Here is a 105,005-nt window from a genome sequence, read left to right as displayed (position 1 = left end):
GGATCAGCACACGTGAGAGTCGTCTTGTCGTGAGGTGAGCTCCCGCAAACATTCATCTGCTACATATATCCTCTGCGAGCAGCGCGGAGGCGGGCTTATAATATAGTCCGCGTTCGCGACTAAATGCTTCTTCGAAATATCGTCATATGTCACAGGGAGCCTCCAGAATAAAGCAGAAACTGAAATCAGAGGGCCTCATCACATACCACACTCTTCCAATGACACCTCTCATCGCGTAATTGTTGAACAGCCTACTCTGTATACTTCCAAAAATGTGTCCGCCGTACGATCAGCTCTTCGTTGAAGTAGAAAAACAAAAGGAAAGTGTACGCGAGATTTGTGTGTGGGATTACTAAACCGTTCATTGCTTGATTCCGCTCCGCATTTGTACACAGCGTCCCCCTCCCGTCCCCCCACTGATGTCTCGCGAAAAGCAGTGCATTTCGCGTATAGTTGGTCTAGTGAACCCTACCTGGCTTAAGTTTCGACGAACGTCTTTAGCATGTCAGAAGCTGCACTGATTTTTTTTTAATTTCTGTTAGAGCTATTATGTTTCTTAATTCCGCACTTGCACAGCATTTTTTTCCTGTGGTTTTATTAACTTGCCTTGGTTCTTGCTGTATGGTGTGTGTGGGCACATATTTAACGACCCACAGGCTTGGAATTAACTTAACATTTTCGCATGGTTTATATTCTTATTACGGGCATTAGTTATTGTCCGGGATTGGGTAATCACATCCTCGAAACACATTTTTCTGCGATGTACATATTCGAAATGAAGCCGCGTTCGTTGTCCACGCTGCAAAATGAAGCCAGCTTACATCGTGCCAGTATCAGGTCTAAACGTGGCGACAGTAGAATTCATTTGTGCCTGATGTTTTGGAGGTGACATGGGTAATATGTTGCCGCCGTCGCCGACGCCCGGAAGAGCGGCGACGAAGCGCGCAGAACCGCGTCCCCGGGTAGCTCTTGCAGGCGATCGCGTACTCTACGAAGAAGCAGCTTCTTTTTAAGTGACCTAAACGTACTCTTTGCCTATAGACGTCACCATAACAAGTTTTTTTAGGGCGCGGAAAGGCGAAAAGAAGCGAAATAAAACCAAAACACTGCACGAGCCCGTATGAGCCACGCAGCGCAAATCCCGTCAACGCCGCGGAGAAGCGGCGGCAGGCGGCGCAGCGATCGCGAAGCTCGAGGCGGATAATCAGAAATATGCATACTGCTTTCGCATGATATACCGTAATTGGTGTAGCCGAAGCGTCTGAATCTTTTTTAAACTGACCTCGGGTCTTTTGGTGGCGCAAGATAAGTGGTGAAGCAATGGTGACGAGTTTCGGCTTCAACTATTGCAGTAAACCGCCGCTTGAAAAGGTATTGCCCAAAAATGGAGGCACAATTAGGCGCTGCCCGTTGGCATAACGCTTGCCATAACAAACACTAACAATGTACATTCGCAAATAAGCTACCAGTGCTGTGGTATTTTTGTGAATACTTATTTGGCGACTAAACGTTTGCTTGATATGCATGAGATTTCAGAGTTCTTGTTTTATTTTGCTTGAAAGCTTCCTTCGCGTTATGTTTCCCCCTGGTTACTTGTGCTTCTAAAGGATTAGGTTCAGTGTATTTTGTGATGTTGCAGGTGCTACAAACGTTGGCTTTTACTGTTCCGCTAACCGGACACGTTGAGTGTAAAGAAGAAAACGAAGACGTTGCGTTGCCGGTTTTTGTCTCAGGGAAAGGAACCAAGCGGCCAGTATTTTTTAGGCTTCGCGGCCGCCGCTCGACTGACTGCGCCAGTGGGTTGCTACACAACGTAAAATGACTGAGGATGGTGAGTTGGACTCGAGCAACTCGGCGCTGCCTCATTGAAGTGCGCTCGTAGTAATTGTGAAATCTCAATTGCTTGCAGCGGACAATCAGAACCCGTAAGCACGACTATTTTCACATTACGTTGCGTCTTCGATCCTGCAAAGTTTTATTCCGTTTGTTTCAGGCTTAAAAAGTACAACAGCTATAGCCTATACAACTCTGTAAGAGACTGGTACAGCTAGGACATGTATACCTGTACCTAAACAAAATGGCAGCCGGCCGCGTTTAGAGCATTGTGTAAAGAACGCGGCATCATATGCGTTCAAGTATGTATTGTACCCTCAAGCTGTATTCGTGTATTTATTTGCTGGCACTCTGATATAATTAAACATGTATACGTGCTTGTGCGGTGCTTTGTCTGGACACATTAACGCTACAAGCACGCACGCAACTCGTTCTCCAGAAAACTTTGGAGGACGCATGAAATGAGCACCCTAGTCGCGGAGATGCACAGGAATGCAGGAACGTACAGCGTTATTGAAGGAGTGCAGCGTTGAAACGACGGATAAAACCCCTCAAAGCCTTTAACACACCGTACGCCGCAGCAGCACTAAGTTGTGCTTTATGATCGTCGCTTTGAAGCTAAAGAGAGACGCAGGATATATCATCAGCTCATTTTATTTCGCCCCGCCTTACTCTGTCAGACGTAGGTTACATAAAGATGTTTATAGATACAAAGAGAAGACGAGAAATTATAACTAAATGTGGCACTTTTAGAAAGCTTTTTCAACATTATTAAGTAAATAAAGCTCTGGAGGTGTCGCGTTTTCTTGCAACGTGAAGAGAACATTCAAAGCTGACCACTCGCGGATCGGCGTTGAATACATGAAGGTGTAGCTTCGGAAGAAGTCAGTACTATTTTGAACGAGCACTAAAAACATGCTTTTAAAGCCTACTTAAACGCAGAAATTTTGGTCTGCCTGTCTGCCTATCTGTCTGTCTGTCTGTCCGTCTGTCCGTCTGTCCGTCTGTCTGTCTGTGACTTGATTCAGTCTCCCAGCCAGAGTGAAACAAACTGCGATAGTCTGATATACCCACAGCCAAATCTAAACGTCGGAGTCGGTGTTAATGCTCATACTTGTCACCATTGTTGAAGCAGAACAAGACATTACGCAAATATTAGGTAGAAAATCAATACATGAGCGAGATTTGCAGTGCTACCTTAAAAAAATTTCGCGGATGCTTGGTTTTTGCAATTGTGACGGAAATAATACATCAACTGCAGAAAACAGTCGCCTGCTGTTTCCCGCTCTACCTGGCGGCATTAAAAAAAATCAAACGGCAACAGCAATGAAATTTTCCACTATATAGGTTCCACGTTCCGCTTCGAACGCTCGTGGAGTATTGCAACGTGGTTCAATAAACGTTGTAATAAAGTGCCTCGCTGGAATCGAGGCACCCGACTTGGATAGCGGAGAGCGGTAAATTTAAATTCACTTGAGCAAACCTGTAGCGTTTTATTTTGAGAGGAATGAGATGGAAGAGGACAAGCATGGAAGTTGAGCGGGAAAGAGGAAGGAGACATTTACTTGCTATATGCGCCAGTCGACTATCGTCATTCGTCGGCATTTGCAACGAAAGGAGCACATACGCGGCCATTTTTTTGGCTGTACGTATGACGTTTACAAAAAAGAACTGAATACAGAATGTCGAACTGAGGCAAAGAGTTAGAGTGTGCGCGTTATAAGGTACGGCTTTCCTTAACAGACCCAAGGAATTTCTGGGCCGAACAGCAACCAACAGGGTCATCGTCGTTGATGCACGCAGGGTGAAGGTGGAGAAGGGCGGAACGAATCTATTCTTCGTGTGCATGGGCGGATGCATGCTGATAACCGCCCTCGCTGTCCTGTTCTTCGGAGCCGTCGTCGCCGTATTCGCCAACACCAGTAAGTCTACACACGCGGAAACACATATGCGCATTTACAGTCAACAATAACGTCCTCTGGCCTCAGTGGTTACATTAAATGCGTTTTTTTGCCACTCTTTCCTTACAGAGCTTCCAGGCGATGATGTGGCAGGTAAGTTAAGATGACAAGTACTCAAGAAGAGCGCATACTCATGCTGTTTGAGAGCTCATGCTGTTTAACTAGAGTAAGTGTAAAAAAGGCAGAAAATAATTTCACTACTTTTTGATATAGGGTATGCGCAAAATTCAAATCTTCTTGATTATATCTACAAAATAAGTGCCCTTAATTAAAACGCTCTGTTTGTTGTCTTAAGATATCTGCAAAGTTCGTTCATCCACATCATCCGAAAATGAATGCGATTAAAGGGCTGATAGTGATAGCCTACCGTCTGTGCCGTTCACGAAACATGACGGTCATAGCCTAGGATATCAAATTAGCCCGCCGGACGTGCAACCCTGCGGCATATACTACAAGGACATCAGCTGAGTGAAGTTAAAAAAAAAACGATGATTTGTGGGCGGCAAACTCCTACTCAGCCTCAGCTGTGTGCAAGGCGGAGGCTGCGCTGACCGCTTGTGACCCGGAGACAGAGAAGCACCCTTACTACCACGACCCGAACAGGCGTCTCTGCGTGGTGCGCTGGGGTCTGGACCCCGGCTGTCTGAAGGGCAACAACAGCTTCTCCAGTGACGCTGAATGCCGAGCGCGCTGCATGACCACGAACTCTGCGCCCACAAAGGGTAAGCGCGCTTTTTCCTCCTTTATGCCTTCGCCAAGTTCACGCGGGAGCGTGAGTGTCCTTCCTTCTGCAAAAGTAATATCTAGGGAGCGCGTGGCATAACACGGCAGCGCCAGGTAATCGCTTTGAAGGGTGATAGACGTGCGCAATAAGAGGACCAAAAACAATAGCTGTTGAGGATTCATCTGATGTTTCGGCTTTAATACCATGATGAAAATGCTGGTGTACCACAACTGCTGTATATCCCACCCATCGAAGCGCTGAAACACGAAACCTCGTGCGAACGCCGATTGGTCAGTTGAAGTTTGTTCAAACAACTATCGGTGTTTTATTTTGTGCGTTTCGTTTTACCAATATCCACTCCAACACGATGTCACTTACACCAACCGCTGTGACACGTATTCGGATCGAACTATCACACTTTGAGAATCAGCTGGCGTTGCTACTGGCATCACATTCAGGGAATCATTCCTAAATTTTTTTTTTGTGGACATTTCGTTGGCCCCTGAACTCACACTCACAATCCACTACGGCCAGTTCACATCACTCAAACGGCGTTATCAATGCAAGGTAAGAGTAACGACGCGTGAAAAAATTCACTTTTTGTTGCCTTGTGTCTCAACGCCTAACAAAAGGGAGTCACAATACTTTTAGGCGTGAAGCCCCTTAGAGGGCTCGGGCCGCAGGCGTCTCACGGCCGTCTTAACCGTCGTCTCATGTAGACACGGTGCAAAAACACCAGGACGCTCGCGCTTCAAAGACACGAGACTTTCAGAGCAAAGCTGTACACCTCTATCCCCAACGGTTTCATCTCATTTGGCAGAAACGCCAAGCGCTAAGAATACACTTATACACTGCATTATTCGCTCCTATTCAGGTTTCCCTTTGGTGGAGATGGCCCGCGATTTTTTTCTTTTATTTAGTTCCGATGCGGTACCCTTAAGGCTCACCTAGCTGCGACAAGCGCTGGCGTGATCTCAGCTGCGCGTTGGTGCAATACGTTATATGATTGGTACCTGACGGGACATATATGTACGTACGCTATGAAATGGACAAATACGCCTCAGTTCCGCTCCTATGCTCCGCCTCGTGGCGTGCGCGTAGCGAGGGAGAGCTGCTGCGCTCAGGGTTCAGGTTTCAAGGATGAACAGTTAGAGGCAAAATAAAAATAAACTATTCAGATCTTTGTGAGATACATGAATGCCATTTTATTGACGGATGCATTGCAACGAGATTTCGATATCTTAGTTTTAAGGGCGATGGCATTTGCTTCGCTGTCTAAACGAGAAACTTTTTGTCTGCGTCTGTGCAAATCAATTCAACGCTATTGCAACCTATTGCTATTTTTGTTCTCTTTTGCCAAACCCACGGCCACGCCAATCTCCGCTCGCGTTTTTTTTTTTTTTCGCCAATGCCTGCTTTAGAACTTGTGCGAGGTGACTTCTCATCACAGCTTATTGAAATAATCTATTTCTCGCCTCAATTTTTTCCCGTGTTGGTGTGCTCATTTTTATTACCAACCAACTGCATGTTTTAGGCAAAAAATACAAAGACGCGATAAAATATATGTGGCACAAAATCGTCTCCGAGACGGGCAAGACATGTTATCTGTTGGATCGGGGCAGAGCGAGCAACGCACACATCACCGCCGAAGCTGGCCGACATGAGCCGCGCCTTCAACGAAGGCGCGGTGTGTGTAGGCTCTCTAGCCGAAGCGTGTGCGAGCGTGGTATGTTGGCGAAGAAAGTGACCCCTATGACCAAACGTTGAATGTGATCAGCTTGGCTGGTTGAAGTGAACGAAAAGACAGGACAGCGAGCATGGCTGGACTCGCATGCGTGCACGGATGTCTCGACACCAGAAGTGCACCGTCAGATGTCGCGGCGATGCATTTGGCCACGCGCTCGCGTGCCCCGGCTGATTTTGCTGCCGGGTGTACCTCAATACGCATAACCATGTAGGTTTGAAACAGTCCGGTTCACGGGGCATCCCTTGAAGTACAAATATTCGTACCGAAGGGTAACGTTATTCGCACTCCCAATTAACACTCACTTGTATTTGCACCCAAATTTACGGAAGTTTGAACATAGCGCTTCCGCAAGTCGTGGATAGAATAACATTATACACTTTCACGCGTTGGTTCGTGCTCGCTTCAGAAATGTGGAGCGATCGCTCCTGCACTGCGCTATGTAGATTTGTTCTGGAAACTCTGTTGAGACATCCACAGTCAGAATTGATTTGAAATCAAATTTTCATGGTGTGCAATTGGCACAATAATGATATTTCATGGCCATAAGGCTCACTACTTCGACATGTATAGTTTAGGTAGCAGGAAATCCCTGATTTATGTCTATTGCCAGCTGCATTACATTGAGAACACAGGGAAAGTAATTTTGCTTCAAACAACAACCCCGTTTTGTGACTAATATACCGACAGGGGGAAATTTTCTTTTAAGTGCGAATGCACTTCTTAAGCGAGCCTGAATCGTCCGCCGCCGTAGTCCGCATAGCAACAGCTGCGGGTGCGCGCGCTCCTCGTCTTCCCTAGCAACGGGGGGAGATGGGCCGCTGACATGGCACATACCCACGTGGGGGATTCGCCAGGAATCGGGCGTGAGAAGGGCTAATGCACCCGCTTAAAGGAGTACTGACACGAAATTTCAAAGCTGAGATCCGCTCTAGCAACAAGTACAACGACAACACAAATAGGTGTCTGTGAATAAATGCATCTTTCTTTCTTTGTAGTTGTGTGTGTGTGTGTGTGATCTCTCTTTCGCGAACATTACCGAACCGCGCAAATTCAACTCGTGCATTCGCACTTTCACATTCTTCCCCTCGGGGAAATGCGGGGAATTTTTTCAGTCTCGCTGAGCGGGAAAAAGCGGTCAACATTAGGAGTTACCAGGAAACGAATGTTCATCTAGCTCGTCCGATATCACTGACGAGAGCCGCAATGACCTACATACGTCCACACGTTGCGAAACCGGCTGTAGGGAAATCTGCCTGCGCTGTAACGGCGTCGGTGGTTCAGTGGTAGAATACTCGCCTGCCACGCGGGTGGCCCGGGTTCGATTCCCGACCGACGCATAATTTTTTTTTTCTCCGTTTAGCTTTCAGCCCACGGAGTATGAAAAAGCACGTGGATGGATTTCCAAATGTGTCCCTATATATGGCGCGACGTGTAATTTTTCGCTGCGGGATATACACTGCGAATGCGCGGCCACCTATACCGAGCACGGATGGCCCGGGGGCGCCGCCTTTCTTTTGTGGATGGTTGGTTTGTTTTAGATGGTGTCGCAAGGTGAGCAATATTAACGAGTCAAGGTGCGTAGCAAAAGATATGAAAAAAGATGCATGACACACCTCGGCCACGGAATCGGCATGAACTCCTTCGCAGAAAATCAAGTATGCATGTTACGTGCGCGAAAAATTGTCAATCCGCCTTATTTATAGCAAATAATTCAAAGGGCTGGGCATCGCTAAAGAATTTTAACCCGATTAATCGGTTACTTTTCATCGATCAATTGGTCGAATAGTCGGGCGTGTTAATATAGCAAAATAAATATATAAAAACTGAGCATTTTTATGGTTTTATTTCAAATAGTCAGAGCTACTGAATACAGGTCATTTTATACGATCAAACGTAATTCGACCAGTTCCAAACGCCGAGAAGTTTGTTGACATTCTTACGTAGCAGGGAGTACGCCTCCGCGTTGACATTTATTCCGGCTGGGCCAAACAAACTTTCGCATGGCCAGAGTTAACCGGGATGCACATCAGCATTCTTACAACGGGTGCTACTTCAGGATGGAGGCAGCCCTGCACCCGCCCGCCACAGATCGTCGTCGGCGCTTGTCTCGAGTGCTCATTAGACATCAACCGATGAACTTATTAAAAGATTAATCGCGACTAAAACAGTAATTGATTAATCGGAAGCAGTCGCCTACCCCTAACGAAACCCCTGGGATGGAAACATCTGCTTTTTCAAATGAACGGCATTCGATGCGAACTGTATGCGGTAGGAGAGGTACTTTACTTAGTTCATCATTCATGGTGCGAACGCTTGAAGACTCGAAGGATTTTTTCGACGTATCGCAGCACCTAATTTCCGAGAAGCGCCACCATGTAACTTAGATGTTTTGTCTACTTGGGGTATTATTGGTTGTTTTTCTGATCTGCCAACTGCTGTTCCGTCTGGCAAGTAAGCCCTCGGCTATAGCGGCTCAGATCTACCAGAAAGCATTGCCGTTCGTTATTTTAAACCACGTGGAGTCTGTTTGCAACGTGTTCCCCATTTACGAAAACAAGAAATGAAGCATATTTTATGAGCGGCGGCTAAAGCGAGTTGTGAGATATAAATGGTACGCTTAACGTCGCAGATGGGATGCTTATGAAAAGAATACCGGGAAGCTTACATGCACTCGCGCGCAAGACTTGAAAGGCGAAGCTGTTGCGGGTGAGCATCGTCGGATACATGGTTAAGTGCCAGTATCATTTTTTATTTGCATCGTTGTGGTGCTAGTAACCGTCGTCATATGCATCGAAGGGGATGCGAAGTCATCGCAATCATTGTAGACCTCCACAAGCTTAACTGGCGAAGCGTTCACTAGGTCTCGCAAGGCTTAAACCACAGCGAAGCTGCAGGATTTCTCTATACGTGAGCACCGAAGGACAAATCACCAGGCATTTGTGCAAGTTTGAAATGGTTTATTTACATATTCCCTCCTCTTTGCACTGTTCTAGTAGCCATCGTCATAGGCGTCGATATCGGCGTGTTCTTCTTGCCAAGCATTACAGGCGCGGTACCGCCTGACGACAGCGCTGGAGTTCTTTTTGTCTTTGCTAAAGCCACTGCCCGAGCCAGGGAGGTGGCGGCCGCCGCGAGGCACGCGCTTCCCAATTGTCGTCGTTGTTTGCCTGAGTTTTTTTCTTGTCTTTGTAAAGCCACTGCTCGTGGCTGTATACGCAAGGCGGCCGCGTCGAGGCAAGCGCTCACGCGCGCGCCGCTTTTTCTTGGGATTTTTTCCTGCAACGGTGAATTACGGCTTGTACAACAGCTGCGCTGGTAAAATAAAAAAATAGAAATACTGCGTCGGCCGGGAATCGAACCCGGGCCACCCGCGTGGCAGGCGAGTATTCTACCACTGAACCACCGACGCCGACGGTCTCCATTTCAGACGCAATCCTACGCCCAGCCGGTTCAGTAACACCCGTTTTAGTATCTAGGCCACTGCGTTTTTTGCCGGTTCCGTACGTATGCTCTGCACCGCTGCACGCAACTTGTCAATTTAAGGAGCTCCTGAAAGAAAATTCTGCCGCACCACGAAAAAAAAAAAAAAAAAAAAAAAAGGTCAGTGTGCTTGCCGTAATACACGTTGCAAATACATTTCCCTCCTTTTGCACTTGTAAAAGCGAGGTGGGACTCCGCTCGAACTGATTTTGCCGACATTTCCCGCAAAAATATTGGCGGGAAGGAGTCGTCGTTTCTTGGAGTGACCTTTGCCGGGCTGGAGAACCGTGGGTCTCGGTGGCATTGTGCAGTCGCGTTCTTCACGTGCCTTTTATGTGGTACATATAAATAATCAAAATTCAACCCAATAATGCCCCTTTCTTGGAACTGCACTTGTCCCGTCCAGGTGTAATAGGTTATTATGGCAGTGTGGCTGTTTTTGACACATTTCCAAAAATAAATCTAAAAGGTACGGACTCCTAGGCTGCTTTTGAACAAGTTAATTACTATTACAGGCTCATGGACAAGTTGCTGTTCAGGAGGAGGAGGAAGAAACGTTTATTTAACATATTTAGAGCAGATTGGCGGCCGCCTTAGTCCAGGTAGCCGCTTGCTGTCGCTTCTCTGGTGGCCCGCTGGATCAGGTTTTGCTGGTCCAGCAGGTCCGAGGTGGTCAGCGCGCATTCCCACTGCTAGGGAGTAGGTGAGGGGAGTGAGAAGGGGTGGTGTGGGCTAGGGATCCTACATACGCCGTGCCTGGGCAGAAGAATACGAGGTTGGGGGTTGTGTCTGGGGCGTGGCAGTCAGGGCAGTTATAGGTGAAACGGCTGGGGGAGATATGAGAGAGGATGGTGCCGTTGTAGGAGGTATTTGTTTGGAGACGTCGCCAGTTGCGGGATTCTTAGTTTGTGAGTGCAGGGTGTGGGGGAGGGTATTCTCGGCGGGTGTGGCGACAGCGCGCTAAGATATCGGAGTAGGTGGCTGGGTGTAGCGTATCAGTCAGGGTGTCCAAGTCGCCCGGCCTCGCCGGGAGTGCGCGGTAGTGGAGTTCGCGGGCCGCAGCGTGGGCTGCTTCGTTCCCGGTAAGGGAGGCGGGACCCGGGGTACAGACGATGGCTACGTTGGGAGGTGATACTACGGCTTGTAGAAGCTTGAGGGCAGGTAGAATTCTTCCAAGGAGGTATCTTCGACAGGCTTGCTGCGAGTCCGTGATAATCGTGAGGTAGTCGCACGTTGCTGTATGCATTGCTAGGGCTATTGCCGTAGCTTCCGCTGCAGATGGGGATAGGTGGCGGTAAGTGACCGCAGTGTAAAAGGTGCCGTTGGTGTCGGTGACCGCTATGGTTGAGTGGGAAGGTGAGTGAGCGATGTCGGTGTAGCGGGTGTCGTTGTCCGATGAGTACTTATGTAGGTAGCGAACACGAGCGTTGCGACGTCCTTTGTTGTACTCGGGATGCATATGTCGTGGAATTGGGGTCACTTTGATGGTGGCCCGTATATGAGGTGGTATCGGCTGCAGTGCTTCATGAGATTTTGGTGTAGGACGGCCTAAATTCTGGAGGACTGTGCGGCGTCTGGGGGTGAGCGTAAGGCGAGAGAGTTGGCTGGTTCTTTCGGCTTATATATGTTCGGAGAGCGAATTATGTAGGCCTAGTTGAAGGAGCTTGTTGGTGGAAGTGAAAGCCAGTAGTCCCAGGGCTATCTCGTAGGCTCAACGGATGAGAGCATCCAATTTGGAGTGTTCTTGGGGTCGGAGTTGGACATAGGAAGTGCCATATGTAAGCCTGCTGAGCAGTATTGCTTGCACAATTTGACACGTGTCTTGTTCTTTGAGGCCGTGTTTGTGCATGCATATACGACAGATGAGGTGGGCGAGTTGCGATATAGTGGAATGTAGTTGGGGTATAGTAGTGCTCTTCCAGATCCATCTGCATGGAAGCTTACTCTCAGGATTCGTAATGTCATCACTTGTGGGACGGGTTCCTGGTGAATCATGACCTAAAGGTACGGTGCCCGTTCGGGGGTTCCCACGGGTACGTGTACGAAGGACGAGAAGGGCTGATTTTGAATGGTGGCAGGTGAGACCGCGTGGTGCGAGGTGGTTGAGGATGGTGTCCACCCCTTGTTGTAAAGCGGATTGTTGGGCGCCGGATGATCCTTTGGTGATCCAGAAGGTAAGATCATCCGCGTAGAGAGCATGGTGAAGGTAAGTGATTCCGGAAAGCTGCTTAGGCAGATCTAAAAGGGGGATATTAAACAATAAGGGGGAGATAACAGAACCTTGTGGGGTTCCCTTGTGGGGTGTGGAGTACGTTGGGGAGATCAATGATCCGAATCGGATTATGGCAGTTCGGTAGGGTAAAAATGCCCGTACCTAGTCGAAGGAGCGCTGACCACAGTGTGTGGTGTGCAGGCCATTGAGGGTGGCTTCATGGGTTACGTCAAAGGCACCACGTACATCTAAAGCTAGAATTGAGTTGCTGTTTAGTGTTAAAAACTTCATAGCGCATGCGGACAGCACAGAGCGCCTCGTGGTGTCTCTTCTTCGTCGTTTTCCGCATGCGCTGTGTGTTTTTCTAGAAACATACTGCTCGCTATCAGTTCTCAATATTACTAGACTTATTCGTAGTCGTACCTGCACAAGCACAAAGAATAACGGCTACATTTTAATCGTATCCAATAAAAGGGTGTTCTGTGTAGATTTGTATTTGACAAATGACAAGGTGTGATATAGGCCTCTCTATAGCAAACATTATTGCCCATAGGTAACATACGTACGTACATCAAGATACGTACATCAACAAGATCTGCACCACAACTCAATCCCACTTGTTGCACCCTGCGGCTAAGATGTTGCGGGTTAAGCCAAAAATCACCAAGACAGTTAAGGTGTTAGGCTGTTGCGCAAGTTCCTGACAAATCTGATTTATTCCACTATATATCCGTCTCAATTATAGAGGGAGGAGGAGACTAATATTTTATGGAGGGGTAATACAAGGAAATTTTGGCGGCAAAGAATGAATTAGGGCAGAGCAGTATATTAGTGGGAATTAAAAGAAGAAGCCTTCATCCTGCAGTGGGCATAAAATGGGCTGGTCACAATGATGATGGAATGATGATAAGACAGAGGAGGTGTATGCACATTCTTTGCAATGAAATCATTTTAAAGTAGGACGTTTGCCTAGCTCCCAGGTTAATTTTCTTGGTTCGAACTGATGTCACGACAGCTATTAATCAGCATCAAGATAACCTTCCCCATAACCTGAAGGTGCGGAATATTGTGCGGGATCAAGATTACGACCCTAAGAGTCAGTGGCGCATATCCCGCTCTATACAAACAAGGGCAAGAAATGAGGGGCGGCATGGTCCTCCGCCTTAGTAGGGAAGGTACCGTGTTACTCGATCCACGCAGCCAGGGTTGAGTGAGTGAGCGACTGAGTGAGTCGGTGAGCGGGTGAGTGATTGAGCGAGTGAGTGGGCGAGTGAGTGAGCGATTGAGTCAGTGTTTACTAACACACTTGTCCTTACATTGTCTTCTGTCTTTTTACCAATGGCTTGGAGAGCAGTTATCTTCGACTTTATCCTCGTGTCTTGTACTCTGTGTCCAGTACTGCTGCAGCGAAGCATTGCGGGGCAAAAGTTTCACAAAGCTTCCAAAGAATTCATGCATTATTCAATATGCTTGCAGCTGCATACGAAACAATGCACAATGCTCCACCATAGCAGCAGCAATACAAAGGGTATGCCGGGTTCCTATTGAAGTAGATAAAAACATAAAAGGAAAAACCCCTCCCCATGGTCGGCTCAGAGCAGCTTATTTGAAATCTCGAATGTATTCGGTTTCTGGATCTTTATACGGAAAATAGAGGCTTGATTTACTAGATTAATGGGTTAGGCCGGCATTAAAAGAGCATTATTTCATCTAGCCTCACGTCACGGCATGACACTTTTTTCTTACACCGAGCCACGTGCACAGAATAAAATCAGGCCCCCGTTGCGCAAGGTATCCGGTGCCGTCTCTGTCATGATGGCATGCCTTCTACAGGATTACAAATGTGCTGCAGTACGAACACCCAACCAAAACGAAATAACAGCTAATGGGATAACGTATTGCGAACGCTCTTTTCAAATGTTTCTTTTTGTCGGGTTATACCGCTTCAGGGTAGTATTGCGGTCCAGGAAACCGGGTACGAAGTTAATTTATGATGAAAATTAATTTTTTTTTTAAATTGGGGAATCATACCTTTCTGCTACAGCGCCCTCCTTTTAGCTGTAGTGTGCGTTCGAAACTGGAACGACTCAATGAAAAAGTACCGTAGACAGGTTCGCGATATCGTAGAGAGGTCTTATAGGCTTATTCCAATCTCCCGCCTTTCCACATTTCATCCGCACTTTACCGAAGGTAAAAGTAACAATCAAATAGCAAACAAAAATAATCTCTTGTTCCTCAAAAAATTGGCGCGTAGGCCATCGGTAAACGCCACCACAGCCGAGCACGAGCCCTTGAGGTTTATTCATGACACTGAGAACAGCTTCTACCATCGTACCGAATTGGCGCGCTTCGTTACATCCGCACCATTGTCGTTCCACCACTGCACATCGTCATTTCTCGCTCTTACGCAGGGGCAAAACACCATCACACAGCAATAAACAACGTGCGCACCAACAAAGGAGGGCGATAGTCCTCACAATGTCATTGTCCATCCTTTGGATGTATCATATGCACTGGGCGTCAAGACGCTTAGTCCTCACGGCGCCTTTCCACAACCGACGTTGAAGAGCCACGACCACCGATAGCTGTTCTCTACCGCACAGGGGCTTCTTATCGCTTCTTGCGCGCCCCGAGCCCTCATGCCGACTGTACGTGCGCGGGTGCCTTCAGGGTCGTACGCGCGACGCATTTCTTGGAGCAGTGCCGACAACGTCTTCTTACGCTCTGATCGCCTTGCGCGCGACGCTCCTCCGCCGCCTTATAAACTGCCGTCCAGCTGCCTGGCGACTCGGCCGCCGATTCAAAGCCTGTGTGCAAGGCGAGTCGTGTTTGCCTCGTAGGGGTCACCGGTCGTCGCTTTGGTCCCTAAAGTTAAGACTGAAAGTTGGGCTTGTTGGTTTCGACGTGGATACATATCCCGAGCGAAAACAAAACACGGGAGAAGAAAAAACCAGACGGAACGATCGCTAAGTGCGATCGTGGAACGTTCTGCATTTCCCACCTGTCTTGTTTTCGGTGGCGATATGTATTCGATTCCGGAAAAATCTTTGTTAACTGCTTGCGCTCTTCTTCCCCAGCACTCGGGCATTTGGCCAGATCATTTCGATTCCCGTTGATTTCATTGTGACCGTCAAAGGGATTAATGCTCGCACCAAAATTTCTCGCTATAAAAACTTGTTTTCGGTAATATTCACGCAACATCCGTACGACGTGAGCACAAGAGTTTTTTGACTAAAGAAAGTCTTTTTTTTATCACTAATGCTGATGGTGGCTTTTTTTAGTCGTTGTATAACGTTTGTCCTTTTGACATTTTTTTTTTTTTTTTGCGTTTGCTCTCATCATAAATACTGGGCAAATCCGACTGGAGGGCTTGTAGGTCGCCGCAAGGCAGATTACATGTGCCTTTCGCCTCTGTATCGCAGGTTACTTCTGTCTGAATAAAACATAACTTCAACGTATTTCGCAGCCTTCCTTAGAGAAAGGTTGCACCCTGATCTTTCTTTTTCGAAATTGGCTGAAAGCAGATAGTTAGATGGATAGTATGCACAATATGGGTCCACGCACCTCTGCGACACTGACAATTCGATCACCATATAGACCAACATTAACAACTCGGTGTGTCGTGAACGCTTTTCGCGGATCAATTGGGGACGGCGTGCAGTTTGAGAAGACGGAATAGAAGGGGGAGCAACATAAAAAAAAAACGCATGCGTCGGCCGGGAATCGAACCCGGGCCACCCGCGTGGCAGGCGAGTATTCTACCACTGAACCACCGACGCCGACGGCTTTGCCTCCGGACACAAACGTGTGCACAGCCAGTTTTGTAGCTCCCGTTATAGTATCTAATCTAGGTCACTGCTTTCCTTGCCAGTGTCGTAAGCATGCCCTGCCCCGCTGCATCCAACTTGCGATATTTCAAATTGGCAGCAGGCCAGCAGGAATTAAGACTACCGCCGGCGAAGTTGAGCATGGCAGAGGAGATGAAATGTTCGCACAAACAATTCCTGCTGTTCAAAATCGTTCCCTTGAATAGTCCCACAACCTCCGTAAGGCAGCTTCGTGAGTGGGAAGCTCGTTGGAAAGGATTCAGCTGCATTGTTTTGCGCTTGGCTAGTGGTTTTCATTGAGCAGATCGTCAAACTCATCAGTAGTCATACAACAGGACCAGACGCCGCTGCGTCCCTGAAACGTGACTTACAATTCCGAAAGTAATTGCAAAGCCGGCTTGACCGATATCGCCTTCACACAAAGTATTGTCGGCGTCGGTGGTTCAGTGGTAGAATACTCGCCTGCCACGCGGGTGGCCCGGGTTCGATTCCCGGCCGACGCATACTTTCTTTTTTTGGCACGTGGACTCGGTGCAGGCTTTGCACTCATACAGCTTCAGCAGTGGGTGCTTTTTTGTTGTTATTTTTCTCGTAAATAGTTAATAGAGAACAGGATGCTTGTATAAGCGATCGTCAATGTGTGAGACTCGCATGGTTGCACGGGTGCCGATATTAAAAAAAAAAAGATATGGTTTTAACTAAGCAAACGATCTGTTAACTGTCGCGTTGTATTTGAAAGATTGAAGCCAAATAATTGTTTGTTGCAGTCAGCATGCGATGAACGTATTGCATTTTTAAACGTTTGCACCAATGACGATTCGACGAACAGAGCACGCAGCAATGCAATCGTACCACAGACCGATTCCCGCGTGTGTTACGAAGCCATCACAATTCTAATTATACAAGTTAAATATCAATCATCACTGTCAGGATCATGATTGTACGCAGTTGGAAAAAAATCAATTCCACAAATTAGTGACGGCGTAGTATGAAATGACAGCAAAGCGTTTTGTGGCATTGCAATTTGGTGTTAAAGAATTGAAAGTTCTTTCACTGCGGTAAACGAAAGGGGTAGGGGCTTGAGCAGCCGAGAAGCGTTCGTAGGTTCTCCTTGGTTATCTTGGTTTCATTTTTTACTCGTTCATTAGTTTAACCACCCCTTCTGGTTCAATGAACGCACGTTGAGAACAGCGTCGTTTACGCTCTTACCATGATCGACGAGCGCGATATTGAGCATCGATATCAGTTGCAATACTTGACCAGTCCATTCACCGAAACTACTGCTGACGATACAGGTAACCGAGGCAGTACACTTCGCAAACAAAAGGATAATAAGGCCAGGTAAGCCAGAACAGGGATGTATACGCTTACTTGATTGAGTGATTATGAGCTTTAACGCAGCGACGCTGCCCAGGCGATGAGGCGCACCGTAGTGGAGGGCTCCGGATTAATTTTGACCACGTGGGGATCTTTAACGTGCGCCGAAATCTCGAGCACACGGGCATTTTCGCTTTTCGCCTCCATAAAAAAAGCGGGCGCCGCAGCCGGGAATCGAAGCCGCGTCCTTGGACTCAGCAGCACAACGTCTTAGCCTCTAAGCCACCGGGGTGGGTTATGCGCCTACCTATTCACCATACGATCGCTTTCAGGGGACACCGAAGGCACCGAAAGGGACACCGAAGACGAAAGTCGAAATGCCGCGAAGTTCTCGCAGCGGTAATTCGGCTGCGATTGAGCGCGGTCGCACACTCGGCGCATACGACAAAATTAACAACTTGCCAGCCTGTACTTCCGTTACCTGCCACTCCGTGTGCGCCAGTCTTGATGGCACACCGGGCGTGAGATGGTGGTTATATAATGCGGATGTGCCCAAGGCATTTTACTTTACCAACAAAACGTCTACCGAACAGCGCAACCGCAGCGAGATCAACGACAGCTGTGTTCTTTTGATTGACATTCTCGTTAGGGTTACTAGTCGCTTCGATGTACTCGACTTAACAACGTCGCGCGGTCTGTTAGTTGAACTTGTAACAGCGTGCAACGCTAAATTGTTTTCGTCGCGATATGGTAACGCTTATTGCGCCATCTATTGAATATTTTGCGAAGCGAGTTGCCTATTAGCCCTTCTGCCAAAAGTGTGCCTAGAGCTTTTGCGAGCGCCGAAACCAGCAGTAACAGCTCCTTGGTGCCAGTATGGAGGGAAACACGCGCATAACGTGATACAAATCTCATTTTACCTATGTACGCTCCGTAGTGGAAGTAAAGCAGCACACAACGCCCTGAATCAAAAGGCCCGGTTTCAAGGAGAATCAAGGAGATAACAGACATGCGACTACGCCGTACCTGCAATAATCATCGCAAACGTACGTCACTGGCGCCACTGCTTGGCATCTTGCAAATGCCGGCCCGGCTTGAGTTATACCTGCACATTTAGAACTGCGTGTGACTTATGAAAGTTAATTAACCCGCAAAGAAAGATTTTTCGCCTTTCTTTGAGAGCTTGTGTGCGCGACTCTAGTTCTGTTGTTCTTCACGTGACCCTTGGTACATCCGCTCAGTCGTCGCTCAGAATGAACCCATCAGCGACTGATGGGTTCATTTCTTCATTATTTGAGCGATTATTTTCAATGTACAGACCCCAAGACGGGTATATTCGTTTTCTGCGGATGCCAGTCTACCTATTGATATCAACTTCAACTTTGTCTTCAGTGTTCCTTAAGTGCATTCCGCGAAGTAGTCGCGCTCTCAATTGCCACATGCAACAGCCGCGTCTGGCTCCAAAGTAGTCCCAGTACTGGGTAAATGGCAACGGTGGAGGGAAGAACGGTTGCGGACGATGCGCTTGGTATGTTCGCAGCGATAACGCTCACGTGAGTTACCTGCAACGCTTTGCCTTGGTTGCACAGCGTTGGCACGCGAATAAGAGAAGTTATAAAGGTCTTGCTTGCAATCCGTCCTTGTACTTGAGCTATAAATCCTTGATCCACGTTGAGCTATAAATTTCCCGGCAGACACACACACACACACACAAAAATGGGCCGAGGTCGTTGTCTTAAACTTGCTTTGCTGAATTACTGAAAAGGTACTGAAAACGATCGTTTATGCGGTGTGCAAAGAAGTCGGGTGCACCGTAAACATTGACTAACAGACGTTCACGCGTGTATTTTGGACAGTGTGTCGCGTCGCTGGAAAAGGAAAAAAACAACAAGTAAGGGACAACCCATCTCTGAACTTCGTAAATCCAGCATCCTCGTTCAAAATCGCTTTTTTAATGGTTTATATTGTTAGGGAACATTAGTGATATTATGTTTTGACATTTGAATGAATAACATTCGTCGGTAAAAATTCCTTCGATATCTCAGCGGTTGTGAAGCTTATACAGGAATGTGTAAAAAAGTCCACGTTAACCCACCATCTATAGATTAGCCCTATGATGTGTTGTTTTGGGGCAAAGCCAAGAAATCAAGTTTTACACATTTATGAAAGTTTTAAATATCAGCAAAAAAAAATAATAAAGACACTTCGATACCTCCACGAGCAGCGTAAATATCCATCCTCGGAATTTTCAAAAACCCTGTTAGCATATTTGAATACCTATGGAGTGCAAGTAACGAAATTTTCAGAAATTCTGAGAGTATTCTACCAATGCGTGAGCATTCCTACGCGCTGCTGCGCTGCTCCTCGTGTGTTCTCTTTTTTTTTTTCATTCAACAAGAGCTCTTAAATTCTTGTCGTCTCTGTGTGAATGCGTGATAGAAGGTATACATTTCGTTCTATATTTCTAAAGCCTCTCTATATTTTTTTAGTTTTTGCCTTTGTACCTTTGCATACTTTGTATTTTGTATTTTTAATTAAATTCGACCAAGTAATTCTATTTACACAGTTAGAACGATGGAATGCGTTAACTTCGGCAATTAGGCATCTTCGTGCAAATGTGCGGTGTTAAACGGCTCTGGGGAGTACTCGGCAAAGAATGCTTACGCAATAAAAAGTTGTGCCCTAATGAGCACCCACGCCACGTAACAATTGTACTCCCAAAATTTTGTGCCTCCAGGTGTATGTGTATTTGTTTGCGTTGGGCGTTCTATTGTCAGCCAGTGAGCCGGTAAATCCGGAACTTGTCTTTATGAATTCAGACTCAGCCTTACATTGGTTATTTCTTTGGTTCCTTGCACCTGAACGATCTTTCTTACAAGCCGGCTTTAATACAAGGGCCAAGATATGTCTCAAAATTCTCACATTCATTTTTGTGGCAGCTTACTCCTCCAACCCCCATCCCAACTAAAAGAAATCATATAGTATGGTGCACGTCTGGCCACAAGCAATTTACATCATAATAATCATCATCATTCATAGTCGTCGCAGTCGTCATGCTCATCACCACCATCATCCCTACCATCATGACCACCACCATCATCGTCATACGTAATCATAAGGACGCGCTCTTAGCCAGTCGTTGAATGTACCGCTTCCAACACTCAAAAATGATTTACATTTAAAAAAATTTTAATTAACACCATTAAACCACGCCCAAAGGCAAAGAAAACACTTGAGGAACTGGGCCGAGGGGCACGGCACCGCTCAGAACGCTATTTATTCCACTCCTTGTTCTCCCCTATTGTCAATGATGGTGATAGTATTGTACGAGCTTGTCGTCTTCTTTCCTCAACAAACACTTTGCAAGTGTGCAATTAACAATAAAACACATTGTGCCACCTTCACTTCCCCACGCGATACTGCCACACGTGCACGTGGTGCGGCGCGCCTTTTGCTTCCACATAGTAGGCGCGTGCCCCTCGCGACCCACCCTCCATCCTACTCTGTCCCTGCCCCTTACCACGGTAGAGCACTGGGAGGCGACTCAGCTCAGCCCCGACCAACAAGTTCAAGAGTGTGTGATTCAGCTGGCCGAACTCGCCGCTAGGGCCCACGGGCTCCTAGCCGTCGACTAGGGGACTGTAGTGTGCCGGTGCTCCCAGCCGGTGCCTCTTTCTTCACAGCTCTGGATAAATAAAGTTTTTACCACCACCACCACCCCTTAAAAGGATGCATTCTTGTTTTCATACGGTGGGGTGTCCATACGCACGTACCCCAGGTGTGTGGGGATGGATGCTTGCGTATGAATACGCCCCGCATCTGTCATCGTATTCAGAGTTTTTACCCGTTAATTTTGGAAGAGCAGCCATTTGCTCATTTTTGAACACCGTATACTCTTTGCTGGGCCCCCTAAACGCGAACATTTTGGTCTGTCTGTCTATCCCTCGATTCAAATCCCACACGCAAAACAACTAAAAGAATGCTTAAACGCGAATAATAATTGGGAAAGATTTGTCCAATCTAGTAATAGTTCGTATATATCGCCTTATTCTGCGAAATAGAAACCCCAGACATACGCGAGGCAAAATGCAAGTTCATACCCGACAGTGAACGCAGCGACCTTTTAATAAGAATACAGGCTTGGAATGTTTTTTTTAAGATTATAAATAAAAAAAGCGTTAAATATGAGTTAAAAGAAGCAAAGAAAAGCAAAAAGAAAATGGAACGAGCTCGAGTGGTTGCACAAAAGATAGAAACAAAGGGTTCAAAAGGAAGGCGCATCAGCAAAGCGAATGCGAAAACATTAAATTGCTTTCAACTCCACTGCATTTATGCTGGGGACACTCAGACGGGAGGGGAAAAGTGAGAGAGATGAGAGGTTGAGAGCGGATAGAATGTTAAATGGCTAGCGGCAGACGACAAATCGTCTTTTGGCGACTTTTGCTCAAGCAGATACCTGTACGTCTGTTTTTCTTTTTTTTTTTTTTCATGTCCGTAGACATGTTCCGGACAGAACACTGTCAATAGAATGTATTTCTGTGACCGACTAAAATTAAAAATAAAGAAGGTTGGTGGGAGAAGGGAGGGGGGGGGGGGGGGTGGCTTTTGCACTACTTCACAGCTCAGCCGAGAGAACATACAGAAATAAAAATGAACTGCGTCGGCCGGGAATCGCACCCGGGCCACCCGCGTGGCAGGCGAGTATTCTACCACTGAACCACCGACGCCGGTGCACTGCGCTTGTAATCACTGAGCTCCGTTCGAATGAATGCAAATATATTCGCAGCCGGTTTCCCAACGTCTGGGCAAATGTAGGTCAGCCCAGTTGTTGAAAATGACGTAGCCGCGCCGTTCACTGCTGCTGCTTAGCTTCTTATAGTTCCTCAAAGCAATATAGTGCCGAGAAAACTGACGCTGAACCACGTGTTATCGGAAGAATTATAGGAAGAGTACAAATGATGCATTCTCTTCATAACTGACTTCGCTTGTAACGCTCTAGTAATGGAGGAAACACGTGAGTTGCTGCAAGAAAAAGACGATAAAGGTGTTTATTTACGACGGAAAGGTATAAAAATGCTGCAGTAATGAGCAAGATAAATAAGGCGGGTGTTGTTCAGTTTTCTGAACTTTGTTAAGGAGGCCCACGTGAGGGAGGTCCACGTGGTTCTTTGTTGGTGCTAGGTAGAGGACTCGTTATCTTTGCATTTTACGTTTGTGTAGATATGTATATACGGCCAATTTTTCACCCCATTTTTTCGTGGATTATGTTTCTTTTTTGTGCCTTTCTGAAATATTGTTAACCTAACACTTTTGTATACCCATTATTCAATGCCCTGTCAGTGCATGAAAGGCACCTTAAATTAATTAATTAACAAATAAATCTCGCGGGCAGTTTAATGCACACTGACAAGTTAGTTTTTACAAAAAAAGTTAGCACTCGCGACACCCCACAAAACCATTTTAATCAATTAATCATTATTTCGAAAGAACAAAGAGGACGTTGGCTTAGTGGGGCAAGCACTGCTTGAAAAACAGCGCGAAAACCTTGGACAAAGTAGAGGACAACCACAAGCGCTGTGGTTGTCCTCTAATTCGTCCAAGATTACTCCGCTGTTTTTCATGCAACTTCAGTAGAATACATAATTAGAGAAGAGCGTAAAAATTAAACATATGCGACATATCATTTGCACAACCCACCAATGCATGCATACAACTTTTACAAACTGTTGCTGTTTCTTATTGTGCTGTTTCTGATGTCAAGAAACTGCTTTACCGGATATTTTTTTCTTTTCTATTATTGTTCCAAAGGATATCTTCCTTACTCTACAGTTTTTATAATACGTGTTACTCTTTTTGCCACCCAGGAAATGTAACAGCGATGTTCAAAAGCTGCAGACAAACAGAGTGAAAGTGAAGGAAGTAGGGAAGTGCGATGTAGCGTCTTGGGAGTCAATTAAATATCATTTTATAGCTCCCTATGGCAATTCTTTGAATGAGCTTTTAAAATAAAAATTAGAATATACTTTGAGTTGGAATCGATAATACTTTAGCCCTTTCCTCTCTTCTGAAGGTAATTACAACCTAACCTGTGGCGATTTTGCTAGATATCTGCTAACACGAATTCAAACTAAGGGCTTACCAGCTTTTTTGCGTTTTGCGTGGGGATGAATGAAATCCACTCTGCTACCGGTACTTAGCAAACAATAGCAATTTTTTAGCGTCAATTTCCTTCTAAGGCGGAGGGTTCTTGAAAAATGAGCTCAGGGTCGAAAAGTGGTGGGCAGAAGCTGCAGTGACTTCACATGAGGGAGATGTTACACCTTTCGACTGCTGCTGAAGTGGAATACAAATTTCTGCACTCCAAACTACATCGTGTTGTTTTCTAGTCGATGTGTATTTTGAATAGATGTTTGTGAGCATTTATGCATTTGTTGCGATTATATTTCATTTCCAGCGTAGACGTTTTGTGGTAGACAGTTTTTCCCCAGAAAGCTTTACCCTGTTATTACGCATCGTTCCTCCACTGGAGCCTCTAGTGGAGGAGATCCTTGAAATCGATTTCCCCATGCATAAGCATTGCGGAATCCTCCCCGCAGCCGAGTTGAGGTATCAGATGGGGTTGAGGAGGGACTCAGAATGAGGCCCTAAGTCGCAGACTATGAACAGATGCCAAGAAACCTTCCTCGATGTTAAATGATTCAAGATACCCGTTTCTTATATTTATATCTCTTCTCACCCGCAACACTGCATGCTTTTTTCTAGTCGCCCATGTTGTTCACTATTGTGTATTGTCTGCGAGGTAGCTGCAGCCAAACCTGTTGAAGCATGTGCGCTACCCTTCAAGCAAAATAACCCCATTTTATTCAAAGCATTTCGTCGAGTACACAGCAAGCTTATGCCGTGCATGGGAACAGGCCATACCAAGAAATCTTGCCTGTCTGGAGCACTAATAAATGCGTTCATGACAAGTATTGAAAATCAGACGCCCACGCCCTTATGGACATGCGTCCACAGAATTTCATACAAAATATTCCAACTACCATTGGTATAGTACCATTATAGGTTTTTGAGCACCTTATAGAGTTCTACTTGAATCAAAACATTTTCGTATTGACAAGTTTTATGCCAGCGTTGTATACGTAAGGGCAGCTGACTTTAAAAGCTCTAAAAAATTTAGCAGTTTTGAAGTATTAGCAAAGAGGTCAAGAAAAATGTTAAGATCCGGATCCCAAGCAGGAACCCATCGTCGTCTCAACAAAGTTCTATTAACATACAAGGGTATTACTAGGAAACAAATTTCTGTACTACTAGAAAAAGTCAAATTGAAAATTCCCCAGGTGTGCCCCAAACAGGCAAGGCCGAAGATATTGTACGGGCCGACTTTCACGCTCCTTCAAAAGAAACAATGCAGCGATCTTCCAGAATGCAGCGCTGGAAACTTTGACTCGTCAGTTCCTATCACTCGAGCTTAATCACCTATCGCAGTTTCCGTATTATAATGCAGTAAAATCTGCTTCGATCATTTATTAGGCCAGGACCGTACCGTTCTTCTTTATAAATGTTCTATCGCTGCCATCTCAGGCGTCATGGAATCTGCAAGTTGCGTGCAGCGGGCAGCGCCTGACCCCACTGACCGAAACTGTAGTGACCTACATAACGACCGACACACCGCAACCGGCTGCGCATGGATTTTTTCCTTCGCTTTTCTCGGCGACGAAGAACTAAGAGTCCTGGCTTACGCGGATGATGTCGCCTTCGTATGTTCATCGAAAGATCAGGTGAGGGAGATCGTCGCTCTCGCGCAATCATTCTGTCGGTTTTCGGGTGCTCAGCTGAATCTTTCCAAGTGTGAGGGAGCATGGCTAGGTGAATGGCCCACCAAACCATCACAGCTCTACGGAGTCCGATGGAGGGAGGCCATCACCCGCTACCTCGGAGTCAACCTGGACTGCGGTCGAGCCATTGCCCCCCGCTGGCAGTCAAAGCTGGCAGCCGCGGGTAGGAAGTTGGAGCCCTGGCGAGCGCGACACATCGCCTTTTTCTCAAGGGCACATGTTTGCAATGCCGTGTTATACCCGGCCGTCCTGTACGTGGCCAGAGTATCGACCATCGACGCAGGCTCAGTGGCCAAGCTACACCGGATGTTTGCAGTATTCCTCTGGCGATCCACCTACGAGCCTATGCGTCGCACGAACATTTTCTGGAGTCCGGAAGCGGGTGGCCTCGGGCTTGTTAACGTGGAGCTCAAGCTGACAGTGCAGCGTTTTTTGTTCTTTCGGGATCGTCGCGACGGTTTCCTTCGGGCTGCTCTGCAAAACGTAGGCTCTTCACATTTGGCCCCTTGGCTGCCAACAACAACGGAGTTTACACATAGTAACCGGGCAACGGGCTTTTACAAAGAAGTGGCGGCAGCGGTGGCCCTTTTGCAGGGACTGTTCTCTTGGGAGTACCTGTGCGCAGTGGCCCCAAAGAAGTTGTACTGGGACCTGGTGGAACAGATCCTTCCACCCCCCGTGTATCGCTCACCACCTCTTGGGCGCATGAAAAGTGACGTCCTCCGGCGAGTGCGGAAGCTCCCCATTCCTTCTGGTTCGAAGGATTTCTTCTTCCGCTTTCACACAGGGGTTCTACCCACTAAGGCAAGACAGGGGGAGAGGGGCTTCTTTCTTCCTGGAGGGACCAACTGCTTGTTGTGTGGAAGGAGGGAGACGGCAGAGCACGTCTTTTTGGAGTGCAACACGGCGTCGTATTTCTGGGACGAGCTGCAGTGCTCTTTTGACACGTACTGGCAGCTCACCTGGATGAACTTGAGGTACTTGGAGGCGGCCTCGGAGCACCCGCTCCTCCGTGACTGCGTCCACGTCATAGGTCTTCACTCGCTATGGAGGGCGAGAGTCGACGTGGTTGAATGTGCCGAAAACCCGCGGCCAGCGTGGAGGCACTTTGTACAGAAGGCGCAGTGGGCAGTGGCCGCCCTCGACGGGCCCGATTCAGACACTGAACTTCGCGACTCACTGGCGCGGGGCTCACGAGCCCTAATGGAGTTTAAGGTAGAACAGCAAAGGAGATGGGACTTGATCTGAGGGTCGGAAGCGGGACAGCACCATGGGCCACTTCTGCCCACCAACGACTTCTACGCCCAACCCCTCGTCCCTATTACATTACCGTATACTGTAAACAAATGACACCATCGCCCATTTGTAAGTGTTTCTAATAGGAACCACGCCAGCACTGGTGGCTTTGCTGGCACTGTCTACGAATAGTTTCCACTTCCCTGGCGAAACACGCTGAATCTTGTCTCGGCTCGTTCAGTTCCCGAACGCGATTATTTGTCTGTGTGAGCAAAGGATGTTGCAGTGTTCTCTGAAACCTCTGTAACCTCTTCATCTGGCCCTGTATGTATATTTGTAAATAAAGTTACTGTTACAAAAAAAAAAAAAAAAAAATCGGCGTCGGTGGTTCAGTGGTAGAATACTCGCCTGCCACGCGGGTGGCCCGGGTTCGATTCCCGGCCGACGCAAGCTTTTTTTTACCCGTCCAAGCTATACTTTCACATTTAGCGTGCATAGCGCATAGGGCTCCCTCACAACAGGCTACAGCATAGGGGCCCCTGTTTTTCCTTCTGGAGCTGGCCGAACCTATCACACAAATGCGCCACGTGATTTATCGGAAAGAATGCTGTGCTGCTTGCCAGAACTGCCCTCCATGTCAAATGCAATATGAGAAAAAAAGGGCAATTAGCGAATAATCAATCATGTAATTTTATTAAAATAAAAACAACTTTCAGGTGTAAAAACAGTAGACTTTGTATTAATGCTCTAATGCCATACATCTCCTTTTACCAGTCAAGAATAGCGCCGCCACCAATGAAGCACACAGTCATACAGCTAGCATCATTGCCCGGTTTGTCAAAACCTCAGTTTTTTTTTACCTCTGGCTCCCGTTCTTGATTTTATATTTTGAGATATCGTTACGTTGGATGTCTTGTTTTCCTCCGAGAAATTGAGAGCCAATCCAGCGTCCCAGGCGACACCATCTGTAAGGTATCCGGATGGTTTACGTCTGGGTTATTTCTTCCATTATGGCATTCATTTCTCTCATCGGCCTGATGTCTTGATTTTTGAAACAAGATCGGATATTTCAGGTAAAATGGGCGGTTTTTTAAAGGCACGAATTTCGAAAAATTATGGCAAGAATGGCTTCACAGCATAATGGAGATAAAATTACAGGATATCCCTACGAGAACAGTTCAGAGGACGCGACGTCTTTAATTATTGATGCAGTAAACGCTCGGTCATTCGGACTTGAAGGGGACCGCAAAATTGTTCGAATTAAGCTGAGCTCGATTTATCGGGCGTGCGCTAGAATGAATGGACATCGAGCCGCACAGTGCGGGCAGTGCACAAAGAAGCCACCTCTGGACTTGTTATCGCGAATTAGGCGCTACTACACGATTGTGGGTTTAGACCAGCGACCGCAGCACAAAGAAAACCTGAAACGGCACCCGCCGGTGTACTGGGCCGACGGCGCGGCGTCCGCTGTGGAAGCGAAACAAGCTGTCGCAGCAGCGCAGAGCGGACGCTATGCTGCTGTTTCTTGTTTAGGTGTTTCGCATCTCTAGTAATTTTGGTTTGATTTGGATTTGAAACACCGGGGGATCCCATTTAGAATTAACCATTCTGCATACCGACACGTTCAAATTATCGGGAGTTGTCCCCCATTGCAATATACAGGGCTGTGCAGGGACCAGGGCGTCGGTTCGAGTTAACCGTAAGTTCGAATAGACCGACTTCGAATTAACGAGCTTTCACTGTATTGCAAATACACCTGTCGTAAGGGCTTACTATAGTCTCGTTTGATAAAACAAGCATCCATGGCATGAATAGTAGGAGTTAATTTTGACAGGCTTAAATTCCCTTTTAGGTGTCCTTGGTCTATGCGAATGTGTAACGGGAACGCATGAACAAGTAGGATAAGGTTAAACGGGGCAACGACCGCAACTACCAAAACGACCGAACGGTGAGACATAGCCATCAACAGCAGCGCCGTAGGTCACGTTGTCGTAAGCGCCCCGCCGCCAATGTGGCTCACGCCGACAGCGGAAACACGCTGTAGTTTCTTTTCATTACTTTTCCCGATTAAACGCGTACCTTTCAGAGTTAACCGGATCTGTGGGATTTAGACCAGCCGGATGTAATTATCGGCCGCGCTCGAGGGCGTTGCGCGAGCCAGTGTCTTAACATGTTGTATTTGCACTCTCCCCGCACGGGGCACCTTGAGTATTCATGGTGACGGTGAGCAGCGACACCGCGGACCCCGAGCTCCCAAACATAAGCTGTGTCCAACCGTGGCGAGGTGTTTAAAGGTGAAGGGTAGAAGCCGTAAACGGTGGCCGTAGGAGCCTTGGTCAAGCTCCGGCCGATGGGCTCCCTGCCTGTCTACCAGACAGGGAGCTCCAGGACCTCTTTGACTACTAGGGTAAGGTCAAAGGAGAAAGTACCCCCGTCTCCCTGCTTTCCAATGTATCATATGGCATTTTCCAAACACCCCCCCCCCCCAAACAAGATCGGTCCCTAAAAAGGGACCGCATGCACCGAAGTATCTTTTCCCCTATTGCCATCTTTAACATTTCCTGAACGGGATCATTACTCTCGATTTCTTGTGATGGAATCGCTCAATCCAACCCAAGCTCAGTCAGTCTAAGTTAGTCTTCTTGATTGCAAAATATCTTGAAGCCATAATAGCAAAATCGTATAAATGCAAAAAAAAAAAACAAAGGTCTGGTGAACTCCTCATCGAAATAAATGACAAGCAGCAGTCCACAAAGCTTCTAGCTCAGACTAGACTGGCTGATCTAGACATCAGGGTCACACCCCATCGGAGCCTCAACAGCTCGCAGGGTGTGATATCCGAGACAGATCTACTGAACGAAACGGATGCGGATCTCCTTGCCGGCTTGAAGGATCAGGGCGTCACTGCCGTGAGACGCATCACTATCCGCAGAGACGACAAGGAGATTCCCATCAAGCACATTATCTTGACTTTTGACTTCCACAACATATAAATGCAGGTTTTATCCGTTGCTCCATCCATCCCTACATCCCGAACCCGCGGCGCTGTTTTAAGTGCCAGCGGTTCGGGCACGGTACCAACTCTTGCCGTGGCCGAACGACTTGTGAAAAATGTGCGGCCCACGACCATCCGAGCGACAAGTGCCCATCTGACACCCTCACTTGTGTGAACTGCGGGGGGCCGCATGCGGCGTACTCCCGCAAGTGCGAAAAATTTCAACGTGAAAAAAAAAAAAAAAAAAAACATCAAGGTAACAGAGAACATCACCTTCCCAGAAGCGAGAAAAAGGTTCGCCTCTTTGCCTCTGGGGAGGTACGCCGACGCAGCTCGCCGGGGGGCGGAGCGGCGTCTGGTCTCGGCGGGGACCCAGTACCGCGAGTCGGACTTGGTCCCGCCCCCCCCCCCCTCCCTGGGGTGCCTCAGGCAGCCCAATCCATCGCCACACCGCTTGCTGAGGCAGCAGCGATTGTGGTGCCAACCTCTTTCGTAGGGACCGGTGCCGCTCCCGCTTGCCTCCCCGTCCTCCAGTACGTTGGAGGGTGCCGAGGGGATGGACACCACGGGCCCCGCACCGGCTCCCACCGCCACCGCACCGCCCGTGCCACCTCTGGTGCCCCGGACGCCCTCGGCGGTGGCAGCTCAAACGAAGGGCTCCCGAAGGGGGGCCAAGTCCGGGGGGCCCGGTCCGTCGGGCACCCCTCGGACATCCGAGGACGAGATGGATGTCGGGCCGTTCCTGCCTGCAACGCAGCGCAAGGAGCGGCCACCGACTTCCAAGCCTACAGAAAGGCCCAAAAAGCCCAATCCCAGAGTAACAGCCCCGAAAGACGACACATGAACACACACACACACACTCCAGTCATTCTTAAATGTAAATAATTCAGACAACACCATTCAATAGAACTGCAGAGGCCTTATCAACAATCTAGATGATGCGTACGAAATACTTCATTCACATCAGCCAAGCCTCATGTGTCTTCAGAAAACACACCTAAATAGTAAACATACTAACTTCTTGAATAGCTACTTGGTATTTCGAAAAGACAGGCACACTTGCACTTATTCTTCAGGTGGTGTGGCCATAGTAGCCCGAAAATCCTTAGCGTGTCACACCATCCACCTAAACACCATGCTTGAAGCTGTCGCGATTCGAACAATTATTTACGATAGGTTAATAACGGTACGCTCCATCTACATCCCACCGGATGACCAACTATCGAACACTGATTTTGAGGCCCTGATAGATCAACTACCTGAACCGTACTTAGGCTTAGGCGCCCTCAATGCACATAATTCAATCTGGGGCTCTTCCCGCACAGATGCCCGAGGTCGCCAAATTGAAAAATTTCTAACATCATCGGGAGCACGCCTTTTTAACAAAAACCAAGCTACATATTATTACATAGGACAAAACAGTTATTCACATCTTGACTTGGCTCTTGGTTCTGCAGTTCTTTTCCCATTTCTTGAGTGGCATGTGGACACAAACCTTTATAGTAGTGACCACTTCCCCACCAAATTGACATACATAGGCAAAGATACAAACCCTTCCGCCTCTCATAAAAGGTTCAATGAGGGAAGAGCAAACTGGAGTACATTCACAGAAACATCTAAACTGCACTACACATCCATAAAACACCTACACGTAGAAGAGGCGACCCAACTGCTCACGGCGCACATCCTCGACGCCGCCGAAAAGTCCATTCGCCAGGCCTCCGGTGCCCCACGCAACCCAAGGAGGCCCAGGTGGAACGAGGACTGCAGGCGAGCGCGGCCCAGAACAAGGCGTTGGGCGTCCTTCGCCGGTACCCCACGTAGGATAATCTAATTTCCTTTAAACCGGCAAAGGCTTTTTGGGAAGCGTGTGCGTAGTGAGACGAAAAGGGAGAGTTGGCGCGCCTTCCTCACTTCTATTAACTCGTACGCCGACACTCACAAAGTCTGGACACGAATACGCAAACTAAAAAGGACAACAGACACACAGCCTGCTTCTGGTTAGCACAACAGGGGACACACTCGAAGACCAGGCTCACACGCTTGCACAACATTTTCAACACGTGTCCAGTTCAGCACACTACACAAACACTTTCATAAAACACAAAACACCTGCGGAGAAGAAGTTTCTGCGTGATAACAAGTCGCACACTTCCTACAATTCCCCTTTTTCAATTCATGAGCTGAAGGCCGCTCTGACCACATGAAAGCTTTCAGCTCCAGGTGCAGACAAAATCCCATACACCATGATACAACACCTACACCCCGACACTCTTGAAACACTCCTACATCTATACAACAACATATGGCTTTCGGGGCACATTCCACGCTCTTGGAGGGAGGCCATAGTAGTGGCTTTCCTGAAGGAGGGGAAGGACGCTTCCTCTCCTTCCAGTTACCGGCCCATTGCTTTGACAAGGTGCCTGTGCAAGCTTCTCGAGAAGATGATAAACAGGAGACTCGTGTACTTTGAGTACAATGGTCTTCTCGAGAGCTGCCAGGCAGGCTTCAGGGCTGGGAGATCCCCCAACAATCAACTGGTTGCATTGGAATCATATCTAAAAGATGCCTTCATTCATAAACAGTATTGTACAACAGTATTCTTCGATATGGAAAAGGCCTATGGCACGGCCTGGCGGTACGGCATCTTGTGTGACCTCAAGTCGTTTGGTGTTCCAGGCAACATGCTGAACAGGCTTGGCTACATGTCGGAAAGGATCTTTCGAGTAAGGGTTGGCAGTGCTCTTTCGAATGTATTCGTGCAGGAAAATGGCGTCCCTCAAGGCGGTGTCTTGAGCTGTACACTCTTTATGGTTAAGATGAACTCTCTTCGGAAGGCATTGCCACAAACCATTTCCTGTTCTGTATATGTAGATGACATTCAAATATCTTTTAAGTCCTGTAGCTTTTCAATTTGTGAACGCCAAGTCCAGCTTGGGGTGAACAAACTTGCTGGCTGGGTGGACGCAAACGGTTTTAAACTGAACCCTGTAAAAAGTACTTGTGTTGTGTTCTCCCGGAAGCGCGGGATTAAGGCAGACCCTGAGATCACCCTTCATCACACTCTAAACTTTTTTGCCTCCCATATACTCCCTAGAGGTTCTTTTTCGCTTGTCCTCTAGTGATCCTCCTTGTAGGAGTTTTTTTACTACATGGAACAGGGAGGTTTTGTTTACCTCCTCAAAACAGGGCGTTTTTAGGTGATGGAAAGGAGGTATTTAGGGAGTGTTAAGAAATGTCCGGGAGAATTTAAGGAGTTGAAAATGGAGTATTCTTTACTTTTAAAGGGCGTTTTTAGGTGATGTTTATGGAATTTTTAGGCGGTTTAATAGGAGCCTATTATGGCTCCCTTGGGAAGTACTTATGGTATTTTAGGGGCGTTTTTAGGAGGTTCAAGGGAAGCATTTACTTCTTTTGCATGGAGTTTTGCCAAAGCTTGGGGAGTTTTGTACGCCTTCCGAAAGGAGTTTTTCGAGGCCACAAAAGAGAATTTCTAGTTCCCTGCGGGAGTACTGATTTCACACGGTTTTTGTCGATTTCAGGTTTATTTCAAACGAACTTTCGCAGACAAGTTTACATGGTACATGGTGTACACAAGGAGGTTCTGAAATAAAAACTTAGGGCGACCTTCTATAAGAAAGCACAAATGGTACATTGCTAAATAACACGCCAGTTAGGAATGGAAGACAGCAATACGATGCTAGTTGAATAAACCGTAGAAACAATATTACTAGAAGAACTGGAAATACGCGAAAAATAAAGATAGGCACAAACACAACCGCATGGTAAGTGAAATCATTATATAACACTAGAGGATCTAGAACGCGTCAGTACTTATCAGAACTTATCAGTACGCATCAGTACTCAGTACACAAAGTGAAGAAAAAAATGGTTGCAGTGGTTTACAACAACAAAACAATTTCTCAATTGGTGGTGAAATGAGCGAGAGCTGTGCAGAGATTTGATACTGAAAGGTAACGAGCACTTTGTAGGTGGTAAAGGCACAAGAGATAAATGATGCAGGAGACAGACACCAGTGAGATAGCTATGGATAAATGAGTAATATAAAGAACAAAAAATATGCTGCACAAAATACCAGTGCGTTTTGATAAAGACACAAATGCGCCAAGAAAAGTGACCGAGTCTGACGGGTTAATTGCAATGATATAGAACAGAATGGGTGCTATCGCGACAGCTTCTTTAGAGTGAGAACAAAAAGCCATGAAATTCATGTTTTTCAGATAATTTTTAGTTGATTCATTTCGCACCTGTTGCCAACATTATTTAGATAATTGTTTCAACTTAAATTAGTTTGTTAAAATTATTGCTTCACTAAAAGATAGCTGTATTATCAGCATACAGAACGGCCCATCAAATAGCCTCTTTTCAGTAAAAAAAAAGAAAAAAGAAAAAGTCAGAAACATAATACGGAATTCTTTTTGACTACTATCCAATGATTACAGGATTGAAAACAAATAAAATATTAGTGAGCGATATTCATGCGATAAAAGTTAATTATTTCTAAATCCTTCACACGTGGTTTGGTGCTGGCAAGGTCCAAAATGGCATGTTCCACAAACGTTAGAGCTCTGTGTGCCTTCTTGGGACATTGAATGTTCAAAACCCAGAACGATGCAAACAGACTACACAGTCCTCCCAGTAAAGATGATGCAGTCAAGACACGCTGGCCATCGATGTGGAGGCCAACTTCCGCGTTCATGGAATGCAGGCAGGTAGTCAAAGGAACATCTGTCTGAAAAAGCAAAAAAGAAAAAAAAAATGCCCCACACGTAAAATTCTTACTCATTTCAATACTCATTCTTACCGACCAGAGCGGTAAGAATGAGTCAGAGCCTTGAACGAAAACAACACAAAGACTTATATTTGGACAGGCAAAACACGGTACAAGCACGAGGACAGGAACGTAAGAGGTAACTTAGAATGAATACAAATGCCAGCAACAGTTCAAATACAAAACATACAATCAGGAGCGTTGACAAATAGATATTACAAAGTAGAGCAGTTAACTAAAAAGAACACGAACAGTTCGATACATATGAGAGACAGAGTCCCACAACATTCATCTACCAGGCCAGACGATGCACCGCTGTCGGAGGCGATTCGGCTACCTGTGAACGACGCCCAAACGTAGCTAACTTGCTTCGGCGCTAGTCTCTTTTTTTTATAACTGCGCACTTCGCGGAGATAAAGGGCACAACCCGCAACGCGCCCGCCGCCGACGAGCGCACCACTTGCCTTTCTTCCTTCTAGAATCATCGACACGTATTAGCACTGGCAAAGCTACGCTCGCCCCCTCGACAGAACTGAGCTTCGGTGAAAGCTGAGCAGGGGAGTTTTTATTTTGGTATTTTCTTGCCGGCGAGTGGTCGCGTTACCGCCGCTTCGTTCGACAAATTCCAGCGTTTTCTAGGGGCAAATAGAACTGAACTGAATGAATCGGACGACTTAACAAGAATTAGGCCCTGTACAATAAAAAATGAAAAAAATATACGGTACTTTTAGACGTCGTACGCTCGAGTTTGTGGCAACGTACCCGTGTGCGGCTCTGTCCTGAAGTTCGGAGAAATGCAGGCGGGTTGCGTTCCTTTTCTCGTCTTGCATTACGCTTTCTTTTAAATATGAGCGCCCTCTTTCCCGACCTCTCTACGTTCCTTCTCGCTTCCGTCTGACTGCGCTGATTTTCGCCAGCACGAAGTAACCGTCACGTTGCTTTGAAACGACGCCGCGCGCGACAAGCGATTTTATCTCGAATGCCCTGTTACAAACCGGCTTACAAAAGAATGCGAATGCATACCCCAAAACCCACAAACAAGTAAAATAAAACGAGTGAGCGCTTTTTTTCCTTGTCCGTGCGTGCACGTGCTGTGTGCGGCACGGGTATTTCGCAGTTAAGCCCACGGAGCAAGGTTAAGCCTATCCAAACGTTTGACAAACGCATTGACTGATGACAGACCACTTACCAGCGAGCTGTCCACAACTGTCGCCGTATCCAAATGCTGTTAGCGGCCGTTCGTCGTGTGACAGGGGCACATAAAAATCTTTCCACCAAATGGCACTACTAGTCCTTCGCACATAAGAAAAAATGATGGCCCAAGGCGAGGCGCTTGAAGCTCCGGCAGCACCAAGTCACCGGCCGCGCTGCATTGATTGCGCGGAGGTTGTTTACGTCCGGGCAGCAAGTCGTGCCGCCAGGGCAAGTTGAGTCGCTGCAGTCGGGTGCGTTGGCGCGCTGGCACGAGAATTTAAATCGTCTATATATGAGCAAGCAAGCGAAACAGATAAACATTGCAATTGTTTGCAACGGCGAGAACTGTCTCTTCGTTAGCAGCAGAGTTTGAGAACACCTATCGCCAAAATAAACAGATTGAAACAACATGGCCGCGCTGTCTGCCTGTGATCGCGCTGGTTGAAGCATCTATACGGGTATACGTACGGTATCGGTTTTGTAGCTGTATGCAACCGTCGCGTCCTGCTTACTCGTTCTAATTGGCATTAGGCCACGGTTGAAATGCTGATACACGGAAGCAACACAAGACTAACATGGCGACCGCCCGCTTGAGATGATTACCTCCGATGGGGAGTTTATTGTGGACGTGGTAGTTTACAAGGAACCGAACGCCATCTCACAAATGGTGTTAAGTCGTTCTAAATCCTCCCTTTTGCTACACGGATGGGCAACGGTACTACCATGGAGGTTCGTCCAAATTTTTAGATCATGCCTAGGGAGTACATTTTTTGCTATAGGTACTTTCCAGGGCACATTACTTGATTAAAACTCCATTTCCGGCTAGTTTCCGTTTACAGTGCACGCTTCTATTCCTGTAAAACAGGAGCCCAAGTTTTTAGGTGTCATATTTGATGAAAAACTGACGTTCATTCCACACATCAAACAACTTAAACATAAATGTCTGAAAACACTAAACATTCTCAAAGTCCTCTCCCACCAATCCCATGGTGCAGACAAAGAACTCCTTCTCCGTGTCTTTAGCGCCTTAGTCGGGTCTCGGGTAGACTACGGTAGTGTTGTGTATGGGTCGGCATCAAAAACAGCACTAAAAATGCTTGACCCAGTGCTCCACTTGGGCCTGCGCCTTGCGTGTGGTGCGTTCCGCACTAGCCCGGCCCATAGTCTGTACGCTGAAAGTAACAAATGGTGCCTTGAACATCAACGAATGTACATTGATTTATTATATGCTTTTAAGGTCTCATCATTGAATAACCATCCTTTTAAACCTGTCCTCAACGATACATCTACAACCCAGCTATTCTCAAATCTACCATCTGTGTCTTTGCCCTACTCTCTGAGGGTGAGAGAGGAAGCTTCAGGTATTTCCGTTGGGTTTTTAGATGTATGCACATCATCATCATTTTATGACGTTATACCACCATGGCAACTGCAGCCTGTTTGTCGTGATGTTTCTTTTATGAAAATAGATAAAAACAGGCTTCCGAGAGCTGCGATTCTGCAGCATTTCTTGTCGCTGCAGGATAAATATAAATGTGCCGAATTCTATAGCGATGCCTCGAAAACTTCAAATACAGTGTCATGCGCCGCTCATGGTACCAACTTTAATTCTTGCAGAACCATGAATGTACACACCACTATCTTCTCAGCAGAAGCATATGGCATTTTACTCATCGTTCAGCACATTCTTAAAAAACAAATTCCCAAGTCTGTCATCTTTACAGACTCTTTGAGCATTGTGCGTGAATTGTCTTCACACAGACCCAGGAAAAACCACATTGTCAATCTTGTTTTTAATGCCATAATGTCAATATATGACCGGTCTTATCATTCTTTATCATCCAACAATTACATCGTGCCGAAACCCCATGCATCTAGCCGAAGCAATAATCAACTACAAGTAGCATACCCTCGCCCCCGTACTAACACATTTGCGCAGTCATTTTTTATTCGCACTACAAAGGAATGGAACAATCTTGCAGATCACGTGGTCCTTGAAGAAACCATTACCAGTTCAAGTCGTCGCATACATCATATTTGTTTTCATCATATTTGTTTTCATCATGTTTGCATCATATTTGTGTTTCAGCCTTACCGCTAATGCATTGCGTATTTATACTATTTCCGTATCCGCTGAATTTTACATTCTTGTACATTTTTTCGAACCGACGTTGTGCATTTCTTTTTGTTATCATGGAGCTCATGTCACCCTACTATGCTCGTACCAAGTGTATTTTTTGTACCACCCCTCATGTAATGCCTCCACTGTGGAGGCTCTTGAGGTAATAAAATAAATAAATAAATAAATATGCTAAGAATTTTCAACTAATCCTGTGCTGGGTTCCAGGCCATGCTGGAATTCCCGGAAATGAGACCGCGGATCAAATGGCCGCCGCCGCTGCATTTGCAAACACAGTGGACATAACAACAATACCCTACACTGACCTCAAGCCACACATCCGACAACACCTACGCAAAACATGGCAAGCCGACTCGAGCACACAGACAGACAAGTTACACATAATAAAACCACACTTAGGACAATACACTAGTGACTCACACAACAGATTCATCCAAGTTGCTCTAGCTAGATTACGGATAGGCCACACACACGCGACACACTCCCATCTGCTCACTGGATCTCCAAGACTCCTGTGTAGCAGGTGTGCGGAGGGCCTATCCGTACTTCACGTCCTCATTACATGCAAAGCACTCCACAAAACAAGACGTAAGCACTTCCCTCAACTCTACAGACAACACATTCCACTAAACCGAGCACTCTTTCTGGGGGATGATCCCGTGATTCCTGTACAACGCACTTTTAAGTTTCTTAGTGACATCAAGTTTTTGCACCTCATTTCCTATCATGCGTAGTCTTTTTTTAAACCATATTTCATGCCATGCACCATCACAACCTGGCCTGTTACACCAGCCATCCTCATTGTCATTTACTGATTTTACTTTTGTTTTGTTAAATGATTTTAGAGTTTACCTTTACATCCTTCATACCTAACCACTGTTTTGGCGCTCTTTGCCCTCGTTGGCCTTGCGCCATTAAAAGCCAACATCATCATGTATTTGCACTCTCTTTCCTCACCTCTCTGTGACGTCATTCTGAATCCCATTTTTGTTCATTTTGGCAAAAACCAGTCTAATGTGTATTTTTATTACCAGAACGTTATAATGTTCCTTTTTGCACTTTTGTTGTGCCTAAAATGGGCCCTAAACTCGGCTTGCGCTAAGTAGAGGCGACAAGTACGAGCCTTCGAGCTGTGCTAGTAGCTTGTAAATGCTTTTGTATTTTGAAAGGTTTATGCATACTTAGTGGTCAGGCTGGCTATGGCAGAAATGATTTTTTAGATGCGACTGCATCTCATTCACTGGCCTTGTCCATGCAGCGTCGTCGGCGTTGTTGTCGGCGTCCGCCCCTCTCCCATTCTCCTCGCCGCGCGAGCTGCGCTCTTCACCGCTCACCCCCTCTCCTCTCCGATGCCCCTCTCTCGCGAGGGGCATTGGATTGGATTCGAATGAATTGGCTTGGCTTGGCTTGGATTGGATTTGGATTGGATTGGATTAAAGTGGATTATGTTGGATTGTGTTGCGTCATAGCCGCGCCAGACGCACTGGCGCCGGCGCATGTGCAGTACTCTCTCTTCCGCGGTCTCCTTACCTTCGGGCGCGCTGCGCATATAACCGGTGTGCCGATCTCCGGCGGCCTTTCGGTCGACGGTTGCTCTCCGCTTGCGCTTTAACCCCCCTCAGCGTCGCATCACACCAGGGTTCCCGCGCGGGGAGGTGGGCGTAATTTTTTGATCAGGAGCTGAAAACACCTCGAAGTGTTAGGAGCGATGCCAAGAAGCCAAGACCAAGAAACATGAGCTTAGAAGCGTACCAGTAGGTTCTTATGCGAACATTGATGGCGTAGAACTGTACCACAGACGAAGAATTAAGCGCTTCACCGCCTTGTGTTAGGTTAGTGGCAGTGGTGTTCGCGGCAAAAAATGTGGAGGCGCGAAAAACGTGGCGGAGTTCGCCATACTTCGCAAATTACAAGTCAGAAGGACAAAATTGGCCGCGTATCTGCTACTTTCGTTGCAAATGTCGTCAAAAGACGATAGTCTTTATCGGCTTTTGTGAAGTAAATGCCTCCCTTCGCGTTCCCGCTCACCTCTCATGTTGTTCCTCTTGCGTCGCGCTCCTCCCAAGGTGAAGACGCCAAAGGTTTGCTTAAATCATTTTAAATTTCCCGCGTTCCACTGCTCCAAACCGGGTGTCTCGATGCGAACGGTGCCGTACGGCGAAGACGCGCGTTAATCGAGGCGCCCTACTTCAACGTTTATAGAACCGCGTTTCCCTACTCCACGTGCGTTGCAAGCAGAACGTGGAACCTATCTAGTGGAACCTTGCGTAACTGTTGCCGGTTGATTTCTTAAAATGGCGCCAGAAGCTATAGTGGCGCGGGCGACAGCAGGCGACGGCGGAGTGAAATCTTTTTCTGCAGTTGATAAAGTATTTAATTTCGCAAAAGTCAAGCATGTTTGACTTTTTTATAAAAGAACACTGCAAATATCACTTCTGTATTGATTTGTTGTCTCATATTTGCGTAATGTCTTGTTCTTCTTCAACAATGCTTACAAGTATGAACATTACACCGGACATAGACGGGTAGATTTAGCTGTGACTATATAAGACTATTGCGCAGGCATTGTTTTGCTTTGGCCGGTTCGCTGAATCGAGTAACAGACAGACGGACGGACAGACATACAGACAGACCAAAATTTCTGGGTTTAAGTAGCCCAAGAAAGATTATCGTCTTAAAAAAAACTGCGTCGGCCGGGAATCGAACCCGGGCCACCCGCGTGGCAGGCGAGTATTCTACCACTGAACCACCGACGCCGCTGACTTCGAGGAGATCGCATCTCCATGAAGCCGTTTCATAACTTGTGGCCGTATATAGGTCACTGCTATTTTCGTCAGCGACTTCGCGGTGCTTATCCCGCAAGCTGAAAGGTTTTTCCTTTACGGGCGAAAACAGACCATCCCCCAATATTACACGTGTTAATGTAATTTTCCCCGAAATCTTCCCACAAAACATATTTTTGCTACAACATAGGGTCGTGTCCCGCACGAAATTCCTCTTGGAAGATAAATAGCGCCGTGCAGAAAAGCCCGAGCAACATCTCCAATTAAAGTCACAAATACCACTTTGCTGGCCCTGTCGGCCATAAAATGTTATTTTCTAGTTTAATGGCACAGCGCAAATATCAGCCTCTGAGCTAGCTGGATTTGTCCAATTTAAACCAGCCGAATGTAGTTACTGGCGGCGCTCGAGCCCATGGAGTGAGACCTCCAGCGTTTTTTTATTAATTGATTCTTATTTTTTTTACATCAACGCTGCTGAATAGTTGACGGTGCATGTCGGGACAGAATTTCCAGTCACTTGCTTACGGGTCAGCCTACAAAATTTAATGCTACACAAACAACAAAAAAGCGACAACACACAATACTTGGAATCGTCAGGACAGATGGAAAGGCTTCATTTCCTTGCGCCGGGCCGCAACAAATGCCTAACTTGAGGTTTAATTAAATGGGCGGCAGTTTTATGCGGACTCAAGGAGGAATACCGCCTGACTGTAACATATACGATACTTTCACGGCATCTAAACAGACTATTACTAATATGTGCTCGGGCTTCATATTTTGAAGTAAGACTCCTTACATTGCCCCTAAAAAAGTGTCTTCCCACCACTTAATCTGTGCATAGTTATGAAATCAACTTTAGAGGCGCTTGGTGTAGTACGGCTACATGCGGTGTTGTTTGAGGCAGTTCATTGAAGGTCATTGGGCTGTCGTTGATATCAGACATCTTATGTTGTCCATAAGCATGTTTTCCCAGTACTGCTTTTCCGTGTAGTGGTGAACATGCGCCGAAAGGGGCTCTGTGTATAGCGCTGTATAGGAGGCTGTGGATTTATGGAGGCATTAATTGTGAGTCCCTGAAACCTTCACGATACTGTACAACGCTTCTCATAATTCCACCGAAAAATGTTGTCTCAGCAAAACATCCGTGTATGAAAGTTAAGCAGATTTTTAAAATTTAAGCTTAGGAATTGTCCCGGGCGCCTTCAGAGCGGGCCTCTGTCAGAGATGTGACATCTTACGCAGTCAAAAGGTTCTCCCATTCTCTCATCTGTCATAACCTGTCGTAGGACATCTCCTTCATTGTGACCCACGCCGATCTCTTTGCCTGGGGCAAGATAAACCTATTATCAAGCTAGTGTGAAAAAATGAACGAAAAAGCCCGGGCCATCTTCACTAACGTGAAATCTTGGGAGAGGTGAAGCATGCAGCGTATAAGTGTATGATACGGTTTCGATGATGTGGTTTAGATGTATGATGAGGTTTCGAAATTATGATGAAGTGTATAATGCTGTTTTGATTTTGAGCACTCGGTATCTTAGGCCTTGGCGCTTTTGCCCACGGAGACTGAACTGTTGGAAGTTGGAGGTATACAGCTTTGCTGTAAACGCCTTGTGTCTTTGAAGCACGAAGCGTTCTAGCGCGAGGCGTTGGAAAACGAGTGTCCGAGTGTTTTCGTACCTTTACTGCATGAGATGTCTCCGCCCGAGCACCTAAGGTGCTTCGCCCTTAAGGAGGTAGAGTGTAGGGCCTTAAAAGTTTATACATCTCATGCCTTTACCGAAAAAGTTGTCTCCGCAAAGCATTTGGGAGTAGTGGGGAAGCCGAACTTTAAAACGCTAGGTTTATATAGTTTTAGTTCAGGCTACGTGAGGCTTTTGTGGATGTTCTTAAAAGACCCCAGATCCTTCCTACTTTACTTTGGTGTTTTTATTACTTCTATGACGTCTCAGAATGCCGTCTTACCAATGCATGTTTGTTGTATCAAAACTGACCTTAGAGAGGCTCGGTGTATAGCAGAGCGGATTATGGATATTTCGGGCAGTTCGAATTGTATTTATTACTTCGTATTAAAGCCACTATTCGTCGTAATACGCCAGGTGTGAGTACAGAAACAACGCAGCGTGATTCTAGGATTTCTCTCATGGGAGCAAAGGATCAAGTCATCCCTCATTTTTCATGGGTTATTCGCAACCTGGTTTTTTACGCTCGCGGCTTTAAAATTTGCCCACTAAATATTGTATATGCTCGCTTGTAAGAAACTAATCCCAATTCAATATTATAATCATTTCTTTCGCTTACTTGTTAGTACCTGCGTGAACGTGGTGGGTGTAGCAAGCGTTATAGGGACTTGTAAAGCGTATTGCTCTCCGATTCGTTTGTAATCTCGATGTTACAAAGTAGCGATCTACTGGGTTTTTCCTAACAATGCCTGGGAGAAATTTATTTATTTTATTTATTTTCAATACTGGCAGTCTCATACGAGACCAAAGCAGAAAAGCATCAGTTCTTGGATACACAACACACGGTTTTCAGTTTCACATTTGTACAGCGGCATATTTGTCAGACAATGTCTAAGAGGACACAGGCTGGAGGCAGAAATGCCTTAAGGGGACTCGAGGCCTTTACAAATTTCAATAGGTACATTTTGAAAAAATGGCGTTGATTACATACAAACACTGAACAGTCGGTGCATACTTAAATATGGCATACAAGACAGTTCTACTTATCAAGTAGACAATACGACACTAGTTGTACGCAAACACAAGAGCACTGGCAACAATACACCACAAAAAACATACACTTTGGTAACGTAGAACCAGTTATTGCAACCAGAAAAATAAATTCGTTTACGCGCAATTGTACGGGAACATTTATACAACAAATATAACCGCTAGAAAACAATACGGCTCACCAAAAGAGAAAAAGATAACTAAAAAATTATTTACAGAACATGTCCTCCATTTTTTAGGTGAACTCTGACATTGATTGTATACTGGTAATCGAGGAATCTAAACTATTCCATTCTCTTATTGACAGGGGAAAGAATGAATGCTTGAAGCAATCGCTGCTAAAGGTGTATTCGGTAATGGTGTACGCATGTTTGTGTCTTAGGTCTCTGGATTCTGCTAGGGAGATGTATTTTGATGCATCGATGCGGCTGCGGTTATGAAGCAAGTTGTGTATAAATTTTAATCGTGCCAGTTTTGCCCTTGTCGCTAGCGTGGGAAGACCACAAGATTCTAAAAGGTTAGTGGGCGAGTCGGTGCGTTTATACTTAATTGTTGTAGATAAACCTTACGCCCTTCTTTTGTACCCGTTCTGACCTTGCAATATGAGTGGCATATTGAGGAAACCAAACCGTGTTGGCGTACTCTAAAATTGGACGGATGAATGTTGTGTAGGTTAAGAGCCTAGTTTGTGTCGGTGCAAATGGTAGCCGCCTTCTTAAGAAAAACAGCTTGCGCAGAGCTGCAGCGGTGACGTTGTTTCTGTGCGCTTCCCATCTCAGATCGGAAGTTAATGTGACACCGAGATATTTCTGCTGCGTAACTCTTTGTAAAGGTGTGTTGTTTATTGTGTAAGTAAACACAGAGGGAAACTTCTTTCTGGTCACCGTCATACAGACTGTTTTTGTTACGTTTATCGACATTTGCCATTCTTCACACCAGTGAGTAATCTTTTCCAATTAAGTATTTAGTGCCTTGTGGTCATCGCTGTCTCTAATTTCCCTGTAAATAATGCAGAAATGTCTATCATGTTGTTCTGCAGAGGAATCAATGCGGCATGCTTTAAATCGCAATCATCATTATGGATTCTCATTGCAGCTGTCGATTTGATAAGGCACTAATTCAAGTGTACTCTGCCCCACTTCCGATAAACGCTATCTGTCTTTCCTTCGCGTCCGGAAGGGTTAAGAAAGCTATAGTTACCGCCAGCACGGAGCGACACTGCGTGATTTTCTCGTCGCAGCAGACGTGCCTTCCGTTTCTGCTTTGCTTTTGTGGCTTTATTTTTAGAGTGGCCGTCGAATGCGTTCATTGCTGCAACTGGAGGAAAGCCAGCCAATAGCCACTTCATCGCTGTCGTAATGACGTAATTCTAGCTATCGAAGAACGCCAAGACCCGGAAAGAGAAAAAAGCTTTTGAGCAAGTTTGAAAGTTATCTGATGGGCATAGAGCAGTAATTTTTAGCTGCGGTACTTTGCGACCCCCTAATCTATGTACTCGATGCGTTTGTTGACTACATTCTGCAAGCATTTAAGATTTCTAAAGCAGTTGAAATGAGGGTCCCTTTAAATCGTTTGTTCAGCAGAAACGCTTCTCTTTTACCCTGGTGCAGAGGCTCCCGCCGAATGTCTGGAGCCCGTCCTTTCCTCCCAGTGCACGGACGAAGATCTCGTTTTCCGCGAGCACTCGTTCTTCTTTGGGGAGGGCAACTGCACCAGGTACACGGGAGGCAAGTGCCTCTACGGCCCCAATCGGTTCACCACGGCGGAGCAATGCCAGCAGGCCTGCCTCGTAACAAGTAAGGCCCTACAAGCTTCGCTCTCCTTAGCCCCTTATTGTCATTATCATCAGCCTGTTTGTACACAGCAGGACAAACGGCTGTCTTCCGATCGTTTCTACATTGAGTCGTTGAAGCCCACAGTTTGAAGCCGATTTCCTTCCTACGGCTTCCTGTATTTTTGATGCCCGGCAGCGAAAACAGCCGGGGCTCCACGTGTATATTTGAAGTGCGAGGCTTTGGAAAACGGAGGTTTCGTTTTTCGTGCCATTAGCACGTGGTCGCCACCGAAGTCGCAAGCCGTTGAAAACGTGATTTTGACCTTACACTTATGCGTCGCACCTCTTGGATAGAAACCTTGAGTAGATTAGTTATCGAGAGGCGCCATTTTTAATGTCAGTACAGTATATTTTCCGTTCAACGCAAAAGGCACGGCTATACAAGACTTACTTGCGCCCTATACTCGAATACGGGTACACAGTCTGGGACCCTTGGGGGGTGACAGATATAGAGCGGATAGAAAGGATTCAAAATTTGTCTGTTCTTTTTGTTTGCAGTGACTATTCTAGGAAGTTCAGTGTGTCCCTGCGAAAAAATTCTCTGGGATGGCAATCTTTGCATGACCGCAGAACAAGGCTCCGACTGAAGCTTTTTCACGGCATATTTCACTCAAAAACTGGAATACAGCCCGACAATTACTTACAAAATCCACCCTACATCATTTTCAGAAGTGATAATTCCCTTGAAGTACAAGAAATATTATGCAGAACAAATCTGTTTCAAATGTCCTTTTTCTGCGGTCCATGTAGGACTGAAATAACCTAACTCAGCGGTAGGTGTCTTTTACGTCGAGTGAAACTTTCGCCGCATGCCTGCAGATGAGGTGATTCATTACAATTTTGCAAGCTGTCTTTTTTCGCCGTTGTACAACAGTTTGCGTTACTTCGGTTGTTAGCCTTTTTATTTTTTAAAAAGCTGTACTCAGTGTGTGTTATTGAATGTTTTCATCTCACTGTAATTCCAACATTGGCGCTTTGGGTATCGTGATAAATGAATAAATAAATAAAACAAAGTAAACGTGTGTGCGTTTATGCATGTGTATTTCTTAGGGATGACCGCCGTCCACACTCAAGAGAACAGAATCTGCCGGTTCCCTTCACCTCGATTCTTGGTCGCCTCCATGTCGTGTGCTTAACAGCTTCGCTCGTCATCCACCTTCACAGTGCGGAATGGCTCATGATCTCTGTCTTCCCAGTCCTTTCGCAAGGCCATTCATCCCACCGCAATGACCTTTAGCCAACGGAGCTCAGGTGTCTCAGGTGTGACGTCACGCAACGTGATCCGCTTCGGAGGGAGGTCGCAGATGCGCTCGCTCAGAGCCGTGCCGCTGCGGTACCACGTGACGATGTGAGGGATTAACCGCCGCTTCGCCGATGCTTTATCGCTCAATCCCGCCATGGGCGGCACGCCGGCGTGTGTGCGCGTCAGCGCAAGTGAGACTGAATCCAATTATTAAGCAGCCTACAGTTAAAACATGGTTTGCATGGTGTTTGCAAAACCAATCCGAACAGACCAGGCTCGTGATAATTAGGTTTACAGGTGTAAGCCAGCTAGACCAGACTAGATCTGTTTAAACCAGAGCGTTTTTTCCCGCGCTTTTACTTTTTTAATAACTTCCTCGCCGGGTCGTACTGGCTCCCTTTCTTGACCGCAGGCGATCCTTCCTGCCGTGTTCCACGTTTCCTCGGGGCGTGCCGGTCCAGCCAGAAGCGCTTTGGCTTCCACTACGACCATTCGCTGTCCGCTTGCATACCCTGGCGAACGGCCTGTCTGGCCGGGCCCAACCGCCACGAGTCACTCGCCGCCTGCGCTGACACCTGCGAGAAAAACTTCTTCAAGAGGCTCGCCGGCGCATTCTAGGCGGAACGACCACTCGCCGCTGGGGACTGCTGAAAAGGAGGGCAATCGAAGAATACTTCGACGAGACTAAATTTAGCGCGCTTTCACCCTACGTTTTGTCAATATTACTTAATTTGACTTAGCGAATGACTCCTTCGAAGATGTTTTTTTACCGGCAACTTGGGATTCCGTGTTACTGAGTCTATGCCCTCTAATCTCGACGCTCACGGAAGAAAGAAATTGCCATGACGATATGTTTTGTATCATCGAAGATAAATCCTTTTGATTTACAGTATACACTGTCCAATGTCTGTAACTTGGTCGAAATAAAGATCGCTGTAAAAGAAACAGTGGTATTTGCTGTAGAACTCAATCTAGTGGCACCGTCAGCTGCTTCAAAATAGCACTCTAGTCTGAAACTTGAAATAATTTCTTGGGATCCTACTCCGAACATGAAAGCGGAACGTTTTCCCTTTTGGACGCGCTATCGCTCACTGGAATTGCTTCAGATGGTTCCTTTTATTAAGTAGAAAGCTTGAATAATAGAAAATAGAACGCGTGAGGCACAGAAAACGGGAGCAGGCAGAGGGAAAGGAAAACAGCGCCAGAGGTGGGTTCCTAGAAAGCACGACGGAGCGTACGTGGAGAGAACCCGCTGCCGCACGTTCAGCCCGCGCCCCCTTGAGAGTTGAACGTACCAGCGGGCTGAGGAAGGGGTTCATGGAGGTGGCCAGCCAGTGAGCGAGTCAGTGTAACGAGCTTCGGAAGGTGCTGTCCAGGGATCTGGCCAAATGGTGACGTGCGCAACCGCATATTTTAGCGTGCATTTGAACAGCAGATAAACAGAAGGTCAAACTAGGATTCCGCCTTCACATGCTTCTAGTTCTTACGAGAACTTTCTATTTTTATGCATCCTCCCCGATTTCTTTATGTATGAGCATTGGAAGCTGGCTCAAAATCACCGTATCCGTTCAAATGGGCGGGCGAAGCCTATGGAATCACCTCTGGGCAGTGGGGATGTAACTTCAGTGGCCGGGTGCAGGCACGCAGGGTTGCTGTATGCCCAATCGTTTGATCATACCGCCTTCCTTCTCACCTGTCCGGGCAGCTGTGTCAGGTCACAGCGCGTGCGCAGCGTAAACGTGACGTCATGCGGCCGGTCGCAGGCGCGTAGGTTGGTGTGTAAGTGACGCCCCGTGGCGTGGAGAGCTTTAGTGCTCATGCCGGAACGCTGAGCATAGAGATAGGCATGCGTACGCACCCCCAGCGCGATTTAATTTGTTTTATAAATATAATGGGGGACAATGTCAAGTTGCCAAAACGTGGCTGCAGCGAAGCGATAACGTGCAAGTCGCTTTTACCGTTTCCGTCGTTTTGGTGCGTCAGTGGTTCCGTTTTGGTGGGAGTGTCACGCCTGTTTCTTCGTCCGGGAAGGCGAGATAGACTTGGCTTTGAATGTTAGAAGCGGAACAAGTGTCGGCGCCGCCATGAAATGGAAGGACAGAATGTACACCCTCCCATATTTTTAATAATAGAGAGTTTTAGCAGTCCGTCCGTTCCGTCGTGTACGTAGTTAGCGTGTTGACCGGGACCCGTCTGGGCACTTGGGCATTGGTCGCGGTAGGGGGATTAGTACCGCGGGCTTTCCTTCGCCATGTCCGCTGCCTCCTCGCCCTTCTTCTTCACCTTTCTACGCGCGTAGGCGCCGACGGGTCCCGGTAAACCCGGTAAAAACGTAACCAACGAAACAGACGGACTGCTAAAACTCTCTAATATCACGGCAGCGGTGACCTATCCGCATGTCAGCGCCTTATCAAAGTGTCCACCGGCGAAGTAGGGGAGAGTACGCGCACGCGCAAAAACCCCTCTCTTTTTGTGATCATCGCCCGCTACGATGTTTCCTTGAGAGCGACATACGCCCTGCCATGGTATCGGCGTGACTTTGTTTACTAGAAACCGGAGTTATTTGAATGAAATGCGGATCTCCAATGTGCGTTCGATTTTTCTTTCGTATCACTTGCGCGACACGTGCATCGGCAATGTTTACACCCCTGAGCTCTGTCGAAACGGCCTCCACAAGTAAGAACAACAGGGGTGCGCTGCTTTAAGAGCAGCGTAGCAGACGACACTCATACAGCACATATATCTATGCGCATGCGCGTACTCTCGCCTATTTCGCCGGTGGACACCGTGATAAGGATCTGGAATTTTGAAATACATAGACGTTCGCGTAAAAACCCATGGTTCTACCCATTAGGCTACGGACGACAAAAAGCGGGGGTCTTTATGCAGTTCTCTAAACAACAGAACGAGTGTTCGAAGTGGACCAATAAATTGCGCTGCGTGCGTACAGTCGGGGACTTAATTTTGCAGACCACGCGAGCGCGTGGCAAAAGCCACCGATGCGCGCTCTGGAGGCCCGGCGCCTGTTGTCGAGACCGGCGCGGCGCGCATGCGCGTCCTGTTTTACTCGCAGGCACGCCGATTTTCTCGCTTCCTGCTGCCGTGCTGCAATGGTCACTCAAGCACCGCATAGCGACGCCTTTGTAGCACTAGTTTCTTCCCGGTGGCACATTTGGGGCCTAACGTGACGATTACGAGGGCTTTGGCGCAACTGCTCCTCGCGTCCTGATAAACACTTGCGCGTGATGTTTTCTTTGTTTGTTTTGTGCCTTATCGTTTATAGACAATGAGACTAGCGGCTTGCGAACGGCGTACCCGAATGAAGCGCGTACGAAGCACACTCTCGCTGTACGCGCTACCGACGACGAAATGCCAGCTATATGAATAGCGAACCTTTATTCACCTTGTTTATTGTGTAATTTGGCCACTGAACATATACTCCAGCTCGCTCTCCGCTGCCCATAAAGTAGGCCATTTGCAAGTTATGCAAAAGAAATTATTTCGGCGTTTTTGCTGCCTACTTTATTACTTAAAAATTATGGAAATACGTACTCACATAAATTGTCTGTTCGCTCTGCCCGTCGCATTCGTAAAAATGGCACCTCGGGCTCCCATTGAATGCCCTAAAATTAGTCGCTACTTTTCTCCGTAATATTAATCACTACTTAGGGCCTTCCGAATGTTTTTGTCACTATTGAGCGGGTGTTTAACTACTGAAAAACAATCAGCATGTCCTCCTGTTTCATTGTTGACCTTGTCCTTCCGCTCCTCTGGGCATCTGCAAGGTGGCCCTTTTCGGACGGAGGCGAAAAGCGAAAATGCTCAAGTGTGTTCAGAATTTGGGTGCATGTTACACATTCCCAGGTAATCAAAATTAATCGGGAGCTTTCAACTACGGCGCGCCTTATTGGCTGTGTAGCATCGGCGCGTTAAAACCTCGTAATCAATCAATGCAAGCCGACCTCGAAGAATTGCTCCGGCCTTGGAGCAATTCATCCCCGGAGGCATGAATTCCTCGGCTAACAGCATCTCTTGGGCTATTAGTAAGCCGGCAAATGTTCCTTTGAAAAACAGCTTCTCAAAAGTAGTGAATAATTTTACGGCATTCAATGGGAGACAGAGGTGCCATTTTTACGAATGCGACGGGCAGAGCGAACAGATAATTTGTGTGAGTACGTATTTCTATCATTTTTAAGTAATGAAGTAGGCAGCAAAAACGCCGAAATAATTTCTTTTATATAACTTGCAAATCGCCTACATTATGGGCAGCGGAGAGCGAGCTGGAATATATGTTCAGTGGCCAAATTACACAATACACAAGGTGAATAAAGGTTCGCTATTCATATAGCTGGCATTTCGTCGTCGGTAGCGCGTACCGCGAGACTGTGCTTCGTACGCGCTTCATTCGGGGACGCCGTTCGCAAGCAGCCAGTCTCATCGTCTATAAACGATAAAGCACAAAACAAACAAATAAGACATTACGCGCAAGTGTTTATCAGGATGCGAAGAGCAGTTGCGCCAAAGCCCTCGTAATCCTCACGTTAGGCCCCAAATGTGCCATCGGTAAGAAAGGAATGCTGCAAAGGCGTTGCTATGCGGTGCTTGAGTGACTATTGCAGCACCGCAGCAGGAAGCGAGAAAATCGGCGTGCCTGCGAGTAAAACAGGACGCGCATGCGCGCCGCGCCGGTCTCGACAACAGGCGCCGGGCCTCCAGAGCGCGCATCGGTGGTTTTTGCCACGCGCTCGCGTGGTCTGCAAAATTAAGTCCCCGACTGTACATGAAGCGGCGGGACTGTACCAACAGGGGAACAAAATCTCGCTTCCCAGCCACATGACGCGTCCCTTTTAATGGCGACGTGAGGGAGGCCCACACCATAGAGTTTCTTACAATATACACTAGAGAGCAATCTGGCGGTAGCGTGTATGCGGCTTACCTCAAGGCCGTGTGTGTCGTCATGGGCCGCCATTATATCATGTGCTCGACTTAGTTTCATCATTGGCTTGGATTGAAGCGTTTTAGTGACTGTATATCCGAACACAGGGCCACAAAAAAAAAAAGCGAATAATGTGTGCAATAATATAAGTGGAAAATAAAACAGGCTGTTTTAAAACTAAGGAAAAATAAATTAAAGCGTATTTTTACCGGAACGGTTGTGCCTGCTATTCTGCAAGCGCGAAGGTGGTAGTTACGAACAATGTTAACATTTGGGGGTGGGGGGGGGGGGGGACTCATTAGACAATCTTATTTCATTAATTTTGCCATTATTTAAAATAATAAGTCGTTTGAAGAGTTTGGAATGTTTTTTGATCATGCCTATGATAACGTCGCTTTCTTAGTGAACCGGTGCATCGACCTTCAAGGAACCCTGCAACACCTTCGATAAGCGCTTTCACTCTTTCCTTCGCGTCTGGAAGCACTGCGAAAGCTACAGGCATCGTCAGCACGGAGCGGCACTGCGTGATTTGCTCGTCGCACCAGATACGCCTTCCGTTTCTGCTTTCTTTTTGTGGCTATTTTTTTAAGTTGCTGTCGAAAAGCATTCATTGCTGCAACTGAAAAAAAAAAAAGAACGGCCAACAGCTGCTACATGGCCATGGCCTTAGTGATGTAATTGGAGCCCTCGAAGAATGTCAAGACCAGGGAAGAGAGAAAAATTTTTTGAGCGAGTTTACAAGTTATCTGATGGGCATATAGCAGCAATTTTTGGTTGAGGTACTTTGCGACCCTAAGTAGTGGGTGTGTTTTGTGACTACGTTCTGCAAGCATTTAAGATTTCAAAGTTATCTGATGGGCATATAGCAGCAATTTTTGGTTGAGGTACTTTGCGACCCTAAGTAGTGGGTGTGTTTTGTGACTACGTTCTGCAAGCATTTAAGATTTCAAGCAAAGTTGAAAAAAGTGTTGCAGGGTCCCTCTCAGCTACACTTAAGGAAAAAAAAAAGAAAACGGGGCGTTAAACAGTCGTTGATGGTAACAAGTTACGACGGATACAGGCACCCGTATCTATTGTATCTTCTCTTCGTCGAACTAAGTTTTGTTTCTTTTTTTGGCGGCTACAAATCTCGCGGCGCATATTACCCGATCAGTCATTCGTCCTTCGACTGCGGCATGAGCAACGTCAGGTGCGATCACGCGCTGCTTGCTGTTTCACCGAACACGGCTAACACAGAACAGGGAGGATTTCGGCTTCCTCGTAGCTCGTAGACGTGTTAATGGAGCCATGAAGAGCAAATACAACTTCGTGTAATTTGAAAGAACTAGGATTCAGTATCTCACTCAGCTCCATTACAGCCACAAAAGATGTTTTTTTTAACAAAAAAAAGCAAGAAGTATTTAAAAACTTTGCTCCACAGGGACGTCTTATGAGCAAGAATGACGTCATACGGGCCAACAATAAAACATAATTTTCAGTGCGTTAACTGCACGTTAGCATTCAAGTGATGCGGTAAAATGGAACTAAAGGCCCCATTAGAGACGTCCAGTCATGTGTCGTCGCGACAGGTCAGTTAGGCGGCCGCCAATCGCACAAACAAGGTTCCGTGACATCATAGAAAAGTTGCGGAAAATTGGCTAGGGGGTCGCGACTGCTTCACACGTTTTCTGTAAAATCTCCGTTATTTGTTCGAAGATTGCGATGATATTGGTATCATTGTTATCGGGACTAAGCAGTCTTCCTAATAAATCCAACTTGTATTTTGTCTTCATGGCTCCTTTAATGCATGGTGAAGAAAGCAAATCCCCCAAAACCGCTTAAAAATTCAACTGTCATGACAACATCAAGCCAAAAAGGGGGGGGGGGGGGTGTTCCCATAAACCCCCACGCCGACATGGATTACCAGGCGCAGTTTCACCTCTAGTATACTTACTAAGAAACTCTATGGCCCCAACCTCCTCCGCAGCCAGTAGACGCGTGAGGCTGGCGCACACGTACCCGCGTTCGCTGCCAACTGAAATATTGATGGGGGATTTCTGCCTGCATGCTGCCAAACGGAATTTTTGACAGGTTCTGGGCCACTGAGAAATACGGACGCCGCTCTTTTTACAGATGAGCGGTTGTTACTGGCGGTAAGTTCGCCGATGCAGGAACAAATACCAAGGCAATGCCGAGACTTCGTGAGCGCGTGTTTCGCGTCGACCACCCAAGTCCCCGGCTCGGGCACTGGCTTTAGGGAAAAAAATAAAACTCCAGTGCTGTCGTCAAGCGCTATCTCGCATGTAAAAAAAAAAAAAGAAAGAAACTAGCGATAATGCTAAAAATGAAAAGACACCCTACATGGGAGAGGTCACTGCGGCCGTCGAATTTTCGAGAAGCCACTACGGATAATTGGAGACATGGCTGCGAGGGGGCCACTCCATCCCGAGACGACTTGCAGATCCCGCCACCGCTGCCTCGAGTCGATGACGAAGAGCGGGTGGAAGCCTACAATGCTGGTGATGACTTTGCATCCACCAGTCACCGAGAATACGGTGACGACATCTTTGATGCATATGACGACAATTACTAGCGCCGCAACTATGCAAATACACAATGATACTGAAACCTAACTATGTGTCCACAAATGCTTACCTTCAACAGCTTCGCTATTCAAGTCATGCGCGTGAGTGCAAGCTTCCATGAATTTTTAGCCAACTCAGCAAAGCGATGCTTAACTTCGATGCATGTGACAACGATTGCTAGCACCGCAACTATAAAAATAAACAATGATACTGAAACTTAACTGAGTTTCTGGGTTTCTGAGAAAGCTGTTCCTCAACTGTATCTGAGAGAGTTTTTGAGAAAGCTGTATAGCTTTTCTTTGCACCTTTATGACTGCATTCAGGTGGATGTAAAACTTTCCTTCACTGAGACTTGACTATGCGTCCGACAGCTTCGACTTTCAAGTCTGGTGCGTGAGTGGAAGATTCCGTGAATTTTTAGCCAGCTGAGCAAAGTGATGCATAACTGATGATCAAGCATTAAAAATTGCGAAGCCATGCTACTTTATGAAGGTGGGTCGCCAGCGAGGGTGTGTACAGACGCCACAAGTCCCCGATTCCCAATGACACCTTTACAGAGGAGAGAAAACAATTCGACCAACTGTGTATGTATCTGCTGTGCAGACAAATAGCCGGATATTAATCTTCTTTATGTACTGGCAGCCACAAAATAAAGCGGAACAAGCTATAGTGGCACGCAAGAACTATCGGCGCGACACTTCCCAGCCCAGCACTTGTTGTCGAGGTACACTCTAAGCTGGGTAACCCTTAATAGAGGTATACATTTTCGAATTTTTGTAACCTATAATTTATAAGGTACAAATGTAACCTATATCTTCGTAACCTTTATATACGTATACACGTAAGGGTTACGCAGTTATGGGTTACTCTGCAGCTTTCAGCATGTATACCTTTATATAAGTTACATCTACCGCCGTCCAAGGCCACACAAATTGGAAGGTGTGATGTTGCGCGCCAGGCGCGCTTTCGCCGGTGCCGCTGTGGCGACACCCCGAAGGCGCCTTTCCCGCGTGGTGAACAAACATTGCGTTAGTGGAAGATATGTGCGACCATGCTGTCCATTGCGCCGTCTAAACTTTTGCGTCGGGTGTCTTTTCTTCGTCCCTTGAATAAACTGCCGGCCACACAGCTGGGGCTAAAAGAGAAGTTACTTTTATAATTCCTAAAACATCAGTGCCAAAAAGCTTGAAAATGTTCTCTTAATATAAATGCATTGCATTACCTGTTCGATAATTGTTACCCAGGTTGTCACCCAAAAATCTTCGTGAGTATTGGCAACGCTTAAGTCTTATAAACAGGCATAACTAAATTTGATGTTTGCATCAGCTTTGTGCCGTTTAAGAAACCAGTATCAAACATGCATGATAGGTATTTTGCTAAATTGAGCTTTAGTTAAACAACATTAGGCTTTAGTGAAACCAAGCTTGAGTGGAAACATGCACTTGATAGCATACTTCAAAAGGACGCCAAAGTTATGATAACATAGCCTTAAGCCAAAAATTATTGTCTGACAACCAAGGCCATGATTATAAAATTAGAATTGCAGTACATGCACACATATTTGCGCATTTAACAGGAGCACATTTCCAGAAGTTTGGCATCGGTAGTTTTGAACATTCACATTTATTATTATGAAACACCTGTGGGCTATTTATTAAAAAGCAAAGCTGCGAACCACCCCAACGTTATTATCGTTCCTTAATGAGTATTATATGAGTGCGGATTCCTGGGCGAATTGGTGTTTCCTATATTGCTTTAGACTTCCAGGTAAAAATCGGTTTATTCATATATCCTTATTAAACCTATTTAATAAATGTTGCGTGAACAGCTTCACAAACATGGCCAAATATACAAATTCTTTACCTCAATATTTGCATGGATGTATGCAAAGCATTCCGAATTGTTTGGATACTGTCATTGAACAATTTCAGACGAATTCGAGTTTGGGGCTAAATTTATAAGATGGTTCTCAGGGGTGCACTTTCCCAGTACAGCGTTGTTGTCGTGGTTCCCCACAGAAAAAACGCAGAATGTGGTAAAGTAGAAAGAATATTTATTACAAATTCACTTTTTCATACAAAGCAGTGTTTATGGCTATGTTCTCTACATTCTCCGTTTCACTCAGTCTAATATTACACTTGGAATTCACTCGTCTTTACGAATCCATCTTTACACTTCCCTCTTAGGTTCCTCTTTACAGTTCCACCTGAGTTGTGATTCCCACGCCAAGTTATCGTTTTTTATGCAGCACTAACAAGTTTCTAGGCCGATTACAATCTGTGGTTTGGACAAACTTTAAATGGTATCTATAGTTTCCTGCATGAAAAAAAGGCACTTGGAAAAATTCAGAGATAAGCTTCGCAATTTACGTAGTACACTAGCAGGCACAAAATCAGAGCACGTGAAGATTTCCCTGCTTGTTCCCTGCTGCCGCAGATGGAGGTATATATGTGAGGGGCCGTCACTTGGATTTCCCCACCTTGAAGAGCCATCTACAGAAAATGTCAGAAAAAGAACAAAATCCAGTGCAACCATAAGCCCCTGACACCAAACCACAGGCATGTTAAGTACGAAAAATATATTGCACGGAAATGAAGACGGACACCAGAGAATGAAATGCAAGGCCACACCAGAGGAGTGATTTTCGGCCTTTCCTAATAATTTCACATCATTTCAGTAATTGTTACACAGAGTAATTTGGCCGCATTGTTCAGAACAACGCGAAGCCACTATAGTCATACCGGCCAACCTTCCCGAATTTTAATCGTGCCGTGTTCCAGTTTATCTCGCGAAATGTTTCTGCATGCTCACCCAGAACAGGCAGAAACTTTGGGCTACGAGATAAACTGACATACATTTGCAAAAGAGAAAACAAAAACGTTTCCGCGCCTTCATGTGGAATCACTCGTACACGCAACAGAGCGAACGTAGCACTTAACCCAGGAAACGTGCTTTCACGATGCTGACGCCACCTGCGTCACATTTTTGGCTGTACTTAAACATCCCCGTCCGCCTCCCCCCCCCCCCCCCCCCCTTGTACTGGCAGTTTCATTTTGAACAAGGATCCCACGTGGAAGCCGAAACGTTTTTATTTAAGTAAAGTGTTCTTATCGGTGGTTTCTTCCTCGGCTATCAGTAAAAAGGAATCGCCAACTTACATTTTTTCTTCGTCCAGATGTGTTGTGGGAGAGGATACATCTAGAACTTGCACCGATCTTCAAGTGGCATTCCCAGGAGGTCTGTACCTGTAATGACTCGAAGGGTTATTTGGGTTAAAATGTAATAGGCTTTAGAGCTGGGCAGGTGGTATACATTCATAATGAAAGAACACCTCAAACTTGACAAGACGAAGAAAAGAACACAGCAGAAGCACTCACTAACAACTGGAGATTTCTTACAGAGCTATTTTAGAAAAAGAGTTCTTGTTGGCTCTGCAAAACCACGCATCCTATAGAATAGCTAGAGTTGCTGAAAAACTACAAAGCTCCATGCTGAGGAAATCGTTATGTGAATTCATAACGTTCATGTAGTAACGAACTGATAGAAAGAGTCACTAAACATGAGGCAAAATAAGATAGGAAATATAACATCATAACACTTGAAGAAAGGCCTCGCATTTTTACAAGTGAATCATATTTTTGTCTGTGCAGGCCTGGGTGCCATCTTTACAAAGAATATTTGAATGAATATGTTTTAGTTTTTGCATTTTCATACCGTTGTTTCCGCTGAAATCAGACTTCATTTCAACTTGTGTCATACGCAAGGGAGTCCTGGTTGTCAGCTCAAGGAACACTGCCTGCAAGAAAAAACAGTAGTGCTGATAAGTCATAGCATAGGTAGCCAGATGCAACCACACTTTTTGAACAGCCAGGATCCGATGAGGGTGCAGAACCCATTTTTACACCTGCACCTGTCTCTGTGTAATTCGTCACAATTTCTGTATCATCAAAAAACAACAATCAAGCAGCCTGCATGCTGGCTCATACATACCACCATTCTGAAAAGTCGCTTTACTGCACTACACTAGGATCACGCGAGACAATCATTTGCCCTGCAATACCACGCGAATAAATAAACGACTGATTTGTGCGAATGAGAATAATAAAACACTTAACATGGTGGAAATGGCCCACTGTCTCAAAATAACTAACACAAAATTTACCCACTCAAGGAAAAGAATGAAAAAAATGAGGTGTGTTGTACATACGAAAACTTTTTATTGTGCCGTAGGGCAAACTTTCACAAAAAAGAGGCTTGTGCTGGACAAAAGTGAGTTTAGAAATTTCGGGCAGCATTTAGTGGGCTACTTTTCAGCAGCACACACCTTGTGTTTATCCGGATATATTACTACAAGACCAATAAAATGAACACCATTCCGAATATATGCAGCGAGAAAAATGAACATTTTCCGACGACTGAAACAAAATGATAATACCCAGAGAATAGCGCGATAATATAAAACCTTAATGGGAAAAAAATCAATTATTCAAACAGAGCTACCTGGCAATTACATGGTCCAATAACTCGTCAAGTGCGCCCGATGCAGCGAAGAGCGTAAACAAAACGCTCAACACATGACGAAGACGCGCAAACAGAGCAGAAAGCAGGTCACGGACGCCGTTATCTGTGCTTTCACGATCGTCCGCTCTAGTCTGAAGCAACGAACGCAAGCCCGTGATTTCATTCAATTTCCGTCGCGCACAACAGAAAACGTCCAGCGAAGCAACCAGTCAGGTAACGAAAATCCCTCTCGAATGCTGCAATTTCAAATTGAAAAGCCCCCAGCGAAAAGATACATCCAATGAAAACACCGAAACCGTCACGGGAATATACTCACCGAGTTCGCTTTCACTGGCGCCGGGGCATTGGTCCAACATGCGAACTTGATGCTGGTCGTAGAAGAACGGGCCGTGAAGCGCTGCCAGTCACAAATGGGCTCGCCGCAGCCTCCGCGACTTACGCCGACAAATAAGTCTTGTTACAGCAATCCTCGCTTCATCGTATACGGGTATCACAGCGGTTAAAAGGCTCGAGTGGCGCGAAAACGCGGCCACCGGGCCTGCCGGCGCCGCCATTTCTCTATAACCCGTCATGCAACGGAGAAATCAACGACCGCCGGGAGAGAAGGCGCGACGAGCATCTCTTAGAGGTTACAGGGCGTTTTATAGGTTACGACGTAGAGGTTACATGTCAGATTTTGTTGATGTAACCTATAAATCATTATTGTAACCTATAAATCGCTTTTAACCTCACGCTTGTAACCCTTAGAACGGACTGGGATAAAGAAAACATCAAAATGAATCCATTGTAACCTTTATTTTATAGGTTACTTCCGTTTAGAAGTTACATTATGGGTTACCCGGATTAGAGTGTAGCTGAGGGCGCATGCCGCGGTCGTCCGATAGTCAGCGGATATCAGTTTTCTGGAATTCGGCCGAAGCGCTTCGTTTGTTTCAAAAGTAGCTCTCGGCGGCACGCTTGGTGGCAGCGTGCGGCATTCGCTGGAGCTGCAGAAACGTGCAGCTCCAAAGTATGTTCGTCAGAAACTCGTTTAATTTGTAATCAATCTCTGCAAAGTACCTCGCACGTAACGCCATTCATCTGCACAAAAATTCAGAATTGGGGTAAGTAATGTGGTGATGCAAAGCATCTCGGAGTTGGTGATGCAAAGCATCCCGGCCGCGGCGGCCGCTTTTCTGATAGAGGCGAAAAGCAAAAACGCCCGTGTGTACGAGATTTCGGCGCACGTTAAGATCCCCAGGTGGTCAAAATTATTCCGGAGCCCTCCACTACGGCGCGCCTCATCACCTGCGTTGCGTCGGCGCGTTAAACCCTACAATCAATCAATCAATGATGACCTCCTAGTAACCTAAAGGTGCGGAATGATGTGCGGGATCAGGATAACGTCCGTAAGAGTCAGTGGCGGTTATCTCGCTCTTTACAAATGCGGGCAAGGGACGAGGGGCGGCATGATTATAATGAAAAGGAGGCAGTGTTGAGCAATGCTAAAAAATTGAAAGGAATTATCATAAGCCTTCAAAATGACTACTGCGCAGAAACGCGGAGAAAAAAGAAATTGCTCTGGGACAGTGCGAAGCAAGATAATGATATGGACAGGAAGGTATCGCTCGTACATGATAAGATTCCCATTGACAAACAACTGTATTATTGGAACGACACTTTTAACTCGCGCCAGGCAATGTCGAAGACGAACACGCGAACCTCAACAACGACTAAAGAAGCGTGAGCTGCGTCTGCTCGTGTTTAACGCCGGAAGCATTGTCAATAAAGTAGAAAAATTGGAAACACTTATTTTTTCAGATGATCCTCTAATATATGCTATAACTGATACTTGACCTCATGATGAAATTGGTTGCACCGCCGGGCTACAGGTTGTACAGACGCGATAGGGGTTCCCGTGGGGGTGGCGTTGCGGTGGAAACATAGGAAAATATTGAAGTTACAGTTGCTCAGCAAGTATGTGATTATGAAAGTCTACTTCTAAGGGTGTCACCACTAGGTGACACGTTTTTTTACTGTGCTGTTTACCGACCTCCGAATGCAGATGACTTGATTTTGATTAAGCTATATGATGACCTGCTAAAATTCCGGGACAAAAACCTAGTTATAGCTGGAGATTTTAACTGGTCATCTATTGATTGGAATAACATGCAGCATAGGTACTCTGCACTGGCTGACGCTCTAATTGATATAATGCTTACTTTTAATCTTATCTTGACCAGATTGTGAGAGATCACACCCGCAGGAATGCAATTCTGAATCCCCTAATTATTTCTGAAAAATTCAGCTCGGGGATAGTACCGATTGAACCCAGAATTTCTGACCATAACCTAACATATTTTTGCTGGACTAGATATACCGAGATGCATAAGGAAAAAATTCCTACAGCTATGACATAGCGGTAATCGATTTTTTAGACGAGCATCTTGTCGTTAGCACCAATAACGTGGAAAGTTTGTGGCAACAGTTCTATTCTGCAGTTAAGTTCTGCATTCAACATTCCATGCCATCGAAGAGACTGCAAAAGCACCGTACAAACCCCTGGAATAGTGGGGAGATAATACAAACCACGAGAAAACTTAAGCGCTTGAAAAAGACGCCTAAAACATTCACTCCATGGTTTATGGAACTAAAGCATGATTTTAAAAGTTATGTAAAACAAGCAAGAAGCAAATGTCTTAGCAACAATATTACCGACTTCATTAAAAATGACCCTAGACAGTTCTGGCGCTGCCTCAAAGCAAAAAAGGGATTAAGAAAGTCAAAGTTGATGATAAAATTCTGGATGACCCAACTTATATAGCAGAGACGTTTAATCAGGACTTCCAATCTGTTTATTCAATACATGACGAACATAACCTGCCGGATGTATCTCCGGTATTAGAAAATAAGTTTGATATAACTAGTGAGGGAGTACTGGCCATGCTATTCAAGCTAGATGGTAAGAAGACCGCTGGTCCCGACGGACTGCCAAATGCATTTTTAAGGCGTTACGCTCAACAAATCTCAATTTTTTTACCACAATATTTACTTTTAATTAACTCCTGGTGACGTACGAGCTGACTGGCGTATAGTCCGTGTGGCGCGTGTCCATAAAGCCGGTGACCGGCTATTTCCTAAAAGTTACCGTCCTGTTTCTGTTACTCATAGTTGTTCCAAGCTTTTGTACACATAGTCGTGAGTTCTATTCAGGAATTGGTTTTTAAAAACAATATTTTGTCTCCCCATGAGCACGGCTTTCAAAAGGGCCTATCTACAACCACACAGCTTATTTCGACGGTACAGGAGATATTGAGTGTACTTGACCAGTTCCGTCAAATTGACGTTCTGTTTTTAGACTCGTCGAAAACCTTCGATGGAGTGCCTCATAAAAAAACTTTTGTGTAAACTAGAGTGTATAGGGTTACCTTTATTCAGCAGATTGCTTCATACCGACCCGATTGAAAGCAGTTTGTGGGAATTGCTCATTTTTTGTTTTGTACAATGTCTGTTACCTCGGGCGTTCCACAGGGCCGTGTTTTAGGCCCGCTACTGTTTCTTCTTTATGTGAATAATTTGGTGGATGTAGCACCTCACGATGTATCCATAAGAATGTTTTGATGATAGTGCGGTTTTTAAGAAAATATTCACAAATGATCATTTCTTGTTACATGAAACTCTTTTGGCAATTGATGATTGGTGTATGCGTTGGGGTACGGCGCTGATTTAGGAGAAAACTGTACTTTTACGTGTCACAAAGAAAAAAATGTACTAGTTCTTTTTCTAATATACCAGCCTGTATTAGAAGTTTCTAAACATAAGTACTTAAGCGTGGCTCTGTATAATGAGCTTACCTGGACAGAGCATATAATGGATATTTCTTCTTCAGCCCTTCCGAAGCTTTGGTTCCTTTAAAGAAAACTTAAATATACTCCAGTGAGTGCCAAAATGTTAGCTTACAATACATGTGTTCGGTCAAAAGTAGAGTATGCCGCTGAAGTGGGGGATCCACATTATGAGGAGGGTGTTATGCAGCTCGAAAGAGTTCAAAGAAAGGCAATAAGGTTAATCTTTGGTAGATATAGAGGGCACGATTCGCCATCCTAATTGATGCAGAAGTACGGTATACCGACTCTCCAGGCCTGCCGGAAAATGAGTCGTCTTGGGTTTCTTCACAACTGTCTTGCAGGGAAAATTAAGATAATACTTTCTAAGTGCAGAAAACTTTCAACTATTAGGACTACTAGACATAGCCATGAATACTCTTTATCACCTTTTTTTCGCTAGAACCGACGCTCACAAGTGCACTTCTCCCCCCTCCCCCCCCCCTCCCCCCTTCTAACAGTGTCCGAATGGAATTCTTTGCCCCGAAATATTTTTGAATCTGCCGATTTTATGATTTCGCGTATCACATCGTGAAATTAGATGGTTAATGATTGCTATGGTTTTCGTGTTCTTTTGATTATTTTTGTTGTTGATCTTCCTTGTATTGTATGTAGCTTGTATAGCCCCTCCTGCCAGGGCCAAAATTGCTGGCCTACAGTATTGTTAAATAAATAAATAAAATACGTAAAAATGGTCTTCCTCTTGTACCGTGTGACCTACTCCACACAGCGTGGGTTGAGTGAGTGAGTGAGTGAGTGAGTGAGTGAGTGAGTGAGTGAGTGAGTGAGTGAGTGAGTGAGTGAGTGAGTGAGTGAGTGAGTGAGTGAGTGAGTGAGTGAGTGAGTGAGTGAGTGAGTGAGTGAGTGAGTGAGTGAGTGAGTGAGTGTTTACGAACACACTTGTGGTTATTGTTTTCTGAGATTAACAGCGCGAAAGAACGGGACAACAGAGGAGTAGACTAACACAGCGCTGACTAACAACTGAAGTTTTATTATCGCTGGACCGCCTTCAATCCGTGGTACATTGTTTTCTGTCCTCTTACCAAAGTCGTGGAGAGCAGTTAACCACGAATTGTACTGAATTGTACTCGGTGTCTGAATTGTACTGAATTGTACTCAGTGTCCAGTACTGCTGCAGCGAAGCATTGCGAAGCAAAAGTTTCACAAAGCTTGCAAAGAATTCACGCATTGTTCAATATGCTTGCAGCTGCATACGAAACAATGCACAATGCTCCACCATAGCAGCAGCAATACAAACGGTTTGCCGGGTTGCTAGTGAAGCAGGTAAAAAGACAAACAAAACAACCGCGCCCAAAGTTCGGCTCACGGCAGCTTATTTGAAATCTCTAAAGTGTTCGGTTACTGAATGTTTCTGCTAAAAATAGAGCATTTATGTACTGGATTCAAGGGTTACGACCGCCTTAAAATAGCATAATGTTATCTAGCCTCACGTCACGGCACGACACTTTTTTCTCACACCGAGCCACGTGCAAAGAATAAAGGCAGGCACCCGTTGCGGCATGACATCTGCATGGTGCCGTCTCTGTCATGACTGGCATGTGATCTACAGGATTACATGTCTGCCGCAGTATAAACACCCGAAGAATAGTAGCTAATTGGGGAACGTATTGCAAACGCTGTTTACAAATGCTTCTTTTTGTCGGGTTATACCGCTTCAGGGTAGCATTGTGGTCCAGCCAACGGTGTACGAAGCTTATTCAAAATGAAAGTTAATTTTTCTAAAAATTTGGGAAGTTATACCTCTGCGCTACTGCGCTCTCGTTTTAGATGTGGTGTGTGCTTGAAAGTTGCCCGCTCCATGAAAAAGTATCGTAGACAGGTCTTAGAGGTTTGTTTCAATGGTATATCCACCCTAAGAATCCCGCCTTTCCACATTTCGTACGCATTTTACTGAAGCTAGAAGTAACAACCAAACAGCAAAAAAAGTAGTCTCTTATTCCTCAAAAAATTGGCGCGTAGGCCATCGGTCCACGCCACCGCATCCCAGCACGAGCCCTTGACGTCTAATCATGACACTGAGAACGGCTTCTACCATCCTAACGAATCAGCGCGCTCCGTTACATCCACACATCGTCGTTCCGCTATTGTACACCGTCATTTCCCGCTCTTACGCAGGGGCAGAACACCGTCACACAACAATAAACAACCTGCGCACCAACAAAGGAGGGCGATAGTCCTCACAATGTCGTTGTCCTTCCTTTTGATGTAATTGATTGATTGATTGTAGGGTTTAACGCGCCGACGCAACGCAGGCGATGAGGCGCGCCGTAGTGGAGGGCTCCAGATTAATTTTGACCACCTGGGGATCTTTAACGTGCACCCAAATCTCGTGCACACGGGCGTTTTTGCTTTTCGCCTCCATCAGGAAAGCGGCCGCCGCAGTCGGGAATCGAACCCGCGACCTCGTGCTCAGCAGCGCAACGCATTAGCCACTGAGCCACCGCGGCGGGTGTCCTTTTGATGTAGCATATGCACTGGGTGTCAAGAAGTTTAGTCCTCACGGCGAATTTCCACAACCGACGTTGAAGAGCCACGACCGCCGATAGCTGTTTCGCCTCTACCGCACAGGGTCTTCTTATCACGTCTTGCCCGCCCCGAGCTCTCATGCCGACTGTGTACGTGTGGCGCCTTCAGAGTCGGGCGCGCGCCGCCTTTCTTGGAGCAGTGCCGACAACATCCTCTTCCGCTCTGATCACCTTGCGCGCGACGCTCCGCCGCCTTCTAAACTGCAGTCCAGCTGCCGATTCAAGGCCTGTGTGGAAGGCGAGTTTGTGTCTGCTTCGTAGGGGTCACTGCTCGTCGCTTTGGCCCCTAGAGTTGAAGTGCAGTTAATGCTGAAAGTTGCATCACCCACAACGATCGCCAAGTGCGATCGTCCAATGTTCTGCATTTTCCGCCTATTTTGTTTTCGCTGGTAATATGTATTCGATTGTGGAACAATCTTTGTTAGCTGCTTGCACTCTCCTTCACCTGTACTGGGGCAGTTGGTTAGCAATCATTTTGATACCCGCTGATTTTATTGTGAACGGCAAAGGGATTAATGGTCGCGCGAAAAATTCTTCATATTAAAAATTTCTTTCGGTAATATTCATGCAGAATCCGTGCGACATGAGCACAGCAAGAAATTTTTTGACTAAAGGAAGTAACATATTTCGCAGCCTTCCTTAGAGAAAGGGTGCACCCTGCTGTTTGTTTTTCGAAATTGGCTGAAGGAAGACAGGTAGATGGGTAGTATGCACAATGAGGGACCACGTGCCTCTGCGACACTGGCAATTCGACCAGCATATACACCGACGTTGACAACCCGGTGCGTCTTGAATGCCTTTCGCGGATCAATTGGTGGCGGTGTGTAGTTTGAAAAGACGGAATGGAAGGGGGAGCAACATAAAAAAAAAAAAAACATGCGTCGGCCGGGAATCGAACCCGGGCCACCCGCGTGGCAGGCGAGTATTCTACCACTGAACCACCGACGCTTTTTTTTTTTTTTCTTTATTGCCTTCTTTGACAGGATGACAAAACAAAGACACACGTAACTGATAATCTGTACACTCAATACTCAATACAAATACTAGAACTGCGGCCCTTCTTGGGCAAGCGGGGTGATTTCAATATTCTTTCATTACCAGCAATGCTTCAATTGTGGGTAGCCACTCGGGTTTAGAGGGCTGAAGTTTCATTATCTGCACGAAAGAACCTATTGAATCTTTGAAGTAGTGTCTGATGAGCCTGGCATCTGGGTCGGAGTAGCGTACCGCCATCCTGTTCCTCCAGATGCTATGTAGTCCATACAGCATAATTGTGTCAAGCGGAACACCATCCTCATTTTCAACGTTCAAAAACCTAATACCGTAAGCATCAACAGGCAAATCTTTTTTGAGTGTTCGCTGTAGGATGTCCCAAAAGAACACCGCTCCCCAACAGTCCAAGAACACGTGCTCAATTGTTTCTGGCTTTCGACACAGAAAACACTGCACACCCCATGGCACAAACCATCCCTTTTCCTCCATCCAGGTCTTTACTTCCAATGTTCCAGTATGGAGTTTAAAAAAGCAAGATTTCACTCCAAGTACGGACACAAGGCGAACGCACAACCACTTTTGTAGCTCCCGTTATAGTATCTAATCTAGGTCACTGCTTCCTTGCCAGTGTCGTAAGCATGCTCTGCTCCGCTGCATCCAACTTGCGATATTTCAAATTGGCAGCAGGCCAGAAGGCATTAAGATGACCGCCGGTTAAGTTGAGCATGACAGAGGAGATTAAATGCTCGCGCAAACAATTCCTGCTATTCAAAACCGTTTTCTGGAATAGTCGCACAACCTCCGTATCACAGCTTTCTGAGTAGGAAGCTCCTTGGAAAGGATTCAGCTGCAATGTTTTGCGCTTGGCTAGTGGTTGTCATTTAGCATATATCGTCAAAGGGAGCTGTGTCACTGAAACGTGACCTACATTTAGAAACGCATTGCTAAACCGGCTTGATATTTCCTTGTGAATGAGAACTGTCGGCGTCGGTGGTTCGGCTCGACCGAGCATATGTATCACTGGAACTTGTACCAGAATGTAGAGATAACAACGTGCAACCGGTAGCTTTCAGTGACCATTGCATGGTTACTTTCACCATAGGGAGCAAGAAAACGCAACAAAAGAAATTTAGGTGGGAGCAATGGAAATTCAATTCGAACCTACTACGGGATGACGTCTTTGTAAACTACGTCCAGAGTGAATTGAAAGAAGGAAATAGAGGAGAAAAATATGGAGTTAAATAGGAGCAATTCAAGCAAAAAGTTAAAATGAAAGCGCTAGAACGAGCAACACCACTATTTATTTATTTATTTATTTATTTATTAACATACTGCTAGCCTGATTGCCAGGCTTTAAGCAGGAGTGGGGGAAAGTGGTACAAGAATATTCACCAAAATAACAGTGAGGAGAAGGACAGGTCGCGTGATTATACAACAGACAATACTATACAATATCGACATAGTTTACACGCACACACATACACACTTGTATGCGCGGAAGAGCTAGTTACAAGCCATGATTATGACAAACTTATGGAAGCAATGTAATAGGTAAGATTACAACGTACTCGTTGGAAACTAAAACAACAGAGAAACAGACCGCAACATTTTCACCGCAATATAAACTGGAAAAACAGTTATGGCAGTTCATTTAGGAACGCAGGTACAGAGTTGGAGTCAACCGTGTTAAACGGTAAAGTATTCCAATCAGCTGCTGTGCGGGGGAAAAAGGACTGTTTGAAGGCATCTGTACGACATGAAAATTCCTTGACCTTTTTTGAGTGGTATGACCGGGTTGAGCGCGGTTGGATCCGCGCTCAACCCGGTCATACCATTCCTCTCCTTTTCAACCCGTTCCTCTCCTTTTCATACTGAAGCATGAAAAGGAGAGGAACGAAAAGATATTGCGAAATAATTTACAGACGCTCGTAGAACAGGAGTGTACGCAGCATGGTGCATTTAAAGAAGACATATGTTCGATCAAGAAAAAACTGGAAGCGATAGACACTGAGCGATACCGTGGAGCGCTCGTACGATCCAGAGCCGAGCAGATAATCGCAGGAGAGCAGCCAACAAAGCGTGCGTTAGGGATGGAAAGAAGTCAGGCACGCCGAACGAAATGATATAAGGGAGATACAGTACAAAGAAACGTACGTCACAGATACCGCAGACATTGAGCAGGCGTTCTATGAATATTACAGTTGCCTTTTCGCTCAAAGTACAGTCAACAAAGGGAAGTTCCAAAACGAGTTCCTTCCGTTATTACCAGTACTAGATGGCGATACCAAAGAGTTATTAGAACAGCCAATCACAGTTAATGAGGTAGAAAAAAAATCGCGCCAATCCACCCCGTGAATGTGGTTGGAAAGCAAAGCTGTAAACGGCACCCATAACGATTACCCATGCGACGTCACTTAAATTCACTCACATCGCTCTACAAATAGCAAAACCAGAGAGAAGTGAAATGCACTTAACCACACCATTTATTACTTCAAAGAGACATTCTTGTTAAGGTTAAATCAATGCATGAAGCATGAACGGTGTTTGGTTGAGTTGTATTGGTGTAGCACAAGAGTGGAAACTTTTTTTATAAAATTAAAGTAAGCTCCAACCCGGTGTTAGACGATCTGTCTTCTCCGTCTCTGCGCCGCGGACGGAGGCGATGAGATTTGCGGCAGAGAAGGAGCAGGGGGAAGAAATACTTCTGTTCAGATTTCTGAACGGCCCAGAGTGCAGCCCTGGGGAGTGATTCCTTCTTCCGTGGGGCCCATATGCAGTCCGCGCGCCTGTGTTCTGTCCACCCACTGAAGCTGGGTAGGTAAAGAGGGCCTGGAGAGCAGCATCTCCCATTGCTCTGGTTGGGTAGTTGACGGAAAGAGAGGAGGGTGCTCAAGGCTAAAGCCGCACACCCCGATTACGGGGCGGAGTGTTCCTACTTCTGAGCAAAATTTACATTCAGCGTCGTAGCGATTCGGATGCGTTAAGTGAAGACGCGTTGGCTGTGGGAAGGAGCCCGGATTGTATAAGCCGTAGGGTAGTTTGTTGTTCTCTGGAAAGGTCAGGGTAAGGCGAAGGTACGGTCTGTCTCAGAATGCGATAATGCTGGGTTATCTCCCTGAACGTGACAAGCGGGTGACTGACCTCGTGCAGCTCCATAGCATGGGAGGTAAAAGCACAGGCTTGTTGGGTGGGCGTATTTGTTGTCCTCCTTTGAAGTGTGAGGGGGGTGTCCAGATGAGCTGAATGAAACCGTTTGGGGAGTGGTTTTTTAGCACGCGCAGTGCAGGTCAGGACACCCAACCCTACTGGTAATTCCAGTAGGTTTGCTGGGAATCAATGACTACCCTCCGAACCCCTGGTTGAGCGAGAGCCAAGGTGATGGCTGCCTCTTCTGCTGGCGTCATTTCTTGGGTCCTAAGAGAGGTACACGCAAGGAGGTTGGTTCTGAAGGTAGCCACGATAATGGCGTATCGCTGCCCTCGATGTTTGGAGGCGTCTGTGTAGATAACTGCATGATTCCCATCGAGGGTGGTGTTTAGCGCTTGAGCCCGTGCTTTTCGGTGACCCTCGTCATGTGAGGGGTTCATATTTCTAAGCAAAGGGAGCATCTTTAGTTTTACTTGCCAAGAGTCTGGGAGTACGTCAAGCGGAGTGACATTCTGGGCTGCCCAGCCAATCTGGTGAAGCATGCGGTTACCCATCGCAGTTCTGAGTCGGACCTTATGGTTAGAAAGATGGCCTTATATCAGCTCTTCCACGGTGTTGTGGAGCCCCGTGCTAAGCAGCCTCTGTGTGGACGCACTCATAAGAAGACCAATGGCCTGCTCGACCGCCTTTCTAATCATTATATAAAGCGTCTCTATGTCTTCCTTGTCTAGAAGAAGACAGGGGGTTGACGTAAGTAACTCTCGAGAGGACAAAAGCTTCAATTAATCGAAAGGTACCGGATTCCTTTAGGCCTCGCTTCTTGGTGGCAACTCGCCTGATCATGTGTATGATTTGATTAATGCTGTTTTTGAGGCGCTGCAAGGAGACGTCACTCCTGATGTTAGCCTCGAGATGTAGGCCCGGCTAGGATCTTGATGCTGGGGCTTGGAGTGATGGCCTGGCCATCAAGGATTATTTGAGTGTATTCCTTGGTTTGGCGTGAGGGCGGATGACAAGGAGCTGTGATTGTTTACGTGAACACTGGATGCCACAGGCTTTAGCACATTGGCGTAGTAGAAGTGAGATGTCATGCATTGGTGTGAGCTTCCTTTAATTTTTGTAACTCTTAGCACATGAGTAAGGTGCGCACAGGGCCGCTAGATGGGCGTGACTGGTCGTGTGACGCTTTCACGTGGCATTCAGCGAGAACGCAGGGGGTAAACCCGTAGATGTGCTTGGTTAGTACACCACCTGTCTTCCCAGTCTTCGTATGGGCTCGTAGCTAAATCGGTAAGACAACGGGCTCTCGCTTTGTTAGTCTATTAGTTCCAGGTTCGATTCCCGGCGTTGCCAGTAAATTCTTTTATTTGTTAGCTGGAGTTTTCTGGTGACACCAACGGTCGCGAAAGAACCCTTGGGGGTAGAGGTAAAAAGCTTTGCTTTAAAAGCCATAGAGGACCTCAATCCCGGTAGGTCGCCCGGCCCAGACGGGTTAACAGCGGCGTTTTATAAGAAATGGAAGAATGAGGTTTCTCCGGTTTTGTCAAACGTTTTTAACGAGGCTGAACAGCTTAAGACCCTCCCACCATCTTTCTCAAACTCTCACACCGTACTTATCCCTAAAACAGAAGATACTAACAAGCTTAAATAGGTCACATGTTATCGTCCCATATGCCTAGCAAATGTGGACTATAAAATTTTTATGAAAATACTGGCAAGAAGGCTGCAGATAGTTATGACAGACTTGGTAGGGCCCCACCAAACATGTGGCATAAAAGGAAGAACCATATTTTCCAACACGCATAAGGCGCAAAGTGTCCTAGAGGGTTGCGATGCCACAGGAGGGGGTGTTGCTATGATCCAGTTGGATTTAGAAAAAGCGTTCGATCGTGTACCACATGACCTTCTGTTGCTCGTACTGGAATATATAAATGTAGGTTCCGTGATCCTTGAAGGGGTTAGAATGGCCTACAGTAATTGTACTACACGCTTGATTGTAAACAAGCACGTTGGCAAACGAATACGAGTTGAACGATCTGTGCGGCAGGGGTGTCCCTTAAGCCCGCTTTTGTTCTGTATATATATTGAGTCTTTTTGTTTGAGTATAATCAGGAGTAATCACATTCAAGGTTTTCGCCTTCACGCCGCGGAAGTCAAGCTATTGGCTTACGCTGACGATGTGGCCGTCTTCTGTACAAATTACGAAAGTGTACTTGAGGTTGCACAAGTCGTTAAAAGCTTCTGTGAAGCTAGCGGCAGCTCGGTTAACTGGGACAAATTTTTAGGGTTTTGGCATGGCAACTGGCCTGCAACTCCATGCATATTTGCAAACATGCAATGGGTAACCAGCCCTGTTAAACACTTGGGAGTGCCGTTGTTATATTATCAGGACAGCCAGCCGTATTGGCGAGAGCAAGCCGCTATGCTTCGCGAAAAGGCTGACAAGTGGAAAGGGTGGGGACTGTCTGTGTTCGCACGTGCCACTGTTTGCAATTTATTTCTTGTAAGCAAGCTTTGGTATGTGCTTCAAGTGTTGCACTGTTCGCGAGTGAATGTGCAGAAGTTACATCGGGTTCTTGCAGTGTTCGTTTGTGGTTCAACTTGGGAAAGAACTAGCAGAACAAACCTTTTTAGGCGGGTCCGCGAGGGCGGTCTTGGATTAACCCACCTGTTTTTGAGGCAAGTTCTTCATCGATTTATTTTTCTAAGAGATGTTACTGATCCTTTTCTTCGTTCGGTCTGCCAATTAAGGCTAGGATCTGCGTTACCTGAGTATGTTGTGACCACAAAATATTTGCACGATGGAGTACGCGGCTATTTCAAGGAAGTTGTTTAGTCTTTTCGTTTCCTTAGTGCGAGGTTTTCACTTGATTACTTGAGTACAGTCACGAGGAAAAAGCTGTACAAAGATATTGTAGACATAACATTGCCTATACCGTTGTATCGCAGTGTGTACACCCTGGGGATCGAGCGGGACGTATTAAAAAGGGTAAGGAATATGTTTATTCCATCCGGCGTAAAAAATTTATTTTTCAAAATTCACACGGGCACACTCGAGGTTAAGACATGGATGGAGCAAAAGTAGTTGTTCGTCCCTTGGGGACCGGACTGCTTTGTTTGTAAGAAACCGGAGACAATCGAGCATGTCTTTTTGGATTGTTGGGGGGCCGTGTTCTTTTGGGACATCTTGCAAAGAACAATTAAAAATAATTCCCGCTGGATTCTCAGGGTATAAGGTTCCTATCTGTGCAAAATGAGAATGGTATTCCATATGACACCATCATGCTGTTAGGATTACACAGCATATGGCGTAATAGATTGGCCGTAAGATACAGCGATATTGATGTTAGAAGAATACCTGACTATTTTAAGGAATCAATACATCAGTTGGTAGAAATGTACAAAGTGCGAGATGCTGAACCGGAGTGGATGTACATTTTCGAAGAACTTTTGAAACTAAAAGAATACTGAAGCACCAGCGTCAGTCTAAGCCAGATTGACGTGCTTTTATCAACTGACAGAAGTGTGCATGGTTCTTTTCACATGTAAAAAGGCAATAAAGAAAAAAAAATCGGCGTCGGTGGTTCAGTGGTAGAATACTCGCCTGCCACGTGGGTGGCCCGGGTTCGATTCCCGGCCGACGCATTTCGTTTTTTTCGCGAATAGACTCTGCTTTCAAGCACAGGTTTAGGGCTCATACAGCTTTGTTGTTGCTCTAATTTTTTTTTTTCGTAAAGAGTTGACAGAGAACAGGCTGCTTGTATAAACGAGCGTCAATATTTGAGAGACTTGCGTTGTCGAACGGATGCCGAGATGTTTAAAAAAAGATACGATTTTCACTAAGCAAGAGGTTTAGTAACTGTGGCGTTTGATATAAAATATCGAAGCCAAATTATTGTTTGTGGCTGTCAGCATGCGATCAGAATTGCATTCCCAAACATTTGTCCCTATCAAGATTCCACGAACGCAATACATAGCAATGCAATCGACATCACCGGATAATTCCCGCGTGTGTTACAGAAGCCATAAAAATTCTAATTATACATGTTTAATATCAATCATCACTATCGGGATTATGATTATACGTGCTCGGAAGAAATCAATTGAACAAATTGGTAGCGGTTTAGTATGAAATGAAATCAAAGCCTTTGGTGGCGTTGCTAACTTGGTGTTGAAGATTTGAAAGTTTTTTTCACTAAGGTAAGTGTGAAGTGTAGGGCTCTAGCAGCCGAAAAGCGTCTCTAAGTTATTCTGGGTTATCTTGGTTTCATTTGTAAGTTGTTTGTTAGTTTCGCAACCCTTTCGGGAGCAACGGCACAAGCGATGAGGCGCGCCGTAGTGGAGGGCTCCGGATTAATTTTGACCACCTGGGGATATTTAACGTGCGCCGAAATTTCGTACACACGGGCGCTTTTGCTTTTCGCCTCCATCAGAAAAGCGGCCGCCGTGGCCGGGAATCGAACCTGCGTCCTTGGGCTCAGCAGCACAAAGCCTTAGCCATTGAGCCACCACGGCGGGTTATACTCTGACCTCCTCACCATACTGTCGCCTTAAAGGGACACTGAAGACAAATAGCAAGTTGGACACAGACGAAACTTCACTTAAATGCGCTGAATCAGAAGACCCGGTTAGACGCACACATTTTACTCAGCTATAGACAATCTAGAAATGGTTCCGAGCGAACACATCGTCACTGCATGCACTTTGAGGCCGAAGCGCGAAATTAACAGGTGATCGATTGCTTTTTGCAACCCCCGGTTGCCAATTTGCCACGAAAGCGACTCGATCGCCGACCTCCAGCACTTGCTGTGGTCCTGCCTCGCCTTGCGTCCGACGAGACTGCGGCACCTTGCGGCGACGGGCCTCCGCGTAGACAACACATCGGCAAACGCCGCAAGGATACATGCGCGCCATCATGGTTCACGCCTATACTTCATTCGCTAAGCTAACATTTTCATGTTCATCTAGTGACCTTTAGTTATCAACTCATACCCCTTTATGTATGCCTTGTGGCAAAATAAACGCTCATTAAAAATGTCTCCAATTCACGCTGTGAAGGTGGTTGGAAAGCAAAGATTTAAACGACACCCACAACAATTGCCCAAACGACGTCACTTCATTTCACACACGTGGCTCAACGAAGAGTGAAACATGAAATTCTGCCAGCCGTTACCTGGAATTCGCTGGAGGGAACGGCGTCCCGAACGCAGCAGCATGGAGCGCGGCCGGGCTAGAGCGGCGGACGACGCCGCTGTAGCCCGGCCGTGCGTCGGCAGAAAGAAAGCGGAAAGGAGCGTGTTTCGAAGGGTGCGACAGCGAAACCTAGCCATCCGGATGTGAAAGCTGGGGGTACACAACCGCGCGACACAAGCGCAGAAACCAAAACAATTTTGCATGTGAGCTTAGTGATTCCCATTTAACCGATTTAAGCTAGTTAGTTTAGTAAGTTTGAGAATTGCGAGAAATCTGAGGGAACTTTTATAATCGTTTTTATCAGATCCAGTTGCTGCTTTCCCATTTTGTAATACCTTTAAAAACACAACCGAATTGGTATTCATCAATTAAGAAAACGGAGTCCCATTCGTGGCAAGCAGTGCGCAAAAGGTAGTGTTTCTCTAGCGGCCAGATGCCTGTATGTGGTCTCTACATTTGGTTTTCCCGCCGCGCAAACCAAACCTTAACGTATCTTTGCCGTACGCTCACTTATTTCCGTCGGGTCCGGGTTACCCAGGAGGTGCTGTCGGACAAGTTAATAAGCTGAGCGAGGGAAGCGCGCAATAGACGCGAAGCACGCCAGGCCAAAAACAACCGTCGCTAAAGCAGACGACAATGCCGCTCCTCCAATGCGACCGCCAGTGCGAGCAGGCAGCTGCGCGCCGGGAACGCTGGATAATAGCGTCCCATCGCCGCGCCATCTAGGCTGTGCTCCGTGAGTGAAAAGCGCCTTCCCCATTCCAGCCGCGTTTGAGTTTTTTTTTTTTTTTTTGTCCCGCACGCCACGGAAGAACCATTGGTAGGTAGAGTTAAAAATTGCCTCCGGTTCGTCGTAAGGCTCGCTTCTTGGGATTTCAGGGGCGAATAAGTCACTCCACTCCGGCGCAAGCCGAGAAGGTTTTTACAAAAAATCGTGCACACACTACATAACTGGTGCAGGGTTGAATCGTGGCTATTGATATTTCCAACATAGCAAACACAATCCACCGGCAGGATAACGCCGTCGAATTTCATCGCTAATCGAACGCGACCACAAACACACTTTGGCTGCCGGCCTGGGTGCAAAACTTCGTTGGGGCACACGGCCCTATGTGAGGGAGCGAACACGTTGTTCAGATGCCAATTACCGTCCACAGAAGATTGGAACAGCGGAAGTCCGACGCTCTACTTGCGGCCATGATGTATACCGGGAGAGAACAAACATGTGACATGTGACGACGCCGAACCTGCAATAACCATTGTAACCACCGCTGGCGCCGTGGCTTGGCAGCTCGAGAATGTCGACACGGCCTTAATTATACCTGCACATTTAAAATTGTGTATGACTTAAGAAAGTTAACGCGGAAACAAATATTGTACGCGTTTATTTGAGAGCTTGTGTGGGGTTCTCGTTTTGTTGTTCGTCAGGTAACTCGGCCCATCCGTTCAGTCACCGTTTACGTCATCGCTGCTGAGCGAGTGATAGGTTCATTTTTTCACTATTTGCGCAATTATTTTCGAGGTACTGCCCCAGAAACAGCTATATTCGTTTTCTGCGGATGCCGTTCCTTGAATTTAGACCAACTTCAATTTTGTCTTGAGTGACCCTTGAGTGCATTCGGCGTAGTAGCCACGCTGTCAATTGCCACATGCGGCAGCCGCGTCTGGCTCCGAAGTAGTTCCGGTACTGAATAATGGGCAACGGTGGAGTAATAAACGGTTGCAGACGATGCACTTGGAGCATTCCAAGCAACAACACTGGCGGGAGTAACCTAGCAAAGCTTTCCTTGGTTACACAGCGTTGACACGATAATAGGAGAAGTAATAAAGATCCCTCTTGTAATTCCTCGTTGCACTTGAGCTATAAATACTTGATCTACTTAAATTTGAGCTATAACTTTCCCGGAATGCCCCCCCCCCCAAAAAAAAACAAAAAAAAAACAAAAAAGAAACGCTACAACTCCTCGAAATTCGCCCGAAAAATTGGTCGAGCTTGTTGACTTAGACTTCCTAAGGCTGTATTGTTGACAAGGTACTAAAAATGATCGTTTATGCGATGTAAAGAAGGCGGGTGCACTGTAAACATTGGCTCACAGGTGTTAACCGACGTTGTCGCGTGTACTTTAGACAGTCAATCACGTCGCCGAAAAAAAAACAACAATTAAGGGAGAACTCATCTCTGAAGGCTGTAAATCCTGCATCCACATTCACAATCGCTTTTTCAGCGGTTTAAATTGTTAGGGAAAATTAGTGATATTATGTTTTGGTATTTGCATAAATATGTTAGGGAAAATTAGTGGTATTATGTTTTGGTATTTGCATAAGTAATATTCGGCAGTAAAAATCCCTTCAATATCACATTGATTGATTGTAGGGTTTAACTCGCCGACGCAACGCAGGCGATGAGACGCGCCGTAGTGGAGGGCTCCGGATTAATTTTGACCACCTGGGGATGTTTGACGTGCGCCGAAAGCTCGCACACGCGGGAGTTTTAAATGCAGAGCATTTCTTTAACCCACGATGTCACCCGTTCTAGTTGTCCATCGTCGTCCGCACCCCTCTCCCTACACTATATAAAAAAAAATAATACTTACCTGCGCCAGGTTTCGATCTCACGACCCTGCGGGCGGAACGCAAGGTACATGGTGCTCTACCCACTGCGCCACAAAGCCGACACAGAATGGAAGGCTACGAACGCGCCTTATATCCTTGACTCATTCAAACTACCTCAAGAATCTGCTGATACAACGCATTCACTACCTGTGGCTGGAACGCGAGGTACATGGTGCTCTTCCCACTGCGCCACAATAATCACACCCACCTGCTAATAAATGATGTCACGTGACCACGTAATTACGTCTCCTCATTTACGTCTCCTCAATTACGTCTCCTCAAAAAAAAGATGATTGCTTATTCGCTAATTGTTCTTTTTTTAAAAAAAGAACAATTAGCGAATAAGCAATCATCTTTTTTTTTAAATAAAAAAAGAACTTTCAGGTTTAAAAACAGTGGACTTTGTTTTAATGCTGTCATGCCATACATCTCCATTTATCAGTCAAGAATAGGGACGCCACCAATTAGCCACCAATTAGTGGCACACAGTCATACAGCTGGCATCAGTGCCAGGTTTGTCAAAGCCACAAAGTTATTTTATTTACATCTCGCTCCAGTTCCAGATTTTAACTTTTTAAATCTCGTATAGGTTTCAAGTCTTGTTTCCCCCCCCCCCCAAATTAAAAGCCAATCCAGCGTCCCAGGTGACACCATCTGTAAGGTATCCGGGTGGTGAACGTCTGGGTTTTTTATTACATTATGACATTCATTTCTCTCATTGGCCTGATGTCTTGATTTTTGTAACAAGATCGGATAATTCAGGCAAAAAGAGCGGTTTTTTAACGGCACAACTTTCGAAAAATTATGCCAAGAATGGCTTCACTGCATAGCTATGGCGAATGGAGGGAAAATTACAGGTGAGTCCTACGAGAACAGTTCGACGAGTGCGACGGCTTTATGTAATTACTAAACTAAAAGCTCGGTAATTCGAACTTGAAGATCATAAAGTTGTTCGAATTAAGCGGAGTTCGAATTAGCGGGCGGTCGCTAGAAGGAATGGACATCGCGCCACATTACGCTGGCAGAACACAAAGAACCCACCTCTGGACTTCTTATCGCGAATTAGGCGCTACTACACGATTGTGGGTTTAGACGAACGACCGTGGCACAAAGAAAACTGGAACACTGGGGCGGCGGCACGGCGCCCGCTGTGGAAGCGAAAGCTGCGAAACAAGCTGTTGCAGCAGCGTAGAGAGCGCGCTATGCTGTTCTTTCTTGTGTCGTTGTTTTGCATCTCTAGTTATTTTGGTTTGATCAGGATTTGAAACACATTGTAATCACTCTGGGCCGACTTCTTCGGCGAGGACCGATGGAAACCAGGGGATCCCAGTTCGAATTAACCATTCTGGATACCGACGCGTTCGAATTATCAGGAACTTTGCCCCATGGAAATATACAGGGCTGTGCAGGGACCATGGCGTCGGTTCGAATTACCCGAAAGTTCGAATTAACCGACTTCGAATTAACGAGCTTTCGCTGTATTGCAAATACAACTGCCATAAGGGTTTACTAGTCTCGTTTGATAAAACAAGCTTCCACGGTATGACTAGTATGAGTTAATTTTGACGAGCTTAAATTCCCTATTAGGTGTCCTTGGTCGATGCGAATGAGTAACGGGAATGCACGAACAAGTAGGATAACGTAAAACGCGGCAACGTCCGCAACTACCAAAACGACCGAACGGTGAGACATAGCCACCAACACCACCGCCGTAGGTCACGTTGTCGTCAGCACCCCGCCGCCAATGTGGCTCACGCCGACACCGGAAACACGCTGTAGTTTCTTTTCATTTCTTTTCCCGATTAAACGCGTACCTTGCAGAGTTAACCGGATGTGTGGGGTTTAGACCAGCCGGATGTAATTTTCGGTGGCGCTCGAGCGCGTTGCGCGAGCCAGTATCTTAACATGGTGTTTTTGCACTCTCTTTCCTGGCCTCTCTGTGACGCCATTCTGAATACCTTTTTTTCTTTATTTTGCCAAAAACCAGTCTAATGTGTATTTTTATTACCAGAACGTTATAATGTTTCTTTTTTCACTTTTGTTGTGCCTAAAATGTGCCCTAGACTTGGCTTGCGCTGTGTAGAGTCGACAAGTACAAGCCTGCCACCTGTGCTAGAAGCTTGTAAAGGCTTTTTGTATTTCGAAAGGTCTATGTATGACTAGTGGTCAGGCTGGCTATGGCAGAAATGATTTTTTTTTTATCAGGAGCTGAAAACAGCTGGAAGTGATGGGAGCGTTGCCAAAAAGCCAAGACCAAGAAACATGAGCTTAGAAGCGTACCAGTAGGTTCTTATGCGAACATTGATGGCGTAGAACTACCACAGACAAAGAATTAAGCGCTTCACCGCCTTTTGTTAGGTTAGTGGGAGTGGTGTTTGCGGCAAAAAATGTGGAAACGCGAAAAACGTGGCGGAGTTCGCGATATTTCGCATATTACAAGCCAGAAACAAAAAAACTGCGTCGGCCGGGAATCGAACCCGGGCCACCCGCGTGGCAGGCGAGTATTCTACCACTGAACCACCGACGCCGCTGACTTCGAGGAGATCGCATCTCCATGCAGCAGTTTCGTAACGTGTGGCCGTATACTAGGTCACTGCTATTCTCGTCAGCGACTTGGCGGTGCTGATCCCGCAAGCTAAAAGGTTTTTGCTTTACGGGCGAAAACAGACCATCCCCCAGTATTACACGTGTTAATGTACTTTTCCCCGAAATCTTCCAACAAAACATATTTTTGCTACCACATAGGGTCCTGTCCCGCACGAAATTTCTGCTTGGAAGATAAATAGCGGCGTGCAGAAAAGCCCGAGCAACATCTCCAATTAAAGTCACAAATACCACTCTGCTGGCCCTGTCGGCCATAAAATGTTATTCCTAGTTCAATGGCACAGCGCTAATATCAGCCTCTGAGCTGGCTGGATTTGTCAATATAAACCAGCGGAATGTAGTTACTGGCGACGCTCGAGCCCATGGAGTGAGACCTCCAGCGTTTTTTTTTTATTAATTGATTCTTATTTTTTTACATCAACGCTGCTGAGGATTTGACGGTGCATGTCGGGACAGAATTTTCCATCCCTTGCTTACGGGTCAGCCTACAAAATTTAATACTAAACAAACAACAAAAAAGCAACGACACACAATACTTAGAATTGTCGGGACAGAATTTCCAGTCCCTTGCTTACGGGTCAGCCTACAAAATTTAATGCTACACAAACAACAAAAAAGCGACGACACACAATGCTTAGAATTGTCAGGACAGATGGAAAGGTTTCATTTCCTCGCGCCGGGCCCCAACAAATGCCTAACTTGCGTTTTAATTAAATGGGCGGCAGTTTTATGCGGAGTCAAGGAGAAATCCCGTCTGTCTGTAACATATATGACACTTTCACGGCATCTAAACACACTGTTAGTATTATGTGTTCGGGCTTCATACTTTTAAGTCAGACTCCTTACATTGCCCCTAAAAAAATGTCTTCCCACCAATTATTCTGTGCATAGTTATGAAATCAACTTTCAAGGCGCTTAGTGTATTACGGCTACATGCGGTGTTGTTTGAGGCAGTTCATTAAAGGTCATTGGGCTATCATTGATATCAGACATCTTATGTTGCCCATAAACATATTTCCCCAGCAATGCTTTTCCGCGTAGTGGCTCGGTGTTTAGCGCTGTATAGGAGGCTGTGGATTTATGGAGGCATTATTGTGAGTCCCTAAAACCTTCATGGTATTGTACAACGCTTCTCATAATACCGCCGAAAAATGTTGTCTCAGCAAAACATCCGTGTATGGCAGATAAGCAGATTTTTAAAATTTAAGCTTAGGGATTGTCCCGGGCGCCTTCAGAGCGGCCTCTGTCAGAGATGTGACATCTTAATACGCAGTCAAAAGGTCCTCCCTTTCTCTCATCTGTCATAACCTGTCGTAGGACATCTCCTTCATTGTGAACCCCGCCGATCTCTTTGACTGGGACAAGATAAACCTATTATCAAGCTAGTGTGAAAAAAAGAACTAAAAAGTCCGGGCCATCTTCACTAACCTGAAATCTTGGGAGCGGCGAAGCATGCAGCCTATAAGTGTATGGTGCGGTTTCGATGATGCGGTTTAGATGTATGATGAGGTTTCGAAATTATGATAAAGTGTATAATGCTGTTCTGATTTTGAGCACTCGGTATCTTAGGCCTTGGCGCTTTTGCCCACGGAGATTAAACTGTTGGAACGTGGAGGTATACAGCTTTGCTGTAAACGTCTCGTGTCTTTGAAGCACGAAGCGTTCTAGCGCGAGGCGTTGGAAAACGAGTGTCCGAGTGTTTTAGTACCTTTACTGCATGAGATGTCTGCTCCCGAGCCCCTAAGGTGATTCGCCCTTAAGGAGGTAGAGTGTAGGGCCTTAAAGTTTTATACATCTCATGCCTTTACCGAAAAAGGTTGTCTCCGCAAAGCATTTGGAAGTAGTGGTGAAGCCGAACTTTAAAACGCTAGGTTTATATAGTTTTAGTTCAGGCTACGTGAGGCTTTTGTGGATGTTCTTAAAAGACCCCAAATCCTTCCTACTTTACTTTGGTGTTTTTATCACTTCTATGACGTCTCAAAATGCCGTCTTACCAATGCATGTTTGTTGTAGCAAAACTGACCTTAGAGAGGCTCGGTGTTTAGCACAGCGGATTATGGATATTTTGGGCAGTTCGAATTGTATTTATTATTTCTTATTAAAGCCACTATTCGTCGTAATACGCCAGATGTGAGTACAGAAACAACGCAGCGGGATTCTAGGATTTCTCTCATGGGAGCAAAGGATCAAGTCATCCCTCATTTTTCATGGGTTATTCGCAACCTGGTTTGTTACGCTCGCGGCTTTAAAATTTGCTCACTAAATATTGTATATGCTCGCTTGTAAGAAACTAATCCCAATTCAATATTATAATCATTTCTTTCGCTTACTTGTTAGTACCTGCGTGAACGTGGTGGGTGTAGCAAGCGTTATAGGGACTTGTAAAGCGTATTGCTCTCCGATTCGTTTGTAATCTCGATGTTACAAAGTAGCGATCTACTGGGTTTTTCCTCACAATGCCTGGGAGAAATTTATTTATTTTATTTATTTTCAATACTGCCAGTCTCATACGAGACCAAAGCATAAAAGCATCAGTTCTTGCATACACAACACACGGTTTTCAGTTTCACATTTGTACAGCGGCATATTTGTCAGACAATGTCTAAGAGGACACAGGCTGGAGGCAGAAATGCCTTAAGGGGACTCGAGGCCTTTACAAAATTCAATAGGTACATTTTGAAAAAATGGCGTTGATTACATACGAACACTGAACAGTCGGTGCATACTTAAATATGGCATACAAGACAGTTCTACTTATCAAGTAGACAATACGACACTAGTTGTACGCAAACACAAGAGCACTGGCAACAATACACCACAAAAAACATACACTTTGGTAACGTAGAACCAGTTATTGCAACCAGAAAAATAAATTAGTTTACGCGCAATTGTACGGGAACATTTATACAACAAATATAACCGCTAGAAAACAATACGGCTCACCAAAAGAGAAAAAGATAACTAAAAAATTATTTACCGAACATGTCCTCCATTTTTTAGGTGACCTCTGACATTGATTGGATACTGGTAATCGAGGAATCTAAACTATTCCATTCTCTTATTGACAGGGGAAAGAATGAATGCTTGAAGCAATCGCTGCTAAAGGTGTATTCGGTAATGGTGTACGCATGTTTGTGTCTTAGGTCTCTGGATTCTGCTAGGGAGATGTATTTTGATGCATCGATGCGGCTGCGGTTATGAAGCAAGTTGTGTATAAATTTTAATCGTGCCAGTTTTGCCCTTGTCGCTAGCGTGGGAAGACCACAAGATTCTAAAAGGTTAGTGGGCGAGTCGGTGCGTTTATACTTAATTGTTGTAGATAAACCTTACGGCCTTCTTTTGTACCCGTTCTGACCTTGCAATATGAGTGGCATATTGAGGAAACCAAACCGTGTTGGCGTACTCTAAAATTGGACGGATGAATGTTGTGTAGGTTAAGAGCCTAGTTTGTGTCGGTGTAAGTGGTAGCCGCCTTCTTAAGAAAAACAGCTTGCGCAGAGCTGCAGCGGTGACGTTGTTTATGTGCGCTTCCCATCTCAGATAGGAAGTTAATGTGACACCGAGATATTTCTGCTGCGTAACTCTTTGTAAAGGTGTGTTGTTTATTGTGTAAGTAAACACAGAGGGAAACTTCTTTCTGGTCACCGTCATACAGACTGTTGTTGTTACGTTTATCGACATTTGCCATTCTTCACACCAGTGAGCAATCTTTTCCAATTAACTATTTAGTGCCTTGTGGTCATCGCTGTCTCTAATTTCCCTGTAAATAATGCAGAAATGTCTATCATGGTGTTCTGCAGAGGAATCAATGCGGTATGCTTTAAATCGCAATCATCATTATGTATTCTCATTGCAGCTGTCGATTTGATAAGGCACTAATTCAAGTGTACTCTGCCGCACTTCCGATAAACGCTATCTGTCTTTCCTTCGCGTCCGGAAGGGCTAAGAAAGCTATAGTTACCGCCAGCACGGGGCGACACTGCGTGATTTTCTCGTCGCAGCAGACGTGCCTTCCGTTTCTGCTTTGCTTTTGTGGCTTTATTTTTAGAGTGGCCGTCGAATGCGTTCATTGCTGCAACTGGAGGAAAGCCAGCCAATAGCCACTTCATCGCTGTCGTAATGACATAATTCTAGCTATCGAAGAACGCCAAGACCCGGAAAGAGAAAAAAGCTTTTGAGCAAGTTTGAAAGTTATCTGATGGGCATAGAACAGTAATTTTTAGCTGCGGTACTTTGCGACCCCCTAATCTATGTACTGGATGTGTTTGTTGACTACATTCTGCAAGCATTTAAGATTTCTAAAGCAGTTGAAAGGAGGGTCCCTTTAAATCGTTTGTTCAGCAGAAACGCTTCTCTTTTACCCTGGTGCAGAGGCTCCCGCCGAATGTCTGGAGCCCGTCCTTTCTTCCCAGTGCACGGACGAAGATCTCGTTTTCCGCGAGCACTCGTTCTTCTTTGAGGAGGGCAACTGCACCAGGTACACGGGAGGCAAGTGCCTCTACGGCCCCAATCGGTTCACCACGGCGGAGCAATGCCAGCAGGCCTGCCTCGTAACAAGTAAGGCCCTACAAGCTTCGCTCTCCTTAGCCCCTTATTGTCATTATCATCAGCCTGTTTGTGCACAGCAGGACAAACGGCTGTTTTCCGAACGTTTCAATCTTGAATCGTCGGAGCCCGCTATTTGAGAGCCATTTTCCTTCGTTGGGCTTCGTGTTTTTTTTTTTTTTTTTGACTCCCGACAATAAGAACTGCCGGGGATCCACGTGTATACTTGAAGTGCGAGGCTTTGGAAAACGAAGGTTTCGTTTTTCGTGCCATTAGCAAGCGGTCGCCACCGAAGTCGCAAGCCGTTGAAAACTTGATTTGGACCTTCACTTATGCGTCTCACCACTTGGATAGAAATCTTGAGTAGATTAATTAGTTATCGAGATGGGCCATTTTTAAAGTCAGTACAGTACATTTTCCGTTCAAAACAAAGGCACTGCTATACAAGACTTACATGCACCCTATACTCGAAATACTCGAATACGGGTACACAGTCTGGGACCCTTGGGTGGTTACAGATATAGAGCGGATAGAAAGGATACAAAATTCGTCTGTTCTTTTTGTTTGCAGTTAATATACTAGGAGTTTCAGTGTGTCCCTGCGAAAAAATTCTCTGGAATGGCAATCTTTGCATGACCGCAGAATAAGGCTCCAACTAAAGCTTTTTCACGGCATATTTCACTCATAAACTGGAATACAGCACGACAATTACTTACAAAATCCACCCTACACCCTTTTCAGAAGTGATCATTCCCTTAAAGTACAAGAAATATTATGCAGAACAAATCTGTTTAAAATGTCCTTTTTGCGAGGTCCATGCAGGACTGAAATAACATAACTCAGCGGTAGGTGTCTTTTACGTCGAGTGAAACTTTCGCCGCATGCCTGCAGATGAGGTGATTCATTTCAATTTTGCAAGCTGTCTTTTTTCGCCGTTGTACAACAGTTTGCGTTACTTCGGTTGTTACTCTTTAATTTTGTTTTTTACAAAGCTGTACTTAGTGTTTGTTATTGAATGTTTTCATCTCACTGTAATTCCAACATTGGCGCTTTGGGTATCATGATAAATGAATAAATAAATAAAACAAAGTAAACGTGTCTGCGTTTATGCGTGTGTCTTTCTCAGGGATGATAGCCGTCCACACTCAAGAGAACAGAATCTGCCGGTTCCCTTCACCCCAATTCTTGGTCGCCTCCATGTCGTGTGCTTAACAGCTTCGCTGGTCATCCACCTTCACAGTGCGGAATGGCTCATGATCTCTGTCCTCCCAGTCCTTTCACAAGGCCATTCATCGCGCCGCAATGACCTTGAGCCACCGGAGCTCAGGTGTCACAGGTGTGACGTCACGCAACGTGATCCGCTGCGGAGGGAGGTCGCAGATGCGCTCGCTTAGAGCCTCCCGCTGCGGTACCACGTGACGTGACGATGTGAGGGCTTAACCACTGCTTCACCGATGCTTTGTCGCTCAATCTCGCCATGGGCGGCACGCCGGCGTGTGTGTGCGTCAGCGCAAGTGAGACTGAATCCAATTATTAAGCAGCCTACCGTTCAAACATGGTTGGCATGGTGTTTGCAAAACCAATCCGAACAGACCAGGCTCGTTATAATTAGGTTTACAGGTGTAAGCCAGCTAGACCAGACTAGATCTGTTTAAACCAGAGCGTTTTTTCCCGCGGTTTTACTTTTTTTTAAGAACTTCCTCGCTGGGTCGTACTGGCTCCCTTTCTTGACCGCAGGCGATCCTTCCTGCCGTGTTCCACGTTTCCTCGGGGCGTGCCGGTCCAGCCAGAAGCGCTTCGGCTTCCACTACGACCATTCGCTGTCCGCTTGCATACCCTGGCGAACGGCCTGTCTGGCCGGGCCCAACCGCCACGAGTCACTCGCCGCCTGCGCTGACACCTGCGAGAAAAACTTCTTCAAGAGGCTCGCCGGCGCATTCTAGGCGGAACCACCACTCGGCACTGGTGGCCGCTGAAAAGGAGGGCAATCGAAGAATACTTCGACGAGACTAAATCTAGCGCGCTTTCACCCGCCGTTTTCTCAATATAACTTAATTTGACTTAGCGAATGACTCCTTCGAAGATTTTTTTTACCGGCAACTTGGGATTCCGTGTTACTAAGTCTATGCGCTCTAATCTCGACGCTCACGGAAGAAAGAAATTGCCATGACGATATGTTTTGTATCATCGAAGATAAATCCTTTTGATTTACAGTATACACTGTCCAATGTCTGTAACTTGGTCGAAATAAAGATCGCTGTAAAAGAAACAATGTTATTTGCTGTAGACCTCAATCTAGTGGCACTGTCAGCTGCTTCAAAATAGCACTCTAGTCTGACTGGAAACTTAAAATAATTTCTTGGGATCCTGCTCCGAACATGAAAGCGGAACGTTTTCCCTTTTGGACGCGCTATCGCTCACTGGAATTGCTTCAGGTGGTTCTATTAAGTAGAAAGCTTGAATAATAGAAAATAGAACGCGTGAGGCACAGAAAACGGGAGCAGGCAGAGTGAAAGGAAAACAGCGCCAGAGGTGGCTTCCTAGAAAACGCGACGGAGCATACGTGGAGAGAACCCGCTGCAGCACGTTCAGCCCGCGCCCCCTTGAGAGTTGAACGTACCAGCGGGCTGAGGAAGGGGTTCATGGAGGTGGCCAGACAGCGAGCGAGTCAGTGTAACGAGCTTCGGAAGGTGCTGCCCAGGGATCTGGCCAAATGGTGACGTGCGCAACCGCATATTTTAGCGTGCAGTTGAACAGCAGATAAACAGCAGGTCCAACTAGGATTCCGCCTTCACGTGCCTCTATTCCTTACTAGAACTCACTATTTTTATGCATCCTCCACGATTTCTTTATGTATGAGCATTGGAGGCTGGCTCAAAATCACCGTATCCGTTCAAATGGGCGGGCGAAGCCTCCGGAATCACGCCTGGGCAGTGGGGGTGTGACGTCAGTGGCCGCGTGCAGGCACGCAGGGGTGCTGTATGCCCACTCGTTTGATCATACCGCCCTTCTTCTCACCTGTCAGGGTAGCTGTGTCAGGTCACAGCGCGTGCGCAGCGGAAACGTGACGTCATACGGCCGGTTGCAGGCGCGTAGGTTGGCGTGGAGAGCTTTAGTGCTCATGCCGGAACGCTGGGCATAGAGATATCCATGCTTACGCAACCCCAGCGCGATTTAATGTTTTTATAATTATAATGGGGGACAATGTCAAGTTGCGAAAACGTGGCTCCAGCTAAGCGATAACGTGCAAGTCGCTTTCACCGTTTCCGTCGTTTTGGTGCGTCAGTGGTTCCGTTTTGGTGGGAGTGTCACTCCTGTTTCTTCGTCCGGGAAGGCGAGATAGACTTGGCTTTGAATGTTAGAAGCGGAACAAGAGTCGGCGCCGCCATAAAATGGAAAGACAGAATGTACACCCTCTCATATTTTTAATAATAGAGAGTTTTAGCAGTCCGTCCGTTCCGTCCTGTGCGTAGTTAGCGTGTTGACCGGGACCCCTCTGGGCACTTGGGCATTGGTCGCGGTAGGGAGATCAGTACCGCGGGCTTGCCTTCGCCATGTCCTCTGCCTCCTCGCCCTTCTTCTTCACCCTTATACGCGCGTAGGCGCCGACGGGTCCCGGACAACCCGGTAACAACGTAACCAACGGAACAGACGGACTGCTAAAACTCTCTAATGTCACGGCAGCGGTGACCTATCGGCATGTCAGCGCCTTATCGAAGTGTCCACCGGCGAAGTAGGGGAAAGTACGCGCACGCGGAAAAACCCCTCTCTTTTGTGATCATCGCCCGCTACGATGTTTCCTTGAGAGCGACATACGCCCTGCCACGGTATCGGCGTGACTTTGTTTACTAGAAACCGGAGTTATTTGAATGAAATGCGGATCTCCAATGTGCTTTCGATTTTCCTTTCGTATCCCTTCCGCGACACGTGCATCAGCAATGTTTACACCGCTGAGCTCTGTCGAAACGGCCTCCACAAGTAAGAACAACAGGGGTGTGCTGTTTTAAGAACAGCGTAGCAGACGACACTCATACAGCACATATATCTATGCGCGTGCGCGTACTCTCGCCTATTTCGCCGGTGGACACCGTGACGAGGATCTGGAATTTTGAAATACGCGGACGTTCGCGTAAAAACCCATGGTTCTACCCATTAGGCTACGGACGACAAAAAGCGGGGGTCTTTATGCAGTTCTCCAAACAACGGAACGAGTGTTCGAAGTAGACCAATAGATTGCGCTGCGTGCGTACATGAAGCGGCGGGACTGTACCAACAAGGTAACAAAATCTCGCTTCCCAGCCACATGACGCGTCCCTTTTAATGGCGACGTCAGGGAGGCCCACACCATAGAGTTTCTTACAATATACACTATAAAGCAATCTGGTGCTAGCGTCTATGCGGCTTACCTCAAGGCCGTGTGTGTCATGGGCCGCCATTATATCATGTGCTCGACTTAGTTTCATCATTGGCTTGGATTGAAGCGTTTTAGTGACTGTATATCCGAACACAGGGCCACAAAAAAAATGCGAATAATGTGTGCAATAATGTAAGTGGAAATTAAAACAGGCTGTTTTACAACTAAGAAAAAATAAAGTAAAGCGTATTTTTACCGGAAAGGTTGTGCCTGCTATTCTGCAAGCGCGAAGGTGGTAGTTACGAACAATGTTAACATTTGGGGGTTGGGGGGGAAGTGAAGGGGGACTCCTTAGACACTCTTATTTCATTAATCTTGCCATTATTTAAAATAATAAGTCGTTTGAAGAGTTTGGAATGTTTTTTGACCATGCCTATGAAAACGTCGCCTTCTTAGTGAATCGGTGCATCGACCTTCAAGGGACCCTGCAACACCTTCGATAAGCGCTTTCACTCTTTTTTTCGCGTGTGGAAGCACTGCGAAAGCTACAGGTATCGCCAGCACGGAGCGGCACTCCGTGATTTGCTCGTCGCACCAGATACGCCTTCCGTTCCTGCTTTCTTTTTGTGGCTATTTTTTTAAGTTGCTGTCAAAAAGCATTCATTGCCACAAATGAAAAAAAAAAAAAAAAAAACGGCCGACAGCCGCTACATGGCCATGGCCTTAGTTACGTAATTGGAGCCGGCAAAGAACGTCAAGACCGGGGAAGAGAGAAAAATTTTTTAAGCGAGTTTACAAGTTATCTGATGGGGATATAGCAGTAATTTTTGGTTGAGGTACTTTGCGACCCTAAGTAGTGGGGGTGTTTTGTGACTACGTTCTGCAAGCATTTAAAGGGACACTGAAGTGATATGTAAACATTGCGGGATTACTAGCGCAAATTGTAGTCCGGAGTCCCCAGGTCATGTTTCGACCACTCTAGGCGCGTTTACGCGATTTTATTTAGTAGAAAAACTAATTCGAAAACGCTGTCCTCCTCTCTTTACGCTCGCCCATTTTCTGTGGCGTTTTCGTGTGACGTCAGGAGGGGATGAGCTGGCAATTGGCTGCGCCACGGCTGCGCTACTGCACGGCTCCCCGGCCGACAGAGTCAGTCGGCCCAGCGTTTCGTCCGCCGGCCGCCGGCGGGTCGTCGCAATCAAGGAGGTTAAAAAAAATTGCTTGGTCGCAATTCGTTCGCTTAGTTGAAACGAAGCCAGGACACGTTTGTGAATGGAAGAATGTGCCTTTCTTTACTTGGTTTGTTTGTACACTGTATCTAGCTCCAAGTCAAGGTCGCTTCACACAAGCGCTGCACATGCGACGCTTCGCTGACTGGTACGCCAGTAGGAAAATATAAGGCCTCTTGAAGGCGGGAGAAGAGTCAGCGAAGTCAATATAGGTACTAAGCAAATAAAATCAACTGATATTTTTACCGTACAGCGTAAAACTAGGGCGCGGGAAGCACTTCTTTGCGCTGGGCGAACAAGCACAGCGGTCAGCAGCACGACTACGCATCTGCGAACGCTTTTCCGTCTACGAAATGCAATTGCTAGACGTGAGCTACTGTGGAAACTCGGGCGACGCTTACTGCACGATCGCAGTACAACAAATAGTCACCTAAGCGGCTTGAAATGCCAAAACTAAATAAAAGTGTAAACCGGTTATACAATATATACCCTATATTAGCAAAGCATTCGCGTCCCGCTCCGTGGCCTAGCAGTCTGGGGCGCTAGGAATTCACCCCAAATGTTTTGCGAGTCACGAGTTCGAATCCCCGCGGGTACGTGCTTTTTTTTTTTGTAAGTTACCTTTTTTGTTTTCCGCCGATGTTTTCTATATTGAGTTCACCTTTTTTGGGGCCGCAACGTTCATGGCTACACGAACTAGTTCACAAAACGCGCGCAGGCTGGCACTGGCGCGCTAGCGAGTTCTCGTTGGCGTGCTGTTGCCATAAGCACCGACTGCTTGCAGGCAGTGGGCACAGGCCAGAATGAACAGACCCTTGGCCTGGTGCGAACACGCTTTTTACGATACAGGCATGAGGGAGGCAAGCTCCAAATATGGGGGAAAAGAGCATGACATTTGGGCGTCTGCGGGTACGCGGAGGGCGTTCATGCACTGCGTAGGTCTCGGCTAGTGAATGCTACGACTACAAGCCGTCCTGGGAGGCTTATCTTGTGCATTTTACAGCCGACAACATGGCAGAAGCGCGGTACGATGATTACTGAGATATTGAGAATGCCCATCCAACACAGCCATTGGTTATGTTTTACAGAACCGAAACCGAAACCGAAACTTGTGTGATTGCTAACCTTGGGCATCGTCCAATCACGGCGCCCCTCCTCTCAACGTCACAGCCTTAGTTGGTGCGGCCGCCGCAAACCGCGCATGGTAGTTTTTCTTCTTTCGCGCTTTGTAAAATAATTACCGATTTGTCAACCGGATAAACGATGAAAAGTGTGCTAATTTGAGCCAGTCTACGCAGTGCAAGCAAAAACGGGAGCTTCACAAATTCACTTCAGTGTCCCTTTAAGATTTTAAAAAGAATTTAAAAAAAGTGTTGCAGGGTCCCTTTGAGCTACACTTTAAGAAAAAAAGAAAACATGGCGTTAAACAGTCGTTGATGGTGAGAAGATAGGACGAATACAGGCACCCGTATCTGTTGTATCTTGTCTTCGTCGAAGTACGTTTTGTTTCTTTTTTTCGTCGGCTACAAATCTCGCGGCGGCATATTCCCTGCTCAGTCATACGCCCTTCGACTGCGGCATGAGCAACGTCAGGTGCGATCACGCGTTGCCTGCTGTTTCACCGAACACGGCTTCCACAGAACTGGGAGGATTTCGGCTTCGTCGTTGCTCGTAGACGTGTTAAGGTATGGTGAAGAAAGCAGACCCCTTAAAACCGCTGAAGAATTCAACTGTCATGACAACATCAAGCCGAAAGGGGGGGTCTTCCCATGAACACCCACTGTGACATGGATTCCCACGCGCAGTTTCACCTCTAGTATAGTTACTAAGAAACTCTATGGCCCCAATCACCCCCGCAGCCAGTAGACACGTGAGGCTGGCGCACACATACCCGCGTTCGCTGCCAACTGAAATTTTGATGTGGGATTTCTGCCTGCATGCTGCCAAACGGAATTTTTGACAGGTTCTGGCCCACGGAGAAATACGGACGCCGCTCTTTTTACAGATGAGCGGTTGTTACTGGCGATAAGGTCGCCGTTGCAGGAACAAATACCAAGGCAATGCCGAGACTTCGTGAGCGCCTGCCTCGCGTCAACCACCCAAGTCCCCGACTCGGGCACTGGCTTTAGGGGAAAAAATATAAAACTCCAGTGCTGTCGTCAACCGCTATCTCGCATGTAAAAAAAAAGAAACTAGCGATAATGCTAAAGGTGAAAACACACCTTGCTTGGGAGGAGTCACTGCGGCCGTCGAATTCTCTAGTAGCCACTATGGATAATTCGAGACATGGCTACGAGGGGGCCAATCCATCCCGAGACGACTTGCAGATCCCGCCACCGCTGCCTCGAGTCGATGACGAAGAGCGGGTGGAAGCCTACAATGCTGATGATAACTTTGCATCCACCACTCACCGCGAATACGGTGACGACATCTTTGATGCATATGACGACAATTACTAGTGCCGCAACTATGCAAATACACAATGATATTGAAACCTAACTATGTGTCCACAAATTCTCACCTTCAACAGCTTCGCCATTCAGGTCATGCGCGTGAGTGCAAGCTTCCATGAATTTTTAGCCAACTGAGCAAAGCGATGCATAACTTCGATGCATGTGACAACGATTGCCAGCACCGCAACTATAAAAATAAACAATGATACTGAAACTTAACTGAGTTTCTGGGTTTCTGAGAAAGCTGTTCCTCAACTGTATCTGAGAGAGTTTTTGAGAAAGCTGTATAGCTTTTCTTTGCAGCTTTATGACTGCATTCAGGTGGATGTAAAACTTTCCTTCACTGAGACTTAACTATGCGTCCGACAGCTTCGCCTTCCAAGTCTGGTGCGTGAGTGTAAGATTCCGTGAATTTTTAGCCAGCTGAGCAAAGTGATGCATAACTGATGATGAAGCATTAAATATTGCGAAGCCATGCTACTTTATGAAGGTGGGTCGCCAGCGAGGTTGTGTACAGACGCCACAAGTCCCCGATTCCCAATGACACATTTACAGAGGAGAGAAAACAATTCGACCAACTGTGTATGTATCTGTTGTGCAGACAAATGGCCGGATATTAATCTTCTTTATGTACTGGCAGCCACAAAATAAAGTGGAACAAGCTATAGTGGCACGCAAGAACTATCGGCGCGACACTTCCCAGCCCAGCGCTTGTTGTCGAGATAGCTGAGGGCGCATGCCGGTCGTCCGATAGTCAGCGGATATCAGTTTTCTGGATTTCGGCCGAAGCGCTTCGTTTGTTTCAAAAGTAGCTCTCGGCGGCACGCTTGGTGGCAGCGTGCGGCATTCGCTGGAGCTGCAGAAACGTACAGCTCCAAAGTATGTTCGTCAGAAACTCGTTTAATTTGTAATCGATCTCTGCAAAGTACCTCGCACGTAACGCCATTCATCTGCACAAAAATTCAGAATTGGAGTAAGTAATGTGGTGAGGCAAAGCATCTCGGAGTTCCCAACCCCCCGTCACGCACGCGGCCGCTCGGCGCGGTCGCGTTGACGAGTGGCATCCGGATCCGCTTGGCGACACTGGCGTTTCGAAGCGGCTTCCGGTTGGCGAACCGCCTCCGGATCTGCTTGGCGACGTTGGCGTGCCGAAGCGGCTTCGCTTTCTCGCAGTGTGGCATCCGCTTCTCGACGCTGGCGTTTCGAAGAGGCTTCACTTTCGCCAGTTCGCTGACAGAATTGTTGGCGTCCATTCAGTTCATCGGACAAGTAGCAACTGAGGGAGCGGCGCGCGGAGAGGAGGAGAGGAGGAGCAGCGCGCGCTATCGCACAGCTGGTGGGGAGAGGGGTAGAGGTGGAGCAGCGCGCGCGCTATCGCACAACTGGCGTGGAGAGAGGGAGAGGAGGAGAGCGGCGTTATCACGCAGCTGGTGGGGAGAGGGGGAGAGGTGCGGACGGACGCGGATGGATGGACATAGCCCCGAGCAAGAGATGCTTTGCATCTAAAATTCTTAGCGCATGCGGACAAGGGCAAAGCGCTTCGTTGTACCTCTCCCTCGACATTTTCCGCATGTGCTTTGAATTTTTCTAGGAAATTTCTGCTCGCAGTTAGTTCTCAATATCACTAGACTAATTCGTAGTCGTATCTGCACAGACATAAAGAATAACTACTACAATTTAATCATATCTAATGGAAGGGTGTTCTATATAGATTTGCGTTTGACGAATCGCAAGGCGAGATATATGCCTGCCTATAGCAAAATTTTAAGTCCATAGGTAACATACGTACGTGTATGAAGAATACCTGCACCAGAAATCAAACCCGCTTGTTGCACCCTACGGCTAAGATGTTGCGCATAAGGCTAAAATCACTAAGGCAGCTAAGGTGTTAGGCTGTTGCGCACGTTTCTGTCAAATCTCATTTATTCCACTACATATGCGTCTCTAATCATAGGGGCGAGACTAACGCACGAGGAGACCAATTTTTTTATGGAGGGATGACGCAAGAAAATTTTGGCGGCAAATAATGAATTAGGACAGCGCAGGATAGTGGTGGGAGTTAACAGAAGAAGCCTTCATCCTGAAGCGGGCATAAAATTGGCTGTTTACAATGATTATTATAATGATGTTGATATAGAGGAGGAAAAGGGAAACATTTATTGTATGACGCCTGCCTGGCTCAGAGGGAAAAAAATTGTTCGAACTTATGCTACGACAAATCTTAATGTTCATGATGATGACCTCCTGGTAACCTAAATGCGCGGAATGATGTGTGGGATCAGGATAACGTCCGAAAGATTCAGTGGCGGTTATCTCGCTCTATACATGGGGGCAAGGTACAAGGAGCGGCATGATTATAATGAAAAGGAGGATTATAATGAAAAGGAGGCAGCGTTGAGCAATGCTAAAAATTGAAAGGAATTATCATAAGCCTTGAAAATGACTACTGCGCAGAAACGCTGAGAATAAAGGAAATTGCTCTTGGACCGTGCGAAGCAAGGTAAGGGTACGGACAAGAAGGTATCGCTCGTACATGATAACATTTTCATTGACAAACAACTGTATTATTGGAACGACACTTTTAACTCGCGCCAGGCAATGTCGAAGACGAACACGCTAACCTCAACAAGCTAGCGACTAAAGAAGCGTGAGCTGCGTCTGCTTGCGTTTAACGCTAGGAGCATTGTAAATAAAGTAGAGAAATTGGAAACACTTCTTTTGTCTCATGATCCTCCAATATATGTTATAACTGAAATTTGGCCTCATGATGAAATTGGTTGCACCGCCGAGCTATAGGGCGGTACAGACGCGATAGGGGTTCCCGTGGCGGTGGCGTTGCAGTGATAACAAAGGTTACTGTTGCTGAGCAAGTACGTGATTATGAAAGTCTACTTCTAAGGGTGTCACCACAAGGTGACACGTTTTTTGACTGTGCTGTTTACCGACCTCCGAATGCAGATGACTTGATTTTGATTAAGCTAAATGATGACCTGCTAAAATTCCGGGACAAAAACCTAATTAAACTGGAGATTTTAACTTCTCATCTATTTATTGGAATAATATGCAGCATGGGTACTCTGTACTGGCTGACGCTCTAATTGATATAATGCTTACTTTTGATCTTGACCAGATTGTGAGAGATTACTCCCGCAGGAATGAAATTCTGAATCCCCTATCTATTACTGAAACATTCAGCTCGGGGACAGTACAGATTGAACCCAGAACTTCTGACCATAACCTAACATATTTTTGCTGGACTAGATATACCGAGATCATAAGGAAAAAATTCCTACAGCTGCTGTGAAAGACAATAGAGCTGATGACATAGCGGTAATCAATTTTTTAGAAGAGCATCTTGTCGTTAGCCCCAATAACGTGGAAATTTTGTGGCAACAGTTTTCTTCTGCAGTCAAGTTCTGCATTCAACATTCCATGCCGTCAAAGAGACTGCAAAAGCACCGTACAAACCCCTGGATTAGCGGGGAGATAATACAAACCAAGAGAAAACTTAAGCGCCTGAGAAAGACACCTAAAACATTCACTCCATGGTTTATGGAGCTAAAGCATGATCTGCAAAGTAATGTAAACCAAGCAAGAAGCAAATGTCTTAGCAACAATACTACCGACTTCATTAAAAATGACCCTAGACAGACAGTTCTGGCGCTACATCAAAGCAAAAAATGGATTAAGAAAGCCAATGTTGATGATAAAATTCTGGATGACCCAACTTCTATTGCAGAGACGTTTAGTCAGAACTTCCTATTTGTTTTTTCAATACATACCGAATATAACCTGCCGGATGTTTCTCCTGTATTAGAAAATAAGTTTGATATAATTTGTGAGGGAGTACTTGCCATGCTATTCAAGCTAGATGGTAAGAAGTACGCTGGTACCGACGGACTTCCAAATGCATTTTTAAGGCGTTACGCTCAACAAATCTCAATTTTTTACCACAAAATGTAACTTCTAAATAACTCCTTGTGACGTACCAGCTGACTGGCGTATAGTCCGTGTGTCGTGTGTCCATAAAGCCGGTGACCGGCTACTTCCTAAACGTTACCGTCCTGTTTCTGTTACTAGTAGTTGTTCCAAGCTTTTGAACAGATAGTCGTGAGTTCTATTCAGGAATTGGTTATTAAAAACAATATTTTGTCTCCCCATGAGCACGGCTTTCGAAAGGGCCTATCTAAAACCACACAGCTTATTTCGACGGTACAGGAGATATTGAGTGTACTTGGCCAGTCCAGTCAAATTGACATTCTGTTTCTAGACTCGTCGAAAGCCTTCGATCGAGTGCCTCACAAAAAAACTGTTGTGTAAACTAGAGTGTATAGGATTACCGTTATTCAGTAGATTGCTTCGTATCTAGCCGATGGAAAGCAGTTTGTGGGAATTGTTCATTGTCTGTTTAGTCCACTGTCTGTTACCTCGGGCGTTCCACAGGGCCGTGTTTTAGTCCCGCTACTGTTTCTTCTTTATGTTAATTATTTGGTGGATGTAGCGCCTTATGATGTATCCATAAGAATGTTTTGATGATTGGGCGGGTTTTACGAAAATATTCACAAATGATCATTTATTGTTACAAGAAACTCTTTTGGCAATTGATGATTGGTGTATGCGTTGGGGTATGGCGCTGATTTCGGAGAAAACTGTACTTTTACATGTCAAAAAGAAAAAAATGTACTAGTTCTTTTTCTAATCTACTCCATCACCAGCCTGTATTAGAAGTTTCTCAATATAAGTACTTAGGCGTGGCTCTGTATAATGAGCTTACCTGGTCGGAGCATATATTGGATATTGGAGCATATATTGGATATAAGGGTGTCATGCAGCTCAAAAGTGTTCAAAGAAAGGTAATGAGATTAATCTTTGGTAGATATAGAAGTCACGACTCAACATCCTAATTTATGCAGAAGTATGGTATACCGGCTCTCGAGGCTTGTCGGAAAATGAGTCGTCTTGGGTTTCTTCACTACTGCCTTGCAGGGAAAATTAAAATAATGCTTTCTAAGTGCTTAAAACGTTGAACTATAAGGACAACTAGACATAGCCATGAATACTCTTTATCACCAATTTTCGGTTGAACCGACTCTCACAAATACACTTCTCGCCCCCCCCCCTCCCCCCCCCCCCCCCCCCGAACAGTGTCCGAATGGAATTCTTTGCCCCGTAAGATTTTTGAATCTGCCGATTTTATGAACTCGCGTATGAAATCGTGAACTTATGGTTGTCGTGTTCTTTTGATTATATTTGTTGTTGATCTTCCTTGTACAGTATGTAGCTTGTGTAGCCCCTCCTGCCAGGGCCAAAATTACTGGCCTGCAGTATTGTTGTGAGTGAGTGAGTGAGTGAGTGAGTGAGTGAGTGAGTGAGTGAGTGAGTGAGTGAGTGAGTGAGTGAGTGAGTGAGTGAGTGAGTGAGTGAGTGAGTGAGTGAGTGAGTGAGTGAGGGAGTGAGTGAGAGGGAGTGAGTGAGTGAGTGAGTGTTTACGAACACACTTGTGGTTACATTGTTTTCTGAGATTAACAGCGCGAAAGAACGGGACAACAGAGGAGTAGACCAGTGTCCTTCAATGCATCGCTGGTCATAAAACTCCCGGCCAAGTTTCGTACGTGGACAAAGGCTACCGCGAGTGGTGCCACCGCAGATCGGAGGGCATCGGGCGGCCACCGCTGCTCTATAGCCAGACCGGCAGGCAGGAACGCAGTAGCAGCATGCCCGTTCGCACCAAATTTTTTCGCCACTCACAAAATGATAGGCCCATTTGAGCGGCCTACGACACGTAAAGCGAAAGCGCACTGCTGATAAGGCCGTCTGTTTTATCTTACTCCGTGGTCCGTTCCCTGCCAAACGCGCTCTGACCACGCCCCCGGCTGCCCTCCGATCAACACCAGCGCTGAGGCGCGGCAGCGAACGAAGCTCTCCCATAGCGTGACGGCGAAGTTTCATGACCAGAAAGGCATTGAAGGACTCTGAGTAGACTAACACAGCGCTGACTAATAACTGAAGTTTTATTATCGCTGGGCCGCAGACTATCCGCGTTACATTGTTTTCTGTACTCTTACCAAAGGTGTGGCGAGCAGTTAACCGCGACTTTATCGTTCTGCATTGTACTCAGTGTCCAGTACTCAGTCCAGTGCAGCGAAGCATTGCGGGGCAAAAGTTTCACAAAGCTTGCAAAGAATTCACGCATTGTTCAATATGCTTGCAGCTGCATACGAAACAATGAACAATGGTCCACAATAGCCGCATAAATACAAAGGGTATGCCGGGTTGCTAGTGAAGCAGGTAAAAAAACAAACAAAATATCCCCGCCTAAAGTTCGGCTCACGGCAGCTTATTTGAAATCTCTAAAGTATTCGGTAACTAAATATTTCTGCGCAAAATAGAGGCTTTATGTACTAGATTCAAGGGTTACAGAGCATAATTTTATCTAGCCTCACGTCACAGCACCACACTTTTTTCTTAGACCGAGCCACGTGCAAAAAAATAAAGTCAGGCACCCGTTGCGCCATGACATCTGGTGCCGTCTCTGTCATGACTGGCATGCGATCTACTGGATTACATGTTTGCCGCAGTACAAACACTTAACCAAAACGAAATAGTAGCTAATGGGGTAACGCATTGCAAACGCTGTATTCAAATGTTTCTTTTTGTCGGGTTATACCGCTTCAGGGTAGCATTGTGGTCCAGCCAACGTTGTGCGAAGTTCATTCAACATGAAAGTTAATTTTTCTAAAAATTTGGGGAGTTATACCTTTGTGCCACTGCGCTCTCGTTTTAGCTGTGGTGTGTGTTCCAAAGATGCCGGCTCCATGAAAAAGTATCGTAGACAGGTCTTAGAGGTTTGTTTCAATGGTATATCCACGCTTACAATCCCGCCTTTCCACATTTCGTGCGCATTTTACCGAAGCTAGAAGTAACAACCAAACACCAAAAAAAGTAATCTCTTATTCATCAAACTACTGTCGCGTAAGCCGTCGGTCCACGCCACCGCATCCCAGCACGAGCCCTTGACGTCTAATCATGACACTGAGAACGGCTTCTACGATCGTAACAAATCAGCGCGCTCCGTTACATCCACACATCGTCGTTCCGCTATTGTACACCGTCATTTCTCGCTCTTACGCAGGGGCAGAACACCATCACACAACAATAAAAAACGTGCGCACCAACAAAGGAGGCCGATAGTCCCCAAGATATTGTTGCCCATCCCTTTGAGGTAACATATGCACCGGGCATCAAGAAGTTTAGTCCTCACGGCGAATTGTCCACAACCGACATTGCAGAGCCACGACCGCCGATAGCTGTTTCGCCTCTACCGCACAGAGTCTCTTTTCACGTCCTGCGCGCCACGAGCTTTCATGCCGACTGTCTGTACGTGTGGCGCCTTCAGAGTCGGGCGCGCGCCGCCTTTCTTGGAGCAGTGCCGACAACGTCCTCTCCCGCTCTGATCGCCTTGCGCGCGACGATCCGCCGGCTTCTAAACTGCAGTCCAGCTGCCGATTCAAGGCCTGTGTGGAAGGCGAATTTGTGTCTGCTTCGTAGGGGTCACTGCTCGTCGCTGTGGCCTCTAGAGTTGAAGTGCAGTTAAGGCTGAAAGTTGGGCTTATTGGTTCTCACGTGAATTAATCACCCACAGCGAACGCCAAGTGCCATCGTCCAATGTTTGTTTTGTTTGTTTTTGTTTTCGCTAGTAATATTTATTCGGTTGTGGAACAATCTTTGCTAGCTGCTGGCACTCTCCTTCACTTGTGCTGGGGCAATTGGCCAGCAGTCATTTCCATACCCGCTGATTTTATTGTGACCGGCAAAGGGATGAATGGTCGCGCTAAAAATTCTTCATATTAAAAATTGCTTTCGGTTATATTCATGCAAAATCCGTGCGACAAGAGCACATCACGAAAGCTTTTGATTAAAGGAAGTAACATATTTCGCAGCCTCCCTTTCAGAAAGGGTGCACCCTGCTGTTTGTTTTTTCGAAATTGACTGAAGGAAGGTAGGTAGATGGGTAGTATGCACAATAAGGGACCACGTGCCTCTGCGACACTCGCAATTCGACCACCATATACGCCGATGTTGACAACCCGGTGCGTCGTGAATACCTTTCACGGATCAATTGGGGACGGTGTGTAGTTTGAGAAGACGGAATGGAAGAGGGAGAAACATAAAAAAAAAAACGGATGCGTCGGCCGGGAATCGAACCCGGGCCACCCGCGTGGCAGGCGAGTATTCTACCACTGAACCACCGACGCCGACGGCTTCGAAACCGGACACAAGGCGAACGCACAACCACTTTTGTAGCTCCCGTTATAATGTCTAATCTAGGTCACTGCTTTCCTTGCCAGTGGCGCAAGCATGCTCTGCTTCGCTGCATCCAACTTGCGATATTTCAAATTGGCAGCAGGCCAGAAGGCATTAAGACGACCGCCGGTTAAGTTGAGCATGACAGAGGAGATGAAATGCTCGCGAAAACAATTCCTGCTATTCAAAACCGTTTTCTGGAATAGTCGCACAACCTCCGTATCACAGCTTTCTGAGTAGGAAGCTCGTTGGAAATGATTCAGCTGCATTGTTTTGCGCTTGGGTAGTGGTTGTCATTTAGCATATCGTGAAAGTGATCAGTAATAATAAAACGGGACCACGCACAGCTGCGTCACTGAAACGTGACCTACATTTAGAAAGGCATTGCTAAACCGGCTTGATGTTGCCTCGTGGATGAGAACTGTCGGCGTCGGTGGTTCAGTTTTAGAATACTCGCCTGCCACGCGGGTGGCCCGGGTTCGATTCCCGGCCGACGCATTTCGCTTTTTTCGCGCATAGACTCTGCTTTCAAACAGAGGTCTAGGGCTCATGCAGCTTTGTTGTTGTTGCAATTTTTTGTCGTAAACAGTTCATGGGGAACAGGCTACTTGTATAAACGATCGCCAATGTTTGAGAGACTTGCGTTGTCGAACAGAGGCCGAGATTTAGAAAAAAAAATGATACGGTTTTCACTAAGCAAGACATTTAGTAACTGTGGCGTTTGATATAAAAGATCGAAGCCAAATGATTGCTTGTGGCGGTAAGCATGCGATCACAATTGCATTTCCAAACGTTTGTCCCTATCAAGATTCCACGAGGGTAATACATAACAATGCAATCGACATCACCGGATAATTCCCGCGTGTGTTACGGAAGCCATAAAAATTCTAATTATACAAGTTTAATATCAATCAGCACTATCGGGATTATGATTATACGTGCTTGGAAGAAATCAATTCCACAAATTGGTAGCGGTTTAGTATGAAAAGTAATCAAAGCCTTTGGTGGCATTGCTAACTTCGTGTTAAAGATTTGAAAGTTTTTTTCACTAAGGTAAGTCTGAAGTGTAGGACTCTAGCTGCCGAAAAGCGTCTCTAGGTTATTATGGGTTATCTTGGTTTCATTTTTAGGTTGTTCGTTAGTTTAGCAACCCTTTCGGGAGCAACGGATGCACATTGATCTCAGCGTCGTTTACGCTATTACCATGGTCGATGAGCGCGATATCGAGCAACGATAATTACTTGGCCAGTCCGCTAACCGAAACTACTGCTGGGAGATAAAGACAGTAGTAAAGGTAATAGAGTGCGCAAACAGAAAAAGATAAGGTCACGTAAGCCGGATCAGGGATATATACTCTTACCCAATTTATTGATTATGAGGTTTAACGGGCCGATGGTGCACAGGCGATGGAGCGCGCCGTAGTGGAGGGCTCCAGATTAATTTTCACCACCTGGAGATCTCCAACATTCGCCGAAATTTCGTACACGCTGGCGTTTTTGATTTTGCCACTGTAGCACGGCCGTGCGTCGGCAGAAAGAAAGCGGAAAGGAGCGTGTTTCGAAGGGTGCTACAGCGAAACCTAGCCATCCTGATGTGCAAGATCGGGGCTACACAACCGCGCGGCACAAGCGCAGAAACCGAAACAATTTGGCATGTGGGCGCAGTGATTCCCATTTAACCGATTTGAACTAGTTAGTTTAGTAAGTTTGAGAATTGCGAGAAAGTTGAGGGAACTTTTATAATCCCTTTTATCAGATCCAGTTGCTGCTTTCGCATTTTGTAATACCTCTAAAATACAACCGAATTGGCAAGCAGTGCGGAAAAGGTAGTGTTTCTATAGCGGCCAGATGCCTGTATGTGGTTTCTACATTTGGTTTTCCCGCCTTGCAAACCAAACCTTAACGTATCTTCGCCGTAAACTCACTTAATTCCGTCGGGTCCGGGTTACCCAGGAGGTGCTGTCGGACAAATTAATCAAGCTGAGCGAAGGAAGCGCGCAATGGACGCGAAGCATGCCAGGACAGGCCAAAAATAACCGTCGCTAAAGCAGACGACGAAGCCGCTCCTCCAATGCGATCGCCAGTGCGAGCAGGCAGCTGCGCGCGGGGAACGCTGGATAATAGCGCCCCATCGCCGTGCCATCTAGGCTGTGCTCCGTGAGTAAAAAGCGCCCTCCCCATTCCAGCCGCGTTTGGGGTTTTTTTGTCCCGCACGCCACGCAAGAACCATTGGTAGGTAGAGGTAGAAAACCTTGCGTTAAAAATTGCCTCCGGTTCGTCGTAAGGGTCGCTTCTTGGGATTTCAGGGGCGAATAAGTCACTCCACTCCGGCGCAAGCCGAGAAGGTTTTTACAAAAAATCGCGCACACTCTACATAACTGGTGCGGGGTTGAATCGTGGCTATTGATATTTCCAACATAGCAAACACAGTCCACCGGCAGGATCACGCCGTCGAATTTCATCGCGAATAGAACGCGACCACAACACACACACAGCTTTGGCCGCCGGCCTGGGTGCAAAACTTCGTTCGGGCAGATGGCGCTATGTGAGGGAGCGAGCAAGTTGTTCAGATGCAAATTACCGTCCACAGAAGATTGGAAACGCGGAAGTCCGACGCTCTACTTGCGGCCATGATGTAAACCGGGAGAGAACAGACATGTGACATGTGACGACGCCGAACCTGCAATAACCACTGCAAGCGCCGCCGGCGCCGTGGCTTGGCAGCTTGAGAATGTCACAATGGCCTGAATTATACGTGCACATTTGGAATTGTTTATGACTTATGAAAGTTAATGCGGAAACAAATATTGTACGCGTTTATTTGAGAGCTTGTGTTGGGTTCTCGTTTTGTTGTTCGTCAGGTAACTCGGCCCATCCGTTCAGTCGCCGTTTTCGTCATCGCTGCTGAGCGAGTGATGGGTTCATTTTTTCGCTATTTGCGCAATCATTTTCAAGGTACTGCCCCAGAAACAGCTATATTCGTTTTCTTTGGATGGCGATCCATGTATTTAGACCAACTTCGATTTTGTCTTCAGTGACCCTTGAGTGCATTCGGCGTAGTAACCGTGCTTTCAAATGCCACATGCAGCAGCCGCGTCTGGCTCCGAAGTAGTCCCTGTACTGAATAATGAGCAACGGTGGAGTGAAGAACGGTTGCAGACAATGCACTTGGAACATTCCCAGCAACAACGGTGGCGGGAGTAACCTAGCAACGCTTTGCCTTGGTTACACAGCGTTGACACGATAATAGGAGAAGTGATAAAGATCCTGCTTGTAATTCCTCGTTGCACTTGAGTTATAAATAGTTGATCTACTTGAATTTGAGCTATAACTTTCCCGGAACGCCTCCCCTCCCCCCATAAAAAAACGCTACAACTCCTCGAAATTCGACCGAGAAATTGGTCGAGCTTGTTGACTTAAACTTCCTAAGGCTGTATTGTTGACAAGGTACTAAAAATGATCGTTTATGCGGTGTAAAGAAGGCGGGTGCACTGTAAACATTGGCTCACAGGTGTTAACCGACGTTGTCGCGTGTACTTTAGACAGTCAATCACGTCGCCAAAAAACAAAACAAGGGAGAACTCGTCTCTGAAGGCTGTAAATCCAGCATCCACATTCAGAATCGCTTTTTCAGCGGTTTAAACTTAGGGAAAATTAGTGATATTATGTTTTCATATTTTCACCAATATGTTAGGGAAAATTAGTGATATTATGTTTTGGTATTTGCATAAGTAATATTCGGTAGTAAAAATCCCTTCAATATCTCATTGATTGATTGTAGGATTTAACGCGCCGACGCAACGCAGGCGATGAGACGCGCCAGGGCTCCGTATTAATTTTGACCACCTGGGGATTTTTGACGTGCGCCGAAAGCTCGCACACACGGGAGTTTTTGCTTCTCGCCTCCATCAGAAAAGCGGCCGCCGCAGCCGGGAATCGAACCCGCGACTTCGGGCTCAGCAGCCCAATGCCTTAGCCACTGAGCCACCGCGGCGGGTCCCTTCAATATCTCAGCGGATGTCAGGCTTATCGAGGAATGTGTAAAGAACTTCGCGGTAATCCATTACCTAGAGTATCCCTGTGACGTGTTGCTTTGGGGCAAACCCCAGAAATCAAGTTTTACACATTTGTGCAAGTTTTAAATATCAGCAAAAAAAATGCAGTTCGATATCTCCACGAGCAACGTAAATATCCACCCTCGGAATTTGCGAAAACCCATTTAGCACATTTGACTCCCTCTGGAGTGCAATTAACCAAGTGTTCAGAAATTCCGAAAAGAGTTTAGCGATGCGTGAGCATTCCTACACGCTGCTGCTCTGCTTCTCGTGTTTTTCTTTTTTCCGTTAAACAAATCATGTGCGTCGGCACTAATAGAACAGTAAAATGTGTTCAATTCTCTAAATATGCAATTCCGCCCTGATACAGGGCTTTTACATGGTCGGTACTTTTTCACGATTTCGTTTTCATGTTGCGATTTGTTTCGTCTGGCTCTTTATTTGTTGTCTCCGCTATGTGTATGCGTGATAAAAGATTGGCATTTCTTATATCGTGACAGCGTTTTTAATATTTTGTTAGTTTTCTACCTTTCAATATTTTGTATTTTGTATTTTGTAATTGCATTCGACAAGGTATCTCTATTTACACAGTTAGAACGATTGAATGCGTTAACTTCGCAAATTATGCATCTTCGCGCAAATGTGGGGCGTTACACTGCTCTGGGGAGTACTCGGCAAAGAATGCGTACGCAATAAAAAGTTGGACCCTAATGAGCACCCACTCGACGTAACGAGTGTACTCCCAAAATTTCAAGCCTCCAGGTCTATTTGTATTTGTTCCCATTTGGCGTTCTATTGTCAGCCCGTGAGCCTGTCAACCCGACACTTGTCCTGATTAATTCACACTCAACCTTTCATTTCCCTTATTTTTTTGGTTCCTTGCACATAAACGATCTTTGTGACAAGACGCCTTCAATCCAACGGCCCTGATATGTCAATAAATTACGACATTCATGTTTTTGAGCAGCCTACTAGTATCATGCACGTCTGGCCCCGAGCAATTTCCATCATAATAATCATCCCCTCATAATCGTCGTCGTCGTCATTATCATCACCACCATCACTCCTACCGTCACGGCCCCCATCACCATCATCATACAAAATCTTAAGGACGCGCTCCTTTGTTGGGTGTACTTTGGATGTACATCGTTGGATGTACTGCTTCCAACACTTTAACTGATTTACACCCTTTTGTCTCTAACAC

General features: G+C 46.2%; 1 protein-coding gene, 1 long non-coding RNA gene and 12 other non-coding genes across 14 annotated transcripts; 6 read left to right on the top strand and 8 right to left on the bottom strand.

Moving 5' to 3' along the window:
- Positions 1-4,186: 4,186 nt before the first annotated feature.
- Positions 4,187-46,811, top strand: LOC144173367 (WAP, Kazal, immunoglobulin, Kunitz and NTR domain-containing protein 1-like). Its single transcript, XM_077701831.1, has 3 exons — positions 4,187-4,516; positions 44,416-44,601; positions 46,295-46,811. Exons 1-3 carry the CDS (start codon positions 4,489-4,491, stop codon positions 46,498-46,500), a joined length of 420 nt encoding a protein of 139 aa, XP_077557957.1. The 5' UTR covers positions 4,187-4,488; the 3' UTR covers positions 46,501-46,811.
- Positions 7,532-7,602, top strand: Trnag-gcc (transfer RNA glycine (anticodon GCC)). Its single transcript has one exon. It is a non-coding gene; the product is annotated as a tRNA-Gly (tRNA).
- On the bottom strand, positions 9,604-9,674 carry Trnag-gcc (transfer RNA glycine (anticodon GCC)). The gene has a single exon. It is a non-coding gene; the product is annotated as a tRNA-Gly (tRNA).
- Positions 15,666-15,736, bottom strand: Trnag-gcc (transfer RNA glycine (anticodon GCC)). Its single transcript has one exon. It is a non-coding gene; the product is annotated as a tRNA-Gly (tRNA).
- On the top strand, positions 16,217-16,287 carry Trnag-gcc (transfer RNA glycine (anticodon GCC)). The gene has a single exon. It is a non-coding gene; the product is annotated as a tRNA-Gly (tRNA).
- Positions 21,758-21,828, bottom strand: Trnag-gcc (transfer RNA glycine (anticodon GCC)). Its single transcript has one exon. It is a non-coding gene; the product is annotated as a tRNA-Gly (tRNA).
- Trnag-gcc (transfer RNA glycine (anticodon GCC)) lies at positions 26,551-26,621 on the top strand. The gene has a single exon. It is a non-coding gene; the product is annotated as a tRNA-Gly (tRNA).
- Trnag-gcc (transfer RNA glycine (anticodon GCC)) lies at positions 39,979-40,049 on the bottom strand. Its single transcript has one exon. It is a non-coding gene; the product is annotated as a tRNA-Gly (tRNA).
- An 8,667-nt stretch (positions 46,812-55,478) lies between the features above and the next one.
- On the bottom strand, positions 55,479-58,370 carry LOC144173366 (uncharacterized). The gene is made up of 4 exons (XR_013323234.1): positions 58,220-58,370; positions 57,097-57,178; positions 56,541-56,627; positions 55,479-55,874 (listed from the first exon to the last, which is right to left on the bottom strand). It is a non-coding gene; the product is annotated as an uncharacterized LOC144173366 (long non-coding RNA).
- Positions 58,371-65,189: 6,819 nt separating this feature from the next.
- Trnag-gcc (transfer RNA glycine (anticodon GCC)) lies at positions 65,190-65,260 on the bottom strand. Its single transcript has one exon. It is a non-coding gene; the product is annotated as a tRNA-Gly (tRNA).
- A 6,766-nt stretch (positions 65,261-72,026) lies between these two features.
- Positions 72,027-72,097, top strand: Trnag-gcc (transfer RNA glycine (anticodon GCC)). The gene has a single exon. It is a non-coding gene; the product is annotated as a tRNA-Gly (tRNA).
- A 6,617-nt stretch (positions 72,098-78,714) lies between these two features.
- Positions 78,715-78,785, bottom strand: Trnag-gcc (transfer RNA glycine (anticodon GCC)). The gene has a single exon. It is a non-coding gene; the product is annotated as a tRNA-Gly (tRNA).
- Positions 78,786-99,627: 20,842 nt separating this feature from the next.
- Trnag-gcc (transfer RNA glycine (anticodon GCC)) lies at positions 99,628-99,698 on the bottom strand. The gene has a single exon. It is a non-coding gene; the product is annotated as a tRNA-Gly (tRNA).
- A 476-nt stretch (positions 99,699-100,174) lies between these two features.
- Positions 100,175-100,245, top strand: Trnag-gcc (transfer RNA glycine (anticodon GCC)). The gene has a single exon. It is a non-coding gene; the product is annotated as a tRNA-Gly (tRNA).
- The last annotated feature ends 4,760 nt before the right edge of the window (positions 100,246-105,005 follow it).

This window comes from Haemaphysalis longicornis, unplaced genomic scaffold, assembly GCF_048455015.1.
Source record: "Haemaphysalis longicornis isolate Haplotype H1 unplaced genomic scaffold, Haemaphysalis longicornis Haplotype H1 scaffold_3, whole genome shotgun sequence".
Taxonomy (NCBI): domain Eukaryota; kingdom Metazoa; phylum Arthropoda; class Arachnida; order Ixodida; family Ixodidae; genus Haemaphysalis; species Haemaphysalis longicornis.
This window is presented reverse-complemented; position numbering and strand designations above follow the sequence as displayed.

Coding starts and splice junctions, on each gene's coding strand:
- LOC144173367 (XM_077701831.1), top strand. CDS start 4,489: ATGACCACGAACTCTGCGCCCACAAAGG. Junction 4,517..44,415: donor GAACTCTGCGCCCACAAAGG/GTAAGCGCGCTT, acceptor ACCCTGGTGCAG/AGGCTCCCGCCGAATGTCTG. Junction 44,602..46,294: donor GCAGGCCTGCCTCGTAACAA/GTAAGGCCCTAC, acceptor TCTTGACCGCAG/GCGATCCTTCCTGCCGTGTT.